We start from the raw sequence: 144,179 nt of genomic DNA, 5'->3' as shown, positions 1-144,179 counted from the left end.
ACTATAAAATCATATGAACTTACCTAAACCCCTACTAAAATCTAACAATGACTTTACTACTACACACAAAGATAACTACGGTTTCGAAATTAACTCAATTCTCGAAAAACTAAATTTTGTAAAAAGATTTTGTTCTATTTTAATTAATAAACGGTACACTAAATCTATTAATTAGGGCTATCCCACTTCTGACATCATAATGTTACAAGCCTAATGTGGGGGAAGTGGGTTCATAAGGGATAGCCCAATTACATTTTATTACAGTTTTATTAATTACTAATATTTGTATTACTAATAAATAAATGTACTTAAAAATGTCTGATCACCTGTCACTGACACTTAAAATTTTTTATTCTCAAGTCACTCACTGTCTGTAAGGTTCCATAGTTCGCCCTCATCACAGGAGCTTGGCTCAACAGTGGTTCGCACCTTACTTCGCCACTGTCCACACACACTCCTTGTCGCTTCGCTCTCGAAGGGTCTCTCACTCTCTTCGCCGAATAGCACTTCCCTTCACTCTACGAACTTTCCGAACTCTCCGAACTCTCGGAACTCCCGCGGAGGCCGGCATCGTTTCTTATATATTTGTGGCGCCCTTCTCGAACCAACTAGAGCGGACATAACGATTCACGTCATCCCGGGCCGATCCGACGCCCGAAACAACGTGAATGACGATGTTTATTCACGTCACTGCACGCGGTGGCTACGGTAATCCTGGAACTCCCTGGCCGCTAAAGGTGACAAAGGCCCGAGGGAGGACAATACCGGGTGTTTGCGGAGGGGGAAGGGTGGTAGCGAAGCCCCCTGTAACCCGGCCAGGCACACGTGGCATGTCTTACGTCAGCGCGTGACGCTAGTGGCTGTGCAGGGCCACCGGCCAGCTCCGAACCGAACCTGGCGCGTGTCACGGTCCTGTCTGCATTCATGACAATATTTTACCTTTAAAAGAGTAGAACTCCAGTAGATTGTGAAAAAGAGTTAGTTGATTTTGCATGTTTTTTTATTATACGACATAACTTATAGCTTGTTTGATTAGCTTCAAAGATACGATTTTTATAGTTAAAATAAATCCGCGCCTTTTCGCCTCTTTTATGTTTGAATATAAAAAATAAGAAAAAAACTGTATAATTAAATTTTTACGTTATTTATACTAATATTCTTACATACACCGTTGGTTTACAAGGGGATATCAATTATTAGGATAAAACGCCGTTAAAAGAAGAAACCCAGAAAACGTGAAGACAACAATTTGTATTTTTATATGTATGTTTAATATTCATTATAATTTAGATCTTGTAGATACGAAAATATTCATATTCTTCTTTAAACCAAACCTAACCCATTGACACTTCTTAGGTGCAGAATTTGCAAATAAGTTAAATAATAATTTATTAGTCTATTTTGTTACTATTAATTTACGTCTTTCTTAATTAGTTTTGGAGACAAATTTTTTTAATAAGCGAAGACTTCGGTTTACCTTCTTAAAAGCCGAATTTTAATAAACGTACAAAATAAGCAATACGTACCTCCTGTGCAATGATTTTTAAGTTGCCAATTGCTTACTCTAATTGAATTTGAAGTGTTTATATTTTTTTAATAACTCTAACTAACCATTTAATAAACTTAGGGTTTGAATTTTGTGAACTGGTAAAAATGGGTTTGGTAACTGTTGTATGTTTGTTATTGGTACCCCAAACAATTTATTATGTTTAATTTATTTCAGACAAAATAATTATTAATCTGAAAATCATACCAAGCCTTTTTCATTCCTTAGGGGATTTCATTTTACAAAATGGTAAAATTATGGGTGGTAGATTACGTATGTTTATTATAGGTCCCTTGTTTCTTTTTATGCTTTGGTTAGCTAAGAAGATATAATTAATTATCTTCAAACCTTACTTAACTCTTTTTCACCCCTTAGGGTTTTAATTTCATAAAATATTAAAATTGTGATTGGTAAGTTTCTTATGTTAATTATTAATACCATTATTAATTTAGTATTATTAATTATATTTGGAGATACAATTATTAAATTTGAAACCATATTTATCTTGTTAACCACTTAGGGTGTTTTGCAAAATATGAACACTGATTTGGAAAATTTTCGTTTGTTTATTATGAACACCCAAAATCATTTACTACCTTTAATTAAAATTATTAGTATTAAATTATACTTTCCCCCTTTTTTCCCCTTAGGGGTTGAATTTTGCAAAATATTAAAATTATTGTTAGTAGTTTATATATGTTTATTATTCGTAATTTCCAAAATATTATTACTCATCATTAAAAAATATTTACCAAATTTTCACTCCTTAGGTTTTTTTTTGCAAAATTTAATTTTTTGGTTGGATGGTTTTGTATGTTAATATTTGGTACCAAACATATTTTCTTTAGCTTGATTAGTTTGAGAGATATAATTAATTATCTTAAAACTATATTCATTCATTTTTCACCCCTTTATGGAGCAATTCTGTAATCATATAAGCCAAGTTTTTAAGTTAGCTGAAGACACTTATAATAAAAAAAGTTGATAAAAATCCGTCAAGTATTTTGCGATTGATGCTTGAACAAACAACAAAGATCCAAAAATTTTAAAAACTATATATTTAATTCTCAGTAATGTAAATAAGCATTTCCAATAGATTTTCTTCATTTCATTCAATGTAGAGACTTTATTCCTTGAACAGTATTATTATTAGTTTGGATAAATAACTATGCTAGGGAAAAATGGTTAGTTTCAAAAATATATAATTATTAAAAATAATTATTTCAGCGTAAAATTGAGCGAAAGACCTCTTTTTTAAAGCTGTCTGTATGCATTTATTTTTTATTATCATATTAACTTAAAATCAAAATTTTGTTACACTTTTACGGTTAACACAGTTTTTTGTACTTACTTCTAGTAAGTGATATAAAAGAGTATTTAAAAATGTAAGCGAAAACTCTTCAAATAGAAATTGAGTTAGCCAGTTTTGGAAACTGAACAGGGCATGTATAGGTTCTGATTTGCATTATAATCAAATATTAGGTCAAATATATTAATATATATATACGCTTTGCTATATGAACCGTAACATATAGAACTTAAAGCGCATTGAAGGCTTCATTGTTTGTTTGCCTGAATCCAATTGACCTTTGAAAATATGTTTTTCAACTGTTAAATGTCAGAGGAATTATGTTATAGAATACATTAACAAGTTAAGCACTGACTTAAGCACATTCTGGAAAATGCCCTATGTATCGTAAAAGTATGTACACAGACCAAAAAATGTTTTCGTGCCGTGATATAGACCCTGTTGACACCACTTAGTGGTTCACTGGGACTAAATACTTTTGTCCATATAGAAGACATGGCAGCTCATTGCATTGCCGTTGAAACTTCCGTTCTGAGCGGTTTTGTGCAGGTGTCAGAATGCATTTGCTGGTTTAGCCATTTTTGAAGACAAACAAGCACTATGTCGCTATACTTATAGCTTGTGTGCAAGATATATATGAAGCAAATTGTATTGATAACTTTCTACACTCTCTAAAATTCATTGAAACATGATCTGCTCTAAACCGTCTGTAGAATGTTTCTAAATCGAGGAGTGTTAAACACCGTGTATAACTTAGTATATTTACTAGTGCGATATGAGAAATGTTCTATTTTTCACTATATAAATGTCAAATTCACCGTAAATACATAAAAAATAATTTATAGCAGTGTAAGAAAACTAAATTAAACGTGCACATTTATTCACGTCTATTTAAAAACGTGATTTTAAAAGTTAAATAGTTCTGGAAAAAATTTGACTCCATGTTGAAAATACTCCTCCTCAGGAGCCATTTAAGATAAATATTAGGTATTAAATATCTTTTAATTAAAAAAGATTTTCATTGGCACGTAATAATTAAAAATTTTTAACTTTTTTTTTTATTTGTTATAAAAATGTTTTGGTAACCCTGTAAGTACCATAAGTTTGGTAAGGTACAGATGGTACTGAGTGTGAATTTTTGAGATTTATATTTGTGTAGCCTATTTATTTTTATTTTTAATTTTTTTAACCGTTTATTATTAATTTGGCCTACATGGGAACTTCTAAAAAAATTTTAAGACACTATACAAGGAAAAAAACTACCAATTTATTAGTTACCTACGAAGCCGCTAGTAGGCGGGAGTAGGAGGCGTGACGTAAGCAGGTAAGGAAGGCCGAGTGTATCGCTGTCGGCGGCCAGAGGCGAACGTGTATTCAGCACCCGGGTGGCCTGACCGGTGAAGGAAAGTTATGATACTACCGTGACGTGAATATGTGCGACGAAAGAAGACAAAGTGGACGTTTATATTAAAATAAGTTTGTGGCAAGAAGAAAGTTACGCCTTAGAAAAATGAGTTTTCACTCATTTTGGCCTAGCAATTACGAGCAAAAGAACTTTTGTGTCCCAGCTAAAAACCAGATTGAAAAATTTTAGCTCGGTTTGTCACGAGTCAACGAAAGCTGTTAAATTAATTAAGTAAACTTCAACAGGTTGAGCCCCGCGTGTGGCGCGTCTATGCCCGAACGGAGAAACTTCCCTGTTTGACTGTGCACGCCACGTGTTCAGCAAGTTACGTTAACGTCCACAAATTGTGACTTTTAAATCGCTGCAGCTAAATAAAACGTAAATACCGTTTCAGTTATATGGTAAACTTTTCGATTTATTACCCTCTCGCCACACGAAGTTAGCTTACACTGGATATGGGCAGCCGGCATAAAGACTAGACTGTAAACAAAAATTAAACGGTGTCGAACTTAACGCCTTCAATTTTTTATTTAATTGTGTTCCTTATGTTAGAGTGTTTTTTATATTTTAACTTTTGCGTTTCATTGCAAGCAAATTATTATATTGTTATTTTGTACATTTCAATGAGCTTGTAAAGTAATTGACCACTCCTGATATGGGCATAGGATCTTGTGTATAGGACAAAATTAGTATTTGATACTTTTGCTGGCTTTAAGCACCGTACTCAGTAGGAACCGTGACCTAAATAAATTTCATTATTATGAGAAAATATGTACTTCATTTTTTAAAAAAAATAATTAAAGCTATCTCAGACAATATATGAATTTTGGTTTTTGACCCCGAAAGCGAACGGCTAAAGCTACAGTTATTATTTTAACATAATAGTTAGTTTTATATTTAGTAGTCACTTTATTTTGACCTTTTTACAGTTAGTAAATATGGATTGTTAGGTAACTTACATACTTTTTATTAAGTTTATTTTAAATATAAAAAACAATTGTTTGTTAAACAGTCTGTATTTTATATTCACGCGATCGGCGGACAGAAACATGGCCTTACGTCAGTGACGTGCTATCAAGTTACATCAGAAAATCGACGAAGTAGGCTCTTAGAAATGGATACGAGACATTTTTAAGTTTTCATTTACCCCTGCCAAAGCGATGTGTGTTTCATGTGGAGTGCAATTTAATAACTGCTCCTAGGAGATGGAACATGTCGTCACGTCCTCGTCGGGAATGGTGTTTACAGTGAGCAGTGAGCTGCCGCAGGAGTAACTTGTAGGGAAGGGGGAAGGCGAGGGTGTGTTGCACGGTGTACAGGAGGAGAGAGAAGTGTGAGGTGCGCGCAGATCTCGTCAGACAGCGCGCGCTCCCAGCAGTTCCCCGGGAGATGAGGTTGTCTGGCGCCTCGCAGCCCTGACGGATGCCGGCGTCAAGGCAGGGTGATTCTACACTGCTGCCCCGCCCTGCAGATGTGCGCATACGGTGGGAGCGTGAACCACAATCTTATACAGGCTGTCTTTAAATAACGCTTATGTTATTACACATACATGTTCCGCTTGCCCGAACAAATTTTCATAATATGGCTCATATTTTACCACAGTAAGAAAAACATAAAATTTTTTTTAAAAAATTTGGCACTGACCTAGATGGCATATTTTAATACTCCTCCTCTTACAATCAATTCAGTTGTATGGACAGAATAATGAAAATAACTCTTCCCCTGATCACACTTCACGTTTTTTAAAATAAATTTTGAAAGAAATGTTGTGAAATAGAATACTGGTATTAAATTTCTTATCTTATAAATAAATTTATTATTAGTAATGGTTAGTTTTATTGAAACATTCAAAATTTGGGAACTCTCCTCTTTTCTCACAGAGATGTCTGTGTGAAAATTTACAACTACAGATTTATTTAACACAGCGATGACTTTTAACCAAAATAAAAAAAAGATGATTTTGTTTTGAGTACTTCAGGTATAAAATATAATAATTATAATACATTTACATAAATATAATTTCTGATTTATCTTTCAAATGTATTTCATTTAATAATAATCACCCCTGTTCCATCTTTAGAGGTAGGCTATAATTTGAGAAAACCATGAATAAGAGAAGTTTTTAACATGCATAACTAAATCCTATTTAATATATGAAATAAATCATTTTTATAAAATAGTTTTTTTTACTATAGTAAAATTATATCTACTTTTTGGTTTCCTTAAGGATAAAAATTCAGAATGTGATACAAATTAATTAGCTGTGTTTATAAATCATACTGAATACTTTACCTCCCACTTGATTAGTTTCAAACATTTTTTTAATTTTAAATAAAACAAAAAAATGTGTGCTTTTCACCCCATTTGCGTTTTAAAATTAAAAAAAAATCAAAACCTTCTGCGTATCTCATTATGTAGGTTATTCTTGCTCAGTTTTTTACCTCTTGCTTGATTTGCATGGTGATATGATTTATTGCTATAAAAATTAATAAATATCATTTTATTACCTTCATAGTTAAATTTAGATATATAAAACGGCTAAACATGCTTTATAAATATTTATGAACATTATTCGTCCTTAACGTCTTTGCACACGCTTGATTTCCTTCGGAAGTGTTATTTTTTATAAAATCCCACTAACCTCCACATTACCTTCCTTTCATTCCCTTTAACGTAAAAATTCAGAAAAAAAAGACATATAGGCCTACCATGCGTAACTATATATGCTCCTATTTCATTGTTAGTTTCTGACGTATTCTTTGGGATTCAAAGTACATTTTTCTTCTTAAAAACAAACCTACGTTCATTACACCCCTTGAGGATTAACTTGCAAAATAATAATAAAAAAATGTTTGGTTAAATGATGTTAATTTTTTTCACCCAATGGATTGCATCATGCTATGTTAATTTTGAAAATTTGATTTTTAGAATAAACCAAAAATAAAATAAAAAAAAATCACCTTAACGAATGAATTTCAAGATAAAATATGTAAATCTATACACATGTGATTCATTCTTTGTTTCTTACTCCTACTTCTAGTATATTCGGTGAGGGGAATGCAAACAATTTCAGTTAGGAATGTTTTATGTGTGTTCATAGAGCATGCCAACGGTAAGTGGATACGGTGATTATCGACACAGTTAAAACACCGGCACAGCACTCTCTTAAGAACCAACAGTAAACGAAAGCAACTCTCTATCTTACCAAGGGATTAACGGATTCAAGACCTTATTGCAAAATGTGAGGATATTAAAGGTAAGGTACGTCATGATCAAAGTCTGGGCCACTGTCTTAATGTCAGCAATGATGTGGGGTAGGACTCATTTCCCAGCCAGAGCACTTTCCTTGCCTGGGATTATCATGATGGCAACCATGGAAACCATGGTCATAAAGCGCATAGGGAAGTTAATAATTTAATAATGGAGTTTTACACTGCACAGCAACTCTAACATCAGTCCACATACCACTAGACACAGAGACATCGCTGAAAAATAAATTTTTATTTTAGAAACAAATTTTTCTAAACGTGTATGGACAATTTCACAAAACTATTTAATTAATTTCCTCAGTTTTCGAAATTTACACAACAAATGTACGAGACATACAGAAAATTAATGAGAAAAAAACAAAGTAAGAAAGTGGTTTTAATAAATCCTATCGCATATTCAAGACCAAAACAAAAATTTTTTTTTTTGAAAATGCTTTTGATTGAAATGTCCATAACGACCGTAAGTGAACCAATTATACTCCAGCTACATTCCAATGTGAGCGTTGCTTCTTGATGTATATTGCTATTTGAGACCCTGGTAGTATTTTTTGGCAGAGATTACAAAATAAATAACATTAATTTTTATTACTTAAAAGATTAGGTGATGAACAAATAGTTTCCATGTAAAGAAAATAAAACCTGTATGGAATATTTGTTACTTTTTCAAACAAATTTATTACGCGTAACTTAAAACATATAAAATATTCGAAAAAAGCAGTAGCAGTACAAAATACGTAAGGATTTAATGTTGAGTAATGAACATTCTGTTTAACGTCAATTAATGTGTTGGTTTTGAGATGTGTGAGATGTTATTAATAATATTAACCCACCTCATTTGAACAGAATGAAGGTAAACTAAAAATCTTATGATTTGATGTTATTATTGCTCACAGAGCCCAATAATACCCAACATATAAATTAAAATAGCTGCCTAGATTCAGGTGTGCTTTCCTCCTCGAGACACAAAGAATGATAAGTTATCATAAGAATTGGTAGCACCGTAGTCCCTTGTTAGACTGTGTAATTAAAGAACATTTTAATATTCTAGACCCTTAAATATATAAATTACATTTATATTATGTTTCGCCTTGAAATGCTAATGTTTAATTTACTAAAATAAACTTAAACAATTGTCTTATACCATCCTTTGTTATAAAAGAAAAATAATTATATTAATTAAACATTGTCATAACATTTATTTGTAGAGTGTATAATCTACTGATATAATTTTTCAGGATTTGTAATTTTAGAGTTAAAAAGTCTCGTGTATGAAAATGGTCGAGCATATCTAAATTTATGTAATACTCAAAATTATAAAGTGTGCTTTAAAAATATTTTTTTTCATACAAAATGTTTTTATTAATTCTTATGAATATTAGATTGTAACTGTTTGGTAAATCAACTTTGAAAATGAATTTGTAGATACCTCTCTTATATATATGTTTTTGTAATTGGTCTGACATAGTTTTTTTCGTAACATGCCAAACCATCTCCTCCCTTACACACAACCCACCCATGGCGTAGCAAAATATCAACAAATTCCTATTTTCTTAAACGGATATATTGAAATTAGCACGATGTTTGCAGGTGACTGACATCTCTGATTCATAGCTTTTTCTTTAGCAAAACCATGCATGGATACTTAACAAGAAGAAAAAAAATTTGTAATGTTTTTATTTCATTTGGTGCAGATTAACAAATTCGAACAATAAACATTTTTGGGCACTATGTATATATGTTTAACAAAAAATAATTTTACCCTTTCAAGCTATTCAAAATGTTCATGTAAAAATAAACAATAAATCCAACTAATGGAATATTTTAAGATTATTTTTCAATATAATATTTTGTATTTGATTTTTTTTCCATTAATAGGCTATCAAAGAAATTAGAAACTTTTATTTCTTCTTAAAATATAACAGCATTTTAGCATAATGCATTAAAAAAACTGAATAACTAAAAAATTATATTGTTATCGCAATTATATTTACAAACCAAACAAATTTTTTTTAACAATATTTTAAATTTTATAATTTAAACTTGTATTGAGTTTGTAATTACTTCTGGAGAATATCATTTAATAAAATAAAATAATGTTATCAAAAATTAAACTCACCTCCTCCAAAAATTTAATTCTAAAAAGACTTGTTAGTAAGAGTAGTTCAGATTCTTAAAACTTTGCTGTAAGTTAACTTTTTTTTTAAATTTTGACTTTTTTGCAAAATTTAAAATAAATATTTTTATTATTATTTGTTTATTTATTCACCCTCGTACAGTTCAACCATCGTGGAGTTTTCAACAAATAGACCAATTTTTATCGTAATAATTGATCTTATAATTAATTTATATAAACAACTATCTGAAGCAACCAGCGTTGCCCGGGCTGAACACAAGGGGATTATTTTTTGTAATCGGATGTAGACAGTAGTTTTCTTCATTATTTGTACTTCAAGTGTGCAAAATATAATAAAGAATTGCTCAAGATCTAATTCAAGGGATAACAAAAGATATGACGATAGAAGAGGATAATTAGGTGAAGCGGGAAGAAAGTAGTATTTTAAGATCTTATGTATTCAATTAGGTCTAACCTTTTGGTAAATCAGTCGAAGAAAGTATTGTTCTTGTCGGGTTTAACGTGAAGTATGCAAAATTTCATCTAGGAGAGTAATAATAATGCTTTAAGAGGTAAAAAAGGGATTTTTTTTCATATTCTAAAGTTTTCAGTCAACTTTTTTTCTGAAATTGATCGTTGACAGTAAATTCCTTTTTTTTTGTACGTGAACTGTTTGAATTTCACCGAGGAGAGACATACAAATACTTTAAGGGGTATTAAAGTGGAATGGTGATAGTTATTTATAAACTTCATGTAGCCAGGAAGAAGTATAGTTTTAACGGTAATATTATTTTACTTTTAACACCAAGTGTGAACAATTCTCAAGGAGTGAAAAATTCACCTTAAAGGGTTCGGAAAGAGGTTGGGGTAGTTGTTTGAAGTATCATATATTCAATAATCATTAAGAAAATCAGGTGCAGACAGTAATTTTCTTCCTGTATTGAACGTCAAGTGTGCAATTTATCTCTGCAATTTATCTCCAAGTTTTACCAGTACTATAATTTAAGTGGAGGGCATGGAAGACATGGGTGGTACTTAAAAATCTACTCTAGATAGTTTGATGGAGATAAATATTAATTAAATGCATACAGTTTATTTACTCTGAACTTGAACGTCAGGTTTGCAAAACTTCATCAAGAAGTATCGTAAGGTTATTAAGGGGAAGTAGGGTATGTTTTTCAAAATCTCATGTAGGCAGGGGGATGGGAGAAATTTTAATTTTATTTAATTGGCCATATAAAGTTGTCTTCTTCTTAATTTTAACGCCAAGTGTACTTAATTTTATAAATGGTTTAGAGGATTGCGAAAGGGGGACCGGGGGAGTGTGCGTTCTGAAACTTTATGTGGACAGGAAGATGGGTTTAGCTATTTTGAAATTCGGTAAATTTTCGGTTTTTTTTTCATTATAAATTATGCTAAATTTATTATATATAATTCATTAAGGGAAGAAAAAATGGGGATAACGTGGTTTTTCAAAATTCCAATGTTAGCAATGACTTTGTTCATTTTCTAAATTATATATAGAACAGTAATTTTGTTCGTATTTTAATTGCTATTTGTGAAAATTTTCATCAATAAGTACCAAATTTCTGCCTGAAAGGGGCACACAACACAAAATACAAGTTGTGGTGTAAGGAAAGATGAAGGTCTACAATGAACTATGCAGGTATCGATTTTTATTTGCCGTGTGCCGTTTCCGAGAAACACGGCTGGAAGCAAGCAGCTGTGACGTCATCTCGCTCACCCGGTCGCGTGGAGTGGCCGCTGCCTGTCTTGTGTCTTCCGATACGTGTGCGTACTAATACATCGCGCGTGTTCCTCAGTTCCTCACGAACAGTGCGAGGTCTCGTAACGGATACGTTCACAAGTGGAGTGCTATGTTACAGATAAGTGCAAGATTATTGTATTGTCATGAGTGCAAACAGTAGATAGTTATTTTTAGGACAATGCCAAGTTGTAGTGCATTCGGATGTAGTAATTCTTCTCGGAACTCAGGAAATAGAGGTAAAGGTATATTTTTCCATGTGTTTCCGGACCGTTCTAAATTTCCTAAAATGTTTTCGAAATGGGTATCATTTTGTAAACGAAAAAAATTTACGCCCGGACGTGGTGCATGTTTATGTTCCCAACATTTTCTAGACACAGATTTCGATGAAACCCAGTTAATGAAATTGAAATTAATGCACGACGAAAAATTGATTGGTCCTAATTTAAAGTCCGGCGCGATACCTTCAGTGAGGAAATTAAACTTGCTGAATAGTGAAAGAGTAGAAGCAGAATCCCTATGTACTAGTACAAGTAATACGCGTGCAGTGCGATACGAATCAAAAAAGCGGAAAATGTTAGTACAGGAAATGCTGTCATCGGAGAATCGACCTCAAACTATACGCGAAGCTACGATAACCTCTGGAACAGAACTTCCTGACGTTTCTCACAACAATAAAAATAACGTAGAAATACAGTGTGAATTATGGTCTGAGTGTTTTAGGCAATATTCTGCTGTGTTTGGTGGCACTCAGCATGACATGACTGTAACAAATAAATGTGATTTGGATGAAAGTTTTTTCGAACCAGATGAATCGGAAGCAGAATCTGAGAGTGTGAACGGTGACACAGACGAAGGGGAAATGTACAAGCCATTCTGTTCTCGAGCAGAAAAAAAGCTACAAAAATATTTCATTGTTGCATGGACGTGTTTACTGGTCTTTTTTAAAACGTGTAGTGACTGTAGGAATGAAATACGAAACATATCTTATTACTGCAAGGGTGCTATGGTTTGTATAAAAACTGTGTGCGCTTGTGGAAAGATATTTTCATAGCATTCTCAACCTGTTATTGGTAAAAGACCAGAGGGGAATGTGGAAATTGCTTTATCGCTTTATTTGTCAAGAATTTTATTCAAATCTTTTAAATCTTGTTGTAGTTGTATGGGTATTGCCATGTTTTCAAGAATAACATATGATAAGATTATCAACGAAATAATAAATCCGATTTTAAACTCCGTGTGGAAAAACGAGAGACACAAACATCCAAGAATTAAAAAAGAATGAAAATGTTTGGCTAGCAGGCGACGGACAGTATGACTCTCCAGGGTTTTGCGCAAAATATGTAGTATACTCTCTAATGAATTTGCATAAAGGAGTTATCGTAGATTTTCAGCTTTTGCAAAAAGGTATTATGAAGGGGGATCTAGAAAAAAATGTTTGTGAAAAATTAATGTCAAAAGTAATTGAGGAGGAAAAATGCAAAATAAAACTGTTTTTGAGTGACAGTCATGTTGGATTTCGCCATTACATGAGAACACAACATCCTACCATCGAACATGAATTTGATGTATGGCACATGTCAAAAACATTAATGAAAAGAATAAAAAAAATTGAACATCAGTACCCCGAAATTCATGCTTGGAAAGCAAGTATAAACAATCATCTCTGGTGGACGGCTCAGTCATGTGGCGGAGACAGCGAAAGCTTGATTGAAAATTTTGTCTCTCTTCTATACCATATAAAAAATCAGCACGAATGGTACAAAGGAGGTGTAAAAAAATGTTGTGAACATGAACTTATCAGTGAGAATGGAAACTCAAAGAAACTGTGGCTTAGCGGTTCATCTGAAGGTTATTATGCTCTAAATAAAATTGTATTAGATAAATTATTCTTGAAGGACCTAAAGCATGTAAAACATTATGTACACACTGGTAATTTGGAAAGTTACCATAAAGTTAATTTGAAATATGCACCAAAAAGAGTTCACTTCTCTTTCTGCGGTTTATATCGGCGGGCAATTTTAGCTATATTGGACTACAACTGGAACGCAAATAAACAGAAAGTGGGATGTAGAAGCCAGTATTCAAAGGCATCTGGTGACTGGGTTCTAAAAAATAAGTATGCACTGTCCACTGACGGGTGGAAAGAAGAAATAATGAAGCAAATATTAGGACGTTTGAGAGATTTGAACCTACCAGAAGAGGAGCCTGGAGATGCAGTAGAGCTATCGGTGCCGGAAAACATCGCTCCAGTACCTCGTCCTTCTATTGACGCCTTGAAGAATAAACGTTTCTCCCGCTTTCATCATGCTTATCAGTAAACAGGTACGTTTTATTGGAATCGCTAATATACTAATTTAATTTACACCTTATGTATTTGTATAAAATAATCAAACAATGTAACATTCAACAGAATATAACAGGCCTATTACATAAAATATATTTATGATTTGCTATATATAAAGAATGGCGAATTCTGAAAAATTATTTTATGACTGATAAAAGGTAGCCCTAATTAGGCCATCTGTCACTGTTATGTTTAAAACCTGTGTATATTCCATTACGTTCAGGAAAAGTTAATCTAATTCTGTTAACAACACACGCAGGAAATACCACTCTGTTGTGGTGTCCTAGAGCTGCCCATGAGTTTATCCACGAGGTGAATTGTTTGTATGAAGTATATCTCCACGTTCTATTTGTAGGATTTTCTGCTGTTAATTGTCGCTTTTTTACGCGACTTTTTGTTTTTATGCTTAAATTATGGCGAGTCATGGTTAACACTTCCCTATCTAGTACTAAATTATTAAATTAAGGGTTTTCTGTTACACAGTGATACACTGTGGTTTTAACATTTCTCACGTTTTCTATTTCACAACAACACACACTCTCTTTATCTGTGTTAATTACAACACATTTACCACACGAGCACCATGAATGATTGTGTGCCCTACCCAAGGTATTTACTTCATTGTTGTTGCTTTCATCTTGACACTCGAGATCAGGCCAGTCTTCTCGCTGTGGCTCAAACTGAAATGGTTGAAGATTCTTTTCATTCATAGTAAGTAAAAACGACACACACTAAAAACTTTACACGGGGTGTAAATGCATACATGTAACACACTAATATAGTAACAAAAGAACAGGAAGGTGAACGCGCGCGTGACTGCATGCCACTGTCCTATAGTCCCCGAGCTCGGGCAGCCGGCTATGAGCGAGATGACGTCACAGCGCGCTTCATATTTATCTTCCTCACGGCATAGCTCTGGTTTGCCGCAACGTATTCACGCCGGGTTTGTTGCATTCGTTTTGTAACTTTTTCCGCTTTCTTTTACAACAAAAACCTGAAAATCGAGATTTGTGTTGTGTGCCCCTTTAAGGTTTTTCGGCATTTACATTTTTCCAAAATTAGTCGAAGACAGTAAATACGCCCTTAATTTAAAAGCAAAGTTCGCTAAATTTCATCTTAAAGTACAAAAATCCAGTTTTAGAGGTTAGGAAAGGGGGATTGGTGTGTTTTTCATTTCATGTAGACATTTCCCAACCTCTTTTAATAAATAAATTATAGAAGGTTATTTTTCCCTTATATTAGATGCATAAAAAATACTATCAAGTAAATTCTATTTCTGTTTTAGAGGGTAGGTACGGGGTATGGAGGTAGTTTTTCGAAATCTCATGTAGAGACAGTGCTCTTTTTCCTGTTTCGAAGGTCAAGTGTGTAAAGTTTCAACTCAATCGGGTGAAAGATGCACGGACGCATAGAAGACGAACTAAATAGAATATGAACACACAATCATTAATTTATATACACTATATTTTCCTTTATATACAGTATTTTTCTTTATGATATAGTCTAAAAAGACGCGAAGTCTTTATAAACACGTGTTTACTAAATTTTCAAGTTATACATTAGAATCCGTTTATTATGACTTAGACTGTATTGAGAAACCGTCTATTATGACGTAATAAACCGTCTATTATGACGTAATAACACAACGAAATTTGGTTTTCATATAAAATTCTTTATAAATAAGTCGGATATAATGATTTTGCTTACAGGAAAATGTCGCTTATTGTGACCCATTTTCAATAAATTATATCCGCTTATAATTACCGACATGATTCTTTACACCTTCGGCAAAGTTCGTTAGTTCCCGATGACGTGGCGTGTGGCTCGTTTTTGTTTTGAACCTCAGTGAGTAATTGACACTTGAAGATCACGCATTGTTGTTTGTGATATCCTGTGGAAAAATGTCATCTCAACGCTGTAAAGCATTTACGATAGAGGAGAAAGGTGCAATTAAATGCAGATTAGAAAATGGAGAATCAAACTCTTCTCTCGCAAAGGAATTTGGCGTGGGTCATTCGACAATCTCAATGATTTTCAAAAACAAGAACGGGATTAAGCAATCGTTCAATTCAAATGTTTTGAAACCGAAGAGGCTTCGAAAATCACGACAAAAAATTGTTGATCAAGCATTAATTAAGTGGTTTAAAATCACGAGAAACAACTGAATACCTGTCTGCGGCCTATGCTACAGGAAAAGGCACTTATTTGTGCCACGCGTTTTGGTATTCTCGACTTCAATTATTGTTCTGCAAGCTGGCTCAGTCGTTTTAAAGTTCGACATAACATTGTGGCGGGAAAAATTGTCGGCGAATCTTTGTCTGTTGATCAAAATTCAACATCAAACTGGTTGACGTGTGTGTGGCCGAATCTATGAAGACAATGTTATGATGATGAAATATTTAATGCTGATGAAACTGGACTGTTTAAAAAATTAATGCCAGACAAAACTTTAAAATTTAAAGGTGAGAATTGTAGTGGAGGCAAGTTATCAAAGACAGAATAACTGTCATGGTAGCAGTAAATATGAGTGGCATAGAGAAAAATAAATTGCTCGTTATTGGAAAGTCACAAAAACCAAGATGTTTTAGCAGTGTCAAATCGTTACCTGTCGATTATGCTAACAGTCGTAGGGCTTGTATGACTTCAGAGCTTTTTGAAAAATGGCTTCGAAATTGGGATCGTGATTTGGTGAAGAAGAAAAAGATTTTATTGCTGGTTGATAATTGCCGGCGCATCTAAAAGTTACTGATTTAAAGTCTATAGCACTTGCTTTCCTTCCGCCGGATACAACATCAGTACTACAGCCAATGGATCAGGGAATAATACTATCACTACAAACTAATTTTAGAAAAACCTTGTGATCAAAATGATTAATTGTCTTTATGCTAATGAAAACAACTGTTCTACGAAAATAACGGTACTAGATGCAATTCTGATGGTTAATGATGCCTGGAATAAAATGTCACAAAGTACCATTCACAACTGTTTTAAACATGCTGGATTCATTGGAAACCACGACAGTTTGCCTGTTCAAACAGAAAAACATGAATTTTATGAAGAAGATGACGTCCCTTTATTTTTGTGGTCACGAAACCTAAATTCAGATTGTTTAGCAGCACCGGAAATGTGGGAAGATTATGTTGACGTCGATAGTGCTCTTCTCACATCCAAAGAACCCACCGATGAAAATATCGTACAGAACATTAATGCTAGGGAACACCTCGAAAGTGATGGGGAAAGGGAAGAGGAAGTCGAGGAAGCAACATAACCTGCCGCACAAGAGGCATTAAAGGCTGCAGAATTATTATTTTAACGATTTGTTAATAGCAATATTGAAAATGATAGTAATTTGACCATGGCGATGTCTTCTATACACAATAGTATTAGATATTGTTATTACAATAAAATGTTAAACAAAAGCAGACAAAAATTACAGGTTACCTACTTAATTTAAAAATGAAAAATATTTACATATATGTATCATGTTTGTACACGTGTTTATATGCTAAGTTTCTCTATTAAAATACGTAAGTATTCACCTAAAAAAGTTTTTTTTTCACAAAACTCTTTTTATGACGTCCGCTTATTATGACGTGTTTGTCAATTCTCTTCGATGTCTTTATAAACGGATTCCACTGTATCTATGTATATATAATGTAGTTTGGGTTTTTATAATTTTTTGTAAATATTGCAGGATATTTTCATTCTTTTTTAATCCCATTTATGAGGTGGAAATGTTTTGTACTATTTAAGTGACATACAACATTTTACATTTCATTTCATTCAAATCATTTCTTTCAACATAAAGGTAACTAAAAACACTCTCTATTATTGATCAAGCTGATATTTAAAATTGAAACTGCGTATAAGGTTTATGGAGATCCATTACTAGGTATTGAATATCGTGTTTAGTATGTGTTGTATCTTTAAAAGGCTATAAAAATGGTTTTCACGCTTTTGTATTAGTTTTATGAAAACAATAGTCTGTACCTATTGATCAAATGTAATTACTTTTAGTATTTATAACTTCACTTTAAAAATATAAGGCAATATTTTACCATGGCATAGAGTTATTAAAAACATACAGATAAATTGTAAAACAATGTTCAAAAAGTATTTAATTTCACGTTTGCAATTTTTGATGAGGTAATATTTTAGCTCTCGATATAAAGATTTGGTAGGAGTTATTTCGTGAAAATGGAACAGAATTTTATGAACTGAAATGTGACACAAATATGGCGGACCCACGTGTAGCAACATAAATACGTACATGGTCACTTTCATAAATATTATGGTACATACCAATAGTATTGGTGTGCCAAATAAAACGTTATGATAGTGAAACATCCCTGGAATATATTAGGTAAACTAAAATAGTCATATTAAATGGTAATTCCAATATTCAAAATCCTAAAAAAAAAAAAAACTGGGGTTACACTGACAATAATACACAATCGCCCAACCAACTCTCAATAGATCTGATGGCACATTGGTATTACGCCGGCTTGTTTACCTCTAGGACTGTGGTTAAAATCTTGTCACTGGAAGTTCTATTAAAAGGAATTTTAAAGTGTCACATAAATTCTGTTTTAATTTATTTATTGGAATGCAACATTTACTTTGAAAATACTTAAAAATTTCGTTGCGTTCGTAATGATTCAGAGAACCAACAAAATGTTAAATATCCTTGACGCTATGTTCGTCCCTACAAAATATTTCCTGGCTAATAAATTAAAGGTATATTTAAATTTGATTATTAATTTTTTATAACTTCCAGTTTACAAAATGTATTCCAAGATAGATTCGCTACCATTAATTTTACTTCGGCACACACATACGCTTAGTACATATCCCGTTGTTTGCGAAACATACGCGGATGCATGTTGCCGCACGTGGGTCCGCCATTTGACGACTTTGGCTGGTAGCTTTAGCAGTTTCTTCTCTCATTCGCATTGGACTTTCAACCTTTCAAATTTTCGTAGTGCAATGCGCGCTTATTTAATTGCATTTATGGTGCAATGATGCATGTACATTATCACCCTCATTGCGCCTAACGAAATATAACCTCAAAAACGCAGGCAATAATAATTTACGATTAGGAGGAAATGTAACATTTTTAGCGTTAAGGCATTTACATGCGACCGTTCGTTACTCCTGTTGTTCGGTATGTCATGAGGAATCAAAATAACAATCGTGTTAAACAGAACTGTAGTGAATTTTTAAAAGGGGAAAATGTTTTACCGTTTATCCTTAAAATAAATATATTTTTTTTATATTAATTAAGCTCGGCGTTAATTTTATTTATTCTACGTTAGTTCTGCTGTTCTTCTCGAGCCGCCCAGGTCGCTGCCGACACAAGGCAGGCGGGCGGAGCGACTCGCACTGGCTGTGATGTGGCATTCGGCGACGCACATGTTGACAGCAGGTCAGCATAAGAAACTGATCTCAGCCACTGAGCCACTGGCCAAAACTGAAAGACTTGCTCGCATTTTTTAAATTTAAAATTTTAAATGATGGGTTTTTATCTGTGTGGAGCACGTATTAAAACATCTCTTTAAAATTATTACATTTATTATTAATAATACTTAATTAAATCATTTTTCTGAGTTAAATGTTGTTTGGTAACACCCTGTTACATGCAACACTAATAACTTCAATTAACAATATATAATATTTAAAACAAAAGTGTTAAAATAAAAACAAAGTACTATAAAAAAGTTTGGTTTTCCCAACGAGTCTTGATGGGTACTGGGTGACCATATTTATTAACACGTAACAATCATGTGATAAGGATTGCTAGTTCAATCGGAATTATCTAAAATTAAACACATTTATAAATAACAAAAACGGAGGCCACGATGTTTCGAGCACAGTCGAAACTGAATGACTCGTTGCATTAAGTCCTTATGTTAAACAATGCGATAAAAAACGTACCAATATCTAATAATTTATTTAATTGTAGGAGTGGTTTCATTAAACACCTATACAAGAAAACTACTCATAAAATGTTTCAGACCCAATATACATGTGTTATCTATTGTGTAAGAAAGCAAATTCTGAATGAGATACGTCGAAGAAAATTGCCTGACATAAATGTATTCGGTTCTATATTTTTGAGTTTATAGTGGTAAGATAAATACAAATAATAATTTATTTTTAAATAATCAATGGCAAATAATTTTTAAATAAGCAGCGTCCAACTTGGCAGAACTAAAGGTGAAACTTGTTCAAGCAAAAAAAAATATATATATATTTAACCCTCTTTAATCTGAAGAATATAAATAAGCGGACAGTTTTCGTAGTTGATAAGACTTTAATTAGTGATAAAAGAATTAAATTTATTGTTTCTCTGGTGAAAAAATGGCTCAACTGTTCCTTTCTAAAAGTTTAAAAAATATTTTAACTCTTTGGCCTATTTAATACCAAATTTTAAAATAAGTAGATGTTAATTATGCGCAATGAATGAGCGTTAATACACATAGCGTATGTTGTTAAGTGAGTGTGTTTGGGAGGGGGAGTTTGTGTAATAAGTAAGCCTAAATTTAATAAAATAATTGTCAACCTACTGGAGAAGTAGTCTTACCGCTATAAATCAAGCCTTTGCAAAAACGCGTCAAAAAGGTGTGGGATAACTGACTTGCTTTCGTACCGAATTCCCTTTTTTGGCAACAACCTTCAAGAACTTACTTCTATATAAGAAAAAGTCTCCCATTTTGCAAGACAGCAAAATTTATAATATTTGTTTTGGACATGGATGTTTTAGTGAAAGATTCCTGGTTAGTTTTCACGTCAGTGCTATGGTTGTCTCAAGTTGAACGAGCATGTGCAGTGCAGCGGTGAAGCACTCACCCGGTGTGGACGCGGAGACTGCGGGCGCGACACGTGCGCCTCCCACGTGCGGTTGGGCGCTACTGAGCCGCCCACGCGCCCTCCCACTGCTTCGCCGCCTCGCCGCCAGGCGGCAGCATGGCGCTGCTGCGCACCCGCACGAGTCGCGCTCGGCTCGCAGTCAGGGTCTCCACATTTAGTACTTTCGTACTAGATCTAGTACTTTTATAACTTTTTAATGGTTTAGTATAGATCTAGTACATTTTTCTTTAATATAACAATATTATTGTAACTCCAATATTTTTTATTATTAAGCGTAATTATTTTTAAAAAACTATGGAATGTATGTGTGTGTGGTGTGATATTTAATTTCGAGCATTGCAATGTCATAATAACTTCCTAAATTATAAAAAAAAACATAACAAATTATAATTTAGTACTTTTTTTCTAATCTAGTACTTTTTTCTCGCCTAAGTTGGTACGAAATATTTTTTTCCTTGTGGACACCCTGCTCGCAGTACCTGCAGGCTAGCACGAGGCTCGTGTCAGAGTACCGCGGCACACGTTATCCGAGTTCGAAGCGGTTCCAGGTGTTAATGAAGGCCTTGCTAGAATTATTCAAAATAGACTAAATTTATTTCTACAAAAGTTGTCATTTATGCCATTTAAAATTATTCTACTTCACCAATCTCCTAAATATTGTCAAACATTTTACCGTTTAAAGTAGGTGAAAGTATATTTTCTGAGAAAATGTCTGTGCGCTGCAGTAGTTGTTACAACCGTATAATAAAATTGTGTCTAAATGTTTTAGGCAAAAGGTAACTCTTATTTAATTTAAGAGTTTATTTTAAGATCTCATTGAGAATTAAAGCCGCAGTGACTCCGATTCCGATTCCCGGATAAAGCATGAGTGCAAGTATGTATCATATAAATTCATTAGTTATTTTCATAAATTACCGAAAGTGCCTAATTATTAATAGAATTGTTAGATTTTTTGACTAATAATTACTGATTTTTAATATAGCGGCCGAGATTACAAACAATATGTGGAACTTTATGATAGCTGCCGATCTGGTAATTGGATTTAGTGAGCTTTATTGGGTATCTAATGAAGCAATATAATGATCGACACTAGTGTACTCTAGCAGATGAAATGACAGTCGAAGGTGGTGGCCAATCAGGCTGCCGTGACGTTAGAATAATGGGAGTAATATATGCTTTGGGGGTCAGTCACCTGGAGAATATTATTAGGGGATCGAACCAAGTATTTTTTAATCCCTGATGAAGGTGCTTATAAATTTAAGTGTTATTAAAATTTTACTTTTTGTTTGGATATATTTTTTTATTAATTAAATTACATTGCACTTGGTGGGATTGAACTGGGGACTGGAAACGTGATGATGTTGAAAGTAAAGTTTTAAAATATTTTAATTAATGTTCGTAAATTTAATTTAAAATCTAATTTTTGAGTTTTCACAGAAAATTTTATTGAGGTATCAAATTTCAGTGCCGGTAATTAAGTTTATCTAAGGTATTCTTCTTTGGAGTAAGAGTTCAAGTTTGAGGACATAGTTCAAGGTTAGCGTAGTTGGAATCCAACATGGCGAAACCCTGGCTCTGTGGTCACTGACCCGCAGCCTGCAGCCAGCGTTATAAGTGACTATTACACACTCTTCTGTCAATGGACAGGAACTATTAGCAAGACGTTCTGTCAGGGCAGCCACGTGCACAGCGCTATCGGTCGTGCATTCATTTTAATTGTGAAGATGGTTGATTCCTTTGGCGTTCATATGGGCATTCATGGGTGGGGGTGGAAATGTCACCTCTCCCCCCGAAATCATGAAAATCTCTATTGTTGCCAACGAATGGTAAGCAAACACCGGGCAAAATTGTGATATGCACCCCACCCCCCTAAAAAAAAATGGGATTTCTGTGTATCCTATTAGTAGTATGTTTTGGTATGTCCGGCGCCAGGGTCCAGGGTGAGGTGCCGAGGTGCCGACCGCCATATTGGATTGTGACTTCACGGCGGCCATCTTGGATGTGTGAGACCTTGACCTTTGAACTTGTCTTGACCCCGACGGCCAATTTGGTTCCGCCATTTTGGATGACGTCATTTTGTTTTCTCAAACATTCCGGCATTGTTTTCCGCCATTTTTAATTATGACGTCACCGTTGCAATTTCCGTTACAGCCGCCATCTTTAAAATCTTTATTTATTAGCCAATTTTAATGAATTTTTTTAATATTATAAAATAATTCAATTAATAAAATTTTAATGAAAAATATTTAAAAAACAAACATTTACGACATGGAGCTCGGGTCCTCGGTTCGAAACCGACGGGTGCAAAACAATAAAACTGGCGACCGAACCTTCCCCCCCGTGGTGGCTGCTGGCAGACTGACCCCCACCACTTGTTAGCATGTACATATACGAACTAACAAACACCCCCCCCCCACCCACCCCGCCACGCCACTATCCTAAAAAATTATTATTTCTCGCACATGACGATCCACCACTCCCCCACCACCCCTTTTTAAATTTATTATTATTATTTTTTTTATCGTAATAACCACCCTCCACTACTACTCTAGTTTTTTCCCCTTGCTCTCTTTACCCTATTCCCACCCCTTCCCCTTCACCCTTAATTCGTTTTAGGGTAAAAATACCAGCTGCCGGACCCGGGAGACTTCAGTTTTGCAGTAGCTCCCAGCCAAAAAAAGATGTTCACATGTTGTGCGAGCGGAGCAAAGATCTTGTCGGCCATCTTAGCTTATGGTAAAGTGCGCACGCTTGCAGCACTGGATAAGAAGCTGGAGTTGCCGTACTTACCTAAAGAGTTTCTCCTGGTCTACGCCCCTCACGAGATAAGGTACGTGTACAAGTCCCTACCGGTGTACCTGCAGCTAGATGAAGACATTCAAGATTGTTTGCCGTGCACCGAGTGCGACAGAGGAAGCTCCAGCGTCCCCGACACACCGCACATGAAGTCATGGTGCAAGAAGCGGCGAGATGCGTGCAGGCAGCAGCAGCCTAGATCCTAGGCGCCGTGCCGCAGACATCATATAGGTGTCACTCCAGCATTTATGCAGAGCCAGCATCTTAGTCACGTCACTCCAGCCTCGTCGTATGTGTAACTGTGAATAATGACAATATGACACTCTTTCTTGTCAACGTTCAGTGTCTTACGTCCCAAAAGGGGCCCGTAGTAAAGAAACTGTCCGTGACGTCCGTCATCGGAGGTGACGAAGTCAAGACGAGCGTATACATTTTTAAACTACCGTTTGACTGGTGTGATTTAGACAGAAAGTCACAAAGCGAGAATCGTAACTGACCTATGAAGTGAACGGACTCTCGCGGAATGAAGGTGATTTAGACAATCACAAACTTACAACTGTGCTGTCGGACATCGTCGAGCCTGAAGACGACGTTGTTTACGTCCTTGGTAATGAACAGAAACGTATTGTGAGTGATTTGTGTAGTGCCAAAGTAATTGACCTACGTAAACAAGGCAACTGTCCTTTCAAAACACTGTTAAAGACTTACGGAATCCAAATTGAAAAGTGTGATAAATTTTATAATGGTTTCCACTGTGCACATTGTATTAGTCAGTTACTGAAGCTGTGGCTCTATGAACATCCTTATTACTACAGTGAAGATTAATTTTTTATTCCTTTTTGCAATTGAAAATATTGTTTCCTATGTCATCAGCTGATGTGGGGGTGATGAAAGGATGTAAATAAAATATATAAACCAATGTATTTGTCTGTTTTTAACCTTTATTACAGTAAAGTTTTTCTTTGCGTGAAGTAAAGCCTATTAATCCCACTCTTTCAAAAAAATAGTATGCAGAAAAAATATTAAAATATAATAATGTTAAATAAACATTTTTACTATCTTCAGCATTTAATTCCAAGCATACATTATGAAAAAAAATATATTTCTTCAACAAAAAAATAAATAGCAAACAAAAAAAGAAAAGGTATTAGTACTATAGAAATAAAACTTAAAGTTTAAAATTTTACAGATATATATTATCGGTAATATATACATTTAAATATATTTATTTTGTTATTTTTCATGTGTGAGTGTGTAGATTCACAAGTCTCTCTCTCTCCCAGCAGCCCATGCTCGCCCCGCCGTCTCTCTCTCCATGTCACCGGCGGCATGTATCAACGCCGAAACCTTGTATGTCAACGACTGATGACGCCAGCGGCGTAACAGTCCCGCGTTGACACCATCGGCGTGACACCATCGATGTAAGGAGCCCAACGTCATGACTCCATCGATGATAGGAGCCCATCGTAGTGACCCCATCATCATGACACCATCGATGTTAGGAGCCCCATCGACATGAATCCATCGATGACGGGAGCCCAGCGATGCATAAAAAAACGCATAAATCACATAAAATGCAAAAAAAGGAAAAATCGCATATAAATGCATAAAATCGCATAAAAATGCATAAAATGCAAAAATAAAAACGCGTCAGTGTAAAACGCATGAGTGTAAAAAATATATGTATTGCTCCAAAAACTACGTAGGTGCATAAAACCACCACTTCCATTCCATCCAACCAACCTAATAAGAAGCATCGCAAACAACGAGGATGCATAAAACCGCCACTTCCATCCTAACTTACCAACTAACCAAGAGAGCGCAGCACCACAAAACAACGTAGGTGCATAAAACCACCACACCATCCCTACCAACACACAAACCAATAAATGTAGCATCGCAAACAACGAGGATGCATAACACCACCACTTCCATCCCAAACAACCAACCAAAAAACGTAGCATCGCAAACAACGAAGATGCATAAAACCACCTCTCCCATCTCAACCAACCAACCAAGAGAGCGCAGCACCACAAAAACAACATAGGTGCATAAAACCACCACTTCCATCCCAACCAAACAACCAAGATTAAACACAGCTCCACAATCAATGCAGGTGCAAAAACGTACCCTCACCATCTCCACCACCGTCAAAGCCCATCGATGTAAGACCTTCACCGATGTAAGAGCCCATCGACGTAAGAACTCCACCGATGTAAGAGCTCACCGATGTAAGAACTCCATCGATGTCAAAGCCCATCGATGTAAAAAAAATCCATCGAAGTAAAAGCCCATCGAAGTAAAAATAAATCCATTGATGTAAAAATATCCATCGATGTAAAAAAAACGCAATGGTGTAAAAAAACGCATCAGTGTAAAACACATCGGTGTAAAAAAAACAAATTGGGGAAAAAATGCATCAGGTTAAAATGTATCGGTGTAAACAAATCAGTGTAAAAAAATGCTTGCACCAAAAAACAACGAGGATGCATAAAACCACCACTTACATCCCATCCAACCAACCAAAAAATGTAGCATCGCAAACAATGAGGATGCATAAAACCACCACTTTCAACCCAGCCAACCAACCAAAAAATGTAGCATCGCAAACAACGAGGATGAAAACACCACCACTTCCATCCCAACCAACCAACCAAGAAATGGCAGCACAACAAAACAACGTGAATGCAAACAAACAAAACCAACCAACCAACCACCAACCATCCAACCAAAAAAATGCAGCACCACAAAACAATGAAGGTGCATAAAACCAACCAACCAACTGCCATCCAACCAACCAAGAAAATGCAACACCACAAAACAACATAGGTGCAGACAAATCCAACAACCATCCAACCAACCCAAAAAAAAACCAGCACCACAAAACAACGTAGGTGCATAAAACTGCCACTTCCATACCAACCAACCAACCAACCAAGAGAGCGCAACACAACAAAACAAAGAGGATGCAATAAAACCACCACTTCCATCCTATCCAACCAACAAAAAAACGTAGCATTGCAAACAACGCAGATGAAAAACACCACCACTTCCATCCCAACCAACCAACCAAGAAAGTGCAGCACCACAAAACAACGTAGGTGCATAAAACCAACCAACCACCATCCAACCAACCAAAAAATTCAGCACCACAAAACAACATAGGTGCATAAAAACCACCAAACAACCACCATCCAAACAACCAAGAAAACGCAGCACCACAAACAACGTAGGTGCATAAAAACAACCAACCACCATCCAACAAACCAAGAAAACGCAGCACCACAAAACAACGTAGGTGCAGACAAAACCAACGAACCTACCACCAACCATCCAACGAAAAAAAATGCTTGCACCACAAAACAATGTAGGTACATAAAACTAACCAACCAACCACCATCCAACCAACCAAGAAAAATTCAGCACCACAAAATAATGTAGGTGCATCAAACCAACCAACAAACCACCATCCAACCTTCCAAAAAAACGCAGCACAACAAAACAACGTAGGTGCAGACAAAACCAACCAACCAAACACCAACCATCCAACCATAAAAATGCTTGCACCACAAAATAACTTAGGTGCATAAAACCAACGAACCAACCACCAACCATCCAAACAACCACCAAATGTCCAACTAACAAAACAACGTAGGTACATAAAGAAAACCATCCAACCAACCAAGGAAAAATTCAGCACCGCAAAACAACGATGCAAAGAATAAACAAAGAAAAATCCATTGGTGCATTATACATCGATGCTTAATCGATCGACGAAGGCTATGTACACAGAATCAACAGATACATGGGTGGCTACCAAGTGGCAAACACTAGTACCACACTCGTACATTGCGGTTAATATTTCTGAAGGGCCTTCTCGGCTACCGTAGCGGCCCGGGGCCCACGAAGTCCCCACAGTGCTTCACCCCTACAGAGAATACTGCGCGAAACATACGAGCATAGGCACTAATTTCAAGTTATGTAAAAAAAATTGTGTATATACATTTTCACATTTTTTTTATATTTTAGTATTTTCTTTCATAACTGTATGGCAAAGTATTTATGCCATCTTCACAAATAATTATTTTGTCGTCGTGCCATGATAGTGATAATTTATTTGTACATTCTGTATATAATATCATATTATGTGATCATATGGACTGGACGTTTGCGCGTTTCTCCGTGTGCTGCTCCAGGACCCGAGAAAATCTTCAAACGATATTTTATTTTTCACCTCGCATTTCTGTATAATTTTGGTTCTTTTTGTAATATTATTATTGTACTTGTACGTCTACAGTTTCGCCCTTAGGCCGACAAACTCCTCCATCGCCACCCCGTTACACTCATCCTTGAACTTACCCACCACCTTTTTATTGGTGGGTGAGTAGCAGGGGTGGTCAATGGGATAGCTTCATGTGTCAAATATATCCATCAGCGCAGAGTCGATGGCCAGGTCATGGTAGAAATTGCGCATCTTGATGTCATATGTGAAGCTGTCCGTGTCCATGTACGCCAGCGTGATGTCATCCTTATATTTCTGTTTCATCACATCATAGTGTAAATTATACATCAATGTCTTGGACAAGTCCAGGACCGCGAACCCCGCATATATAGGGCAGTCAAGAAAGATGGTTTCATGTTGAAGTTTTACTAGTGATAGATTTTCGTTGAAGATGGTTCGGTCCTGGAACGCTGGCTTGGCAATCACTTTTCTGAGTCTCTTCTCGCTGCACACAAGTTCCATACGTTGCCTGAAAAATTTGTTCTCTAAAAGTTTACCGTAAGAAGCATTGTTGGCAAGCTTAAAGAATTCTTTTTCAAAGTCGTTTGTAGCTGCTTTTTTTTATTTTATGTGGAATGACGTTTTCACGAACGGATAATTTGAACCGTCACCTGTCAATATGTCGGGCCACCACCAAGCACTGCTTAGGCTCGAGGTGCAAGTTCTGCGGGCAGCAATTTAAAAATAGTCGCCATGCCAGACGACATGAAAAGAGCCAGTGCCTGTTCAATCCTGAGCGCATATCATTTACATGCGCTACATGCCAGGGCGAGTTTACCCGCAAAGATAATTTATTGACGCACAGCAAGACGTGTAATTGTCTGGCCGCTAAAAGACGGCGCGTAGACACGACCTCTAGCCTGCAACAGCCCGGCCCCAGCACTCGTCCGCAATATGTGGCGAGTGTGCCCGACCAGGCTCAGCAAGTCGTGGAGGCGGGAGGTACCGGGTTCGTTGAGGTAGAGATTGCGTTCCGCCGGAACATTAAGATATATGTGGCGGAAAATAATAATGGTGCGACAAAAGATATTTGCACTTACATGGCCCATATGAAGACTAACCTGATGAATCAGATATCTTATGAAGTTAAAGAAAACGGTCCAGTAAAATTCAATATCTGGCTCGAGTGTGATTATGTCAAGTCGGCCCCCTTCGATGAAGGCGTGGACAAAAGAGAGTTCAAAACCAAAAATATTCCTATTTACGAAGTGAGCGATATTGAAGAGGCCATTGATGAAAGTATATTGAAAATATGTAAAGAAGAGGTAGATTATGCCAGCAAGGGATCTGGATGGACCTTGTCTGCTGTGAAGAGACTCCAGCTCCGCTTCAACAAGCTAGTGCCTATTCGCGTCTCCTCATACATCGATCTGCCTCTCACCATCAAGAACCGCGAGGCTATAATAAACCCTAAGAACCTGGAAGACAATATGTGTTTCAAGTGGGCCATACTGGCGCGGTACGTGGAGGGGGAACATGTCAACTGAGTCGACCATCGCTACCTCGACTTGGAAAATAAATTTAATTTTTTCAGGGCTTGATTTACATACCCCCCTCCACCAAATCAAGATCTTTGAGAGGAAAAATCCCGATGTTTCCATCAACGTCTACAGCATTGACGAGGACAACAAGATCACGTCGGTGCGTGTGGGGAAGGACAAAAAACGTCATCATTTCGACCTCCTGCTGCTGTCTAATGAAGAAAATAACTCGCACTTTTGTTACATAAAAAACTTTTCACGTTTTGTCAGACCCCAGATCACAGCCAACACAGAGAAAATACATGTCTGAAAGAGGTGCTTTACCTATTACGATGAGAGGCCACATGTTTCAGGACTGTCAGGTCAGCAGTGTCTCGACGCGCACAGAAAATTCTGCAACACCCATGCTCCCGTGCACGTCGAGATGCCGAAGCCAGAAAATAATGGTCAGCCATCAGTCATGAAATTTAAAAAATATCATCACATGTCAAAAATGCCCATTTTAAGGTATGCAGACTATGAAGCCCTGCTAGTACCCATCCAGATATGCCAGCCGGACCTCCAGAAAACATGCACTTATGCATATCAAAAACATGAAGAATATAGTTATTGTATACACGTTAAGACCGACAATGACGTCATCCCAGCAACGCTCACTTCCTCGCTGCCACAAGAACCTATACTGTACAGGGGCCCCGATGCTGAGAAGAAGTTCGTGGGGACGATTGTTGACATCGGAAATAAGGTAAAAGACATTTACGACACCAGCCTGCCCATGTCGACACTGACGGCACAAGAGTATGTCAGCTTCGTCGCAGCCCAACAGTGCTGCTATTGTAATACAGTATTTACGACCGACAATTATAAAGTCAGAGACCACGACCACTTCAGTGGGAAGTACCTTGGTGCCACCTGCAAAAGCTGCAACCTTCTGCGGAGGCAGCCCAAGAAACTGGTAGTTTACTTTCACAATCTTGCCTACGATGAGAAGTTAATAATAAAACAGCTGGGCTTCGACAACAAGGAAATTTTCATCATCCCCCACACGCAAGAGAAGATGGTAACATTTTCAAAGAAGCTGGGCGACAAGTTTTTAGTACAGTTTGTCGATAGTTTTCGATTCATGGCTCACAGTTTGGCGTCCCTTGCGTCGTACCTGCCAGCCGACAAATTCAAAGAGACTTCAAAGTATTTTACATCGGAAGAAATGTCCCTCGTCACGAGAAAAGGTGTTTTCCCCTACGATTATGTTTCCAGCTGGGAAAAACTGGACGAGCCGCAACTGCCACCTAAAGAAGAATTCTACAATAAACTAAATGACAGCAACATAAGTGAAGAAGATTATCAACATGCAAAAGCGGTATGGGACAAGTTCGGCTGCGTGGCCCTGGGCGACTACAGTGATGTGTTTCTCAAGACCGACGTACTGCTGCTCGCCGATTTTTTGAGAGCTTTCGTCAGCTGTGTCTATCAACGTATGGCCTTGACTGCAGCCACTACGTCAGCGCGCCAGGGTTCACGTTCGAAGCAATGTTAAAGGAGACGCAAGTACGGCTGGAACTGATGACTGATTATGATATGTATATGTTCATCGAGGCCGGGATCAGGGACGGGGTCTCTCAAGCGGTGAAGCGTCACTGTAAGGCAAACAACACCTGCCTTCCCCGCACCTACGATCCCAGCCAGCCGTCAAATCATATAATGTATGTTGACGCCAACAATCTATAAGGGTGGGCCATGTCGTTGCCTCTTCCGACCAACGGCTTCAAGTGGGTGGGCGCTGATATCGACGTGATCACGACACCTGACGAGGGGCAGATGGGCTACATCCTTGAAGTTGATGTGGAGTATCCGTCTGCCCTCCACGAGGAACATAAGGATCTACCGTTCCTGCCCGTCAGCCAGTGCCCGCCCGACTCGCGTCAGTCAAAACTGATGACGACGCGCGAGCAAAAGACAAACTATATAGTTCACTACAGAAACTTGAAGCAAGCTCTTCAGCATGGACTGCGAATAAAAAAAAATACATAGAGTCCTGGAATTCAATCAGCGTGCCTGGATGGAGCCATTTATTATGAACAATACGTTGAAAAGACAAGCAGCTACAAACGACTTTGAAAAAAAATTCTTTAAGCTTGCCAACAATGCTTCTTTCGGTAAACTTTTAGAGAACAAATTTTTCAGGCAACGTATGGAACTTGTGTGCAGCGAGAAGAGACTCAGAAAAGTGATTGCAAAGCCAGCATTCCAGGACCGAACCATCTTCAACTAAAATCTATCACTAGTATAACTTCAACATAAAACCATCTTTCTTGACTGCCCTATATATGCGGGGTTCGCGGTCCTGGACTTGTCCAAGACATTGATGTATAATTTACACTATGATGTGATGAAACAGAAATATAAGGATGACATCACGCTGGCGTACATGGACACGGACATCTTCACATATGACATCAAGACGCGCAATTTCTACCATGACCTGGCCGACGACTCTGCGCTGATGGATATATTTGACACATGAATCTATCCCATTGACCACCCCTACTACTCGCCCACCAATAAAAAGGTGGTGGGTAAGTTCAAGGATGAGTGTAATGGGGTGGCGATGGAGGAGTTTGTCGGCCTAAGGGCGAAACTTTAGACGTACAAGTACAATAATAATATTACAAAAAGAACCAAAAGTATACAGAAATGCGAGGTGAAAAATAAAATATCGTTTGAAGATTTTCTCGGGTCCTGGAGCAGCACACGGAGAAGCGCGCAAACGTCCGGTCCATATGATCACATAATATGATATTATATCCAGAATGTACAAATAAATTAGCACTATCATGGCACGACGACAAAATAATTATTTGTGAAGATGGCATAAATACTTTGCCATACAGTTATGAAAGAAAATACTAAAATATAAAAAAAATGTGAAAATGTATATACACATTTTTTTTTACATAACTTGAAATTAGTGCCTATACTCGTATGTTTCGCGCAGTATTCTCTGTAGGGGTGAAGCACTGTGGGGACTTCGTGGGCCCCGGGCCGCTACGGTAGCCGAGAAGGCCCTTCAGGAATATGAACCGCAATGTACGAGTGTGGTACTAGTGTTTGCCACTTGGTAGCCACCCATGTATCTGTTGATTTAATATACATAGCCTTCGTCGATGGATTAAGCATCGATGGATTATGCATCGATTGATTTTTCTTTGTTTATTCTTTGCATCGTTGTTTTGCAGTGCGGAATTTTTCCTTGGTTGGTTGGATGGTTTTTTTATGCACCTACATTGTTTTGTTAGTTGGACATTTGGTGGTTGGTTGGACGGTTGGTGGTTGGTTCGTTGGTTTTATGCACCTACGTTGTTTTGTGGTACAAGCATTTTTTTGGTTGGATATTTGGTGGTTGGTTGATTGGTTTTGTCTGCACCTACGTTGTTTTGTGGCGCTGCGTTTTTTTGGAAGGTTGGATGGTGGTTGGTTGGTTGGTTTTATGCACCTACATTATTTTGTGGTGCTGAATGTTTCTTGGTTGGTTGGATGGTGGTTGGTTGGTTAGTTTTATGTACCTACATTGTTTTGTGGTGCAAGCATTTTTTTTTCGTTGGATGGTTGGTGGTTGGTTGGTTGGTTTTGTCTGCACCTACGCTGTTTTTTGGTGCTGCATTTTCTTGGTTGGTTGGATGGTGGTTGGTTAGTTTTATGTACCTACGTTGTTTTGTGGTGCAAGCATTTTTTTTGGTGGGATGGTTGGTGGTAGGTTGGTTTTATGCACCTACATTGTTTTGTGGTGCTGCATTTTCTTGGTTGGTTGGATGGTGGTTGGTTGGTTTTATGCACCTACGTTGTTTTGTGGTGCTGAATTTTTTTGGTTGGTTGGATGGTGGTTGGTTGGTTGGTTTTATGCACCTACGTTTTTTTTGTGGTGCTGCACTTTCTTGGTTTGTTGGGATGGAAGTGGTGGTGTTTTGCATCCTCGTTGTTTGTGATGCTATGTTTTTTTGTTGGTTGGATAACATGGAAGTGGTGTTTTTTTGCTACCTCGTTGTTTTGTGGTGCTGCGCTCTCTTGGTTGGTTGGTTGGTTGGTTGGTTGGGATGGAAGGGGCAGTTTTATGCATCTATGTTGTTTTTGGTGATGGATTTTTAGGGATAGTTAGGTTGTGGTTGGGTTTGTCTGCTCCTAGGTTGTTTTGTGGTGTTGCGTTTTCTTGGTTGGTTGGATGGTGGTTGGTTAGTTGGTTTTATGCACCTACATTGTTTTGTGGTGCTGCCCTTTCTTGGTTGGTTGGGATGGAAGTGGTGGGTTTATGCATCCTCGTTGTTTGCGATGCTACGTTTTTTGGTTTGTGACTGGGTTAAAAGTGGTGGTTTTATGCATCCTCATTGTTTGCGATGCTACGTTTTTTGGTTGGTTGGATGGAATGGAAGTGGTAATTTTGTGCATCATTGTTGTTTTGTGATGTAAGCTTTTTTTTACAATGATGTGTTTTACACTGATAAGTTTTAACCTGGTGCGTTTTTTTACTCAAATGCGTTTTTTTACACCGATGCATTTTACACTGATGCGTTTTTTTACACTAATGCGTTTTTTTTTAAATCGATGGCTATTTTTACATCGATGGATTTATTTTTACTTCGTTGGGCTTTTACATCGATTGATTTTTTTTACATCGATGGGCTTTGATATCGATGGAGTTCTTACGTCGGTTGGCTTTTACATCGGTGGAGTTCTTACGTCGATGGGCTCTTACATCGGTAAAGGTCTTACATCGATGGGCTTTGACGGTGGTGGAGATGGTGAGGGTACGTTTTTGCACCTGCATTGATTGTGGAACTGGGTTTTTTATTGGTAGGTTGATTGGGATGGATGTGGTGGTGTTTTGCATCCTCGTTGTTTGCGATGCTACGTTTTTTGGTTAGTTGGTTAGGATGGAAGTGGTGGTTTTATGCACCTACGTTGTTTTTGTGGTGCTGCGCTCTCTTGGTTGGTTGGTTGGTTGGGATGGAAGTGGTGGTTTTATACATCCTCGTTGTTTGCGTAGCTACGTTTTTTTTTGTTGGTTGGTTGGGATGGAAGTGGTGGTTTTATGCATCATCGTTGTTTGCGATGCTACTTTTTTGGTTGGTTGTTTGGGATGTAAGTGGTGGTGTTTTGCATCCTCGTTGTTTGCAATGCTACGTTTTTTGTTTAGTTGGTTGGGATGGAAGTGGCGGTTTTATGCACCTAGGTAGTTTTTGGTTCAATACATATATTTTTTACACTCATGCGTTTTACACTGATGCGTTTTTATTTTTGCATTTTATGCATTTATATGCGTTTTTATGAGTATATATGCGATTTTTCCTTTTTTTTTGCATTTTATGTGATTTATGCATTTTTTATGCATCGCTGGGCTCCTTACTTCGATGGAGTCATGTCGATGGGGCTCCTAACATCGATGGTGTCATGATGATGGGGTCACCACTATAGGCTCCTATCATCGATGGAGTCATGACGTTGGGCTCCTTACTTCGACGGTGTCATGCCGATGGTGTCAACGCGGGACTGTTACGCCGCTGAGGTCCTCAGTCGTTGACATACATGGTTTTGGCGTTGATACATTGTTGTTACTGGGCAATTTCAGCGTTGGTATGTGGCATATGTTATTTTAAGCACGTGCTTTGTGTCAATGTATTATATGGTAGTTCTTTCTGGTGAGCTTGCATCGTTGTAATGGGCCACTGCTAAATAAAAGACGTTAATAAGTACTTTGTATACATATGTGGAGTATACTGCGTATGAAGGAAAGGGGCTTGTGCGTGACAAGTCTGTTTAGCGGTGTCGGTCTCCAGCCCGTTCCAACCGCAGAGAGCTGCGATACAAGTTTTTTGTTTTAATGACTAATATTCTTTTTAAGTATTTAGCAAGTGAGCGGTTGCTGGGATGGAGAGAGAGATTCGGTGTGAGGCGGAGAGCCGGCGAGATGGAGAGAGAGACGGCGGAGCGAGCGTGGGCTGCTGGGAGAGAGAGACACCTGTGAATCTACATACTCACACATGAAAAATAACAAAATAAATATATTTAAATGTACCTATATATATTACCGATAATATATATCTGTAAAATTTTAAACTTTAAGTTTTATTTCTATAGTACTAATACCTTTTCTTTTTTTATTTGCTGATTTATTTTTATTTTGATGAAAAAATTTTTTTTATAATGTATGCTTGGAATTAAATTGCTGAAAACAGTAAAAATGTTTATTTAACATTATTATATTTTAATATTTTTTCTGCATACTATTTTTTTTAAAGAGTGGGATTAATAGGCTTTACTTCACGCACTGAAATAAACTTTACTGTAATAAAGGTAAAAAACAGACAAATACATTGGTTTATATATTTTATTTAGGGGAGAGTATGGTAAAACAGGATACTTAGTGTTAGACTGTCCATAGTTTTTTTTAATGAGCTGGGAAATATAATAAATAATTTGTGTGAGCTCTTTTTTGTATGTCCTCAGTAAAAAAAAATGATCATCATGTAAAATTTAATATTTATTGCAATAAATTTTTTTGTTTGGAAAATGGGAAAATATCTTGCTTTGGCAGACTAGGTGGATAAAATGGGATACTAATTTAAGCCAAGCAGTTCATGCAATATTTTATATAAACTGAATCACTAAACTCATATAACTTATTATATTGTCTAGTACATACTGTTACGATCGCGCTTGGCTGCAGTGCTGGCGTCGCCACGCTCGTTCGGCCTGTCTGCGCCCCCTTCCACCTGCATCCTCTCCCTGGTATATCGTGTCATACTATCGCGCGACATCCTGACCGTCGCAGCGCGCACCTGCCTCAGATCGGGTTACTTAAAAGAGGCCGCACTGCGGAATAAAAGGACTCAGACGCCTTTATCGGCGTTCTTAGAGCAGCCACCGCGTCCTTCGAGGACTAACGACGCGTTTCTGGGCATTTCGACGGCGAAGGTCGCGAGATATCTCGGAGACATGCCCGATTGTTCTGGATGGGAACCCAAGGGCTATTTAAGGAGGTTGGGCCGACCTTCGAGTCAGTCAGTCAGTCGGTGACTGAGTGAGTTCTCCCGCGGCGGAGTTTCCGGGCGATAGTGCCGCAGGTGCGGCAGAGTGGCGAAGTCCTTGGACGAAGGTTCCAGGGCAGGGAGTGAGTAAGTTCAGTGGAGTCGGGAGTTTTCCCGCGGCGGAGTTTCCGGGCGATAGAGTCGCGGGCGCGGCGGAGCCGAGTGAAGTTCCGAGTGAGGCGTCGTGTGGGATCTCGGCGAAGGGTGTGACGGCGGCGGCGGAGTGCGGCGACGGAGTCCCGCGGCGGAGACCCACGAGGGGTGCTGCGGTCAGAGTTGCGCCGGAAGTGTGGCCCAGCGAGGTGTGTGAAACGAGTGACTGGGGAATTGGCATTTCTTTAAGTGTAGTTAATTATTTGCCAATTTAGAAGATTATTTGTAAGTGACAAGTAGTGGTAATAAATAAAACTGTGTGTGTGAAATAAAATCTATTAATTGGGCTATCCTTTACGAACCCCCGCAGGTAAATCGTAACAATACAATAACACATATATTTTCAATAAAAAGTAACATGTTTGGACCTTGGATTGCTACAACCTGGGTTTTTTAAACATTGTAGTGATTAAGCTGCTTATTTAGGACAGAAAACACACACATATATATATATATGCATCACATTCTTCGGGTTCTATGCCACTGCAGGCTTCATGAGCCCAACCTTGACACTGGCCGCACTGAATCCAACCTTCTTCAGCTTTTGAATTAAAAAATAATTCATTACAATATATGCATGCCTCGTCACTTACTTAATCTTCATCTTCTGAACTGCTCTCATCATGTAGCTTTTCTGGTTTCTTTGCAGAATTCTTCGATTGTTGGTGGTGGTGGTTGGAGGTGCATTCTTTAGATTTATTATTGCAGAATCACACTTAGTTGCCACTTTCTTTCTTTTGATGACTCCTTCTTTTGCAGCGCTAGCCTTAATAGAGTCTTCCAATTTATTCTTGTAAGGCGAAGAGGTTAATATGGCCGCTTTGCCTCGCCTTCTGTCATTCGTGTTGTATTTTCGTTGGCCTTGCGGTATTTTGAGAATGTCCTTCGGGGATACAGTAAAATTGGATGGTGAGCTAGAAGCAGAAGCGGAACAACTAGGTTGGCAGTTGTCAAACAAGTGAGATGACGTAGGTCTAGAAGGAGTCGGCTGATTAGCAGGTTCGTTAGGTGGTTGCATTTGAGACACCTCTGTAGCTCGCAGTACAACTGTAGTTGAAGTTTCAGGGGCAGTTGAAGATTCTGGTGTTTCTTGCTCCATTCGTCTGTCGGCATCAAATGGTCTATTTGTTGTTACTTCAGGCGCAAACATCCAGTCTGGGAAGACGTCCGGGTTGTAAGGATATATCCCTGTTTTCCTGAAACCGTTAACAGCAGTCTGAACACTCGCTGCTTTCATGAATGCTGCACCATACAGTTTACCTATCTGGTTAATCGTCACTGGTCTTCCTTGGTGCATCTGCAGCCACTTTTGAACTTCAGAAGAGTAATATGTGCTCAAAGGAGCCATAAAACTAACATCAAGCGGCTGCAGATGGTGTGTGGTATGGGGTGGGAAGCACAGTAAAATTACATTATTATCTCGTGCAATATTCAGCAACTCTATACACTTTGTGGGAGTTTCATGTCCATCCAACAGCAATAATACTGGCTTCTCTTTTGTACACTGAGAAAATTTTACGAAATCCTTAAACCACATTAAAAATATGTTTTTCTGCATCCATCCTGAAGGATGATAAGCAGCAGTACTTCCAGGAGGTGCGTCATCCAGAAGTTAGGGTTTTGCTCTCTGCGTAGGGAATACAAACATGCATGTAATTGCCTGCAGCGCTCATGCAGGTTTCTGCAGTTACAAGGACACCTCATTCACCAGATGAGATAGATCCTACCTTTATCAGCAGAAGTCTCAATGGAGATTTTCCATTCTTTACTTTCGTAAATCTAGCCAAGTACTAAGTGGAACACTGTATTCTTTAGACGGTTTCAGATATCCTATTTCCCCTTTAAGGAGAGAATTAATGGCTTGTCGCATGTTCTCCTCGTCCCATGACTGACGCTCAGATGTTCTTTTGTACTTTCCCATATTTAGGAACCAATCTGAAAACAAATAACAGAGTCCAAATCTTTAAACACAGAAGAACAAAATAATTAAATATAAAAAACACAAGCAGAATACCTAAGAAAAATAGATGGCTAAAACGGGACACTATCCCGTTTTAGCGACCCAAGAGGTATTCTGTTTTGTCCAACTGCGTCATATTCAGACAAATATGGCATCCTTACCAAACAACAGTATATATCTACTTTTTCGTCCCACAAATTTAAAGACAGACGATTACTTATTTATATGACACACTTACCTTAACGATGCTTAAATATGTACCATACGTTCTTGAAGTTTCGATACACTCGAAATAATTTAGTATAACATCATGTTTTTAAACTTTCAACTCGGCACGAAACATGAACGTGTTTCTTTACACTCTGTGCACTTTCCGCTGACCACCGGCACGAAATGTAAACAGTTCATACATCTATCGATAGATCGCAGCACTCCCTAGTGAAATGAGGCCAGTATCCTGTTTTACCATACCATCCCGTTTTAGCAGACTCTCCCCTACATCATTTCATCACCCCCACATCAGCTGATGACATAGGAAACAATATTTTCAATTGCAAAAAGGAATAAAAAATTAATCTTCACTGTAGTAATAAGGATGTTCATAGAGCCACAGCTTCAGTAACTGACTAATACAATGTGCACAGTGGAAACCATTATAAAATTTATCACACTTTTCAATTTGGATTCCGTAAGTCTTTAACAGTGTTTTGAAAGGACAGTTGCCTTGTTTACGTAGGTCAATTACTTTGGCACTACACAAATCACTCACAATACGTTTCTGTTCATTACCAAGGACGTAAACAACGTCGTCTTCAGGCTCGACGATGTCCGACAGCACAGTTGTAAGTTTGTGATTGTCTAAATCACCTTCATTCCGCGAGAGTCCGTTCACTTCATATGTCAGTTACGATTCTCGCTTTGTGACTTTCTGTCTAAATCACACCAGTCAAACGGTAGTTTAAAAATGTATACGCTCGTCTTGACTTCGTCACCTCCGATGACGGACGTCACGGACAGTTTCTTTACTACGGGCCCCTTTTGGGACGTAAGACACTGAACGTTGACAAGAAAGAGTGTCATATTGTCATTATTCACAGTTACACATACGACGAGGCTGGAGTGACGTGGCTAAGATGCTGGCTCTGCAGAAATGCTGGAGTGGTACCTAGATGCCGACTGTGGCACGGCGCCTAGGATCTAGGCTGCTGCTGCCTGCACGCATCTCGTCGCTTCTTGCACCATGACTTCATGTGCGGCGTGTCGGGGACGCTGGAGCTTCCTCTGTCGCACTCGGTGCACGGCGAACAATCTTGAATGTCTTCATCTAGCTGCAGGTACACCGGTAGGGACTTGTACACGTACCTTATCTCGTGAGGGGCGTAGACCAGGAGAAACTCTTTAGGTAAGTACGGCAACTCCAGCTTCTTATCCAGTGCTGCAAGCGTGCGCACTTTACCATAAGCTAAGATGGCCGACAAGATCTTTGCTCCGCTCGCACAACATGTGAACATCTTTTTTTGGCTGGGAGCTACTGCAAAACTGAAGGCTACCGGGTCCTGCAGCTGGTATTTATACCCTAAAACGAATTAGTGGTGAAGGGGAAGGGGTGGGAATGAGGGTACTGAGAGAAAGGGGAAAAAACTAGAGTAGTAGTGGAGGGTGGTTATTGCGATAAAAAATAAAAAAAATTAATAAATTAGAAAAGTGGTGGTGGGGGAGTGGTGTATCGTCATGTGCGAGAAATAATAATTTTTAGGAGAGGGGTGAGGCGAGGTGGGTGGGGGGTTGTTGTAAGTTCGTATATGTACATGTTAACAAGTGGTGGGGGTCAGTCTGCCAGCAGCCACCACGGGGGGAAGGTTCGGTCGCCATTTTTATTGTTTTGCGCTCGTCGGGTACAAACCGAGGACTCCGAGCTTAATGTCGTAAATGTTTGTTTTTTAAATATTTTTCATTAAAATTTTTTTAATAAAATTTTTTTATAATTTTAAAAAAAATTTTCATTAAAATCGGATAATAAATAAAGATTTTACAGATGGCGGCAGTAACGGAAATTGCAGCGGTGACGTCATAATTCAAAATGGCGGAAAAACAATGCCGGAATGTTCGAGAAAACAAAATGACGTCATCCAAGATGGCGGATCCAAGATGGCGGATCCAAAATGGCCGACGGTGTCAAGGACAATGTCAAAGGTCAAGGTCACACACATCCAAGATGGCCGCCGTGAAGTCACAATCCAATATGGCGGTCGGCACCTCGGCACCTCACCCTGGACCCTGGCGCCGGACATACCAAAACATACTACTCCTATTGTTTGTTTCGATTTTTTTTGTGTATATATTTATGGTTTTATATTTATACAATATATAATATATGTATGATTATTAGTAATTCTTTAACTGGGCTGGAAAACAGTTTTATAGAAATTCTGTTTTTAATTACATTTTTCAAGAAAATTAAATAGTACTGCCAGTAAAAACATAAACTATGTTTATCCTAGTGGTGGTGCGTTGGCACTTGCGGCACCTGCGATGCGCACACTCTTGTCTATGTGAGCATTTGTCACTTGTGTGCCATGTCCTGACTCCTGACACGTCTCATCTGCGGTTGCTCGTCATCAGATTCGGTTTGGAGGGGTGTTTCTCTTTGGTTCAGATTTCTCCAGAATAAAAACTGTAGCCGAATAGCTAAAGAGCAACGAGCAGAAGTATGTTTATATTAGCCTACAGCGAAACGAATGCGCAAAACTTCTTGCCAATAAGGACGGAGAAGCCAGCATGCTAATGTGGCTGTTGAGGCCTTAAGCCTGCTGAACAATGGCATTCATAGAAGTCGTGTCCAGGACCGTCGAGAGAAACTAAGCACCCGGGGACAAATATCTTTATGTATACTACTTTTTTCAATAACAAAATTATATATATACATATACATACATACATATATATATATATATATATATATATATATTTAGTATATAGCCTAAGTACACGGGGTTGAACCGATGCGCAAACAAATATTTTCTCGTTCTGCGCACAAATGTCACGTTGGATGTACTAATGACGATATGAGTGCTTATCTAACGAGTTTTCATGGTAGTTTGATAATTTTAACTGAGAAAATACCTAACTGTACGTAATATTGCAAACAAAATAATTTCAAAAGAAAAAAATTATTCCATACATTAATAAACTTCCTTTAAAAACTATAACTTGGCATAATTAAGCGTATTTGAAAAAAAATAGTAACAATAGCTACCCACAAAACAAGGTAGGGCCTACGTAGGGTTTAATGAATGGTAAAATTAATTTTCGTACGTAGCTTAACTTGACTTTTTGTGCAGACCTAGGCTTAAACAGCTGAACAAAATTTTATTACATAAAGGTTTTATTTTTAATTGGTTCTTTAAACTGTATCTTACTTACAAATAAAGGATAGATACATATGCATTATACTGTTAACTGAATTATTAGTAACTGTTGATTACTACAACTTTTTATTTAGCATTTAGCCACCAAATGTATCTCATATTGCCACATTAATTTTTATGTATTCTTGTATTTTTGATGAACTTATGTCATCTTCGGAAATATCATGAACATATCAGAACATGTGCTGAAGCATTAATTGTAAACGGAAAACAAAACTTTGTTGTAAATTTTATTATAAGTTTCTGCAATTGTAAGTTAATAGCAATAACAAAAATTGTGTAATAATTTGAAATGTCAATCTTTATGTTTCGGACTAGGTTTTACCTGTGTTCTTGAGGTAATAATGGTTATAATTTCCTGGAAAAGATAAAATAAACTTTTATAGTGGTATTTTTAGGTTCCAATCCTGATATTTAATGTTTCTGTAAATTTGTAATGTGAGATTTTAAGTAGTTTACCGGTAGTTCACTATTTGAATAAAATGTTGACTACGTTAGGTTAGCAACAATACTGTAAAATTATTTATTTCATGGTTAGTTAGGTTTGGTAAGTTACATTAAAAATACTTTTAAATCGTATGAATAGCTGGTTAGTTACGGCAAGTTTTATTTCAAACATTATACAATGGTTTCCACTATTACTTAGGTTAAGCAATCTGCATTAAAAATCCTATAAACTTTTATAAATGTACGGTTAGTTTAGGTTAGCAACATAAAAAATACTTAACGGCAATTTTCAGGACAAGTAGTATTCAAGAAATATATTTTTAAGAACTTTTTTTTTTTCAAGTTATAAAACCTTCTCTGGAAAATTACCATTATTTAAAATATGTATTAAAAGCTGCAAGTAGAGAAGTTTCACGTGATTTTGCTTAGTTCAGGGAAGTGGGGTAGAAGTTTTTCACTTTAAACTACACATAAAGAGAAAAGGAAGAATCATTTAAAACTAAAAAAAAAAAAAAATTAAAAAATTTGTGAAATTAATATCAAAAATAAAATTTTTAAAAAATTGGTTGTCTGTAAAGTCGGTTGACGGACGATAGTTTAACATGACAACGGCAAAATATTAGACGACTATAATGATTACGAAGAATGAAAAAATGCTAGTGCTATAAATACTATCTAAGATCACGATGATAATTAAAAATTTAAAACTAACGAAGAATGTAGCAACTTCATGAGAAATGAAAAGATATTTACACCGATATATATTCGTGTATATGAAAATGCGAACAACGGATTACGAACTGAATCGGACAAGGACGAAGACTGTTATGAAACATCTGAAGCTTACATTATCGAGGAATATGTGTCGTACCTGAAGCTCACAAGTTCGAAGACTGTGATGATGCAATGAGACCAAAACGATGGAAACGAGGTGTTAAAATAAATTATTCTTACCAAGCTGGTGATGATCAATGGGCCGTTGACGAAATTTACCAAGAGGCTGGTGATAAAATGGAATAATCCAGAGATCATAATAATGTTTATTATGAAAATTCCAGGAAGATGAAAACAGAATATATTAATTATGCAACATGGAAAGATCCTTACATTTTGGTTGACAGGTTAAGACTTCTACATGCTTCGCTTTGTACAGGAAACTATTCGCACATCAAAGAAGCATCCTTCATACTCAAAAAACAGAGTGAAGCTGGCTACATACATCAATGACTTGTATTCATTGCATGTGTATAAAATTGAAAAAAAAAAAATTATGGATTTCAAAAGTGGTTGATTCATTTCTCGAAATCTGATTTTCTATCTAATGCCGAGTTTTCGTATTACAATTTCTAAGTTAAAGATGTAAAAATCATCACCATTGACAGCCAAAAAGGGAGAGTAATAATATCATACCAGGAATCAGGCAAAGTTCGTTCAAAAAATGTAATTAAAATCATTTGGAGCTCAATGTAGATGGCGGAGTTGCAGTACTTGGAGCCGTTGGAGCACTTGGAGCAATTGAAGCTGTTCGAACTTTGGAGCAATTGGAACTGTTGGAACTTTGGAGCAATTGGAACTTTGGAGCTCTTGGAAAAATTGGAGCATTGGGGCATTTGGAGCACTTGGAGTTTATGGAAACTTTGGAGGTTTGGAGCATTGTAGCTTTTGGAGCAAATGGTGCAGTTGGAGCCAATCACATATAGTCTAAATCGTATTCATGTGATGAGATCGTATCACACCATGTCAAATTTTTCTTTATGACAACTAATGAGAATCGATAAGTCTTTACACAGGACATGGTTGGCTTCATGGTTCGGAGACCATTGATATTATATTGTGACATTGAACATGACCTGTTTAAAATTTTGATCGCATATCGTTGTATATTACTTTATGGTTAGGTGACGCTTGGCCTATGCGTATGATTTTGTACATGAAATGTTTAAAATGATCGTCGAGTATATGCGAAAAAAATACCTTTGACTGCTGATAGACATGCCTGGCTACCGACTGGGCGCGTATTGTCACCTACTGGTCGTGCCTGACCACCAAATACATTTCTGGCCACCAACTGGTTCAGCCTTTTTGCTGACTGGACAAGCCTAACTGTTAACTGGTCATCACGGCCACAAACTGAATGCTCCTGGACGCTGATTACATGTCTGGCTACTGAATAGACATGTCTGGTTAATCAACTGTTATACAAAACTTACTCAAAAACATATGTCAAGGCGTGCAAAGGACTTGTTTTGCCTTCTAATAAGACTGTAGTTATCGAGAAATGCTAGTAATTCACTTGTTTGTATTTGTAGAATTTATGCAATAAATTTTTTATTTGAATTTGTGTTGCTTTATTTCTCGAACCTGTAATCTTTATGATAATTCTAATTTAATTATTATGCTTTTAACTAAACTTATATTTTTACATAGACCAAGTATCTAACCAAGGACAGGAATCGATCGATTGAATTGTTATATTAACGAGTGATTTTTTTTATGAATTTTGGAGTTTTTCCCGAATATCTAGGTTAATTAATAGAATTTTCATGATGATGGACATAGGCTTACTGGAGGTTGGTAGATTAGGAACCTATGCTGCTTTTAGGATTTTGAACATTATTTATTGATACTTTTATTTTTACATGAAATCAAATTATTTTCATTGATCAACTACTACACCAAGAACATGAACAAATCGATTCAATCAGTAAATTAATCCATGATTTCTTCGATGAGTTTTGGAATTTTTTCCGAATTTCTAGGTCAATAAATACAAATTTCCAAGTTGGTGTCCAAATTTCAAGATGGCGGGCGCCTCAGTAATAATAAATGAATACTGCTCTATAGTGGACGAAAATCAAACTAACATGATGGTAGTGCACTCTAGGAGACGAAAAAAAGATGGCCTGCAGGAGACGAAAACAAAATGGCGGACATGTCGTCGTACTAGCTGACTATATATACCTTGGCATTATTGGTGGATGGTAAGTTGGTGGAGTCTGTGGAGGAAGGATTTATCGTAATTTTTATGACCTTACTAGGTTTGAACCAAGTCCGTAAGTGCGTTTTTGAAATAATATTTGATTAAAATTTGACAAAATAATTTTTTATGAATTTTAAATTTTTTTTCCAAATTTCTAGTTAAAAATTATGGATTTTCAAGATGGCAGCCATTACGAAAAGTGCAACGATCTAGAATCCAAGATGGTGTCTGTGAAAAAACACACAATGATTGTCATACACATCCAACATGGTGGGCATAACGAAATTTGCAGCATTTCTAGAATCCAAGATGGCGACTGTAACAAAATGTGCAATGCTTTTTTTTAATAATTTTTATAAAATTTTTATTATTTCAATTTTATTATAAATTTTAGAATTTTTTATTAAAATCGGACAATAATTACTGATTTTCAAGATGGCGGACATGACACCATACTAGATGTGGATATATACCTTGACACTAGTGGTGGGTCAGTTTGCCGACGGCTTCTGTGGAGGAAGGACCTGGCATTTGTATTTTATTTTGACCTCACTGGGTTCAAACTGAGAACTCTTTGACATAAGAGCATTTATTAAATTATTTTGATTAAAATTTGATTAATTATTTTTTTATATATTTTAGAATTTTTCCCGATTTATAGCATAAAAATTACGGATTTTCAAGATGGCGGCCATAACGGAATTTGAAATGGTGAAAAAATAATCCATAATGTCGTCAGAGGCTTATCGGAGGCTGTAGATATGGATGCTTAAGCCTCAAGCCGTTGGCATTTTTAAGGACAATAACTAGAAACTTTCCTCAAAACGGGAATTTTTGCCACGAAAACGGGAATTTTTTAGGAATTTTGAGTCATTTTGAGAAAATGAGTCCATAAATGACGTCACAATTTTAGATGGCGGACAGGCACCAAGCACCACACACTGAACCCTGTGCTCAAAGCCCCTATTCTACACTACTAATGTAATGTTCCATTTTTCCATTTACGTTCAAAATTGTTGTTTGCTGCAGTTAATAACTTATTTTTTCCCCTTTATCTCGGGTAAAATATACCATTCAAATCAATAGGAAATATAATAAATGAATTAATAAATGTTGCATGCAATCATTACCTTTGCACAAACCAACAGCCTTGTTTATGAGACTGAATTAGAAATTCAGGAAGAGCTCGGGTGCTTTCAGCTGCTAACTATCCACAGCACATGTATCAGGCCTTTGCATCTGATAGTTGCAGATATTTTATTGAAGCATGTTAAAGGATAATCACATTCCGACATATCGTTGTTTAATAACACATACCTAATTTGATTCCTTTTATTCATCCCTGTAAGTTAAGATAGTAATTTTTTACACCCAGTAGATAACATTACAAGAAATGTATAATTTGATCAATCATCCATTAGAAACCAATTAGATACAATAGGCATTAGTAAAAATATAACTACTTATTATCTAAAAAGCAACATTTATTAGCCTATAAAATTCCATACACTCAACTAATTGTTACGTAATCACACAGGCTTAATACGTCAAGTATTGCCCAACAAGCTATGTATAGGTACCTACACTGTTAAAAATGATTAGATGATGAGACCAAAATAATTAGAGAGTAAATACCACATTCATTACAGAGACTTGCAATTCAGTATGATATGCTGACATATACATAAGGATATGATCGTTATTGACATGAGACGGGATATGGTGTCAGTGTAACCGTCCTGGAGTATGATGTATGTTCTGTGGCATGGACTCAATGAGATGATCAAAGAGCTGTTGGATACATTTCCACTCTGCTTCCCCAACTGAAAGCTATAGCTATCCATAGACGACTTGAGTAGACTACAACAAACAAATATTCACACAGCTCATACAGAAACATCAATTAATAAAAAAAATATTATATTAATTATAATAAATACAAATCTTTCAAGTGCTAAATGAAAACTCATGTTCAGTGATATATATGTAACTTTTTCATATTAAACCATTTAATATACCATTTAATGCTTTTGCAAATGAAGGTTTACCAGATATTTTCAAATTTTTTCTTAAAATCAGATATTTTGATTAGTTTATATGGCGCATTAAAAAAAATTATTACATATATTTTCCTCACTATATATATTTTTTGTACACAGTTACCTCATTATCCTGTATTACTTACTTCAATAATGTAGAATACTGAATGGCCAAAAGCCCTAACCAACTAATTTATCAACAGAAAATTATTGTGGATGTCATTAAAAAATAAATTCTACATCAATTTTTTTAAGATTTGAAAAAAAGTAAAATTCTCCGGAACCTTAGGCATATAAATACATTTTCAGAATAGTGCACAAACTTTGTTGCAGTAAACGTTATGGTCACATTTATATTTCTCTACAGTCTTTAACAAAATAAAGTTTTGACAGCACTTTTTATTGAAACTATAGAATGTGCATGAGTATAGACAGAATCGCATGAGTGGCGGTCCGTTCAAAAATATGAAGTCAGCAATAACACAAGTATATCTTTACAATATTTGTTCATCCCTTAACATATTTTAATTTTTTTCTATAGAAAACAAACTATTTATTGGTGCTTAGGTTAACATTATACGTTTTGCACCACTTGCAAGTACATGCTACTGTTCACTCATGGTACCTGACCTTAAACTTACATATAAAGTGTCTAAGTCATCAAGATTTATTTTACAGTCTATGTAAATAGTAGTTTAGGAATGAGGCTACTGGGACTAGTGCCGGTGCTTGTTGTGTAGTGGGGTCAAAGAGCAACCTCTCTGACGTCACGGTGGCCATTTTTAATGACCTGCCTTTGTGACCTTGAACCCGGTGGCCATTTCGAATTCTGCCATTTTGTTTCCAACTTTTTGAAACGAACATTCCGCCATTTTGGAATAGAAAGCCCTACTTCTAACGTTGCACTTATTTTTACGGTCGACATATTGAAAATCCCAATTTACAATTATACTTGTCAATATTTTGATGGTTTTTCCGTAGGCTCCTGATTATTCCCGTGGTGCTTCTGGTTATTTCTGAGAAACCAATCTCTGCATTAAGGATTGTTTACCTAATGAGACATTACATTTTATTTGGAGTTACATTTAATTAGTGAATTGCTTCTACAAAAGTAGCACTTGCAATATATTTACCAGGTGGAATTCAAAAAATAAACATCCATTACTCAGTCAAATAATAAGCTCTGAGACATCTGAGAAACACTAATAGAAAGAACGAACTTCCTTCTCCTTGGAGTCTAGCGAAGCCATCCTTCTTTTGTGATCGTTAGTGAGCATTCCGCATCCCACATAAGAGAACTTAATATTAACCTTCATGCAACACGAGACGTCATCTGTTGTCAAGAATTGTAACTGCAGTGTAAAGAAAACCATTTCGCTCACGTGCGAACTCTTTTCTTTAAGTTTGTCTTCGGCGCGATATAAACAAAGCCTACTTAATATTGTGACATTTAATTAAAAGAAAATTGAGAGTGGTTTATGATTATTGTGAACAATATACTTTCTTGAAGAGAATATTATCTATATTTGTAAAAATATGAAAAAAAAAAAACCTGAAATAAGGGCTTTAAATGTTGTTTCTTTCGTTAAATAGAGAAACACAATTAACTCTTTGTTTCATTTTACCAATTAACCAAGAGTGAAAAATTATTATAAAACAACAATTTCTGCAAATATTTCACGAAACATGGAAAATTTGAGGTTTGATTTTGCTGTGAAACCAACAACAGATGGGAAATCAAACACCATATGCATAACCTCAATAACTACAAGTGATGGGCAGATTTTTGAAATTCCACTCGAACACCAACCTGCAAATAAACACCAAGCAGTTACAAATACCCCAAACTAAGCCAAGGTCAGTAAATAATTAAATAAAAGACATCAAACACGAAAAATATGGATAAGTTTGACAGATGATGAATCAAAAACATATTTGGATAGAGAGCAAATTTTAGGTACAGTTTAAGGATTTTTACCTGGAAGAAATTGAGAAAAAAACAAAAAGTGCTGAATCTATGCCTAGTGGATGAAATAAAAATTTGGAAAAACTGTTAGAAAAATTACTTGAAGAATAAAAAACTATTTCTGAAACTCAAAATTTAGGGAAAATTGCAAAATATTTCATGATTAAAAAATTTTCGGGCAGAAACTCAAATGCTTATCAGTGGATTAAAGATTTTAACAAAGAATGTGAACGTTTCCTAATCAAAGAAGACAAAAAGAAAATATAAATTTTAAAACATTTCTTAGAATACTCCAGTGTAGTTTGGCACAACTGCATGCAAATGAAACTTACAGAGGAATCGGACTGGAACAAATGGGGGAAAATTTTTTGTGAGATATTTGCAAACATAGGATGGTCACCCATCACATATGCTGACTTAGAATAAACATCAATGACTTCCCGAATATATTGAGTTTAATAGCAGGATATTGAAAGTATTGAGTACTGTAGTTCTTCAACACGCTAAATTGTATATATATTTAAGAAGTAGCCAATATCTACTCAAATTCAGTTTAATAGTAAATTCATGTAATAAATAAAAAATTGAGCCACATCTAGAGACACTACTGAGATGAAACAATATTATTCGATTTTATTTTAACTGCAGCCAATATCTATTCAAAAAAATACCTTAATAGTAAAATGATGAAATAACTATCAAGTTTTTTTACTTTGTTATAACATTATTCCATACGTCGATAAAGAAGTATCACTTTAAATTATAAATAAACCAAACTAAAAAGTAGAAAAAAATAATAGTTTTAAAAAACTAAAAAAACACACTTTTTATAGTAAAACTAACTAAAAAATAGAAAATTAAATTTTAATATATTTGAATTAAGAATAGTGTAAAAAAATTAATAAATATAAATTAATAATAGTGAATATAAGAAAAAAAGTAATTTATTTTAAAAAAAGTTGTGGTGCATGGTGACAATAGTTGTAAATATTTTATTGACATATATGAGTATAAGGATTATCATTTCCATAATATATTAAAAAGCACCCTACGCTATTTTTTTAAATAAAAAACATTTTTTTTGTATACACTATTCTTAATACAAATTTATTAATTTTTATTTTATATTTTTTAGTTTGGTTTTCTATAAAAAACGTGTTTTTTTAGTTTTTTAAAAATATTATTTATTTGTTGAATGTGCTTCCAATTGTGCTTTATTTAGTAAATGGTGCTTACAAATGTGCTTCCTTTTTGCGATTGTACTATCAAATGTGCTTCCTTTTTGTGACTGTGCTTCCAAATGTGCTTCCTTTTTGTGATTGTGCTTCCGAATGTGCTTCCTTTTCGATGATTGTGCTTCCAAATGTGCTTCCTTTTTGTGATTGTGCTTCCGAATGTGCTTCATTTTTGTGATTGTTTCCAAAGGGCTTCATTTTAGTGACTGTGCTTCCAAATATACTTCCCTTTTGTGATTGTGCTTCCTCTTTGACGAATGTGCTTCCGATTGTGCTTCTTTTTTCGTTGAATGTGCATCATTTTCGATGATGTTTTGACTCGTGTATCATAGTAAATGGATCTTGATTTGAGTAGTATATTGTTCCTTCGGTTTGCGGGTATATAAGCGAGTCCTTGACAGCAGGTCACTAAGTTTGTTACTGTCGTCGACGGTGTAAGGATCACCTAGTTTGTTTCTTCTGGTGCATAAGTCAGTAGGGGGAGATCGTTGGTCCTGGGACACTGTCAACAATCAAACAGGTAGTTGTTTGAGCCCGTGTCCGGGTGGGCGTGGTACGAGGTGGGTGTGGCACCACATGGCCGGGTGGGCGTTGCCGGGAGCCACGTGGAGGGAATCCTGAGGTGGTTGTTGACGTCACGTGGAGGGTTGTCTGCTCAGGCGATGGTTCTAATTTAAGAAGCTAGGGAGCACTAGTGTCGCGCGCGCCGGAATTATTTTTACAAGTACAAAAATGGAATGTATCGCGATGGCGGAGATTCGATCCGTCAACCTTTGGATTGGTAGTCAGCGATGCTAACCACATGGCAACGAGGCCATCTTGCAAAAATAATTTCAGATGTTGTATATATGCTTATAATAATTTTGTTTTGTGTTGTGTTAGTTTTAAAAACGGATGTAGTCCATCATGTTTATATTTTTATAGTGGTAGGCGGGAAATTTAATAAATATTGTTGCTGCTATGCGGCCACCATGTTTATATTTTTAAAGTGGTAGGCAGGAAATTAAAAATATATTGTCGGCTGCTAGCGGTCACCATGTTTATATTTTTATATAGTGGTAGGCGGGAAATTTAAACAAGCCACATCGGCAGCCATGTTTTTTTATAGTGCTAGGCGGGAAATATAAACAAGCCGCATCGGCCTCCATGTTAATTTTTTTAGTGCTAGGTGGTAAATTTAAACAAAACGCATCGACTGCTAGTCAGCTGCCATGTTTATTTTTATAGAGCTAGGTGGTAAATTAAAACAAGCTGCATCTGCTGCTAGTCGGCCGCCATGTTAATTTTTTATAGTGGTAGGCGGGAAATTTCAAATATAGTGTCGGCTGCTATGCAGCCCCCATGTTAATTTTTTTCGTCAACATTTCAAAAAAAATCATTTCGGCTGCTAGGAAGTTTCAAGAACAGCCAACTTTGAAAACAAAATAAATTTATATATGACACCCGATTGCTGTAAGCCGCCATCTTGTAGCACAGCATACCAGGCAGCCATCTTTTTTCCCATTATAGTTATCATTTTTTTTTTCAAGTTTGAATATAAAATGAAATTATTTCGGCAGCCACTACTCTATGACTATAATAGAAGTATTAGGTGCCAAATTATAAACACACACTAGAGGGCAGCCATGATTATTTTTATAGTACTAGGTGCCAAATTGAAAATACACTCTGGAGGGCAGCCATTTTTAGAGAACCAGAATAGTTTAGTCATATTATGCTTAATTTGTTATGTAGCATGTCTGCCATTTTGGATTAAACTATAATGAAAAAGCTATAGGCATTACCTATGCTTATAGCAATATTTATGTGTTAAATAAATATACTATAGGTATATTTACAACTATTCGGCGTTTTCAAACACTTTTTTTTATGTTTAAAAAACATATGTTCTCTTGTAGCAATATATATCTATTTTCCAGTAATAATATATACAGTGGCAGTTACTTAAAAAAATAATATTATTTATAATATATAATCCATTTTATTAGAAGTATTCTTATAACATCACACACATATGTCATTTAAAAGAATGTTTTGTGCATATATATATAGATAGAATTCTCTCTTATAGTCATTATATGAAATTTTTATATATTACCAAAGCTGTGTCGCGTAAGCCTCTCAGACGTGTCGTGACGGCGCTCCCCCTTCTCAGTTAATAATAACCCAGACAGCCTCACGCGGCGTAGGGACCGTAAGCCAGCGATCAGCACCCATTAGCAAAGCCCAACACTTATAAATAATACGTGTATATGCATTATTGCAGTAAATTATAAAAATAATATTTTTTAAAATTAAAAATAAAATGTTATGTGTAACAAAATTTTTTATTTTACTCCAGTTAAGTGGAAGGAAGTTTTGTGTGTGTTAGTTACCTAAACCTGCCATTTGATTATCACCAGTCAAAAGTAACTTGTAATAATATTTTCTTCTTTTGCGTTAGTCTCGTTTACGTAATGTTTCTTTTAAAAAATAATGTATGTATATGTTTTCTCTTATCAGTTTGTAATATCTTTTACAAGTAGCGCATAGCTACAAATTAGATTAAAGATAACATATGTGTGTGTTTTCCAGACAAAAGTACATTCCTATGTGTTACAACATTTTCCGCCTACCACTATAAAAATATAAACATGGCGGTCTACATACATTTTTAAAACTTACACAACACAAAACAAAATTTTTATAAGCATATATACAACATCTGAAATTATTTTTGCAAAGATGGCCTCGTGGCCATGTGGTTAGCATCGCTGACTACCAATAAAGGTTGACATATTGAATCCCCGCCGCTGCGATACATTCCATTTTTGAACTTGTTAAAATAATTCCTGCACGCAACACTAGCACTCCCAAGCTTCTTAAATTAGAACCATCGCCCGAGCAGACAACCCTCCACATGACGTCAACAACCACCTCAGGATTCCCTCCACGTAGCTCCCGGCAACGCCCACCCGGCCACGTGGTGCCACACCCACCTCCTGCCACGCCCAGCCGGACACGGGCTCAAATAACTACCTGTTTGAATGTTGACAGTGTCCCAGAACCGGTGATCTCCCCCTACTTAAGTCGCATAATAACCTGTTCTTGTGAACTCGATGACACCTTTACCATCTTTAACGTCGAACTCGATGGAGGTTGTACCATCATATACGGGAACCCTGACGTCTGCGACGACTAAGATGGAGCAGATCCCGATGGCAACGACGAAGACTACACTGGAGGAGACTTCAACAGTCGCGTTACCACCGACAGAAGAGAGCTTAATGACGTTTGTACTGGCTGCACAGGAAACCTCGATGAACTTCGTTTCGCCCTCGATGGAGACTTCAATGGATGGTGATTTGTCAACAACTAACGAACATCGATGCCGTTACGGCAAGAAGATTTTCTCAAACATCAGAAATACTCTTCGACACGAGAAGAGAGAATGTGCCAAGAACCTTTATCGTAAAATGTTTGTTTGTGAGAAATGTCATAAGCAGTTTGCCAGAAAAGATAATATGAAAACGCACATGAAAACATACAAAGGTCCTGCTGCACGGCAGAAAGTAAAGGTTTCGGTGCAACAGCGAATGATTGATGTGCATAAGAGTATGCCTGGAAATGATACAATTGCAGTAACATCGACATCTGGTTCAGGTTCGTCTTCATCAGCACGGTATCCTCTTGGAGCTACTGCGATATGTCGTTCACATTTTCCCATGTAGCACGAAGACATGTACAGGGTAAATGCAAGAAGAATCCTTCTCCTTAAAGTTTTGCCGCTATGAGTGTCATGGTTGGTTTACACATATTGATAGTTTGCGACGACATGTAAAAAATGCCACGGCAAAGTCCGTGTGCCTACTGATGAACTACCAGCATAAATTTCGAGTTCTCGGTTTAGGTTGAAGATTCGGGAGCGTACAGGAAAAAAAAACAGATGAGCAGTAACCAACTGGTATGACGTCTGGACATGAGACCCAATCTAAGACTGTTATCGGTGCTATACAGGTGAATGATAATGGCTTCTACTAGGCGCAGTCTGCATTTCATGGAACATTGAAAGACTACTATTATCTAAATATTTTTAGTGAATCAAAAGACATTTGTAATTTTCTTGACGATATCAGACAGAACATAATCAGCTTACTGATGACGTAGCAACAAACGGACCTTTGAAATATAACTTGTGGTTGGACTGTATATATGGAAAGCCATATCCGTTCGATGACAAAGTGAAGAAGTGTGCATTCAAGTCATCAGCTGCAGTAATTTACAGTTCTGACGATGTGAAGCAAACTGTTAAACATGGTATCCAGAAACTCTGTCAAGAAAAGGATGAATATGTCTGTAAAGGTTCTGGTTGGTCTCTGTCTAGTATAAACCGATTGGAGCTAAAAATTAGTAATTTAACATCTGTGCAGGGCTAAATGTTTATAAGATTGCTAGCTTTCGCAAGTGTTCCTGTAGTAGAATAGAAATTATGTAATAAATGTTACGTTTGTAAAAGAACTTGCAGTGTGTTATTTATCGATGTGACCCTTTTCTGGTATTTTTAATTAAATATATTTTTAGCTTCGTCCATAGATCGAGCCATGTATCGATTCAATATTTAAATTAATGTGTGATTTTTGTAATGAATTTTGGATTTTTTTCCCGAATTTATAGCAAAATTATTACACAATTCCAAGATGGCGTCAAAATTTCAAGATGGTGAGTGCCTCAGAAATAATAAATGATTACTGCACTCTAGCGGGTAAAAATTACACTAACATGGCGTGAGCGCACTCTAAGAACAGAAAACAAGATGGAGGCCTCCAGCAGATGAAAACAAGATGGCGGATGTGAGGTCATACCAGCTGATGATATATATACCTTGGTATTGGTGGGTCAGTCGGCAGGTGGCTAACATGGAAGAATGATTTATCGACATTTTTTTTGCTCTTATCGGTTTCGAACCGAGGACTTCAAGGCGTAAGTGTGTTTTTAAAGTAGTTTATTATTAAATTTTGTTAATAAATTTTTTATTATTATTTTCAAATTTTTTCTGAATTTATTGCGTAAATTTTATGGTTTTTCAAAATGGCGTTAGTAACTGAAAGTGTGACTGTGTGTTTTCAAGAATATTTAATTTAAATGTATTTAATTTATTTTTTGTAATTTTTAAAAATTTTCCCGATATTCTAGCATTAAAATAACTGATTTTAAAGATGGCGGACTTAACGTCATACAAGCTGACGATATATAGTCTATACTTGACATAAGTGGTGGGAGGTCAGTCTGCCAGCGGCTTCTGTGGAGGAAGTATCGGTCGCCATTTTTTTGCCCTCACCGTGTTCGAACCATGGACTCCGAGCTTAATGTCGTAGATGTATGCTTTTTAATTTTTTTAAATTAAATTTTATTAATTGAATTTGTTGTATATATGAAATTGTTTCATTAAAATAGGATAGTGAATAAATATTTTCAAAATGGCGGCCGTAACAGAAATTTCTATGGTAATGTCATAATTCAAAATGGCTGCCATGACATCCTAATTTTCAAGGTCATGACCTCGGCGGCTTAGAACTTTTAGGCCTTTTCCCGGATATTGAGTTCTTTCTAAGGCAAAAAGACTTTTGAGGTTTTTCGAAATCCTAATTTTTGAACTGTCGAATTTTTTGAGAATTTTGGTTACAAATTGTTTCCAAAAAGTGGAAATTATAGTGATTTGTGGATATTTTTGGCCAAATTTTGACCAACTTTGGCAAAATTTGAAGGTCAAAGGTCAAGTTCAAGGTCAAAGATTAAGGTTAAGGTAATCCAAATTGGCCGCCGATCCAAGATGGCGATCGGCACCAAGCACCACAGCCTGAAGCCTGTCCCCGGAATAACCAATATATACTATTTGTGTGGCACCAAGTACAGAGATACTTCCATGGCTGAAGTTTCGCCATCGACCTCGGAAGTAGGGAGAGCAAGACATTACTGGACCAATGTAAACATAGAAATGTAAACACAGGGCCAGTACCCCCATGGGCACCGCCATCTTGTTTCATGGGCGCCGCCATCTTGTCACTTGGGGGCCGCCATAGTTGTTGATATTGGTTACTAGGGCGCGCCGGTAGGCCGCCATCTTAGTTCAGCCTTTAGTTACCGGAGCGCGCCACCGTCGCTCCGAAGGCGGGAATTGTATACAAAAAAACCTGGGCGCTGGGTGGATTCGATCCCGGGGACGCACCAACGTCGTGGTCAGGAGGCGTGCGCCTTGACCACTAGACCACAGGACCATATGAAGTATGGGGAATTAAATAACGAACATATGCTTTAAAGAATGTATGCTTAAAAGAAACTATGTCTGTAAATTCCGAAAAAAAAATGCTTAAATTACGAAAAAAATATATATTTATGTCTATAAAACCGCCCCCCACCCCTAAAAGAAGCAACCGCCATATTTAAAATTGGACCTTCCAAGTCTTAAAAAAAAATGCTTAAAAGAAGCTATGTCTATAAACCCACACCCACCCCCACCCCCAAGTATGTCTAAAAGAAACCCCCGCCATAGTAGCTATGTCTATAAAACCCCACCGCCATATTAGCTATGACTAAACCCCCGCCACTCCACAACCGCCGCCATGTGGTATGCTTAAATAATGCAACCATACTAGCTATGCCTTTAGACCCCACCACTCCACAACCGCCGCCATGTTTAAATTTCGAAAAGCAACCCCCACCACTCCACAACCGCCATGTTGTTAAAATTCAAAAAAAAAAATAAGCTTAAATAATACAGTCATTCTAGCTATGTCTATAAAACCCCACCCCTATAGTAGCTATGACTAAAACCCTCCACTACGAGTATGCTTAATGGCCATAATTAAATTACGAAAAGAAATAAAATAACGCTATATTTAAATTTTAAAAAAATACCGCCATATTAATGAAATTTCGAAGAAAACAACCCGCCATGTTTCAGTACGCTTAAAAACCCCACCCGCCATATTAGCTATGACTAAAGAAACATAACCTCAAAATCCCGCGCAGAGAGAGCGAGATGTTGCCCGCTGGAGCATCACTCGTAAACTGCGCAATTATAATCCCAACATCATATTATAAACATAATAATATCTTTAAAAAAATGCTTTAAGTAATAAGCATAGAAATGTGTTAAGCATTTTTAAATTTAATAATATTTTTACAGGCTAATGTGTTAAGCATTACGTTACGCCGAGTAAAATAAATAATAAGCATATTTAAAATTAATAATATTAAGCATATTTAAAAACACTTTGTAGTAACTGGCTCTCGGCCAATGTGTTAAGCAGTACAAACGCCGTGCTGGAAGCACCGCTTGTGCGCTGGCGACCAGGAATGTGTTTACCTGCTGGGTGAGAGTGAAAGTGTTTACCACAGAGGAGCAAGGTCAGGCCATCGCTGCGTACAGGAAAGGAGCAAGCACAAGGAATATACAGAGGTGGATAAAGAAATAATGTAGACAACACACGGGTAAAAAAGAATGCTGGTTTTATTTAACTTTAATTCCAAATCACGTGTGGCGGACGACCCCAGGGACACGTCCCCGAAGCCCCCGCCAACTCTTCAACTCCCTCGGCCGCAGCGAACGCGTTTTCGAGCCATCGCTGCGGTCTTCAGGTTCACGTTCCCGCGGTGGCTGTGGCCCACCCTCCAACACTTCCTCCGTAAAAAACATCTCGGCGATTTCTTTGGGTATAAGGGCCGACATATCAGCGCAAGTTGTTACAGCCATCTCGTGTTGGGGAGATCTGCAGAACAATACATACGCAGTACCTGCAGCATACCCCAAGCGTGTAAAACATTTACGTTAAGATGTAAAGAGAAAATAAATATGTAGAAAATAAATTACGTTAAAGACATTCTAACATTAAATTAAATTACTTGTGTAAAATGCATGAAAATAAATTACATGTTTAAAATAAATTACGGTAAGACTTGTAAAGAAGAAAATAATTACTTGTGTAAATTAAATTATATAAACATGTAGATAATAAATTCGAAAAAAAAGAGATTACGTTAAGATATTTTAAAGAGAAAAGAAATATGTGTAAAACAATTACGTTAAGATTTATAAAGAGGAAAATCCAATTATATAAACATATGTACAATACGTTAAAGATATTCTACTTAAAAAAATACGTTAACATCGGTATAAATTACTTGCGTAAAAGAGAGATTACGTTAAGACCTGTAAAGAAAAAAAAAATACGTTAAGACCAATCCAACATTAAAAAATATTATATAAATTACGTTAAAATCACGTGTGTATAAAATACGTTAAAATCATTCTAGCTTTAAAAAATTATGTTAACATATGTAAAATAAATTACTTGTGTAAAAGAGATAACTTTTTTTGTAAAATAAATTACTTGTGTATTGTGACATACCAATAGGTTATTCTCCACGTGCCATGGTGGGAGGATCGGAGCGCTAGGCCACCCCATCACTCGGAGACGACAGCATAGCTGAACGTAACCGTGGGAAAGGGCTAATCATGGTCCGGGGAAAGGCGTAGGTCCTTATGTCCCCAAGGTAGAGTGCTGACACCATCTTCAGAAAGCCAACACTTATCATCTCCTGAAGACAATGCTACCTTGGTCACACGCTCCGTAAACACAGTGTGGCCTCGCGATCGGAAATGGTGTTGGGTCGCGAGAACCCGTGAATTTTGAAGCAAGCATTCCAGGTATTGAGGAAACAGGAGTGAACGCAGTGCGCTGGCCTTGATTCCCTTCGCCTTACGCGTAGAAGAACCGTCCTACATCTTAAACGCGTAAAGCTTCGGGCGAAGACCAACAAACTCCGTGATGACATTGCCAGCGGCCTCATCCTTCATCACACCCGTTACACCCTTATTGACCAAGGGGAAGCGTTGCTCATTACCTGGCGCATAATTAGATGTATCGAAACAGGAAGCTAAATCGGGGCGAATCGAATCGTAAATGTCGTCACACACAACGTGGTAAATTAAAGAATCCGTATCCGTGTACAGGAGATGCAGAGACTGTGGAGCGAATTTCTTTTGCATGTAATAATAGTGAAAATCGTAGAGAACTAATTTTGATAAATCTAAAATGGCGACACCTGTGTACAATGGTTTATCAAAGGTAATCGTACCTTTAAGCATCTCTATGAGGACTAAACTCTCATCGATGATTCGCCGAGCCTTGAATGTCGGACGATCAATCAGCTCAGCCGCCCCATAAATGGAATCGTATCGTGAAACAATGCGTATATCCTTATGCTTTCGCGTATTTTCCAACTTTTTCCATACACAGAGTTCGACAGTAATTTAAAAAACGATTTCTCAAAGGGGTTCGCAGCCTGGGCACGACGCTCAGCATTAAAGGCTATATAGTCCCTCATCCAGGCCGCCTGCGCAAACCGCAGCACGCGGTGAACCTGGCCGATGACCGCCCCATACTGAACGTAATGCCGCAGTGTTTTGGCATGAACAATATATTTAGTACGCGGCGCGAGAGTTAACAGTTATTTACTCATACGCCCGTTTGGCGGTACGCCATTCACAGGGGCCAGAGGCAGTTCTGATAGGCGATCGTGACAATCATCGGGAAAGGTCAAATCTACTTCCGCGAAAAATGATGTATCACCATCGATGTCAATGGTGTTGAAATCCCAACTCGTATACTCATCCCTGGGAACCCATTGGAAATTACCCACAGGAAGCTTATCCAACATTGTGTGAGCATACAGTGCGTTAACATCGAAATAACAAATGTATGAAGACGGAAGGCTCGGGTCGTGACTGAACATGTACACATTGTTAGCTTTCGCGTGACGTCGACTTACGTTTGTAATACCTCCACGAACGGCAGACTCTAGGAAGAGGTATATGTCCGGGTCGGTCACAAGTTCAAGACGCACACCGGTTTTAATTAAAAGTGCATCCCATGCGAGCGAGGGAGCGGTAATGTAATGTGCGGGATCAAGCGAATAATGCTGTAGGCAAACGAAAAGGAAAGATTCGAATATGTCGGCCAGCAAACAAGTATCCACCTTAAGGTAACTAAGTGCGTACTCTTTCAGTGTGGCACAATAGAATACGTCCCAAGCCTTTTGAGCGTGAGTATAGTCCAGATCACTCACGTCCGTGCCACTCATTACGTTATGGAACGCATCCTTTGGTGGTAGCGAGGCAGTCTGCAAATGTCCACTAGACTTAACAAAGTCATAGGGAAACACACCTTTACGCGTAGCTAACTGAAACTGTGCGTCATCTGGAAACATTGAACGGGTGAGTTTCAACTGATCCGGCGTGAGATTGCCAGCGAGAGTTTCCAGAGATGAATTTAAAAAGTTAAGTGAATCAATAAATCTAAGACGCACAGCGCGCACGCCTCCTTGCGCATTATCTGAGACGGGTATGTATTTAGTAATACATTTGTAACTCTCTAGAGTTACGCCTAATACTTTGACTTCGCCGGGATTCTCCACAACAAAGGAGCCGTCCGGCTGTGCAATCCGCCGCGAAACTAAATGCTTCATTAAAAAGTGGGCATCATAATTTTGCAAATTATGGAATACCGCGACAAGCTGTTTCTTTTGCATCCTGAAAGCCAGGTTGCATTTCGAATGGGCATAACCACGTATTTCACCAGTCAAATGGCAGTGATCGAGCACCTTCTGCCCAGCCAATACCTTCTTACAGATATGGCAATGTGTTTGACACGCAAGCCTTGCAGAGACGGTTGGAGTCGGCGTCTTAATATGAACGGTCTTTGAATATATATCACATACCCACTTTGTCATTGAAACTAATTCGGCGACCATTTCAGCAATACAATTATCACCCTCGAATTGCACATACCTGGTCAAAGAGCTATCGTATCCACACACTAACAAAATGCTGCATGTGTATGGTACATGTTCGTTTACCCGTGTGGTATTAGATGTCTCATCACCGGGTAAACAGGTGGATATCGGCTTAAGGTATGACTCGGTGTCACAGTACGCAATAAAGCCGAGACGATCCTGTTTTGCAATATTTGTAAACTGTAAATATTTGTTCTCCTCTGTAGGGAAACAGGAACGCACCGCTTGATGCTGGCTGCAAAGAATAGTGTGTGAAGTTAACCTGTCTTCACTTGTAAAGTATTGAAGACAGCGCTCGCAAATCCATTTCTTACTAGTAGACTTTGACAGTTGGGAATGTAATAATCTGGACAGACTCTTAATTGTTACAAAGTGTAGGTGCTCTGCCGCGCCACTAGAACGAATCGCTAAAATATTTACATGTCTCGCTCTTCGCTCAGAGGATACGCGAAGAGGCTGGATAGAGGATTCAGATTTGCCACTAAAACATTCATCAACAATACTCCCCTTACTGTCTACGCAAGCATATACGTTAACGGAAATATTATTGTTCCTCTCGAATGTCTTAATCTGATGGAGAGTGGATGGGAAACACAAACCAGACGTATTGAAAGCCACAAGTGGATCCGGATACGAACTGGCTCGGTTAACATGGGCTTCCGCCGGCATCACACCTGCCATAACGGCATACAGAAAGCAATGCTGCTCGGGACATTCAATATTGACACAAGCCTTCCTATTGGATAAAAACGTTGGTAATTTCGTGTGCGGCGCGCTAACGGTGAAAGCCCTATAGCTTGAAACATGTACATCCATGTTAATCAATCGCTGTAGAGCCCACCCACTGCCACGGGCAGCGAATTCGCTAACGTTCCTATTGACTTCCGGAATGAATACAGAATCGTAGACTTCCCCTACCTCATCAGAGAGCAGTACCGCGGCTGAGTGTGTTGTAAAATGAAATGTCTCACACTCGCCTTCCTCCACAGATTCCTTAACAAATGAAGCCGAGAGTGAAATGTAGACTTTAAAAGGGCGTACCAAGACGGAAGTTAAGGCCAGAAAGGGAACCCTACATCTCTGTAGAAACCGGTCCAAATCGGGATCAATAGGCTCAACATCATTTCCGATCCGAAAGTCCACTATCCGGTTAGCAAAAGCAGAGTCCAAGATAACACTCTCCAGGGGAGGCAAGTCGCCAGCTTCACGCGGCTCCACCCCGGACGCCCGCGCGCTGTCGCGAGTGCCCGACGTGGAAGCCTCACTGGGACGGGGTCACTTCGCCTCGGGGGGAGTAGACATGGCGAGGAGGGGATAGATGGGAAGTTACGTTCAGCGGTACAAATAATGTTCTGGAAACATAAAATAAACATTTGTTAATATTAAAGGAAAGGGTCTTGAGTGAAGCCCAAGCTACGTGAGCGCAAACTATGTGTCGCTGTAAACATGACTGAGCGACTGTGAACATGTAACGCCGTAAACGCGACTGAGCGCACCCCCCCTCCGCTCCGTGTTGTCATGACAACGAGCCTTTCCCCGCCCCGCAGTTGGGGAGGGGAGCCTGCCCAGCCCAGCCAGTGGGAGGGACCGTGTAGAGACGTAGAATTAACACTAGCGGATGAGACTTACCTCACGTATCATGCGCGGACATCAAATGCAAGCAATCACCTCTCGCCGGCGGTATTTATGCATGCCCAGCTAGGTCAGTCCGGGTCGGACACACTTTCACCACACGTCCGTAAACATGTACGTCACACGGACGTTTTCCATCTGAAGACAAAATTTAGTGTGAACACATTTAAAAAAACATATTTATGTGGTTTGCAAGGTCACGAGTAAACACATTAGTGTGGTTTGCAAGGTCATTGCAAGGTCACGAGTAAACACATTAGTGTGGTTTGCAAGGTCACGAGTGAACACATTTTAAAAAAAATATTTATGTGGTTTGCATGGTTACGAGTGAACACATTAGTGTTGTTGTCAGGGTCAAGTAGAAAGAAAAATACATCGAGACATTTTTTTTATGTTTTTAATAGCACACACACTTTGGAATAGAGTTACAAACTTGTTACATTGAAAACAATTTACGTATAAAGATATTACACCGAAGACAATAATACGTATAAACAATTTTACGTATAAAGTTATTACACTGAAGACAATGTTGACGTATAAAATAATACAAAACGTGAAAACAATTTACGTATAAAGATATTACACTGAAGACGTGTTTACGTTTAAATGATATTACACGCAAATTAAAAAAAATTCACTGAAATCAATTTACGTATAAATTAAAAGTTACATTGAAAACAATTGAACGCATAAATGGCATTACGCATAATTGATATTACATTGAAATAAATTATATTTTCTTTAAAAGGTCTGTAAGTACTTTGCGCAGTGCGGTTCTGGCAATGTCTAACACTCTTTCGTCACTGCTCACCGCTGGACCCAGGTCGCCCTCATCGAGGCCCCGCGCTCTGCGGGCGGAAGGGCGGCGTCGGCGTCTCGGCGCTACCGGCGGCGGCGGTGAAGTCTGGCTGCAGGCGGGCAATGGCGGCTGCGTCTCGAAGGCGTGTGCGTAGACCTCTGCACTTGTTGCGGGTAGATTTGTATCGGTGCGTAGCATACTAACGCAGCACTCGCCGAAGCCGGGGCAGGGAATCACTTCTAGAGGCAGGTCTTCCGGTCTTGGGTTGTGTATATGTTTCGAGTGCACGGTAGAGTCACATTCTTCCGTAACATGTCTCAATGCGTCCTGACTCCACTCGCTATACTCTACACTGCCTACGCTTGGAGTTACATCTGGATACGTGTTCCGGGGATTAAAGCTAGCCATCTTTACACCGTCACTGTTTCCGCACGACTGTTCACGCACGGACCTGCGTGTCTATTTAAAACAATATTTACCAGATGAATAATTAAATGTATTATGCAATCACGGCATTCGGAACAGTTCATTGCATGATCTGTTACTTGGGTATTTAGGTACGAAGACATTGAGATGTTGTTTACTCTGGACCACCGAGCTATATTTATACCGACATCTCACCGCTTGCGGTGACCTTGAGGTCTACCCCTCCTCCTCTGACATTTCCGCATTCTCATTGCTCTCGGCAATGTTTTCAATCATCCATGCTCTGAGCAGCGCTGCGTTGTGGCGCGACGATACCGGTCTTGTGCCTCTGCGGTTGTTGCTGTACGTTTTATCTAATAACTTTAATGATGGGCAGCCATATTCACTTTGAACGTTCACTATGCGCACATGTTTGCGACAATGTTTAGCTAGCCAACGTTTCTGTTCAGCCCCGGCGACCATTATAGTTCCACTCAGGTGCGCCGTCAATATGTTTGGCAGGCTTGTGTAGGGAAATATTCCGTCTTCCCATTTCAGATTGTGGAAGGTGTTGGTGAGCCACGTGTTTGTTTGTTGATGTTTGCTAATTAAATGTTCCCACGCAAATGGTGGTTGAAACGAGCGCGTAATCACGTTCCCTTCAGAGTCTGCGATGCTAACTTCCTTAACGATAAACCCGTGCTGTGAGAAGAAGCCTTGGAGGTTAACACACTTCGCCATGCCGGCTGAGACACGACTGAACATACATCGCGTTTAGCTCATTATTTTAATACTTTGATCCCTCGGGTTGTACGATACTAATCTATCGTGTAGAATAATTGTGTATGCCTGTGTTAGCGGCGGTATATTGTTTGCTGCGGTAATGTCTATTTTACAATCTATGACGGTTGAGGTCAGTTTTTCGTTTTGACGTGACACGTCGAATACAAAGAGAGGGGCCTTATCTTTAAATCCCTCTGGGTCAAGTAGAGGCGTATTTAGTCTACCGTAGTAGCTCGCTTGAAAGTCCGAGTACATATTATATGCAAGTAGGTAGTATCCATTCGTAAAGTTTATTGCTAGGTCCGAATATGGATACGCCTCGGAATTAAGATAGACCTTGATATTTTGTAAATTACAATGGTCGAATTTAGATTTGTTTGCGGCTAGAACATTATGCCTGCCAGTTTGAAATGCCACTATTATATAACGAGGGCGTTCGCTGGAGAAGCTAGATTTTACAGCCCAACTGACGCTCTGTGATGGTGGTAAACTCGGGTAAACTTCTACTCCCCACGATCTGAAAGCCATATCTATGTCGCGGCCTTTTTCAATCATTTTCAACAGCCGTGTGCGCTGGGCGGGGCTTACAGTTACATGCGGAACAAGCCAGTCGATAGATTTCAAACTTAATGTCACTTGCTGTGGCTGATCGCTTGTGTCCATTATAGCGTTAATATAACTGTTTGCGGTAATTATAACGAGCGTTTGTTTACAATTTATTAATATTTGTTTATAGTCTTCTGCAAAGCCTAGCAACTGGTTCAACGGAACGCATATTTCAAACTCGCCTTGCGCTGTAAGTGGTAAACTGTAGTCGCCGTCCGGACACCATCCCGCCATCTTATTTACGGATTTTTCATCACGCGTGCGCGATAAATAGTTTTTCACAGTTGTCACGATTCCAACTTCACGTACCTCGTCGATTGTCACACGGTTAAGTTCGAATGATATTCGATTTATCATATGCAGTATACCATTGTTTACGATTTTTGCATTGTCTGGTTTCTGCCCGTTTGGTTTCGTGAATGCACCGCGAATTCGCAGAAACGATTTAGCAATGTGCGTATACACGTCAGAGTTTTGTATTGCTATAACTATCTCGGAGCTTGGCTCGTACGGTCCCGCAATGTATGGTTTGTACGTGTGCATTTCACATTTTGAGACTGCATCGTCAAACTGCGGTGATTGTTGCACATCGAGTATACTATATTCCATTTGGAAATACTTTGAAACCTAATTTTTCTAGGAACCTCACGTTGGCAGGTGTTAACCGCTTGATGTTTGCTTTCGTACTGGCTCTATGCTTGCTCACCCCCGCCCCTTTATGCAAACCAAAGTATCTTACGCCCATACTTTTTTCAAATGTAAGCGTAGTGTAATCACCTCGTTTCTAAAGTTGATTAATTTACCGTTCTGGTCTACCACTCTAATAACCAACTCTCGTATTTGTTGCACGGTAACCGGACTGTAAATGAGTGTTTGAGGCATATCACTGAGCTTATATCCTGGAGGAACGTTCGGGGAAAATTCGTGTATCGTACTGTTTGGTTTTCCATTAAGGAAGCTGTGGCCAATAATATTCGCCGTGATTCTAATCACGTTTACCGGCATCACGTTTACGGGCTGGGTCGACTCGTGAATTTTATTCGCCTCGTAGACTTCCAGTTCGAATCCAAGCATCGGGGCTAGGGAACAGTCGCCGGTGCAGTCGATTTGTGCATTGCTATGCAATACGCATTGTAGAGTGTTTGGATTACCTTTCAACGAAAACATTACGTCTGTGGGTAGGTGTTGTTTAATATACGTTTCAATGTCTAAGACTTCGTAGGAACCTATAGGTAATTTAATTTCTCGCGTCATCTCTTCGTTCTTCAGCTTGTACCTAAACATTCGGTTGTTTTCGTCCACGTTCGGGATGGAATTGTATACGGTAAAATCCACGAGAGCGAGCTGCCATAACCCGTCACTTACGTTGATCGGTGGGAAGTGTGTTGAACACAGTTCCGACGTGTTTCCACTTAGTATTAGCGTGATGGACATGTTCTTTCGAAGCCGGTTCTCTTATATACCGAGATGAGAAACTTTATGCACAAGTGTCCGCAGTTGAATGAGTTTAACTTTTGCTGTCTATCGTAATTATATGTTATTTTGCAGCCTCTCAGGTATCGCTGCATTTCTAAAGGGGGCGGCAGGTCTCCAAAACTATCGTAATACCGAGCCGTACGACCGGTCTTGCCATACGCTACCCAATGCGTTCCGGGCCCCTTACTCGTATCTAAATTAATAATACCGCTCTCGTTGTGATATGGTTTTGTGGGTAATTTATCCTTCATAAACACATTTCTAAAATGTGGAATTTTTAATTTCCTAATTGCTGTCTTTATGTCTGTGGTGGTAAGGGCTCGCTTTGGCAGGTCACTTAGTATCCTCATTTCCTTTTCCCGCCCCTCTTCCTTCTTCTCCGCTTGACCCCTCCCCCTGACTTTGGGTAGGGACGCAGGTATAGGCCCGAACCGTTTTTTGCAAGCGCCCGCATTTTACTATTGTGCTGTGCGTTGTTCACGGTCTTGGCTATACTCGCCGCTCCGCCAATCAGACTGCCTAGCGCTGCCAGCGCTGGGAAAATGAAAGGTAGTAGCCCGCCTTTTTTCGCGCGGTTTTTCTTTGTTGAGACGCCGCCGCCAATCTTACGTTTTACTCTCATTATCTTATTAACTCCCCACGCTGCAATATTTTCACCGAATTTCGTTGCGGGATTCTTTGCTATTTGTGCGGCTTGGTTCGCTAATATACCGTCGGCTATATGTCTGTCACTTAGGTTATTACTTTTAGAATACCTAATATCGTGGAGACGACACGCCTCGTCAAGGGAGTTGACTCCTGTATCTCCGCGTGCTAGCCTCTTGGCGAGTTTCGTTCCCGGACCGCAGTAATTATATCCTGGCAGATGTACTTCTACTGGCAGCTTGTTAATAACAGAGTTTATTATTCCTCCACCTCTTTGTACCTTCTTTCGTGTACAACGCATAACACTATACTGATTCGAGTTGGTATAAGTATGCTGTTTTTATAGTTTTCTGTTTAGTTGCGTAATGGAAGTAGTGCCACAGCGCGAGTCGCTGCCTGTGCGGATTACACAGGCTGATGAAGCCAGTGCTCGCGAGTCGCGGCATGGTTCTTTATTACCGTCGACAATAAGATGTTTAATTGTCGGTCCGTCTGAATGTGGAAAAACGTGTGTCCTACTTAGTTTACTCGAGGAACCGAACGTTCTTCGGTTCGAGAATGTGTATCTATATTCAAAATCGCTGCACCAACCAAAGAAAAAACGGCTGGCTACGGTTCTTAGAGCGGTGGAAGGTTCGGGATTTTTCCCGTATACGGAAAATGCTGATGTGGTACCTCCTAGCGAGGCCAGGGCCAATTCAGTGTTTGTGTTTGACGATATAATGTGTGAGAAACAAGGAATCATACAACAGTATTTTTCTATGGGTCGACACGCACATGTTGATTGTTTTTACCTAGGTCAAACTTATGGCAGAATACCTATACATTTGCTTCGTGATAATGCGAATGTTATCGTGCTTTTCCGCATGGATATGCTTAATTTGCGACATGCCTACGATGTTAATGTAAACAGTGATATGGAGTTTCGCGCGTTTAAGGATATGTGCTTCTTGTGTTGGAAAAATGAACATGGTTTTCTTGTTATCGTAAAGGATTATCCTTTACTTAATGGCAGGTATCATTGTGGTTTTGATCATTTTATTGTTGCGAGTCATTGAAAGATGTCCTACAGCGTATCAAAGTTTGGAGGTGGTCCTCTGAAACGTCAGCTTGACTCGTGTATATCTCGCGATCTTGATGGGAATTGCGATTTGGGCGGAAAACGTTTAAAGCGTGTGGGTATGCCAAAGGATGCTGGGGATGGCGCGAGTAAACATTATATCGACTCGGTCGCGAGTGTAATCACTCGCACGGTGACGGAGGAGCTGTTGCGGCGGTTTACGGAGCTCAATTTGTCGTTAGTCAATGTACGGGATGTGCAGGTTGGTATTATCGAGTTTTTACGTAATATGGAGGTGAAGGAGCAGCGGTCTGTGGACCAAATCAATTCTCGTCTGTCGGTACTGCCAACAAAGTTGGGTGATATGTATGTTACTTTGTTGGAGAATAAACTCGATCTATTTGAGAATGCGATTGTAGAAAAGGTAAACGGTATCTTGGCGGAACTGATATTGAAACTTACCGCTAGTGGCGCTGACATTTCGCAACGTGTTTCTCAATTGGCTCGTACTATTGGTGTTGTTAAGAATGGTGTTGATGGATTGGTTTCTGAATCGACTGCGAGGAGTGTTGCTAAGTGGCCCACACCTCCGAGACCGCCTCCTAAAACTTAGACATTTTGTATATAAAAAGGCTTTATGCTGTATGGTTATCTTCAGTCATGTCTGCCGAGGCAAACGCTTTAGATCATGTCATACGGAACATACGTGCCAAATATATTTTGGCTAAGCGAGCGCGAATGGAGAGGGATGCGATTAATCAGGAAATGTTCAAGTCTGTTAATTCGCGTTTGGATAGTCTTGGACAGTCGTTTGTGCAGTCTATCCCGCAACGTGATATTGTTCCGAAACAAGAGTCTTTAGAGGTGAAGCCGGAACCGGTAATGAGTGATGGTTATGATTCTGACACTAGTACACGTCGCAATGTTGTGAATGATTCATTGGGTGAATTACAGTCTTACTTACGGAGCTACAACCTTCGCTCGGGTGATGGGACCTACGGTCTCTATAAACGCAACAACCATTGAATCTTAGGGGATACGGAAGTATTTTTTCACGATAATAATTTAATTCGCGTCAACGAAGAATTGATACAGCCTGCTCCCGGCTTATTCGAATTATTGTTCCGCCGAGTGCCGCACACCTACTCCGATTCTGCCTTAAAACAATACGGACATTTACTAGATATTACAAATGCCTATTATAAAAAAAATGATCCTACGACAAAACGATATAAAAGCGAAACGCATGCAAAGTTTGATATCATTAAAGGATTGTTTCCGAATATTGACTCATCTCAGCGAGGAAGTGGCTTGTTACAAAAAACATTGGATTTGCAACGCGCAAAGCAATTTATCTATTGGGACAACCCGAACCAACTTATTGCTCGCCTCAGATTACTAATGGCCTCGCAAGCTGCTGGCCATACCGGACATAGCAACGAGGTGATATCTATTCTTGAAGAGTTGAAGGAAGCTGGATATATCGTAAAATGAGTGTCGCACAACGTGGGATTTCTAATGAACTGCATCGCGGAGTTCGCAGAATTTTTCCTCGTAGACGTGTGTTGACATATGGGCTTCGCGATTTATTACAGATTGATTTGGTGGAGATGATTCCGTACAGCAGGATTAATAGCGGTTGCAAGTACATCCTTACTGCTATAGATGTTTATAGCAAACGTGCATATGCGGTTCCAGTTAAACGAAAGACGAGAATATTAGTCACCGCGGCCATGAAGAGTATTTTAAATGAGGCGGGAAGTTTTAAGAATATTCAAAGCGACGCTGGAGCGGAATTTTACAATAAACATTTTCATGCCTTAATGCAAAAGTATGCAATTAATCATTACTCTAATTATAGCGAAGTCAAGGCGTCTGTTGTAGAACGATTTAAAAGGACTTTAAAGGATATGCTTTACCGTGAGTTCTCGGCACAAGGCAATTATAAGTGGCTTACACTTTTACCGAAATTACTTTCTGTCTACAATAATAGGTTCCACCGCACTATAGGCATGGCTCCGAATGCTGTGAGGGATAACTCTTTGCTACAAACAGTTTACAGATATGTTAAGAAATTAGATTCTAGACGGTTAAAGGCTCGCGTGGGTTCGTACGTACGTATATCGAAACGCAAGACAGTGTTTGAGAAGGGATTCAAACCCAGGTGGTCGCACGAAGTTTTCAGAGTGGTCAGAGTTATGAATATTTTTCCACGTGTGTTTCATTTGAGTGATTTGGACGGTAATGAAATTAAAGGCGGATTTTATGGTCCTGAGATTCAGGTAACTGTATATCCCGATACTTATTTAGTGAATAAAATTCATAAAAAGTGTGGCGAACGTTTCCTAGTGTCGTGGAAAGGTTTTCCCGTTTCCGTAAAGACTTGGGTTAATTACCGTGATGTTATCCGGTAGGTTTGTGGGTCGCACGTCTTTTGTTTTCGGCATCGCCGCCGGTGTCCGGCATAACAACTTGCCCCCTGGGGCGTTCGCGGGCGAGATCGGTAGTGGAGATTTCATTTCCCCCCTCCGGCCACGCGTCTCATCGGTCAACACTTTTTTGTCAACAAGTCATCTGCAGTCACCTTCCCCCCTCCGGCCACGCGCTGCATCGGTAAACGTTTTCCCTAACGGTGTTTTGTCAACAAGTCCCCTCAGACGCATCGCGGCCCCCGGTGTGGTAACATGCTTCCCTAAACGACATTTAATTTGTTACATGTCGCCTGGGTAGGCGGGGTGCGTTCCGGTGTTGTTTTTTCTGGGTCTTCGCCCCTTATTTTAAATATGTTTATTACTTAACGCTAAGGCGCTAACTCATTGGCCTGTAAAAATATTATTAAATTTAAATATGCTTAATATTATATATTTTAACTATGCTTATTTTACTCGACGTAATAGTAACTATGCTTATTACTTGGCGTGTTGCACACACACTCAGTGTTGTTTTTAAGACATTATTATGCTTCTAATATGATGTGGGGATTATAATTGCGCAGTTTACGAGTGACGCTCCAGCGGGCAACATCTCGCTCTCTCTGCGCGGGATTTTTGAGGTTATGTTTGTTTTAGTCATAGCTGGTATTGCGGGGTTTTTAAACATACTGAAACATTGCGGGTTGTTTTCTTCGAAATTTCATAAACATGGCGGTATTTTTTTAAAATTTAAATATAGCGTTATTTTATTTCTTTTCGTAATTTAATTATGGCCATTAAGCATACTCGTAGTGGAGGGTTTTAGTCATAGCTACTATAGGGGTGGGGTTTTATAGACATAGCTAGAATGACTGTATTATTTAAGCTTATTTTTTTTTTTAATTTTAACAACATGGCGGTTGTGGAGTGGTGGGGGTTGCTTTTCGAAATTTAAACATGGCGGCGGTTGTGGAGTGGTGGGGTCTATAGGCATAGCTAGTATGGTTCCATTATTTAAGCATACCACATGGCGGCGGTTGTGGAGTGGCGTGGGTTTAGTCATAGCTAATATGGCGGTGGGGTTTTATAGACATAGCTACTATGGCGGGGGTTTCTTTTAGACATACTTGGGGGTGGGGGTGGGTGTGGGTTTATAGACATAGCTTCTTTTAAGCATTTTTTTTTTAAGACTTGGAAGGTCCAATTTTAAATATGGCGGTTGCTTCTTTTAGGGGTGGGGGGCGGTTTTATAGACATATATATATTTTTTTCGTAATTTAAGCATTTTTTTTTCGGAATTTACAGACATAGTTTCTTTTAAGCATACATTCTTTAAAGCATATGTTCGTTATTTAATTCCCCATACTTCATATGGTCCTGTGGTCTAGTGGTCAAGGCGCACGCCTCCTGACCACGACGTTGGTGCGTCCCCGGGATCGAATCCACCCAGCGCCCAGGTTTTTTTGTATACAATTCCCGCCTTCGGAGTGACGGTGGCGCGCTCCGGTAACTAAAGGCTGAACTAAGATGGCGGCCTACCGGCGCGCCCTGGTAACCAATATCAACAACTATGGCGGCCCCCAAGTGACAAGATGGCGGCGCCCATGAAACAAGATGGCGGCGCCCATGGAGGTACTGGCCCTGTGTTTACATTTCTATGTTTACATTGGTCCAGTAATATCTTGCTCTCCCTACTCTCGGATACTTCAATGATTCGGTGGACTTTCATCGTGTCAGTGCAGTTACTGATGTATGTCTTTCACCATAACTTAAAGTGCACGCAGACATGAAAGGAGCAGACGCTCGAATAATGAAGAAAGAACACTGTTTCGGTGCGACAAGTGCAATAAACAATTTGGACGCCATAATAACTTGAAAAGGCATCTTATAACCTGGAGTAGGTGTCTGACAATATCCCGGAATACATACAAGTGTGGCAAATGCGATAAGGTTTTTTCACATTGTAACTCTCTGGGTAGTCACCAGAAGATGTGCATAGGAATACAAGTAAGTAAAAATATATGCCTCAATATTATCAGGCATTTTTGCCTAAGTCGATAGTCAAATTGAGAACAGTAGTCAATTGCTTAAACTTAAACGATAATTTTTTTTCTTAAATGGATTATTTTGGCAAGATTTGTTGAGGAAAGTCACCAAAATCGTGTTGATAAGAGGTATTTTGCTTTGGAGAATAAGTATGACTTTAGTGGTCACCATTGCATCAGATAAAACGTTTTGAGAAAAACAATCCTGAAGTGTCAGTTCATGTGTATGAGCAATTGATAATAATGTGCCTAGTTCGAGTAACAATACAAGAAGAGATAATTTCGATGTTTTGCTTGTTACAAATGAAGGCCAAGCTAAGCACTACTGTTACATCAAAACTTTCCCCGACTTTTGAGACCTAAGATTACAAAACATTAATGTATATTTATATGTGTAAGATGTGCTTTTAGTATTTCGCTTTACAATTTCGGAAATCGGGCCCTTCAGCTGTACAGTGTCTAGAACTGAACAAAATTTAATGTTGGAAAAAATTCGGTACAGAATTTTAGAAATCAAATAATTAAATAAATTGTTAGTGCTTTTTTGTACTTGCAGTAGAGTAGAAATTATTTAATCAATTTTTATTAGTAATTTTGATGTTTTATTTTACGAACTTATAATAACTACCTAATTTTGAGTTCTTGTAAATGCGTGAGTAGTATATATTGGCCGGTCCTGAAACTGGCTTCTGGCTGTGGTTGTGGTGTCGGTGTCCGCCATCTTGGATTGTGACGTCACGGCGGCCATTTTTGACTCAAAATTCCTCAAAATTAACTCAAAATGACTCAAAATTTCCCGTTTTCGAGGGGAAAATTAGGATTTCGAAAAACCACAAAAGTCGTTTAACCTTAAAAACCACGAAATTCCTGATATAGGCTTAAGCATCCTTAACTACAGCCTCCGATAAGCCTCTTTTAGGATTATGTCGTCACCGTTGCAATTTTCGTTACGCCCGCCATCTTGAAAATCTGCAATTTTTATGTTAGAAAATCAGGAAATTATTTAAAAATCATTAAAAAAATTAAATAAACGAATTTAATTATAGAAATATTTAATACCACTGTTGCAGTTATCGTTACGGTCGCCATCTTGAAATTTAGACATCATCTTGAAAATCTTTATTTATTATCCGATTTTAATGAAAAAAATTTCAAAATTCATCAAAAAATTAACTTATTATAATTCTGATTGATTATATCGATTCCCGTCCTTGGTTCGAATCCGTTAAGAGCATACAACCGATCCTTCCTACACGGAAGCTGCCTAGACCGACCTCACACCACCAATATCAAGGTATACATCGTCAGCTGGTATGACATCATGTCCGCCATCTTGTCTTAGTCCGCTGGAGACCATCATCTTGTTTTCGTCTGCTAGAGTGTGCAGGTGTCATGTTAGTATAATTTTATGTTCACCATACCTTTAACCTCGACTGTTGAACTTGAACTTTGTCATTGACCTTGTACTTTGACCTTGTCCTTGAAATTTGACTTTGTCCTTGAAATTTGACTTTGTCCTTGTCGACCATCATGGATCCGACATTTTATGTTCAGTACATGCTACCAGGAGCTACCACCTGCTGGAGTACGCCATATTGTGTGTGTGTACTTGTATTATAGAGTAAATTTCCATCTGGATAGTTTTATTCTAACCCGCTACAGTGCAGTAATCATTTATTATGGAGGTGCCCCCCGCCATCTTGAAACTCGGCCGCCATCTTGAAATCATGTAATAATGTAGCTAGAAAAGCGGGAAAAAAAATCCAAAATTCATTAAATAAATTTGTAATCCATATAACGCTTCATTGGATCGACTAAGGTCCTTGGTTCGATCCCTGGCCGATACAAAACAACTTTAAATTAAAAAAAATACAAAAAAAGTGTTAGGTTTGAGATACTACAAGAAACACAACTTCTTTTAAAAAATTTTTTTTACATAAATTCAATACACTACTACAAGTACAAAAAAAAAACACTGAATAATTACCAAAGCCTTTTGGATTCCTCGATTCAAACAGTCTTCTTATTGTATGGACTAAGCCTTTTACATGACTTTAAATGTCTATCCGATCCGTTCATCACCACAGCCAGAGATGGACTGAAGTTCATAGCACTTATATAGTCTCATTAGCCGGTACAACACATGAATCAAATCAATAACCATGTTCATTATACGTCTCGGAGCATTTTTTATAATGACGATGTAAGCTATCGAGACTTGAAATAAGTTTATTGCAAATATTGCACTGAAATTATATTCTTTGAACATTATTAGAACAACCGCTTCTTTCATGTCTGCGAGCATTTGAGGTGATAGTAAATGATGCACCACAGTATTTGCACTGATGCGAAGTATGCTCTTCATTAATTGAAGTATTCAATGCTGATGAAACTTCAGCTGATGGTGGAACAGCACATATCAAAGTCTCCTCCAGTGTTGTGAAAAGCGTTGCCAACGGGATCTGCTCCAACATCGTCGGCGCCGACGTCATGGTTCCCGTAGTCGATGGTACATCGTCCATCGAGTACGACGTTAAAGTCGGTAAAGATTCCATCGAAGTCTCAAGAACAGCCAATTACACGACTTATGCACCAGAAGAAACAAACTAGGTGATCCGTACACCGTCGACGGCAGTAACAAACTGAGCGTCCTGCTGTCTAGGACTCGTTTATATACATTAAGTGGTTTGAATAATACGCTAGTCAAATAAAGAACAATTTACTGAAATACTAGAGTCAAAACAACATTAAAAAAATAGAAGCACCAAAAATAAAAGGAAGCACATCTGAAAGCATCTTCAAAAAAGGAAAAACAATAGGAAGCACCGACAACGAAAAGGCAGCACATTTGGAAGCACCGACTACGAAAAGGCAGCACATTTGGAAGTACCGACTACGAAAAGGCAGCACATTTGGAAGCACCGACTACGAAAAGGCAGCACATTTGGAAGCACCGACTATGAAAAGGCAGCACATTTGGAAGCACCGACAACGAAAAGGCAGCACATTTGGAAGCACCGACTACGAAAAGGCAGCACATTTGCAAGCACCGACTACGAAAAGGCAGCACATTTGTAAGCACCGACTACGAAAAAGGCAGTACATTTGGAAGCACCGACAACGAAAAGGCCGCACATTTGTCATTGGCTCCAATATTCATTGGCTCCAATACTCATTGGCTCCAATATTCATTGGCTCCAATATTCATTGGCTCCATTATTCATTGGTTCCATTATTCATTGGTTCCATCAGTCTATTAGTCTAGAGACTCCATCAGTCATTGGCTCCTAAAGTCATTTGCTCCAACTGTCTTTTGTCTCACCAACTCCAAATATATTTGGCTAGAATTCTACGATTCTAAGAGACTATGAGGCCACAAGGCTACGAGTCTAAAATGATCTAGCGGGTTACGAGTTATACATGGCTTGCGAGGCTACAGAGCTACGAAATTAATAAAAAATAAAAAATTTAAAAAAATGCATAAACAGTTTCTTGCTTGTACAAGAACTCTGTCTATTGTTCAACAATGAGAAGTTCACAAGCTAGCAGAATATATTTATGTATTTTTTTATTTTATTTTTAATTTTTTATTAATTTATTTTTATTTTTAAATATTTTTTCCCCTGAAATTTTATGATATCAAAGAAAACTTGTTTCGTTTTTCTCCAGGTGCTTCTGATTATTTTTGTCAATATTATGGTGGTTTTCTCCGTGTGCTCCCGATTATTCTTGTTAATATTTTGATGGTTAATCCGTGTGCTTGCGATCATTCCTGTGGTTTTGGTCAAAGTTCAAGGTCACACTCATCCAAGATGACCGCCGTGACGTCGCAATCCAAGATGGCGGACCGTGAGAAATCTGAGAAGCACTAGCAGGAAGGACGAACTTCCTTCTCCTTGGAGACTATCGTAGCTAACCTTCTTATGCGATCGATAGTGAGCATATCGCATCCTGCATAAAAGAAACAATTATTATTTACCTGCAAGCAACACGTGATGTCATCTGATGTTGAAAAGTGGAACTACTTGCAACAAGTACCTTTGCATAAGATAAATTAACTCTCACCACTGAATAGTGCTATTGTAGTCCGTTAGAGACATGAAGATTCTAAACCACGCGGTCAATTAGTCATGCAGTCTCGTAACCATGCGTTCTGGAAGCATCGTAGTCCTATAGCCTCGCGATCACCTAACCTTGAAAACTTGTTATCGCATAGTCTCGTAACCTCATGGGTCGTAGTGTCGTAGACTTGAAGCTACGTAAGCAAGCAGCCTTGTAATCTTATAACATAATGCTGATGGAGCAGTTGGAGCAAAAGAGAAAATTCCTTCGAAGACAGATGCGGCAACTGGAGCCTTGTAGACGAGTAGCTTCGTAGTCAAGTACTCATGCAGACTTGTAGTCCTCTATCCTCGCAGTCACGTTAACTTGTGTACTAGAAGCTTCGTAGCTGAGTAGCCTCGCAAGCAATGTATAACTCGTAAGCAGCTAGATCATTTTAGACTTTTAGCCTTGTGGCCTCATAGTCTCTTAGAATCGTAGAATTCTAGCCAAATATATTTGGAGTTGGTGAGACAAAAAACAGTTGGAGCCAATGACTGTAGGAGCCAATGACTGATGGAGTCACTAGACTGATGTAATCAAATGACTGATGGAACCAATGAATAATGGAACCAATGAATAATGAAGCCAATGAATATTGGAGCCAATGAATATTGGAGCCAATGACAAATGTGCGGCCTTTTCGTTGTCGGTGCCTCCAAATGCGCTGCCTTTCGATGATGGTGCTTCAAAATGTGCTGCCTTTTCGTTGTCGGTGCTTTCAAAGGTGCTGCCTTTTCGTTGTCGGTGCTTCCAAATGTGCTGCCTTTTCGTTGTCGGTGCTGCCAAATGTGCTGCCTTTTCGTTGTCGGTGCTTCCAAATGTGCTGCCTTTTCGTTGTCGGTGCTTCCAAATGTGCTGCCTTTTCGTTGTTGGTGCTTCCAAATGTGCTGCCTTTTCGTAGTCGGTGCTTCCAAATGTGCTGCCTTTTCGTAATCGGTGCTTCCAAATGTGCTGCCTTTTCGTTGTCGGTGCTGTCAAATATGCTGCCTTTTCGTTGTCGGTGCTGTCAAATGTGCTGCCTTTTCGTTGTCGGTGCTTCCAAATGTGCTGCCTTTTTGTAGTCGGTGCTTCCAAATGTGCTGCCTTTTCGTTGTCGGTGCTTCCAAATGTGCTGCCTTTTCGTAGTCGGTGCTTCCAAATGTGCTGCCTTTTCGTAGTCGGTGCTTCCAAATGTGCTGCCTTTTCGTTGTCGGTGCTTCCTTTTAATTTTCCTTTTTTGAAGGTGCTTCCAAATGTGCTCCTTTTTTTTTTTTTTTGGCGGAGCTCCTATTTTTTTCAATGTTGTTTTGACTCTAGTATTTTATTAAATTGTTCTTGATTTGACTCGCGTATTATTCAAACCGGTTAATGTATATAAACGAGTCCTAGACAGCAGGACGCTCAGTTTGTTACTGCCGTCGACGGTGTACGGATCACCTAGTTTGTTTCTTCTGGTATATAAGTCGTGTAATTGGCTGTTCTTGAGACTTCGATGGAATCTTTACCGACTTTAACGTCGTACTCGATGGAGGATGTACCATCGACTACGGGAACCATGACGTCGGCGCCGACGATGTTGAAGCAGATCCCGTTGGCAATGCCTTTGACAACACTGGAGGAGACTTTGATATGTGCTGTTCCACCATCAGCTGAAGTTTCATCAGCATTAAATACTTCAATTAATGAAGAGCGTACTTCGCATCAGTGCAAATACTGTGGTGCATCATTTACTATCACCTCAAATGCTCGCAGACATGAAAGAAGCGGTTGTTCTAATAATGTTCAAAGAATACAATTTCAGTGCAACAAGTGCAATAAACTAATTTCACGTCTCGATAGCTTACATCGTTATTATAAAAAATGCTCCGAGACGTATAATGAACATGGTTATTGATTTGACTCATGTGTTGTACCGGCTAATGAGACTATATAAGTGCTATGAACTTCAGTCCGTCTCTGGCTGTGGTGATGAACGGATCGGATAGACATTTAAAGTCATGTAAAAGGCTTAGTCCGTACAATAAGAAGACTGTTTGAATCGAGGAATCCAAAAGGCTTTGGTAATTTTTAAGTGTTTTTTTTTTGTACTTGTAGTAGTGTATTGAATTTATGTAATAAAATTTTTTTAAAAGAACTTGTGGTTATTTTATTATCTCAAACCTAACACTTTTTAGTATTTTTTATTAAATTAAAGTTGTTTTGTATCGGCCAGCGATCAAACCAAGGACCTTAGTCGATCCAATCAATCATTATATGGATTACAAATTTATTTAATGAATTTTGGATTTTTTCCCGTTTTTCTAGCTACATTATTACATGATTTCAAGATGGCGGCCGAGTTTCAAGATGGCGGGGGGCACCTCCGTAATAAATGATTACTGCACTGTAGCGGGTTAGAATAAAACTATCCAGATGGAAATTTACTCTATAATACAAGTACACACACAATATGGCGTACTCCAGCAGGTGGTAGCTCCTGGTAGCATGTACTGAACATAAAATGTCGGATCCATGATGGTCGACAAGGACAAAGTCAAATTTCAAGGACAAAGTCAAATTTCAAGGTCAAGGTCAAAGTACAAGGTCAAGGTCAAAGTTCAAGGTCAATGACAAAGTTCAAGGTCAACAGTCGAGGTTAAAGGTGTGGTGAACATAAAATTATACTAACATGACACCTGCACACTCTAGCAGACGAAAACAAGATGATGGTCTCCAGCGGACTAAGACAAGATGGCGGACATGATGTCATACTAGCTGACGATGTATACCTTGGTATTGGTGGTGTGAGGTCAGTCTAGGTAGCTTCCGTGTAGGAAGGATCGGTTGTATGCTCTTAACGGATTCGAACCAAGGACGGGAATCGATATAATCAATCAGAATTATAATAAGTTAATTTATTGATGAATTTTGAAATATTTTTCAATAAAATCGGATAATAAATAAAGATTTTCAAGATGATGTCTAAATTTCAAGATGGCAACCATAACGGTAATTGCAACATTAATAGGGTCCAATATGGCGGTCGTAACATAAAGTGTAAGGTTGACATAGTACTCAACTGAGATGGCAGGTGTAACGAAATATGCATCATTTATATAATCCAAGATGGTGACCGTAACGATAACTGAAACAGTGGTTTTTAAGATTTTTTATTATTTAATTCGATTATTTAATTTTTTTAATGATTTTTAAAAATTTTCCCGATTTTCTAACATAAAAATTGCAGTTTTTCAAGATGGCGGGCATAACGAAAACAGCAACGGTGACGACATCATCCTAAAAGAAGCTTATCGGAGGCTGTAGTTAAGGATGCTTAAGCCTATATCAGGAATTTCGTGGTTTTTAAGGTAAAGCGACTTTTGTGGTTTTTCGAAATCCTAATTTTCCCTCGGATCGGGAATTTTTCCCTCTAAAACGGAAATTTTTCCCTCGAAAACGGGAAATTTTGAGTCATTTTGAGTCAATTTTGAGGAATTTTGAGTCAAAAATGGCCGCCGTGACGTCACAATCCAAGATGGCGGACACCGACACCACAACCACAGCCAGAAGCCAGTTTCAGGACTGGCCAATATATACTACTTGCGTGCCCAATTAGTGCTTTGCGTGTTAGGTGTGTGTATATTGTGTGTTCATTACATGTCATGAGCGTAACAAGTGTGTGTATTGTATGCCCCCTTTGTGTATTGTGTGTCAAAAGTTTGTGTTTTGCCTGTTCAGTGCGTGTCGTGTGTGTTCTTCTATTTTGTTGAATGTGTATTGTTTCGTTAAAAGTGCGTAATCAATAGTGTATTTAGATCATGATTGTCCTAGTGGTTCTGAAATGCGTGGCCTATACGTATAGCATTATACATGAACATGTTGGAAGGTATTCCATTTGTTACTGCCCTTGTGTGGTTAAAGAAACCTTCATATTTATTTTTTTATAAAATCCCTGGAAGCTGCTTTAGTGGTCCAAAGACACAACAGTATAATCAGAGGTACAGAAGGGAGAAACATTAAATTAAAGGAACTTACTTCTCACAAAAGAAAGTCGAACATAGATCGTAATTGAAGTAATAAACAAAAAAGGAAGAAGTTTGCTTCGAGCTTACCATTTTTATTGTTAATTATGATTTTCATTATTTTCTTTTGATAATCTCGGAAAAAAAATTACACTGATCAGCGTTAATGAGGGCCCCGGTCGTTCAAACGTATTGTTACGATTTACCGAGGGTTCGTAAAGGATAGCCCAATTAAATATTTTTATCACAAACACAGTTTTATTTATTGCCACTACTTATGTCACTTAAAAATAATCTAAAATGGCAAATAATCAATTGCACTTAAAAATGTTGCTTCCCCAGTCAATTGTTTTCGCACACCGCACACCTCGCTGGGCTGCACCTCTGGCACAACTCTCGCCGCAGCACCCCTCGTGGGTCTCTGCCGCGGGACCCCGTACCCGCACTCCGCCGCCGCCGACGCACTTGCCTTCGCCGAGGATCCGCTCAACACCTCGCTTGGAACTTCACTCGGGACTCCGCCGCGCCCGCGATTCTATTGCCCAGAAACTTCGCCGCGGGAAAACTCCCGACTCCACTCACTCACTCACTCCCTGCCCTGGAACCTTCGTCCAAGAACTTCGCCACTTTGCCGAACCCGCGGCACTATCGCACCGGAAGCTCCACCGCGGGAAGGCTGACTCCCTACCCTGACGTCCCCGGGCATATATATAGGCCCCGGCGCAATTCCAGAACTCACGAGAGCGCCCGGGGCCAGTCGCGTCATTCCGAGTCGTCCCGACGGCAGAAATCTCTCGAAAACACGTGTTGGCGGCTCGCGTAACTCCGCAGCTGGCAGGTTTCAGATGTCAAACTAACAGTGCCGCGCAGGGGGAGCGGAGGCCTGAGGGAGATAAAGTGGCGACCCAGGTGCGCACGGCACATCTCATGTTACGGCGTGCACCTGCGCGTGACGCGCCTTGCTCACGTTCGTAACAGTATATATTACAAATGGATAAGTACTTTTACCGGGAATAAACATATAACATTTACCTTTGACATAATCAAGCTTTTTTTAAAAAAACTAACCTTAAGAATTTAATTACAGTTGAAATGTTTGTTAGCCCAACCAGTGCAGGAAATGATATAATTTTATTTAACAATATCTGACCATTAACTGTTAACTGGCGGTTACTATAAGCGGGAGATACTCGTAGAATCAATTCCAGAAGGAAAGGCGTAAATTTATTTGACTTCCGGGATGGGCTTGAGCCAGAGTAAACTCTGCGTTCTTGCACCATCTCGTGTACTCCACTGGAACCAAACGAAAAACGAGGTCCAGTGGTCAAGAGTAGAAATTAAAGAGCGAAACAACAAGGATCGAGAAGATGGGGCAGAAGTGAAATCGAGAGCTAGCAATAGGCAAAAAGGCATTGAATTTTCCACTCACCATTCTGGGGGTGGAATGAAGAAAATCACTCCCTCGGAACCTACATGAATGCTCGCGGTAGTCACGCGTGAGTCATCCTAACGAGGTTACCTAGTAATATGAACTACAACGACTAGCAGACTAGAAAATAAAAAAATCTTGGGATCAGTCCTGGTGGTGTCATCTGAAGGTAGTGAGCGGAGGCTAATCGCGCTCCGAAAGCAGTGCGTTCTTTCAGGGAACATGCGGAATTGACTCGGATTAGTTCACAAAAATCCCGCGAGGGTGACTAGCGTAATTTTGGCCCTTATGGGAACAATTGGAACGCGCTCTGTCGGGCTAAAACGTAACTAGATAGAGAGGTGCGTTTGCGGCCGCTAGAGGTCACGCTCCAGCGCCAAACTAAGTTACGTTAATTGTCCTCGTCACCACGAGATGGCGAAAGCAGGTCTTTCGCTGGCCAGCGAAATGTCCTCGAGGCCTGGGAGGTTAATAGCCCCAGTCGTTGCTCTGGGCATAGTTCCTGGAAAATATGAAGAAGGGGGTTCTGCTGGCTCGTGAGAAAAGTCTTAGACTGGGTGCCAATACATTCCCGACAGCCCTGGAACACTAGAATGGTGCATGACGGGAACTGCCAACCTCAGCCAAGTTGTGGGAAGTGGGCTGCCCTGGGAGGCAGCTGAGAAACGCGCTCTTGGTCACGATGCCAGACAGTTTTACTGGTCGCGTTCTTGTCCCGAGACGGGAACAAAAATGATGGCTAATACTAGCCTGGCGAAATCACATCAGGCTATCAGTTGTGGCACTGGGAAAATGTCGCGGGACTCTAGTAGGAAAGATTTTATCAGGATGAACAATGGGTTAACAAAGTTTATATTAGGGATTTAAACAAATACTGCCAAATATTTCAAATTTGCGGCACACATTTATCTAAACAAATTGACTTCCTTAGTAGACAAAAAGAGTACATATTTATTTTCTTGTACTGGTATCTTGTATATAGTCGTTTTTCGTAGAGATAGTGATTGATAAACTCCTCGAAATGTAAAAGGAAACCGAAATTCATTTTATTTTGTGCTTAATTTACTCTTATCACTGGTAGTGAATAGAACTAAGGAGATCGAATAAATTATTATTTAAATAAGTTATATTTTATGACTTTTGGGATTGTCCCTTTATTTCTAGCTTAATAAATACCAACGTCCAAGATGGCGGCAAGACAGCTGACAAGTTGGTGGGCGACCTATCAATAAAAAATTACTGCACACTAGTGGGTAAAAATTAAACTAACATGATGGTAGCGCCCTCTAGAAGATGTAAACAATATGTCGGATGCAAAACGACGGCCTCTCGCAAAACCAAAACAAAATGACCACCATAACCTCGAACCGACTGACATAATAAACACCAGGGTAAAAATTAGTGGGGTGTAGTATGCCATCTGTCACCACAGGGGAAGGGATGCCATCTGTCACCACAGGGGAAGGGATGCCATCGCTGGTTTCGAACCAAGGTCTCCGAGCTCCATGGTGTAAGTGCATGTTTTATTAAAATTTTATTGATTAATTTTTTTTTATAAATTTAATTTAATTTCCCAAATTTCTAGCATTAATAATATGGATTTTAAAAATGATGGACAGTTTTCAATTTGGTGGAAGTTTATTAAAGTAAATATTTTTTGTAATTGTTATACTTTCACCCATTTTTTCTGATGAAAAATACAAATATTCAAGATGGCAACCATAACAAAAAGTGCAACACTAAGGAGTGAGGATTTCGATTTCAAGATTGTGGAAAGTTCTATAATTCAAAATGGCGGAAAACAAATTATGTGAAAACCAATATGGCAAAATAACAAAATGGTCGATTCAAAATGGCCTCTTTTCTAATGGTCAATAGTCAAAGTCAGCCAATATAGCTTCCATGATGTCAAAATTCAAGATGACATACTGCCTCCATTGCTCCACAATCAGAAACCAGTAGCAGGAGCCTCATTCCTATACTACTAATAATATAAATATTTATACCTTATACGAGTACAAATATACAGTAACCATTGTTATAAATTCCTGGCTCTCTTGGGACGTAATGGGAACTTAGCCCTGGGGTGGAGTCTGCATTGTTGTCTTCTTCATTCGTTGAGAAAGGGGATAAATCTTCTTAGATAATTGGCAGATGATCGATGTCAAGTTCTTTATTCTCATTGTCCAGTTCTCCTGGCAGTATTATCAGGCAGGGGAACACTTGAGTGATGCCTTTCTGTATCCGCATTTGGTGGTGGAACAATCCTTTATGTGCCGAAAAGAAAACATTGTTTTATATTTTATCCAGTGCAGCACGTTGCTCACTGTGCAATTATTTGGTGGTAAGCTCCCACCGTTACATCTGACGAGGCAAGCTCATATACCAATAAATTATATGTCCTCAGAAAATTTTATTTCGCTACCCGCTCTGCTTGTGGGAGGAACGAGATGACCGGTTTGATATTGGCTACCAATTTTACAAAGAATTGGTTATGATAAGATTTTAGAGAATTCTCCCTAAGTGCAGCCTGTTTCCCAGGTTTCTATTGATCATCATCGAGAAAGAGTCTGAAAAAACCGTAACAGCTCCCTGAGCATCTGGAATATTAAAATGCAGTTTGATAAATCCCAGCTTACTCTTTCGAAAGGCTTCTGAGGTGGTATCGCACCCAGTGAATGCGTGTGGAAATAGTATGTCTCGCAGCTCTTGAAGCTCCTGGGTAGAAAACAATGAAGGTTTTATTTATACTCGTTTATGCTTGACAAAAATTATTTCCTTGTCACCAGGTATTTTGGCCATCAACAGGACGATTAGGTCCACAACCTCACTAATAACAGCAACAGCGTTATTATATGAAAACTCCATGGCAGCATCTACATTGAGAATGTCCCCATTGTTCTCTACATGATGGTTTCTGATTCCATGTGCATGTAGTGTAACGTTCAGCATGTTAATTAGCCAAATTTTTTTGTAGATGTTTGACAGGAAGTCTTTCTGCTTTACAGTTATGAAAGTATCTCCTGATTGAAATGTATTTCGGTGGACTTGCTGAGGCGGTACCACATTGACTGATCAACGACCTCAGTACTTGATTAACTCGTGTACCCTTCAAACCGTTAAGTGCAACTCCTTTCACGATAGTGACTGTTCACAAAACTGACGTACCCATCATGAATATCCAAAATAACGTTGTGGAGGAGAATTCCTCCATCTATAACTATGTCAAAGTGTGTCACACGTACATCATTGATTGTTTCATTGAGCTCTCTGTAGAGAACTTACTTCTTCGATTTCCTTATCCGAACTTCATTAAAGAAAGCTAAAAGGAAAGGGGCTTGTATATATTGCAAATTAGTTTTCAAATCTTCGTCGTTTTTTTATGGATATGCGTTGGAACTACAAGAAAGAATCCAAAGACATATTTCCATCGTTGATCATGATTTACAATCTCACAGTCGAAAAATAGGGCCCGGGAGGGGGGGGGGGGATGGGAGTTTGTGCTCAATTTTTCCAAAACAGTTTGATGTCTGAAAATGGAGAATTCACAATTTTAGATATTGCTTGTTTACCAACTGTAACATCATTGTAGCACATGATTGTTTAGTCACCAACCACTCCCGTCGAAATAGACATTATTTCGCTGGTAGCTGGTAAGGCAAAATATTTCCCAAACCACCCACTAAGTTTGGTAATATCAGCTGCATTGTTAGTTTGGCGAGATTGCCTAAATATCTGTGCTGCACACTTGGCATGAATAAAACCCCACAAAAATATTCTTGGGTAGGTGCAAATATCATGGGTTCCACTCATTTCAATCAACCATTGACTGAGTGTATTATTTGTTACACCTCTACCACAGGTAATGCCAACTTGGCTTCAAAACGCTCGCATGAGGGTGGTCTCGATGGTCGTACTAGACCACGATAATTTCGTCGCATTGTGAAGTAAATGTTATTTACAATATTTGTTGTATTGTTTGCCTGTCAGTTTTGAAGACAGAGTGTATGTGTATTTAGAGGGAACGAACTGAAAGCCGACCCTACATAACTCACTTTATGCATGAACTTATCTGGTAAGACAAAAATGACCAGAGATAGAACTAGTCACTGTGTCTCTACAAGGATGAGAGATAGTGCTTTGAAAGTGCTTCCATTCGATTCAGAGTGACCAAAATAGTAGATATGCAATGACACCAAACAATATTACTTTTAAGAACTTCACATGCACCTGAAAATATATAATACATATATGTATAAAAATAATTTTAGTTTTCCACTATTATATGGTAAATATTAGATATATATTTTTTTTATAAATATGTATTTTTTGGCTTATATATAAAGTAGGAGAAGTGAAGTAACGAAAAATACGAAAGTAATATGTTCCTGCAAAATCTCGGAATTTACAAAAAAAAGTTAAAAGTCCTCTAATTTTTGATCGATTAAAGATAAAATAATAGAATAATTATATTCTTGAAGTTAATTTAGTTCTCTACAACTGCCGTTTTCAAGACTTTCTTGTATGTCGAAGAGTTGATGAGTTAGCTAGTAAAATAAGGCAAACAAAGTGAAGCAAAATAGTTTTTTTTATAATAAGCGATTTTTCAGCTGGATATCACGGTAACTATTCAATAAAGCGAAAAAAATTAACGTTAGTATTAATCTTGTGGACCAATTTGTCAGCTTTTATTTTTTTGATCGTCTTATCGCTTTAAGTGATAACACGATATATATGAAAAACCGTAAAAAAGGAACCATGAACGTATCCCTCACCATGAAAAATTTAGTATGTTTACCTCCTAACTAGTACAAACTAAGTCCCAAAGTCAAAACTTGTGTCATGCAGTATTCAGCAGGGCGCAACTTGGGGCTAGCCCAGCGGGACTGTGACTGCCCCAGCTGCACAGAGAGTGTTGCGGTGTGACGGCGCGCACCTGATTGCATGTCACGCTGGCAGCGCGCGGTATGGATCTGGCGAGGGTAAACACTGTCCTCGGCACTACCAGGCGAGGGGCGGATGAAGGAAGGGCGAGCCAACTAACAGCGTGGCCACGCCCTACGGCAGCTAAGGGCCGCCACACCTCGGGGACTGTTGTTCTACCCGCGGCGACAACACAGCGCGGCGCTGCGGCCGACCCTCCAACTAGGTGCGCAGACGGCTGCTCGCAGGATAGCACCGCCAAGTGCTGTATTCTGGGCCGCTACGACGCGGCACTCAACTACCAGCCGGGCGGGGGAAGACGCAGCTCGGAGGTGAGTTGTCCCGTGGCTACCTGGATTCTGATAAGACAGTCGGAAACATGTGCCATGGCGCAAGCAGGCGATCCACTGTTGAGGTTGCATAATGTCACAGCTCTCGTACGTCCAAGTTACAATATAGCTACAGTTCAATGTTTCGTGACTAGGACATTTGTATCATAGTGAATTTAGTAATGTATGTGTAATCATCTAAGCTCTCGGTATACGACCATTGTTAGGAGTGATTTCGTGACAATGGAACGGGTGTCGATGAACGGAAATATGTCATAATGATGGCGAACCCACGTGAAGCCACATAAACCCATATAAAGTCACTTTCGTAAATATTAGGGTACCAATCAAACGTAATGATGTGTCAAATGAAACTATATTATAGTGAAACTAACCTGAAATATATTTGGTACACTAAAAATGTAATAGTAATAATTAATCTCAAAACTATCAAACCTAAGAAAATAGGCAGTAGTACCTATCGGAATCGCGGTCCAAATTCTAGTTCCGTTTCGAAGTGTGAGGTGGATTCAATGATCGACAAACCTATGGCGTCATGGCGGCCATCTTGAATGAACTTAACCTTCATTTTTCTTCAAAAATGACTCAAAAATGACGCAAAATTTCTCAAAATATCTAACAATTTCTTTCTTTCGAGGGAAAAATTCAAATTTTTAGGGAAAAATTCCCATTTCTCTAAAAAAATTCAAAATTTCAAAATTCGGAAAGCCTCAAAAGACTCTTACCATTGAATGAACCCAAATACCTTTAAAAAATAATATTAAAAAATGTTAAAATTACCATTGACAAGCCGACGAGGTCACAACCATGACTGTAAACACGAATTATTTATTTTAGGCCAAACAATTCCGAAAAAAATCAAAAAAATATATAAATAAAAAAACTGTTAATTCAAATGTTAAGTTACCCTATCCATCCCGGCCCTCGGTTTGAATCCCGACGAGAGAAAAAATATAATATTCTACATGTTAAAATAAAAAAATACAATTTAAAAAAAAATTCCACGTCACACCCGCCATTTTTGATCCCAGAATCATTTGAATTTTCGTTACGGCCGATATATTGAAAATCCGTAAATAGACTATTATCCGAATGAAATGGAGAAAAATTTAAATGAATGAAAAAACTTAATTAAATATAATTAATAAACACTTCCACCATCTTGAATTAAGACGTCACCGTTCTACTTAAGGTTACTTTGACCGCCATCTCTGATGTGCATGATGTCATCGTTGCAATTATTGTTACGGTCGCCATATTATATTCTTGAACACTGCACTTTCGTGACGAACGCCATATTGAAAATCTTTATATTTATGCTAGAAATTCTGGGAAAGAAATAAAAATAAATATACAAGTTCCTTTAATTAAATTTTAATAAAAAAACGTACTTGCAACATGGATTCCTCGGGTCGAATCCAACAAAGGCGATCAAATAATAATGCCGACGGATGATTCCTCCACACAAGCCACCGGAAGACTGACCTGCAACCACTAATTTAAAGGCAGATATTCCGTCAGTCAGAATAATGAAATGCTAGCCATCATTTTTTCGTCTTCTGAAGGCCGCCATCTTGGATCTGACATATTGTGTTTGTCTACTAGAGTGCGCTACTGACATATTAGTTTAAATTTTGACCGCAAGAGAACAGGAATCATTTCTTACGGTGGCGTCCGCCATCTTGTCATTAGGGTGCCATCTTGAAATTTTTTAATTCGGTAAGAATTCCAAAAATCATTAAAAAATATCTCTTGTTAAAATAATAATTGTTTCTATTGATTTCTGGCCTTGGTTCGATTCTTGCTTGATGAAATAAAAAACTATTAAGTTTAAATTACAATAATTGCCAGGAGTAGTATGTAAATGCCGGAGCGAGACAGGCTTCAGGCTGTAGAGCCTGGAGCCAACCGCCATCTTGGAATGTGACGTCACGGCGGCCATCTTGGTTGACCTTGACCTTGAATTTGACCTTAATATTTTACTTTCAAAAATAGCCAAAATTTGTACAAAATTTGCCAAAATTTCCATTTTTTGGAAAAACATTCCGCAAAAATATCTACAAAAAATTGAAAAATAAAAAATGTCTCTCTTTCGCGGTGATAATTCTCGTTTTCTTCTTCAAAAATTAAAAAACTAGGATTTTGAAAAAAACTCAAAAATTTTTACCTAGAAAGAACACAAAATCCTAAAAGAGGCTTAAGCATCCACGTCTACATCCTCCAATAAGCCTCTGACGTCATCTAGAATTATGACGTCACCATTGCAATTTCCGTTACGGCCGCCATCTTGAAAATGTATTATCCAGTTTTAATGAAAAAAATATAATAAAATCAAAAAAAAAGATTTTTTAAAATATTACTTTTATACCACCGTTGCACATATCTTTACAGTCGCCATCTTGGATTCTAAAAATGTCGCATGTTTCGTTACGCCCACCATCTTGGTTGAGTACGATGTCATCGTTACACTTGTCGTTATGCCCACTATATTGGATTCTATAAATGTTGCATGTGTCATTACGGCCGCCATCTTGGTAAACCGTAATTTATATGCTAGAAATAAAGAAAAAGTTTTAAAAATTAAATTAAAATTTTGTTAATCACATTTTAATCCAATACTAGTTTTAAAATAGACTTAGGCCTTGAAGTATTCGGTTCAAATTCGGTAAGAACAAAATTTAAAAAAATCTATAGATCTTTTTTACATGAAAGCCACCAGACGACTGACCTCCCGCTACGACACAAGGTATATATCAGATGGTATGACGTATGTCCGGCATATTGTTTTCGTATGCTAGAGTGCGCTGATGCCATATTTGTTTAGTTCTTACCCGATGGGCTACAGCAGTCATTTATTATTACTGTGGCAACGGCAATCTTGACATTTGGGTGCCATCTTGAAAATCTTAATTTATTATCCGATTTTAATGAAAAAACTTAAATTTCATTAACAAAATAACTTATTAATATACTTATTTATTCGACCAGATCCTGTCCTTGGTTCGATCCCTGGACGATGATTTATTTTTAATTTTATGTAAAAAATAATAATTTCAATAAATCACATTCAAAATATTAAAAGAGGCTATAAATCCTCTGCTAGCAGCCTCCAGTAAGCCATTGTGTGCGCCATCTTGGAAATTCGTATTTATTTCGTTAGAAATTCGGGAAAATTCCAAAATTCACCGGAAAAAAAAACACTCATTAATTTACATATTGAATCGATGGATTCCTGTCTTCGTTTTTATTCTCGGTGTAAATAAATATTAAATAACTTTTATATTCGGTTGTCCATTACTATTCGCGGAATTTATTCATTATTCATCCTAAGAAAAACAAGTCAAGATAATATACCTGTCCGATGAATTAAATACGTTGTCGATAAGCCTAACATGACAGTGTAGTTTTTCGTTACTTAGAATAACCTCTAAAACGTTAATGTACAAAGTCATACATACACATTGACCAAGCGTCTTCAGACCACGAGACCGGGTAATGAACAATTTTAGACATATAGATGAGTCTTTTCCGACCCACATGACCTTCTTCGACGTCAGTTAATTATATTTCATTAAACCAACGTAACATATTTTACGCTTACAAGATGACCAAGAATCCCTTAAAAATGATTTATTAAGACAAAGAGGTTTTGGACTAACATTTCGAGCTACTGGCTTGTACTAGAACTCTATCGTTGCTCAACAGATGAGTTCGCAATATGACAGAACCGGTTTTTGTATTTAAAAAAAAAAAATTTAATAATATTTATTTTTATTGTTTTAAAATTTTTCTGTAATTTTTCTGATATTATGGAAAACTTACGATAGTTTTCTTCGTGTGCTCCGGATTTTTTCTGACAATATATAGGTTGAATGTTTTCTCCGAGTGCTCCTGATTATTTCTGGCTAGACATCTGATGTTTTTTTCCGAGTGCTCTTGACTATTTGAAAGTAATCGATCTCTGCATGAAGGATTTTTTAATTAATAAGTCATGTCATTTTATCCAGAGTTGTAACTAAATTGTGAATTTCTGCTACTAAATCAATACTTATAATAGTTTTATCAGTTGGATTAAAAAATAACATTATTCAGTCCAATAATATGTGATTAGACTGATGAGAAACACTATCGCGAAGAATGTACTTCCTTGTCAATTGTGTCTAGCGAAGCCTTCCTTCTTTTGCGATCGTTAGTGAGCATCCCGCATCCCACATAAAATAACAAAATGATATTTACCTGCAAGCAACAGGTAGCTTCATCTGTTGACAAGAATCGGGACTACTTGCAACAAGTTCCTTTGCATGATATAATTTAACTATTCTGATGAAATATTTAAATATTTATATTTAATTATTGGTTCCAATTTTAAAACTGCCAGTTTGCATCTAACATTAGTCACAGAAGCCAACATGGATCAAGGTTTGTTATCTGCATCTGAATCGGAAGGAAGCCGCTGTAGATACCGTAGCAAGGATTTTGTCATGAGAAGGAATGCTAGACATCATGTGAAGAATGATTGTGTTAAAAACCCACTATGCAAAATGTTAAGCTGTAATCGGTGTAGCAGGTTGTTAACACGAATTGATAGCTTAAAAATACATGGTAAAACATGTGAAGCCAAGCCCACTTACGGCATAGAGGACATCGATAAAGACACTACACAAAGGAAGAGTGTGCTGGTTGATGTAAATAATTTTCCTTGTCCTGAGAGTGATGGTATTAGCTCACCCAACCGTGACGAAGAACATAAATTTAAGGATACTGATGGCTTCGGGAAGACTGAAACTAATGGAAGTATCAACAATGTGAAAAGTGAGATTACATTCAAGTCCATATTCAGTAGATCCTCCATACTTTGGAATAATGATAGACACTTCAAACGAAAGATTTTAAACAATAATGAAGCTTCAACATCAAAGATTTCGAGTTCTTACATTAATTCATGCGAAGATGCTGACTTCTATGGTGATGACGATAGTGACTCTGAAGCTGGTTACGTGATCGAAGACTGTGCTTAAGTACCTACCTAAAGCTGGCAAAATCGAAAGCTGTGATGAAGCTCCGAGGCCGAAACGATGGAAACGTCGTGTTTTAATAAAGAAACTGATAAAGCTTTTTATGATAACCAGGACGATAGTGATATTAAAATTTATTATAGTAAACATACAAGGAATATGGCAGCAAAATAGATTGATTACTTATCATGGGAGAATCCAAAATATTGGTTGACCAGCTAAGACTTCTACATTCCTTTCTTTGTGCAGGAAACAATTCGTGCATCAAAGAAATATCCTTCATACTCCAAGAACTGAAGTAGGCTGGCTACATACAATAATGACTTGTTTTACCTGTATTAGTTTAATATTAGAAATAAAAAAAATAAATAAAATTACAAAAATCTAATGTTTTATTTATTGTATTCTTTTTCTAACTAAGCCTGTGTTCTCGCTACTGTGTGTGTGTTCATTTATTGTCTACCGTGTGTAATGTGTTTTTATTCCGTTTCCTGTGTTTACTGCGTGTACTGTGTGTTCATTCTGTTTCCGGTGTTTACTGTGTGTACTGTGTGTTCATTCCGTTTCCTGTTTGTACTGCGTGTACTGTGTGTTCATTCCGTTTCCAGTGTATACTGTGTGTTTGTTCATTTTGGTGTGTGTACTGTGTGTACTGTGTGTTCATTCCATTTCATGTGTGTACTGTGTGTTCATTCTGTTTCCGGTGTGTACTGTGTGTTCGTTCCGTTTCCTGTGTGAACTGTGTGTACTTAGTGTTCAGTGTGTACTTGTGTACAGTGTGTCAATTCTGTTTCCGGTGTTTACTGTGTGTACTGTGTGTTCATTCCGTTTCCTGTGTGTACTGCGTGTACTGTGTGTTCATTCCGTTTCCAGTGTATACTGTGTGTTTGTTCATTTTGGTGTGTGTACTGTGTGTACTGTGTGTTCATTCCATTTCATGTGTGTACTGTGTGTTCATTCTGTTTCCGGTGTGTACTGTGTGTTCGTTCCGTTTCCTGTGTGAACTGTGTGTACTTAGTGTTCAGTGTGTACTTGTGCACTGTGTGTCAATTCCCTTTCCTGTGTGCACTGTGTGTACTGTGTGTTCAGTGTATTTTTTTTCTTGAATGTGTGGCGTTTCGTTAAATGTGCATATTCAAATATGTAGTATCTATGAATGTTTACTAGTCTAAAACGTCTTTGTCTTGATAAATCACTTTTAAGGGATGCTTGGTATTCTTCTAAGCGTAAAATATGTTACGTTGGTTTAATTGAATATATTTAGCTGACGTCGAAGAAGGTAATGCTGTTCGGGAAAGACTGTTATATATATCTGACATTGTTTATGACCCGGTCTCGTGGTCCGAAGACGCTTGATTTATATGTATGTATGTATAAGTAGTATAGGAATGTATTTCCGGGCACAGGGTCCAGGGTGTGGTGCCTGTGGTGCCGAGCCACATCTGTCACCACATCCATCTCTGACGTCACGGGCGGCCATCTTGGATGAGTGTAACGGGGCACAGCGTAACGGGACACATCGTAACGGGACATAACGTAATGGAACAAGTAGATCACGGCGGCCATCTTGGATCCGCCATTTTGGATGATGTAATTGTGTGTTCTAGAAAATTCCGACGATGTGATTTCCGCCATATTGGATGATGACGTCACCGTTGCAATTTCCTTTACGGCCGCCATCTTTAAAATCTTTATTTATTATCCGATTTTAATGAAATTTTTTTTAAAAATTATAAAAAAAATTAAATAATAAAATTTTAATAAAAAATATTTAAAAACATACTTTTGCGACACGGAGTTCGGAGTCCTCGGTTCGAACCCGGTGAGGGCAAAAAAAAATTAAAAATGGCGACCGATCCTTCCCCCCGTGGTGGGTGCTGGCAGACTGACTCCCACCACTTTTTTTCAAAGCATATAGATCGTCACCTAGTATGACGTCATGTCCGCCATCTTGTCTTCGATGCTGGAAGCCATCATCAATGTATCGTCGGCTAGAGTGCGCTGACACCATGTTAGTTTAGTTCTTACCCGCTAGAGTGCAGTAATCATTTATTATGGAGGTGCCCGCCATCTTAAAATTTGGCCGCCATCTTGAAAATCCGTAATTATTTAGCTAGAAATTCGGGAAAAGTTCCAAAATTCATTAAATAAATCACTCATTAACTTACATATCGATTCGATCCGCTCCTGTTCTCTGTTCGATACCCGATCGATGCAATAATGTTTAATTTTATGTAAAAATAATAATTTCAATAAACCATGTTCAAAATTCATTAAATAAATTGTCAATAAATAAAATGATTGATTAGATCGACTAAGGTCCTTGGTTCGATCCCTGGCCGATACAAAACAACTTTAATTTTAAAAATGTACCAGAAAAGTGTAAGGTTTGAGAAAATAAAAACACCACAAGTTCTATTAAAAAAAATTTTATTACATAAATTCTACACTACTACAAGTACAAAAAAATACACAGGCAAATTACTAAAGTTTTGTGGATTTCTCGACGTCTGCATCTTACACCCACGAATTAAAGCGAGGTGGAAAGCCCCACCACTTGACGTAGGACAGTCCATTTCTTCGTTTTATAATCTTCTCCACCAAGTACGTATCGGGAGCATATAGCTATTGTATACACGTTAAGGTCGACAATGACGTCATCCCAGCAACGCTCACTTCCTCGCTGCCACAAGAACCTATACTCTACAGGGGTCCCGATGCTGAGAAGAAGTTCATGGAGACGATTGTTGAAATCGGGAATAAGGTAAAAGACTTTTACGAGACCAGCCTGCCCATGGCGACGCTGACGGCACAAGAGTACGTCAGCTTCGTCGCAGCCTATCAGTGCTGCTATTGTAATACGGTATTTATGGCCGATAATAATAAAGTCAAGGACCACGACCACTTCAGTGGAAAATACCTCGGCGCCGCCTGCAACAGCTGCAACCTTCTGCGCAGGCGGCCCAAGAAACTGGTGGTTTACTTTCACAATCTAGCCTACGATGAGAAGTTCATAATAAAACAGCTGGGCTTCGACAACAAGGAAATATTCATCATCCCCCACACGCAAGAGAAGATGGTAACATTTTCAAAGAAGCTGGGCGACAAATTTTCAGTGCAGTTTGTCGATAGTTTTAGATTCATGGCTCACAGTTTGGCGTCCCTTGCCTCGTACCTGCCAGCCGACCAATTCAAAGAGACCTCAAAGTATTTTACATCTGAAGAAATGTCCCTCGTCACGAGAAAAGGTGTTTTCCCCTACGATTATGTTTCCAGCTGGGAAAAACTGGACGAGCCGCAACTGCCACATAAAGAAGAATTCTACAATTTATTAAATGACAGCAACATAAGTGAAGAAGATTACCATCATGCAAAAGCGGTATGGGACAAGTTCGGCTGCGTGATCCTGGGCGACTACAATGATGTGTATCTCAAGACCGACGTACTGCTGCTCGCCGATGTTTTTGAGAACTTACGTCAGCTGTGTCTGACAACGTATGGCCTTGACTGCAGCCACTACGTCAGCGCGCCAGGGTTCACGTTCGACGCCATGTTAAAGGAGACGCAGGTACGGCTGGAACTGAGGACCGATTATGATATGTATATGTTCATAGAGGCTGGGATCGGGGGCGGGGTCGCTCAAGTGGTGAAGCGACATTGTAAGGCAAATAACACCTGCCTTCCCCGCACCTACGATCCCAGCCAGCCGTCGAATCATATAATGTATGTTGACGCCAACAATTTATATGGGTGGGCCATGTCGTTGCCTCTTCCGACCAACGGCTTCAAGTAGGTGGGCGCTGATATCGACGTGATGTCGATACCTGACGAGGGGCAGACGGGCTACATCCTAGAAGTTGATGTGGAGTATCCGTCTGCCCTCCACGAGGAACATAAGGACCTACCGTTCCTGCCCGTCAGCCAGTGCCCGCCCGGCTCGCGTCAGTCAAAACTAATGACGACGCTCGAGCACAAGGAATACTATATAGTTCACTACAGAAACTTGAAGCAAGCTCTCCAGCACGGACTGCGAATAAAAAAAATACATAGAGTCCTGGAATTCAATCAGCGTGCCTGGATGGAGCCATTTATTATGAAAAACACGTTGAAAAGACAAGCAGCTACAAACGACTTTGAAAAAGAATTCTTTAAGCTTGCCAACAATGCTTCTTTCGGTAAACTTTTAGAGAACATATTTCTGAGGCAGCGTATGGAACTTGTGTGCAGCGATGAGAGACTCAGAAAAGTGATCGCCAAGCCAGCGTTCCAGGACCGAACCATCTTCAACGAAAATCTATCACTAGTAAAACTTCAACATGAGAAAATTTATCTTGACCGCCCTATATATACAGGGTTCTCGGTTCTGGACTTGTCCAAAACGCTCATGTATAATTTCCACTATGATGTGATGAAACAGAAATATAAGGATGACATCACGCTGGCGTATATGGACACGGACATATATGACATCAAGACGCGCAATTTCTACCAGGACCTGGCCGACGACTCTGCGCTCATGGATATATTTGACATGAGCAGCTATCCCATTGGTCACCCCTGCTACTCGCCCACCAATAAGAAGGTGGTGGGCAAGTTCAAGGATGAGTGTAACGGGGTGGCGATGGAGGAGTTGGTCGGCCTAAGGGCAAAACTGTATACCTACAAGTACAATAATAATATCACAAAAAGAGCCAAAGGTATACAGAAGTGCGTGGTGAAAAATAAAATATCGTTTAAAGATTTTCTCGAGGTCCTGGAAGAACACACAACAAAGCGCGCGCAAGTCCGGTCCATACGATCACATAATATGATATTATATACAGAATGCTCAAATAAAATATCACTATCATTGCACGACGATAAACGCATAATATGCGACGATGGCATAAATAATTTGCCATACGGTTATGAACGGAATGACTAAAATATAACAGAATGTGAAATTGTATATACAAGAACATTTTTATATAACTTGAAATTGGTGCCTATACTCGTACGTTTCGCGCAGTATTCTCTGTAGGGGTGAAGCACGGTGGGGACTTCGTGGGCCCCGAGCCGCTACGGTAGCCGAGAAGGCCCTTCAGGAATATGAACCGCAATGTACGAGTGTGGGACTAGTGTTTGCCACTTGGTAGCCACCCATGTCTCTGATGATTTGGTGTACATAGCCTTCACCGTTGGATTTTTCATCGTTGGTTTCCTGAGTCCGCTCGTTGTAATTATGTTACACCCACACACTGTTTCGTGGTGCTCTTTTTTTGTTTATTTTTGTTTTGCACCTGGATTTTTTGGTTTTCTGGTGCTCTTTTACCTTGTTTTGTTCATGCACCCACACTGTTTTGTGGTGCTATTTTCCCTTAATTTTTTGCACCCACTCTGTTTCGTGGTGCAATTTGTTTTGATCATGCACCCACAATATTCGTGGTGCTTATTTGGTTGGATGGTTGGGATGGCATTGGTGGTTTTATGCACCTGCGTTGATTTGTGGTGCTGCGTTTTTTGGTTGGTTGGTTGGGATGGAAGTGGTGGTTTTATGCACCCACAATATTCGTGGTGCTTATTTGGTTGGATGGTTGGGATGGAAGTGGTGGTGTTTTGCATCCTCGTTGTTTTGTGATGCTGCGCTCTCTTGGTTGGTTGGTTGGGATGGCAGTGGTGGTTTTATGCACCTACGATGTTTTTGTGGTGCTGTGCTCTCTTGGTTGGTTGGTTGGGATGGCAGTGGTGGTTGGTTTTATCTGCACCTACGTTGTTTTGTGGGTGTAACATAATTACAACGAGCGGATGTAGGAAACCAACGATGAAAAATCCAACGGTGAAGGCTATGTACACCAAATCATCAGAGACATGGGTGGCTACCAAGTGGCAAACACTAGTCCCACACTCGTACATTGCGGTTCATATTCCTGAAGGGCCTTCTCGGCTACCGTAGCGGCTCGGGGCCCACGAAGTCCCCACCGTGCTTCACCCCTACAGAGAATACTGCGCGAAACGTACGAGTATAGGCACCAATTTCAAGTTATATAAAAATGTTCTTGTATATACAATTTCACATTCTGTTATATTTTAGTCATTCCGTTCATAACCGTATGGCAAATTATTTATGCCATCGTCGCATATTATGCGTTTATCGTCGTGCAATGATAGTGATATTTTATTTGAGCATTCTGTATATAATATCATATTATGTGATCGTATGGACCGGACTTGCGCGCGCTTTGTTGTGTGTTCTTCCAGGACCTCGAGAAAATCTTTAAACGATATTTTATTTTTCACCACGCACTTCTGTATACCTTTGGCTCTTTTTGTGATATTATTATTGTACTTGTAGGTATACAGTTTTGCCCTTAGGCCGACAAACTCCTCCATCGCCACCCCGTTACACTCATCCTTGAACTTGCCCACCACCTTCTTATTGGTGGGCGAGTAGCAGGGGTGACCAATGGGATAGCTGCTCGTGTCAAATATATCCATGAGCGCAGAGTCGTCGGCCAGGTCCTGGTAGAAATTGCGCGTCTTGATGTCATATATGTCCGTGTCCATATACGCCAGCGTGATGTCATCCTTATATTTCTGTTTCATCACATCATAGTGGAAATTATACATGAGCGTTTTGGACAAGTCCAGAACCGAGAACCCCGCATATATAGGGCGGTCAAGATAAATTTTCTCATGTTGAAGTTTTACTAGTGATAGATTTTCGTTGAAGATGGTTCGGTCCTGGAACGCTGGCTTGGCGATCACTTTTCTGAGTCTCTCATCGCTGCACACAAGTTCCATACGTTGCCTCAGAAATATGTTCTCTAAAAGTTTACCGAAAGAAGCATTGTTGGCAAGCTTAAAGAATTCTTTTTCAAAGTCGTTTGTAGCTGCTTGTCTTTTCAACGTGTTTTTCATAATAAATGGCTCCATCCAGGCACGCTGATTGAATTCCAGGACTATATGTATTTTTTTTATTCGCAGTCCGTGCTAGAGAGCTTGCTTCAAGTTTCTGTAGTGAACTATATAGTGTTCCTTGTGCTCGAGCGTCGTCATCAGTTTTGTCTGACGCGAGCCGGGCGGGCACTGGCTGACGGGCAGGAACGGTAGGTCCTTATGTTCCTCGTGGAGGGCAGACGGATACTCCACATCAACTTCTAGGATGTAGCCCGTCTGCCCCTCGTCAGGTATCGACATCACGTCGATATCAGCGCCCACCCACTTGAAGCCGTTGGTCGGAAGAGGCAACGACATGGCCCACCCATATAAATTGTTGGCGTCAACATACATTATATGATTCGACGGCTGGCTAGGATCGTAGGTGCGGGGAAGGCAGGTGTTGTTTGCCTTACAATGTCGCTTCACCACTTGAGCGACCCCGCCCCTGATCCCAGCCTCTATGAACATATACATATCATAATCGGTCATCAGTTCCAGCCGTACCTGCGTCTCCTTTAACATGGCATCGAACGTGAACCCTGGCGCGCTGGCGTAGCGGCTGCAGTCAAGGCCATACGTTGTCAGAAACAGCTGACGAAAGTTCTCAAAAACATCGGCGAGCAGCAGTACGTCGGTCTTGAGATACACATCACTGTAGTCGCCCAGGGTCACGCAGCCGAACTTGTCCCATACCGCTTTTGCATGATGGTAATCTTCTTCACTTATGTTGCTGTCATTTAATAAATTGTAGAATTCTTCTTTATGTGGCAGTTGCGGCTCGTCCAGTTTTTCCCAGCTGGAAACATAATCGTAGGGGAAAACACCTTTTCTCGTGACGAGGGACATTTCTTCAGATGTAAAATACTTTGAGGTCTCTTTGAATTGGTCGGCTGGCAGGTACGAGGCAAGGGACGCCAAACAGTGAGCCATTAATCTAAAACTATCGACAAACTGCACTGAAAATTTGTCGCCCAGCTTCTTTGAAAATGTTACCATCTTCTCTTGCGTGTGGGGGATGATGAATATTTCCTTGTTGTCGAAGCCCAGATGTTTTATTATGAACTTCTCATCGTAGGCTAGATTGTGAAAGTAAACCACCAGTTTCTTGGGCCGCCTGCGCAGAAGGTTGCAGCTGTTGCAGGCGGCGCCGAGGTATTTTCCACTGAAGTGGTCGTGGTCCTTGACTTTATAATTATCGGCCGTAAATACCGTATTACAATAGCAGCACTGATAGGCTGCGACGAAGCTGACGTACTCTTGTGCCGTCAGCGTCGCCATGGGCAGGCTGGTCTCGTAAAAGTCTTTTACCTTATTCCCGATTTCAACAATCGTCTCCATGAACTTCTTCTCAGCATCGGGACCCCTGTAGAGTATAGGTTCTTGTGGCAGCGAGGAAGTGAGCGTTGCTGGGATGACGTCATTGTCGACCTTAACGTGTATACAATAGCTATATGCTCCCGATACGTACTTGGTGGAGAAGATTATAAAACAAAGAAATGGACTGTCCTACGTCAAGTGGTGGGGCTTTCCACCTCGCTTTAATTCGTGGGTGGCAGATGCAGACGTCGAGAAATCCACAAAACTTTAGTAATTTGCCTGTGTATTTTTTGTACTTGTAGTAGTGTAGAATTTATGTAATAAAAATTTTTTTTTATAGAACCTGTGGTGTTTTTATTTTCTCAAACCTTACACTTTTATGGTACATTTTTAAAATTAAAGTTGTTTTGTATCGGCCAGGGATCGAACCAAGGACCTTAGTCGATCTAATCAATCATTTTATTTATTGACAATTTATTTAATGAATTTTGAACATGGTTTATTGAAATTATTATTTTTACATAATATTAAACATTATTGCATCGATCGAGTATCGAACCGAGAACAGGAGCGGATCGAATCGATATGTAAATTAATGAGTGATTTATTTAATGAATTTTGGAACTTTTCTCGAATTTCTAGCTAAATAATTACGGATTTTCAAGATGGCGGCCAAATTTTAAGATGGCGGGCACCTCCATAATAATTGATTACTGCACTCTAGCGGGTAAGAATTAAACTAACATGGTGTCAGCGCACTCTAGCCGACGATACATTGATGATGGCTTCCAGCATCGAAGACAAGATGGCGGACATGACGTCATACTAGGTGACGATCTATATGCTTTGAAAAAAAGTGGTGGGAGTCAGTCTGCCAGCACCCACCACGGGGGGAAGGATCGGTTGCCATTTTTAATTTTTTTTGCCCTCACCGGGTTCGAACCGAGGACTCCGAACTCCGTGTCGCAAAAGTATGTTTTTAAATATTTTTTATTAAAATTTTATTATTTATTTTTTTTTATAATTTTTAAAAAAAAATTCATTAAAATCGGATGATAAATAAAGATTTTAAAGATGGCGGCCGTAACGGAAATTGCAACGGTGAAGTCATCATCCAATATGGCGGAAATCACATCGTCGGAATTTTCTAGAACACACAATTACATCATCCAAAATGGCGGATCCAAGATGGCCGCCGTGATCTACTTGTCCCGTTATGTTATGTCCCGTTACGATGTGTCCAGTTACGCTGTGCCCCGTTACACTCATCCAAGATGGCCGCCGTGACGTCAGAGATGGATGTGGTGACAGAGATGTGGCTCGGCACCACAGGCACCACACCCTGGACCCTGTGCCCGGAAATACATTTCTATACTACTTGTATAACTTTTTACATGAACGTTTTAGAGGTTATTCTAAATTCCGAATAACTAGACTTTCATGTCAGGCTTATTGACTACGTATTTTATTCGTCGTACAGGTATATTGTCTTGAATTGTTTTTCGTAGAGTGAATGATTAATAAACTTCGCGAATAGTAATGGACAACCGAATATAAAAGTTAGTTAATATTTAAATACTCTTGTCAATGACCGAGAATAAAACCGAAGACAGGAATCCATCGATTCAGTATGTAAATTATTGAGTGATTGTTTCGGTGAATTTTGAAATTTTCCCGAATTTATAGCGAAATAAATACGAATTTCCAAGATGACGCACATAACGGCTTACTGGAGGCTGCTAACAGAGGATTTTTAGCTTTTTTAAAGATTTTGAATGTTATTTATTGAAATATTATTTTTTTACATAAATTTATAATTTTTTGCATCGCCCATGTACCTATAAAACTAAGGACAGAAATAGGTCAAATCAATAATTTTATTAATAAGTTATTTTTTAATGAAATTAACTTTTTTCATTAAAATCGGATAGTAAATAAAGAATTTCAAGATGGCACCCAAATGTCAAGATGGCCGTTGCCACAGTAATAATAAATGATTTCTGCACTCTAGTGGTAAGAATTAAACTAACATGGGGTCAGCGCACTCTAGCAGACGAAAAAAATATTGCGGACATGATGTCACACCAGCTGATGATATATACCTTGGTATTGGCGGTGGGAGGTCAGTCGGCAGGTGGCTTCCATGGAAGAATGATCCATCGATTTATACATATTTTTTTAAATTTTTTGCTCTTATCGGGCTTGAACCAAGGACTTCAAGGCCTATTTGCATTTTTTAAATAATCATTTTATTAAAATGTGATTAATAATTTTTTTTTAATTTTTTAGTTTTTCCCAAATATCTAGCATATAAATCACGTTTTTCCATGATAACCGCCGTAACGAAATATGCAAAATTTATGAAATACAATATGGTGGGCATAACAAGTATGACGATGACATCGTACACAACCAAGATGGTGGGCGTAACGAAACATGCAACATTTATAGAATCCAAGATGGCGACTGTAACGATATGTGCAACGGTGGTTAATAAGTAATATTTTATGAATTTTTTTTATAATTTTTAATTATTTTTATTAAATTGGATAATAAATAGATTTTCAAGATGGCGACCGTAACTGAAATTCAACGGTGACGTCATAATCCTAGATGAGGTCAGAGGTTTTATCGGAGACTGAAGACATGAATGCTTAAGCCTCTTTTAGGAATTTGTGTTCTTTCTAAGGCGAAAGTCTTTTGAGGTTTTTCGAAATCTTAATTTTTGATTTGTCGAGGAAGAAAACGAGAATTTTTCCCGCGAAAAAGAAAACTTTTTTAATTTTATTTTTTTTCTTGCTGAATTTTTTTCAAAAAAAATATCTGGATATATTAGCGAATTTTGGCGAATTTTGGACAAATTTTGGCAAAGTTTGAAGGCCAAGGTCATCCAAAATGGTTGCCGTGACGTCACAATCTAAGATGTCGATCAGCTCCAGGCTCTACAGCCTGAAGCCTGTCCCAGAACCGTCATTTAATTTACATACTAATGCCAGGTTAAAGACAAAACAAAATTACTTTAATAAATGTTTTTACATAAATAATACAAGTACAAAAACAAACTAAGTAATACTAAATTTTCGAAATCTACAATTTTCTTATAAGGCAAAGCAAGTGTTTTGCAGGCCTTGACATTTATGTTTTCAGCGCTTTTCCACATGTTAGTCGATTAACCATTTACGTCCAGTCGGTGACCATTTAAATCAGTCGGTAGTCAGACACTCACGACACGTCCGTTGGAATGGCTATCACATACAGTTGGTGGCAAGGTACGCAAGGTTGGTGGATAGACACGTATATTTAGTGACCAAGAACGCATTTCCAGTAGTTGACCAGCCACATTCAGTTGGTAGCCAGACGCATCCAGTAGGTGGTCAAACATATCCAGTCGGAAGTCAAGAGGTATTTTCCGTCGTTACTCGGCGAACATTTTAAACAGTTCATGTACAAAACCATGCGCAGAGGCAAAGCGTCTCAGGTTTATCAGGCCAGATCATCTACAATGTACATGTTCTGTAGCTGTTGAGCTCACTGTCGCCATTGCTGCAGTAAGGATTCCAGATGACGATAACATGTTCATTACTGTTGTTGTAGGTAATGGATCAGACTAGGCCAAGGAACCTTAAAATGTTGATGGTACGTTGCATTTGTCGTTTCAGCTTTCAAGTCCGAGTAAAGATTAATACGGTTTACTAATTGTCAGGTGAATCTGTCCTCGCTCGTCTAAAATCACAGACGAGCTGAGAGTCATACCTAAGGAAAGCTAGTAATATGTCCATACGCAACAGTCATGTGATACTTTGTACCAATAAAGTTTCAGTTTGTATCCTAACAGTATCTGGAACGGACTATCAAAAAGTTACGACCTTGGTATAAGAAACCACACCGTTCGCATTGCAACGAGCTAATTGTATTTTTCATTAGATAGTTCCCGTCTTCGTGGCGTCTAGAATGCTGTTCTATCATAAAGGTTTGGCCACAGAAATTACAAAACAGTTATTTCTTGCACTTAAAAACCCAGTCAGATTTCATAATGTCGACTTAGATTATATATTCATAAAAATTAGTTTACTACTTTTGATGCACTGAAACAGTACTCTTTGTGCATTATTTTGGCATCCACTTATTTCATGCCTGCGAGCGTTTGAAGTTTTAGTGAATGATATACCACAGTATTTGCACTGGTGCTTCCAATACACCAATGGAAAGTCCGTCGCACATTAAAGACTCCGAGGTTGGTGACAACACTGGCGAAACATCAACGATAAAAAAAAGAACCTATCGATGTCTCCTCTGTAGTTGGTGGCACACACGTCTCTTGCAGTGATGAGACAATATTTGCACTGAGACTGCAAATGGGACTTTTGCAAATTGGTGACACACAATGATGTTGGGTTTTCCACGACCATCGATATCGCTGCCATTAGGGTCTGCATCGTTAATAGTAGGCCTTCCATCAAGGTCGACATTCGTACATCAAATATATCTCAGGAAACTCACTAAAGAGATCCGATCCGCACTGTACCACATCTGAAGGACGACTGAGCGTCCTGCTCTCTGGACATTACACATATACTCACAGTTGTCGGTATACTATGTAAGTAAAAACAACAAGTTTAATTTTTTTAATACAATACATTTTTACTATGTTAAAATGCAGGTACCTTAAAATCATAAAAAATATTTTTAAAAAAACATGCTAAGCTCAAATTTTACCAATATTTTTTTTTTTCAAAAAATACACATAACTGGTTCAGCAGTCTCGGGCACAGAAACACAGGTATCCAACTAGTCATCTTCGGCAATACTGTCATTGACGATGCTTAGGTGAGACATGGACGACGACTTCTGCGGACAGGACTCCAACTGGGCTTTGACTCGTTGCTGTTTGAGACAGTATCACGAGACTATGTCGTTTAGGTATCTGAGTAGATCCATCACAGGTCATAACAGGTTGCAACATGTGGCGTTTTCGCCACATTATTTTCCCTAATTATGTTTTTGAGACGATCATATTTTTGACGTTATAACGTCTTATAAATCGATGAACGCCAGCTGCACGCACGAAAAAGCATGACTCATTGTCACGTTCCGCCTGAGCCGAGCGTGCAAGCGAGAGCGCGGAACAAGCGTTAGAGAGGCACGATCGGCCTAAGCGTTCGGCTTGTGACGCAGCTATCTCTCTTCCACTCACGTTATCACGTAAAATTATCTTCCGTAAACCGACTTTACAGACAACCCCTTTTTTTTATTGATTTTTTGGTTACAGAATAGTTTAAAGTGCTCTTGTAACTATTTTCAATATTTTAAGTTAAGTTATTTATTATCATTTTTATTCCTGGTTGGTCGATAGGTTCTGGTCGAAGGTCACCGCTTCCAGTAAGTTTTAGCTGTCTCTAGAATTTTACTCATGGCTGTATTTCAAGACGCTAGGGTAAGGACACGATTAAGTACTGCCTTTTTGCGACACAACCGTAACTCAACTCGCGGGGCTTATTCCAGGACGTATCCACACCGAATCCCTGTAAGGGAACAAATAGACAATTTTACTCATGGGTAAGCTTGTAATATATCAAATGTTGGCAATACTTTTTAATAAGACTTTTAAAAACTTTTTATATGTAATTTTGTGCTACGTATATATAAGGGCATAAAATATTTGGACTGTTAGGAAAAATTAATATGGTTCAGAACTTTGTGTTCGCCGATGGCCGTCAGAGGGCGTGACGTCAGCGGTGGTTGACCGCGGCAGTAGAGACAGTGATGGCTGGGCGCGGCGCGCTGTTGCACGTGTGTTTCGGGCACCGGGTTTATGATAGTGGTGCATTAAATGAAATACTTTTACGTGACGTTACGTCTACACGCGGTGTGCTGCGTGATAAATAAATACCGGGAACGACCAAGTGAGAGAAGGGTGCTGCGCGGATTTCTGCGCGCAAATGCTTCGCGTCTGTAAACAGCCTTACGACCGAGCACGTAAGATGCACCTGTGTGGGCGAGGTGCTCAGGATAAGAAGCAGAAGCGAAACCACCGACTTACATGTTTTTGAATGGTTGTTTGGATCCCGGGGTCGGTAGCGTGGTGATAAAATAAACAGATTGTAAAAGTAGTGGTGCTCTAATGTGTGTTTGGATTCTGTCAAAAAAACTCGCAGTCCAATCTCGTAGACATACGGCAAAGATTGGAAGACTTAGCTCTAGCGTATTGCATCCATTGGTAAAGAGGTGATAAATTTGTGGAGTTAGTGACGTCACGGCCCTTTTGAACTGGTTGACAATGCGCTTAACGAACTTAGACAACTTAGACTCAACATGTATAGCAAGTTTGCTTGGGCCGGAAGTAGTATATTTTGGGGGCTCCAGCGCCAGGCTCCAGGCGCGAGGTGCTGGTGCCGGGGTCAATGACCGATTGCTCTGACGTCACGGCGGCCATATTGGATGGTTGTGACCTTGACCTTTGAACTTGACCTTGAATTTGACCCTCAAAACTTGTCAAAATCAGTCAAAATTGGGCAAAATTTGCCCAAAATTCCTCAAAATTCACCAAAAGTTCCATTTTTTGAAGAAGAAAAAAATTGGCAAAAAATCTCAAAAAATTCCACAATTCAAAAATTAGGATTTCGAAAATCATCAAAAATCGCTTTGCCTCAGAAAGAACACCTGTTCCATATAGAGGCTTAAGCATCCATGTCTACAGCATCCGATAAGCCTCTGACATCAACATGGTTTATTTCATCATCATGGATTATGTCATAATAGTATATGATGTCACCGTTGCAATTTCTGTTACGGCCGCCATCTTTAACTTTTTTATTTATTATCCGATTTTAATGCATTTTATATTACATTTATAAAAAATCCAATTAATAAAATTAAAAAAAAATTAAAAAAAAAAACATTTACGGCACGGGGCTCGGAGTCCTCGGTTCGAACCCGGTGAGGGCAAAAAATAAAAATATCGACCAATCCTTCCCTCACTGTGGCTGCTGGCAGACTGACCCCCACCACATTTACCATGCATATATATCATCAGGTAGTATGACTTTTGTCCGCCATCTTGAAAATCCGTAATTTTTATGTTAGAAATTCAGGAAAATTTTTAAAAATCATTAAAAAAATTAATCAATCGAATTAAATAATAAAAATCTTTAGAAATACCGTTGCACTTTTCGTTACGACCACCATCTTGAAAATCAGTAATTTTAATGCTAGAGATTCAAGAAAAATTCCAAAATTCATAAAATAAATTTGTAAGCAATATACTGATTGATTCGATCGATTCCCGTCCTTGGTTCGATACCTGGATGATACAAAACATTTAATTTTATGTAAAAAATAATATTTCAAAAAAGCATGTTCAAAATCTTAAAAGAAGCATAGTTTCCAAATCAACCATCATCCTATAAGCCATTATGGCCACCATCTTAGATATATGTATTTATTGACCTAGGAAATCGAGGAAAAAATTCAGAAATTCACCGGAAAAAAATCACACATTACTTTACATATTGAATCGTTACTTGGTTCGATCTATGGTCGAATCTAAAAATACCAGAAAGGTGTCAGGTTCGAGAAATAAAAGACCACAAGTTCTTTTACAAACATATTATTTATTATTTTATTTATATTTTACTACAGGAACATATGTCTTGAATGCACACTTCTTCACTTTGTCATCGAACGGATATGGCTTTCCATATATACAGTCCAACCACAAGTTATATTTCAAAGGTCCGTTTGTTGCTACATCATCAGTAAGCTGATTGATTAGGTTCTGTCTGATATCGTCAAGAAAATTACAGATGTCTTTCGACTCACTAAGCGTATTTAGATAATAGAAGTCTTTCAATGTTCCACGAAATGCAGACTGTGCCAAGTAGAAGCCATTACCATTCACCTGTAGAGCACCGATCAAAGTCTAAGGTTTAGTTCCATGTCCAGATGCCATAGCAATCGGTTGCTGTGCAACTGTTTTCTTGCTTGTACGCTTACGAGTCTCCAATATAAAGCGAGGAGTCGAAATTTTTGCAGGTAATTCAACAGTTGACGCACGGACTTCACCTTTACAGTTTTTCGCATGTCGCCGCAAATTATAGATTCGAGTAAATCATTCATGGCACTCATCACAGCGAAACTTCATACGAGAAGGATTCTTCGTACATTTACTCCTCTCATGTCTCCGTAGGCTACATCATGAGCAAATGGAAACGACATATCGCAGTATCTGCCAGGATACCGCGGTGATGAAGACGAGCCTTTCAGACTCGATCCAGATACTGACGTTTGTGCAGTTGTACCATTTCCAGGCATACTCTTATGCACATCAATTATTCGCTGTTGTATAGAAACCTTTATTTCTGCCACGGAACAGGTCCTTTGCATGACTCCAATGTTGCTGCAAATTAGCATTTCTTGTAAATTGCTTGCAACATTTCTCACAACCAAACATTTTTCGATAAAGGTTCTTAGCACATTCTCTCTTCTCGTGTCGACGTACATTGCTGTTGTTTGAGAAAATCCTGTCGCAGTTACGACATCGATGTTCGTTATTCGTTGTCGATTCGGCATCCATTGAAGTCTCCATCGAGGGCAAAACAGCGTTCGTCGAGGTTTCCTGTACAGGCAACACTACCGGCATTAAAGTTTCTTCTGGAGGTGGTATCTCGACTGTTGAAATCTCCTCCATTGTTGACGTTGACGTTGCCAACGGTATCTGCTCCAACATCAACGTCGCTGATGTCATGGTTCCCGTAGTCGATGGTACAATATCCATCGAGTTTGACGTTAAAGACGGTAAAGATGCCATCGAGTTCACAAGAACAGGTAATTACGCGAGTTATGCACCAGAGGAAACAAACTAGGTGATCCGTACAACGCCGACGACAGTAAAAAACTGAGCGACCTGCTGTCTAGGACTCGCTTATATACATGCACCGGATGGAATAATAAGCTAGTCAAATCATGAACAATTTACTATAATACTAGAGACAAAACTACATTAAAAATAGAAGCACCATCAACAAAATGGAAGCACATTTTGGAAGCACAATCAACAAAAATGAAGCACATTTTGGAAGCTCAACCAACAAAAAGAAAGCACATTTTGGACGCACGGTCAATCAAAAGGGAGGCACATTCTACAAAACGAAAACTCATTTAACGAAAAGGAGGTACATTCTCACTTACATTCAACTCGGTAGGATGCTATCGTCAACATTAAGTTAAGATATAATGTCTCCATCAGTCTATGAATCCATCAGTTTTTAGTTCCATAAGTCATTGGCACCAATAGTCATTGGCTCCATCAGTCATTGACTCCAACAGTCTTTTGGCTCCAAAAGTCATTGGCTCCAACAGCTCCAAATGCTCCAACTGCTCCAAAAGGCTACACATGCTCCAATAGGCTCCAAAAGTCTCCAAAAGGCTTCAAAAGGCTCTAATTGCACCAACAACCTTTAGGTTTAACAGCGCCAATGATATTTGGCTAGAATGCTACGAGCCTAAGAGACTATGCGGCCACAAGGCTACGAGTTTTCAAGTTTACGAAACTGTGAGGACACAGGTCTACAAGTCTACATGAGTACGTGACCACGTAGCTACAAGTCTACAAGGATCCAGTTGCCGCATCTGTCTTCGGCTGAATTTTCTCTTTGGCTCCAACTGCTCCACCAGCATTACGTTATAACATTACAAGGCTACTTGGTTATGTAGCTACAAGTCTACAAGGCTCTAGTTGCTACATCTGTCTTCGGCTGAATTTTCTCCTTTGCTCCAACTGCTCAAACAGCATTATGTTATAAGATTACAACGCTACTTGGTTACGTAGCTACAAGTCTACGAGGCTCCAATGCATCATGACTACGTGACTACGAACCATGTGGTTAAAAGACTGTGAAAATACAAGTCTACATGGTTATGTGATCGCGAGGCTACAAGACTACGAAGCTTCCAGAACACAAAGTTATGTGACTACGAGGCTACAGGACTACGAATTTTCCACAACACAAGATTACGAGACTGTGAAGTTACAGGGCTCTAACTGACTACAATAGCACCATTCAGTGGTGAGAGTTAATTTATCTCATGCAAAATAACCTGTTAAAAGTAGTGTCGATTATTGTCAAGAGATGACAACACATGATGCTTACAGGTTAATATTATTTAGTTCTTTTATGTAGAATGCGGGATGCTCACTAACGATCGCAAAAGAAGGATGGCTTCGCTAGACAGCAAGGAGAAGGAAGTTTGTCATGCATATTAGTGCTTATTAGATGTCACATGGTAGTAGTATGTAAATGTTCCTCCGGAAACAGGCTTCAGGCTGTGGAGCCGGAGCCGGTGTCCGCCATATTGGATTGTAACGTCACGGCGGCCATTTTTGACTCAAAAATTCCTCAAAAATGACTAAAAATGACTCAAAAATTCCCGTTTAGAGGAAAAATTTCCCGTTTTATTCCTTAAAAATACCAGCAGCTAGAAATGTCCACATGTAGGCTTAAGCATCCATGTCTAGAGCCTCAGAAAAGCCTCTGACATCATCAAGGATTATGACGTTACCGCTGCAATTTCCGTTATGCCCGCCATCTTTAAATTTATTATCCGATTTTAATGAAAAAATAATTTAAAATTTATAAAAAAAATTCACTTCATAAAATTTTAATGAAAAACATTAAAAAATTGTACTTTTACGACACGGAGTTCGGAGTCCTCGGTTCGAACCCGGTGAGGGTAAAAAAAATAATAAAAATGGCGACCGATCCTTCCTCCACGGAAGTCACCTACAGACTAACCTACCACCAATAAAAAAGTCAACCAGTATGATGTCATGTCCGCCATTTTGTCTTCGTCTGCTGGAAGCCATAATCTTGCTATCGTCTGATAGAGTGCGCTGACGCCATGTTAGTTGAATTCTCACCCGCTAGTGTGCAATAATCATTTATTATTGCTCTGTCACCCGCCATCTTGTAATTTGGCCGCCATTCTGGACTCGTGTAATTATTTAGCTAGGAATTCGGGAAAAATTCCAAAATTCATTAAATAAATCACTCATCATTTTACAGATTGATTCGATCAGTTTCAGTCCTTGGTTTGATACCCGATCGATGCAATAATGTTTAATTTTATGTAAAAAAAAATTTCAATATACCATGTTCAACATTCTTAAAGAGACTTAAAAACCTCTACTACCATCAACCTAAAAGCCATCAACACCACCATCTTGGAAAATTCGTAATTATATTGCCAGAGATTCGGGAAAAAGTTCAGAAATCATTAAATAAATTTCCAATCAATATACTGATTAATTAGAACGACTAAGGTCCTTGGTACGATCTAGGATGATGCAAAAAAATATATAACATCAATTTAAAAATAATAGTAACAGGTTCGAGGAATTAAACACCACAAGTTCTTTAACAAACATAATATTTATAACATAATTTCTATTCTACTACAGGATCACTTACGAAAGCTAGAAAATTTATAATCAATCATTTAGTTCCGCATCGGTGTGAAATGACTAATTCTTAGCTCCAATCGGTTCATACTAGACAGAGTCCAACCAGAACCTTTACTGACATAGTTCTCCTATTCTTGACAGAGTTTCTGGATAACGTTCTTAACAGTTTGCTTCACATCGTCAGAACTGTAAATTACTGAAGCCGATGTCTTGAATGCACACTTCTTCACTTTGTTATCTAACGGATATGGCTTTTCATATAGACAGTCCAACCACAAGTTATATTTTAATGGACCGTTTGTTGCTACGTCATCAGTAAGCTGATTGATTATGTCCTGTCTGATATCATCAAGAAAAGTACAAATGTCTTTCAACTCACCGAACATATTTAGATAATAGTAGTCTTTCAACGTTCCACGAAAAGCAGACTGCGCCAAGTAGAAGCCATTATCGTTTACTTGTAATGCACCGAACACAGTCTTAGGTTTATTTTCATGTTCAGACGTCATAGCAATAGGTTTCTGCACATCTTTTTTTTTGCTTGTACGCTCACGAGTCACCAATCTAAAGCGAGGAGTCGAAATACCGGCAGGTAGTTCAGCAGTAAGCGCACGGACTTCACCTTTACAGTTTTTCGCATGTCGGCGCAAATTATCGATTCGAGTAAACCATTTAAGGCACTCATCACAGCGAAACTTAATGCGAGAAGGAATCTTCATGCATTTGCTCCGCTCATGTCTTCGCGCATCATGAAAAAGTGCGAACGACGTATCACAGTAGCTGCAAGGATGCCTAGTTGAAGACAAACCCGAACAAGATGACGTTGTAACTGTGGTTGTACCATTTCCAGGCATGCTTTTATGCACATCGATTCATCATTGTTGCACCGATACCTTTACTTTCTGCCGCTCTGCAGAACCTTTACATGTCTCCATGTGATGCTTCAAATTAGCATTTCTTGTAAATTGCTTGTGAGACTTAATACAGCCAAACATTTTTCGATAAGGGTTCTTAGCACATTCTCTCTTCTCATGTCGACGAGCATTGCTGATGTTTGAGAAAATTTTGTCACAGTAACGACATCGATGTTCGATAGCTGTTGAGGATTCGTCATCCATTGAAGTCTCCATCGAGGGCGAAACAGCGTCCGTTGAGGTTTCCTGTACAGCTAGCACTACCGGCATTAAAGTCTCTTCTGCTGGTGGTATCATGTCTGTCGAAGTCTCCTCCAGTGTTGTCGTCGACGTTGCCAAAGGGATCTGCTCCATCATCTTCGTCGCTGACGTCAAGGTTCCCGTAGACGATGGTACAACGTCCATCGAGTTCATTGTTAAAGACGGTAAAGATGCCATGTAGTTCGCAAGTAGAGGTAATTGACATGACTTATGTACCAGAGGAATCAAAATAGGTGATCCTTACACCGTCAACACCAGTAACAAACTGAAAGACCTGCTGTCTAGGACTGGCTTATATACATGCATCGTATGGAATAATACGCTAGTCAATTAAAGAACCATTTACTATAATACTAGAGTCAAATCATCATTTTAAAAAAGAGGATATATGATCGAAAAATTCGACGAGTTGTTATACGTTCGCGTCTCATGAATTCTATCTCTCCAACAGTCATTGACTCCAACGGCCTTTTTGCTTCATCAGCTCCAATGATATTTGGCTAGAATGCTACGAGTCTAAGAGACAATGAGGCTACAATTCTACGAGTGTACAATACTCCTCCAACTACCTTAAAGTGTATAAAGCTCCAAATGCTCCAACATCTCCAACACGCAATGTACGCTATGTACGCGCAATACACGCAATTTACATGCAATAAATGTAATGAACACACAGTAAACGTAGGAAACGAAATGAAGGAATATTACACACAGTAAACGGAACGAACACGTAATATTCAAGCAATTGACGCACAGTACACGCAAAGTACACGCAATGTACGCAAAATACACGCAATGTACGCAATGTACGCAATATATGCAATGTACACACAATGACTACGCTTCGTTCGCGCAGGACAAGCATTTAATGAAAACGAAGCACGATTGGACGGAAATTAAATAAAACGAAAGGTCATTTAACGAAAAGGAGGCGCATTCTCTCGTTCATTCAACTTGGTAGGATGCGATCGTCAATGATAAGTTAGGATATAATCTCTCCAACAGTCTATGAATCCAACAGTTTTTATTTCCAATAGCCACTGCCTCCAACAGTCATTGGCTCCAACAGTCATTGGCTCCAACGGCCTTTTGCTTCATTAGCTCCAATGATATTTGGTAAGAATGCTACGACTCTAAGAAACTATGAGGCTACAATTCTACGAGTGTACAAGACTCCTCCAACTACCTTCAAGTGTAGTAAGCTCCAACTACTCCAGCAGCATTATGTTATAAGATTACATGACTGCTTGTTTACATAGCTACAAGTCAACGAGGCTACTTGGCTACGTAGCAACAAGTATACGAGGCTCCAAGACATCATGACTACGCGATACGAGCCATGAGGTAACGAGACTGCGTGACTACGGGTATTCAAGTTTACGAGACTGCGAGGCATCAGAGCTACTAAGCTTCCAGAACATAAGTTTACGAGACTGCGAGGATACAGGACTACAAGTCTACACGAGTAATTGACTACGAAGCTACAAGTCTACATGGCTCCAATTGCGGCATCTGTCTTCGGCTGAATTTTCTCTTTGGCTCCAACTGCTACATCAGCATTATGTTATAAAAGTTCAAGGCTACTTGACTACGAAGCTACAAGTCTACATGGCACAAATTGCGGCATCTGTCTTCGACTGAATTTTCTCTTTGGCTCCAACTGCTACAGCAGCATTATGTTATAATTTTACAAGGCTACTTGGTAACGAAGCTACACATCTACAAGGCTCCAATTATCGCAATTGTCTTCGTCGGCATTTTCACTTTTGCTCTCACTGCTCCAACAGTATTATGTTATATGATTCCATGGATACTTTGTTACGTAGCTACATGTCTTCGAGGTTCCAATGCATTATGTTTACGAAGCTTCCAGAACACAAGGTTACGAGACTGCGAGACTACAGGACTACGAAGCTTCCAGGACACGAGTCTACATGGCTACGAGACTACATGACTCTAACTGATTACAATAGCACCATTCAGTGGTGAGAGTTAGGTTATCTAATGCAAAGCAAATTGATGCAAGTAGTTCTGGCTGTCATCAACAGATGTAGCCACGTGTTGCTTGCAGGTAAATATTAATTAGTTATTTTATGTGGGATGCGGGATGCTCACTAGCGATCGCAAAATATGGAGAGCTTCGCTAGACACCAAGGAGAAGGAATTCGTCTTACATATTAATGCTTCGCTGATGTCTTATGGCATATTATTTGACTGAGTAATGGTTGTTTATTTCTTTAATTCCACCTGGTATAATTATTGCATGTGTCAATTTATTACCAGAAATTCACTAATTAAATGTTACTCTGAATAAAATGGCATGACTCATTAAGTAAATATCCTTCATGCAGAGATCGATTTCTCACAAATAATCAGCAGCACTCGGAGAAAATCATTAGATGTCTAGCCAGGAATAACCAGAAGCACACGGAGAAAACCATCAAATTATTAACAAGAATAATCTGGTGCACACGGAATAAAACGTAATTACAAGAATAATCGGGAGCACACGGAGATAACCATTCACATATTGAAAAGAATATTCATGAGCAAACATAATAACAAGAATAATCGGGAGCACACGGATAAAACCACCACACGTTTGCTTTGATATCATAAAATTACAGGGAAAAAAATATTTAATAAATAACAAATAAATAATAAAAATTTTAAAATGTAAAAAATACAAAAATACATAAACAGATTCTGCTAGCTTGTGAACTTCTCATTGTTGAGCAAAGACAGAGTTCTAGTACAAGCAAGAAATTTATGTATTTTTTTGTATTTTTTACATTTTAAATTTTTTTTATTTATTTGTTATTTATTAAATATTTTTCCCCTGTAATTTTATGATATCAAAGCAAACGTGTGGTGGTTTTCTCCGTGTGCTCCCGATTATTCTTGTTATTATGTTTGCTCATGAATATTCTTTTCAATATGTGTATGGTTTTTTACCGTGTGCTCCCGATTATTCTTGTCATTACGTTTTTCTACGTGTGCTCCTGATTATTCTTGTTAATAATTTGATGGTTTTCTCCGTGTGCTTCTGGTTATTCCTGGCTAGACATGTAATGATTTTCTCCGAGTGCTGCTGATTATTTGCGAGAAATCGATCTCTTAATGAAGGATATTTACTTAATGAGTCATGTCATTTTATTCAGAGTTACATTTAATTAGTGAATTTCTGGTAATAAATTGACACTTGCAATAATTTTATCAGGTGGAATTAAAGAAATAAACAACCATTACTCAGTCAAATAATATGCCATGAGACATCAGCGAAGCATTAACATATAAGACGAACTTCCTTCTCCTTCTTGTTTAACGAAGCCCTCCTTATTTTGCGATCGTTATTGAGCATCCCGCATCCCGCATAAAATAACTAATTAATATTTACCTGCAAGCAACACGTGGCTACATCTGTTGATGACAGCCAGAACTACTTGCATCAATTTGCTTTGCATTAGATAACCTAACTCTCATCACTGAATGGTGCTATTGTAATCAGTTAGAGTCATGTAGTCTCGTAGCCATGAAGCCTCGTGTCCTGGAAGTTTCGTAGTCCTGTAGTCTCGCAGTCTCGTAACCTTGTGTTCTGGAAGCTTCGTAAACATAATGCATTGGAACCTCGTAGACCTGTAGCTACGTAAAAAAGTATCGATGGAATCATATAACATAATACTGTTGGAGCAGTGGGAGCAAAAGTGAAAATGCCGATGATGACAGATGCGATAATTGGAGCCTTGTAGATGTGTAGCTTCGTAACCAAGTAGCCTTGTAATATGATAACATAATGCTGCTGTAGCAGTTGGAGCCAAAGAGAAAATTCAGCCGAAGACAGATGCCGCAATTGGTGCCATGTAGACTTGTAGCTTCGTAGTCAAGTAGCCTTGAACTCTTATAACATAATGCTGCTGTAGCAGTTGGAGCCATAGTGAAAATTCAGCCGAAGACAGATGCCGCAATTGGAGCCATGTAGACTTGTAGCTACGTAGTCAAGTACTCGTGTAGACTTGTAGTCCTGTATCCTCGCAGTCTCGTAAACTTATGTTCTGGAAGCTTCGTAGCTCTGATGCCTCGCAGTCTCGTAAACTTGAATACCCGTCGTCACGTAGTCTCGTTACCTCATGGCTCGTAGTCGCGTAGTCATGATGACTTGGAGCCTCGTATACTTGTAGCTACGTAGCCAAGTAGCCTCGTTGACTTGTAGCTATGTAAACAAGCAGTCATGTAATCATATAACATAATGCTGCTGGAGTAGTTGGAGCTTTGTACACTTAAAGGTAGTTGGAGGAGTCTTGTACACTCGTAGAATTGTAGCCTCATAGTCTCTAAGAGTCGTTGCATTCTTACCAAATATCATTGGAGCTAATGAAGCAAAAGATCGTTTGAGCCAATCACTGTTGGAGGCAATGACTGTTGGAGCCAATGACTGTTGGAGCCAATGACTGTTGGAGGCAATGGCTATTGGAAATAAAAACTGTTGGATTCATAGACTGTTGGAGAGATTATATCCTAACTTATCATTGACGATCGCATCCTACCAAGTTGAATGAACGAGAGAATGCGCCTCCTTTTCGTTAAATGACCTTTCGTTTTATTTAATTTCCGTCCAATCGTGCTTCGTTTTCATTAAATGCTTGTCCTGCGCGAACGAAGCGTAGTCATTGTGTGTACATTGCATATATTGCGTACATTGCGTACATTGCGTGTATTTTGCGTACATTGCGTGTACTTTGCGTGTACTGTGCGTCAATTGCTTGAATCTTACGTGTTCGTTCCGTTTACTGTGTGTAATATTTCTTCATTTCGTTTCCTACGTTTACTGTGTGTTCATTACATTTATTGCATGTAAATTGCGTGTATTGCGCGTACATAGCGTACATTGCGTGTTGGAGCTGTTGGAGCATTTGGAGCTTTATACACTTTAAGGTAGTTGGAGGAGTATTGTACACTCGTAGAATTGTAGCCTCATTGTCTCTTAGACTTGTAGCATTCTAGCCAAATATCATTGGAGCTGATGAAGCAAAAAGGCCGTTGGAGTCAATGACTGTTGGAGAGATAGAATTCATGAGACGCGAACGTATAACAACTCGTCGAATTTTTCGATCATATATCCTCTTTTTTAAAATGATGATTTGACTCTAGTATTATAGTAAATGGTTCTTGACTTGACTAGCGTATTATTCCATACGATGCATGTATATAAGTGAGTCCTAGACAGCAGGTCGTTCAGTCTGTTACTGGCGTTGACGGTGTAAGGATCACCTATTTTAATTCTTCTGGTGCTTAAGTCATGTCAATTACCTGTAGGCTACTTGCGAACTACATGGAATCTTTACCGTCTTTAACGATGAACTCGATGGACGTTGTACCAGCGTCTACGGGAACCTTGACTTCAGCGACGAAGATGATGGAGAAGATCCCTTTGGCAACGTCGACGACAACACTAGAGGAGACTTCGACAGACATGATACCACCAGCAGAAGAGACTTTAATGCCGGTAGTGCTGGCTGTACAGGAAACCTCAACGGACGCTGTTTCGCCCTCGATGGAGACTTCAATGGATGACGAATCCTCAACAGCTAACGAACATCGATTTTGTTACTGTGACAAGATTTTCTCAAACATCAGCAATGCTCGTCGACATGAGAAGAGAGAATGTGCTAAGAACCCTTATCGTAAAATGTTTGGCTGTATTAAGTGTCGCAATCAGTTTACAAGAAATGCTAATTTGAAGCATCACATGGAGACATGTAAAGATCCTGCAGAGCGGCAGAAAGTAAAGGTATCGGTGCAACAATGATGCATCGATGTGCATAAGAGCATGCCTGGAAATGGTACAACCACAGTTACAACGTCATCTGGTTCGGGTTTGTTTTCAACTAGGAATCCTTGCAGCTACTGTGATACGTCGTTCGCATTTTTCCATGATGCGCGAAGACATGAGCGGAGCAAATGCATGAAGATTCCTTCTCGCAAAAAGTTTCGCTGTGATGAGTGCCTTAAATGGTTTACTCGAATCGATAATTTGCGCCGACATGCGAAAAACTGTAAAGGTGAAGTCCGTGCGCTTACTGCTGAACTACCTGCTGGTATTTCGACTTCTCGCTTTAGATTGGTGAATCGTGAGCGTACAAGCAAAAAAAAAGATGTGCAGAAACCTATTGCTATGACGTCTGAACATGAAAATAAACCTAAGACTGTGTTCGGTGCATTACAAGTAAACGATAATGGCTTCTACTTGGCGCAGTCTGCTTTTCGTGGAACGTTGAAAGACTACTATTATCTAAATATGTTCGGTGAGTTGAAAGACATTTGTACTTTTCTTGATGATATCAGACAGGACATAATCAATCAGCTTACTGATGACGTAGCAACAAACGGTCCATTAAAATATAACTTGTGGTTGGACTGTCTATATGAAAAGCCATATCCGTTAGATAACAAAGTGAAGAAGTGTGCATTCAAGACATCGGCTTCAGTAATTTACAGTTCTGACGATGTGAAGCAAACTGTTAAAAACGTTATCCAGAAACTCTGTCAAGAATAGGAGAACTATGTCAGTAAAGGTTCTGGTTGGACTCTGTCTAGTATGAACCGATTGGAGCTAAGAATTAGTCATTTCACACCGATGCGGAACTAAATGATTGATTATAAATTTTCTAGCTTTCGTAAGTGATCCTGTAGTAGAATAGAAATGTTATAAATATTATGTTTGTTAAAGAACTTGTGGTGTTTAATTCCTCGAACCTGTTACTTTTATTTTTAAATTGATGTTATATATTTTTTTGCATCACCCTAGATCGTACCAAGGACCTTAGTCGATCTAATTAATTAGTATATTGATTGGAAATTTATTTAATGATTTCTGAACGTTTTCCAGAATCTCTGGCAATATAATTACGAATTTTCCAAGATGGTGGTGTTGATGGCTTTATAGGATGATGGTAGTAGAGGTTTGAAAGTCTCTTTAAGAATGTTGAACATGGTATATTGAAATTTTTTTTTACATAAAATTAAACATTATTGCATCGATCGGGTATCGAACCACGGACTGAAACTGATCGAATCAATCTGTAAAATGATGAGTGATTTATTTAATGAATTTTGGAATTTTTCCCGAATTCCTAGTTAAATAATTACACGAGTCCAAGATGGCGGCCAAATTATAAGATGGCTGATGACATAACAATAATAAATGATTACTGCACTCTAGCGGGTGTGAATTCAACTAACATGGCGTCAGCGCACTCTATCAGACGATAGCAAGATTATGGCTTCCAGCAGACGAAGACAAGATGGCGGACATGACATCATACTAGTTGACCTTGTTATTGGTGGTAGGTTAGTCTGTAGGTGACTTCCGTGGAGGAAGGATCGGTCGCCATTTTTATTATTTTTTTTGCCCTCACCGGGTTCGAACCGAGGACTCCGAACTCCGTGTCGTAAAAGTACAATTTTTTAATGTTTTTCATTAAAATTTTATGAAGTGAATTTTTTTATAAATTTTAAATTATTTTTTCATTAAAATCGGATAATAAATTTAAAGATGGCGGGCGTAACGGAAATTGCAGCGGTGACGTCATAATCCATGATGACGTCAGAGGATTATCTGAGGCTGTAGACATGGATGCTTAAGCCTACATATGGACATTTCTAGCTGCTGGTATTTTTAAGGAATAAAACGGTAAATTTTTCCTCGAAACGGGAATTTTTGAGTCATTTTTGAGGAATTTTTGAGTCAAAAATGGCCGCCGTGACGTCACCATCCAATATGGCGGACACCGGCTCCGGCTCCACAGCCTGAAGCCTGTTTCCGGAGGAACATTTACATACTACTCATGGTATATTATTTGACTGAGTATCTGAATATAATTACCTGTCTTTGCCACCAAGGTCCATGCAGTTTGCCTCATAGTCTCATAGTATTTGACTGAGTAATGGTTGTTTATGTTTTGAATTCCACCTGGTAAAAAAAATTGCAAGTGCTGATTTAGTAGCAGAAATTCAGGAATTAAATGTAACTCCAAATAAAATGTCATGTCTCATTAGGTAAAAAATCATTCATGCAGAGAGCGATTTCTCAGAATAGACAGAATCCACATGAATAATCAGGAGCACACGGAGAAAACCACCATCATATTAACAAAAATAATAAGGAGCAAACGTATTGACAAGAATAATCGGGAGCACATGGAGAAAACCATCTTCATATTAACAAGAATAATGAGGAGCACACGGAGAAACCATCACTTCTTTCTTTTATCTCTGAAAATAAAAGAAAAAAAATTTAAGAAAATAATAAAAAATTTGAAAAAAATAAATCTTTATATATATATTTCTTGTGTGCGTGTGTATGTCACTGAACTCCTCCTAGACGGCTGGACCGATTTTGATGAAATTTTGTGTGTGAGTTCACGGGGATTCGAGGATGGTTTAGATTCACAATTGGATATTTTATCTCGATTCTGAGTTAAGAAAAACTAAAAAAAAAACACGCTTTAAAAGCAAAAATTGCAACGCATTATTAGAAGCCATTAAGTTTTGCTATTGTAAGGAACTAAGTAGAGTAAGAAAAAAATAAAGATCCTGACAGTTTATAGCGTCGCCATATTTGTTTCAATTTTCAATACCCTTTTTGTATATTACAATTTAAATTGCAGAAAAAAAATCATGTTTCATAGCCACACAAATAGTGAGGATGGTTTAGATTCACAATTGGATATTTTATCTCGATTCTGAGTTAATAAAAACTAAAAAAACACGCTTTAAAAGCAAAAATTGCAACGCATTATTAGAAGCCATTAAGTTTTGCTATTGTAAGGAACTAAGTAGAGAGTAAGAAAAAAATAAAGATCCTGACAGTTTATAGTGTCGCCATATTTGTTTCAATTTTCAATACCCTTTTTGTATATTACAATTTAAATTGCAGAAAAAAATCATGTTTCATAGCCACACAAATAGTGAGTGTGTGTCATTTCTCTATGTCCACGAGGTCTCGCCGCGTCAATTTTCTCCTTGGAGCGAACCCGTCCGCTTAATTAAATAAACAGCTTTTATCGTTGAATGATTTCATGATTTATTTAATGAAAATATGCTCTCATAAAAAAATTAGTTAGATAGACATTCAATAGGTGTCTTTCTCTCACTCTCTCTCTCTCTGAAATGTATGTAGCTTGCTCGCGGGTCAGTAATGCAGACAATCTTTACATTCTAGCTCGAGACGGAAAAAACAGTAAATGTGGTTTACAAAGACATTTTAAGAAGTGTCTTCCCGTCATTACATTTGAAAGTAGAAACATATTTACTCAAAATTTAGGTAGTAACATATTTTTATTGCAAAGACTGAAATAGAGGTGAGAAAAATTATCATTTGTGAACATAAGAAAACCACTACAACTGTATCAACTGTTATGTTATAATGTTTAAATTTCTAAATGGTGCAAGATAATACAAAATTCCATGCGGAAAAAGTCGTGGGCAACAGATACGTATAGTTATAGGTGTGGGGCTATGCATGCTGATTTTTCATATACTGCATGGATGCGAACATGTAAGAATAATCTATCTATCTTACTATTATCAAACAGTACTTTTTCTGTTTGTCTGTACGCGATTTTGATGAAATTTTGTGTGTGAGTTCACGGGGATTCGAGGATGGTTTAGATTCACAATTGGATATTTTATTTCGATTCTGAGTTAAGAAAAACTAAAAATACACGCTTTAAAAGCAAAAAAACTAAGCATTGTTGATAATTAGCCTCCATGGTGTGGCCGGCAGGGCCACATTTTTACTTGTAATTTATTTTTGTTGCTGGTCTCTAGTTTTATATGGTTTTTTATTTCACGTATTTTTACGCCTTTTTTAATTAATGTTAATTTATCTGTAAATTTTTTTAATTATATTTGTTTCTGTTAATTAGTTATACGCCGTTTGGTAGCTATCGATTATGAGTTTAAGAATATCGATTGTGTTTCACGTAAATACCACTTGGTGAGCGCCCGGCGGTTGGCTGATGACGTCAGACATTCGGCTTGCCGGGAAGAAAAAAATCAGCTGGGGCGAGAGAGTTGGTGCCGAGCGACCGTCGAGGACAGAGCCATGTGACGGCGCGGACTGGTATGCCGGACGGCAACGGGCGACGAAGAGTATTGGGATGGAGGCTCCACGATGGGTGACAGGGCAAATGGATTGTCCTGTGGTACAGAAGAAATCAAGGTAAAGAGAGGCCGCGATTTTGATTTTTACCCTCGTGGTGTTGCACTGGTTTTTGGCGAACCTAGTGAACTGTGTATTTTCCCATACTAAATTTTATTTGGACGGAACTTTTATTAGCCTGTTTGGTGAAGAGGCCCATTTGTTTCACACGTTGTTCCAGTGTGGGATTTTTTAAAAAGGTCGCCCGTTTGCCTGTAGTTGTAATAAAAGTATAAGTTTGGAAGAAACGAACATTTTGCAATTTGCTTTTGAGACTTTGTCTTCGGAATTTGCATACTTAAAGTTGCATTTAGCTAATATATCAGCTTGTGCAGTATTATTAAATGTATGCGATCGGTATTGGACTACATGCGCAGCCTGATGTTGGTTGGTGCGGCCATTCTACGTTTTTATAAAATCATTGGCAAGTTAATAAAGAAGTAAGACTTTGTTTGAAGCTGATGATAAATACTTCTGTGGTAACATGGTTATGTTACGTGAAGAGTTTTTGCTACATTTCCCTTAAAAATAAGATAATTTTTTTTTGGTCATCGTTCACGCCTTTGTGAATTCGTACCTATGGCCCGGCGTGGCATTAGACTCTGGAGTTGGTGAGGAAGGTCAGGAAGCCAGCGCACGCCTAGGATATTAACTTTGTTTTTTTTGGCAAGTCTTTAGCAACGAACATCTGAAGAAAGACTAAACCGTTGATTGAGAGTTTAAGAACTTTATTTAAATAATTTGTTTGTACTTCAGTATTATTTTTGTAGATTTTTTATATATTTGTATTGATTGTCTTGTTTGATTTTTGGTATTAGGGCAGTCAGTAAATTTTGATATTTTATAGTGGCCACGCCTCACGCCCTTATATATTTTCATACTTGTTGTTATCAGTATTTATATTTTTACGATTTTTTAAAGGTTATTGTTAGTATCGCAAATGGGGATAAGATGCTGCCATTATTAACGTCAGCTTTTGTAACTAAGCTTGTATGGTTATGTATAGTAAAAATTATTTTTGCAAATTTCTATTTTTAAATAACATACGTCCAAAGTCTTCCCTCTTGTTTGTTTAATGGTTACTCTGCTATTATATCCTTTGAATTTTTTGGCCTGACCCCTGGGCAGTGGTGTGGGGAATTTATATTGTTTAGCTTTTTATGCCTGGTTTTAATATTTATTTTTTCCCTTCGCGCCCAGAGTGAGTCGGGGACGCAACCCCTCTTCCAATTAAGGAGGAAGAAGGGTTACAATGGCAACGGGCTTTTGCATTGTTGTTGCCTTCTGTGTAACCATGGGAAAGGTTTTTGGTAACGGCAGTGGCGTGCCCAAGAGGAGGGGTATGTATAATGAGAAGATACAAAATGTCCAGCGTATAAATACTTACCGCCATATCCATATCTCACAAAAAGTACATTTGGGCAGGACAATGTCTGTCGGGTTCGCTAGAAAGATATATAGAGAGATAGAGATATAAATATAAAGATAGAGAGAGTTATAGAGATATACATAGAGAGATAGAGAATTAGAGAGATAAAGAGAGATGCTTAGTATATGTTTAAAAAATTACAAAAAAAAATTGATTGAGGCATTGCAACGCATGCCGGGCATTATCTAGTCTTTATATATATATTTCTTGTGTGCGTGTGTATGTCACTGAACTCCTCCTAGACGGATGGACCGATTTTGATGAAATTTTGTGTGTGAGTTCACGGGGATTCGAGGATGGTTTAGATTCACAATTGGATATTTTATCTCGATTCTGAGTTAAGAAAAACTAAAAAAACACGCTTTAAAAGCAAAAATTGCAAAGCATTATTAGAAGCCATTAAGTTTTGCTATTGTAAGGAACTAAGTAGAGAGTAAGAAAAAAATAAAGATCCTGACAGTTTATAGTGTCGCCATATTTGTTTCAATTTTCAATACCCTTTTTGTATATTACAATTTAAATTGCAGAAAAAAATCATGTTTCATAGCTACACAAATAGTGAGTGTGTGTCATTTCTCTGTAAAATAATTTGTGTAGTTAATTGATTCCATAACGAATTTTTTCAATCATTTTTAATAAAAATTATTCATTTTTTAAATAAAAAACTATTTAAAATAAAACTATAAAAAATTTTGAAAAAAATTCTATTAAAAATTATTAACTTTGGAAAAAATTATTCATTTTAAAAGTTACCAAGCAAAAAAATAATTTTTTATCAAATTTACACGTGAGTTTTATAACAACCAACCTAACCTAAAAATTATTTGGTAGCTTATTGACTTCATAACATATTTTTCAATTGTTTTTAATAAAAATTAGAATTTTATAACGTGAGTTTTATAACAACCAACCATTTTTAAATTGTTTTCAATAAAAATTAGAAAATGTTTATTTAACTAATTTTTCATTTATAAGTAGTTGTTAATTTTGGAATGTTTTACATTCGATCCGGTAGACTGCGCTACCACCGCAGCATCAAATATTTAATATTATTCTATTTTAATTTCAATTTGTCTCGACAGTTGGTGCTGCAATCAAATTGAGAAAAATATTTGAAATTTTTGTGTTATTATTGTGTTCGTTTAAGTCGTGTGCTAATTAAAATATTAACTATGAATATAAATTGATGTTTGAAGAGTTTTGAAATGTTCTTAAAAAACTATACTTTTTGCGAATTTAGGGTGGAATCGAAGTAAGTATATATTTTGTATAAATTTTTTATCAAATTTACACGTGAGTTTTATAACAACCAACCTAACCTAAAAATTATTTGGTAGCTTATTGACTTCATAACATATTTTTCAATTGTTTTTAATAAAAATTAGAATTTTATAACGTGAGTTTTATAACAACCAACATAACATAAAAATTATTTGGTAGTTTATTGACTTCATAACATATTTTCCAATTGTTTTTAATAAAAAATTAGAATTTTATAACGTGAGTTTTATAACAACCAACCTAACCAAAAAATTTATTTGTGTAGCTCATTAATTTCATAATAAATGTTTTAAATTGTTTTTTATTCATGTTTTAAATAAAAATAATTATTAAAAAATTAGAAAAAAATTCTATTAAAAATTACATACTTTAAATCGTTTTCGGTGATAATTAAAAATTTTATTTTCAATAAATAACTCATATTCGTTGTGGATTACTTAAGTTTATTTCGTATAGATTTGTTAACAACCAACCTAACCTTAAAAATTATTTGTGTAGTTTATTGACTTCATAACATATTTTTTCAATTGTTTTTAATAAAAATTAGAATTTTATAACGTGAGTTTTATAACAACCAACCTAACCTAAAAATTTATTTGTGTAGCTCATTAATTTCATAATAAATTTTTTAAATTGTTTTTTTTTATTCGTGTTTTAAATAAAAATAATTATTAAAAAATTAGAAAAAATTCTATTAAAAATTACATACTTTAAATCGTTTTCGCTGATAATTAAAAATTTTATTTTCAATAAATAACTCATATTCGTTGTGGATTACTTGAGTTTATTTCGTATAAATTTGTTAACAACCACCCTAATATAAAAATTATTTGTGTAGTTTATTGATTCCATAACGAATTTTTCAATCATTTTTAATAAAAATTATTCATTTTTTAAATAAAAAAACTATTTAAAATAAAACTATAAAAAATATGAAAAAAATTCTATTAAAAATTATTTACTTTGGAAAAAATTATTCATTTTAAAAGTTATCAAGCAAAAAATAAAATTACACATTTTTTTATCTAAAATTTGTTACAATAAATCTTTTTTGTTAATTAATTAAAATTTCATTCTCAATAAAAAAAACTCACATTCGTTGCGTATTATTTTACAGTTTTTTTTTTTTTTTTTTTTTTTTTTCAGAAAAATGCCACGTCTTCGAGGAAGAGCCAGAAATATTGGTCGACGTACTCCGAACGCGCAATTAGTCTATGATCGTCGAATAAATAGAACAGATGAAGAACACTCGGCGGATAATGCAAATCTGAGTGATCAAGTTGCATCTACACGTGCGAATGAAAATTCAGTACAACGCACTCGACGTCTTCGTGCTAATGCAGTAAGACAACGAGAGGCACGTCAACAAGCGACGGATGCACATAGAGAACGTAACCAACGCCGAATGCAAAATGTTCGAGCATTGACAAGAGCATCACTCAATCGCCTTGCGTTTGAATATGATCCTGAAATCAACTATTCGTCACATGCATTAATCTCGATTGGTAGTATGGACAAAAAGTGTCAACATTGGCATGCTTTCAAGTACAAAGGTGAATCAGCTGGTTTATGTTGCGCATCTGGAAAAATTTCACTGCCATCGCTAAATCCACCGCCGGAACCTTTAAAAAAACTTTTAGCTGGCACCACATCTCAATCGAAATTGTTTTTGCGAAAAATTCGTAAATTCAATTCATGCTTCCAAATGAAATCATTTGGAGCAACAAAAATTGTTCATAATGAAGATGGTCGTAATTTCGAATCTACATTCAAAATTCAAGGTCAAGTGTACCACAAAATTGGTTCATTGCTCCCAATGCCTGATGCCGATCCAAAATTTTTACAAATTTATTTTATGGGCAATGAGGAGCAACAATCACACACACGCTGCGCTTACAACTATATAGAGCAGATGGAGGAACGAGAAATTGTGGACATTTTGGAAACGTTTTTGCAAAACCATAACCAGTTGTTGCAATTGTTCAAGACTTTTTCTAGCAGACTGAAAAACGACAAATACGCCATTATTATTATAGCAGACAAAGTGCCCTACGGAGAGCACGCAGGCACATATAATGTTCCAACTATTAATGAAGTTGCAGTTGTTATGGCTGGTGACCCATGTGAACGTCGGGACATTTGCATTCAACGCAGAGATAATACGATGCAAATAATTCAAGACAATCATCGTTCTTACGATGCATTGCAGTATCCGTTGATATTTTGGGAAGGAGAAGATGGATACCATTTAAGTATTAAACAAAGGAATCCAACTACAGGTACAACTTATAGACTATCTTAATGATTTTTTTTTTTTTCAAATAATTTCTGTATCTCTCATATATATATTTATTTGCAGGTTAAGAACTGGTCAAGAAAGTTAGTGCTATGAACTTCTACGCATATCGATTGATGATTCGTGCTAATGAAGACAATACCATTCTCCGATGCAGACAGCTATTTCATCAGTATATTGTCGATATGTACGTAAAAATCGAAAGTGAGAGATTACGATATATAAAATTTAATCAAACAAAACTTCGTGCTGAGGAGTACATTCATTTGCGTGACGCCGTTATTGGTAACGTAGATGCATCTAATGACATCAACAACATCGGTAGCGCATATATTCTCCCATCATACATTGGTAGTCCACGTCATATGCAAGAGTATATTTAAGACGCCATGACTTACGTACGTGCATATGGCCAACCAGATCTTTTTATCACATTTACGTGTAATCCAAACTGGGATGAAATTCAAAGTTTGTTGTTGCCAGGTCAAACATCGATGCATCGCCATGATATCACTGCACGTGTTTTTAAACAAAAATTAAAATCTTTGATGAATTTGATTACACATCACTCGGTATTTGGTGAAACACGTTGTTGGCTTTACTCTGTTGAATGGCAAAAACGAGGTTTACCTCATGCGCATATTTTGATTTGGTTGGTGGATAAAGTACGCCCAGAAGAAATCGACAAAATTATTTCAGCCGAAATTCCAGATCCGAATGTTGATCAAGAATTGTTTGACATTGTAACTACTAATATGATCCATGGTCCATGTGGTACTCTAAACATGATGTCACCATGTATGGACAATGGAAAATGTACGAAACGTTTTCCAAAACCATGCCAATCTGATACTATCACCAATATTGACGGTTATCCATCTTACCGGCGTAGAGACGTAGACAATGGCGGTCAATCATATGAACTGCGTCTGTCAAACGATGTAAGAGTAGATATTGATAATCGCTGGGTAGTTCCATATTCACCATTGCTGTGCAAAACCTATAAAGCGCACATAAACGTTGAACTATGCAGTTCAGTGAAATCTATAAAATACATTTGTAAGTATGTTCACAAGGGCAGTGATAAAGCTGTATTCGCTGTTCAAAATGTAAATGACAATGAGGAAATTACACGTTATCAAATGGGTCGATACATAAGCAGTAACGAAGCTATTTGGCGCATTTTTACGTTTCCTATACATGAAAGGGATCCTGCTGTTATACATTTGGCTGTGCATCTTGAAAACGGACAGCGTGTTTACTTTACAGAACAGACTGCACTACAACAAGCTTTAACGGCTCCAAAAACAACTCTTACTGAATTTTTCAACCTTTGTTGCCGACAAGATGTTGTTGGTCAATTCGCAAGGACATTAATGTATACTGATGTTCCTAAATTTTTTACGTGGAATAAACAATCAAAAAATTGGGAACCACGGAAACGAGGCATTCCAGTCCCAGGATTCACCGACATATTTATGACAAATACTTTAGGTCGAATATATACAGTTCATCCTAAGCAACACGAATGTTTTTTTTTTTTGCGTTTGTTATTGGTTAACGTTCCTGGACCAACATCTTTCCGATATTTGAGAAAAGTCAATGGTACTTTATACGACACTTTCGTTGATGCGTGTCGTGAGTTACATTTATTGGAGGATGATAACCATTGGGATCTCACACTTGCAGAGATGCAGCACTGAGCTCATCTCCACAACAAATTCGTCAATTATTTTTAATAATATTGACAATGTGTTTTCCGTCTGAAGCATCTGCTTTGTGGGACAAATATAAAGACTCAATGAATGAGGATATTTTACATCGGATTAGAAGTACTAATCAAAATCAAAATATCGAATTCTCCGCAGAAATATATAATGAGTCATTAATAATTATTGAGCATATTTGTATTCTTATTTCGAATATGCCGCTCATCCATTTCGGCATGCCAGCGCCGAACCGCCCAGCAGTAGATACCATCAACAGCGATGTTCAACGGGAACACCACTTCGATAGAACTTCTTTGGCTACTTTTGTTGCCAATAATGAACAATTGCTCACTGCTGAGCAACGAAATGTATATGATCAAATTAATGTATTAATTGCAGCGCAACAAGGTGGATTCTTTTTTTTGGATGCACCAGGTGGTACTGGTAAAACATTCCTCATTTCATTGATACTTGCGTGCATCCGATCACAAAATAATATTGCACTGGCTATTGCTTCATCAGAAATCGCAGCAACGTTACTTGATGGTGGACGGACGGCGCATTCAGCGCTTAAATTACCTTTGAATGTTCACACAAATCCCGAAGCAATTTGTAACATAAAGAAGCATTCAGGCATGGCTCAAGTTTTGAGAAAATGCAAAATTATTATCTGGGATGAATGTACCATGGCCCACAAGCATTCGCTTGAAGCTCTCGACAGGTCCCTGAAAGATATCAAGGATAATACTAGGCTTTTCGGTGGTGCTCTATTGTTGCTGTCTGGTGATTTCAGACAAACATTACCAGTCATTCCACGCGCGACATATGCAGACGAAATAAACGCATGTTTAAAAGAATCTTATCTATGGCGAAGTGTCAGCAAATTATGGCTTACTATTAATATGCGCGTTCAACTTCAAAATGATCCATTAGCGTCAAGATTCTCTGAACAATTGTTGGATATTGGCAATGGTAAAATTGAATTGTATGAAGATACACAATATATTCGACTTCCAGAGAATTTTTGCAACATGGTGGCTACCAAAGATGAGTTAATAAACAGTATCTTTCCAGATTTGAGAAATAATTGTACTAATCATGGATGGCTACGAGAGCGAGCAATTTTTGCTGCGAAAAATTTAGATGTTGATGCCATCAATTTCAAAATACAGCAATTACTGCCTGGTAATGAAACTACATTTAAATCGATCGACACTGTTGTTGATCCTGATGAAGTTGTTAACTATCCTGTAGAATTTTTAATTTCATTAGATTTACCTGGAATGCCACCACATAATTTGCGACTGAAGGTTGGTTCACCTATTATTTTGCTTCGAAATTTGAATGCTCCGAAATTATGTAATGGGACGCGATTAGTTATAAAAAAAATAATGGGCAACATTCTTGAAGCTACTATTTTTAGTGGAAAATTTCAAGGTGAGGTTGTACTTTTACCACGGATCCCAATGATTCCTTCAGATTCGCTTATACCATTCAAACGTTTACAATTTCCGATCCACTTGGCATATGCTATGACTATAAATAAGTTACAAGGCTAAACCATGACAATTTGTGGCTTAGATTTAGAAAATCCGTGTTTTTCTCACGGTCAATTATATGTTGCGTGTTCCAGAGTTGGAAAACCATCGAATTTGTTTGTTTATACACCTCAAGGATTAACTAAAAATATTGTACATCCAATAGCATTAAGATAAATTAAGTTTTTGTAAATTAATAAATAAATGTTATAAAATAGTTTCATTATAAGATTGCTTACCTTTACTTAAAACAAGTTAAAGTTTGTATTTACGATGCTGTTATTGCCACACTCCACGGATAATATCCAAACCTGTGATCAGTCATTTCATTCACTTAAAATTTTCGGTGACGCCTAGAAATATCCGTGTCAATAATCATAGACAGTGGCTGCTATTATCCAGTCTACAAATTTCATCCATGGAGTGTGGTAATAGATGCATCTTTTTAGTTAACAAAGCTTCTACATTTCACTTCACTCATACAGTATATGCATACTTACACACACAGTATATACTCACATGCTACCGATCGGTCGAATTTGTATAAGTGTACATGTAATGAAGTTAGATATTAAAATAACTCTTGAATAATAATTTTTATCAAAACAGTCCAGATTGTTACAGCTTATTGAAGAATGTTTGAAATTTTCGAATTAACGACGTGTGTACAGGACAACGTCTGTCGGGTCTGCTAGTATATATATAAAATTCTGTCTTGTACTAGAATTCTCTCTTGGCTCATCAATGAGAAATTCACTAGCTAGCAGAATCAGTTTTTGTAATTTTGTAATATTTAATTTTAAATTTTTTAAATTTTTTATTTTATGTTATCAAAGAAAATGTGTGGCGGTTTTCTCCGTGCGCTCCCGATTATTCTTGTCAATATTATGATGGTTTTCTCCGTGTGCTCCCGATAATTCTTGTCAATATTATGATGGGATTCTCCGTGTGCTCCTGATTCTTTCTCGTCAATATTTTTATTTTTTTTTTTTTATTTTCGTGTGCTCCTGATTATTCTTGTCAATATTTAAATGTTATTGTTTTTTTCGTGTGCTCCTGATTATTTTTTTCAATATTTTGATGGTATTTTCCGTGTGCTTGCGATCATTCCTGTGGTTTTTTCAAGTGCTTGCGTCATGAGAAGAATGATTGATCTAAAAACCCACTACGCAAAATGTTAAGCTGTAATCGATGTAGCAGGTTGTTAACACGAATTGACAGCTTAAAAAAAGACATGGTAGAACATGTAAAGCCAAGCCTACTTACGGCACAGAGGACATCGATGGATCCACTAGACTAAAGAAGAGTGATCTGCATTACGACAATAATTTTCCTTGTCCTGAGCGTGATGGTATTAGCTCACCCGATCGTGACGAAGAACATAAATTGAAGGATGATGATGGCTTCGGGAAGACTGAAACTAATGGAAGTATCAACACCGTGAAAAGTGAGAATACATTCAAGCCTATATATATTCAGTAGATCCTCCATACTTTTTACAAATGATGGACTCCTAAAAAGGAAGCATGAAGACGATGAAGACACTTCGACATCAACGATATCGAGTTCTTACGGAAATCTGGGTGAATACGATGCCTTCTACGGTGATTGCTATAGTGACTCTGAAACTGGCGACGTGATCGAAGACTGTACTGAAGCATCTAAAGCAGGCAAGATCGAAGACTGTGATGGTGTACTGAGACCGAAACGATGGAATCGACGTGTTATAATAAATAAATCTGATCAAGCTTGTGATGATAGCTGGCTCGATTATGAAAGTTACCCTGAGGTTGGTGTTAAAAAAACGGAAGACACCAGAGATTATAATATTTATTATAAACGTGCAAGGAAGGTGGTGGTAGAAGAGATTGGTTACACATCATGGAAAGATCCAAACATATTGGTTGACCGGCTAAGAATGTTGGTGGCATCTGTTCGTAGAGGAAACTACTCGCATATCAAGGAAGTATCGTCCATACTTAAAAAACTGCGAAAAGCTGGCTACATACAATAATCATTTGTTTAACTGTCATGTGTGTACTATTGAAAAATAAATGAATTATTTATATTTAAAAAAAGTTGGTTTTATTTCTTGTATTCTGATTTAAAACTAAGCCTGTGTTTCCGCTACTGTATATGTGATCATTCCATTTCCTGTGTGTTCGTTCTGTTTCCTGTGTGTACTGTGTGTACGTTCCGTTTCCTGTGTTTACGTTCAGTTTCCTGTGTGTACGTTCCGTTTCCTGTGTGTACGTTCGTTTCCTGTGTGTACTGTGTGTACGTTCAGTTTCCTGTGTGTACTGTATGTACGTTCCATTTCCTGTGTGTACTTTGTGTACGTTCAGTTTCCTGTGTGTACTGTGTGCGTACATTCCGTTTTTTTCCTGTGTGTACTATTACTTCATTTCGTTTCCTGTGTGTACTGTGTGATCATTTCATTTATTGTATGTTAATAGCATGTATTGCGCGTACATTGCGTACATTGCGTGTTGGAGCTCATGGAGCTTTTGGAGCCGAATAGACTTGTATTCTTGTAGCTTCATAGACATATAGTTTCGTAGCCACGCGGTCTTTTAGCAATGCAGTCTCGCAACCATGTATAACTCGTTACAAGCTAGATCCTTTTATACTCGTAGCCTTGTAGCCTCATAGTCTCTTAGACTCGTAGCATTCTAGCCAAATATCACTGGTTCTGTTGAAACATACGGCAGTTGGAGCCAGTGACTGTAGGAGCCAATGACTTTTGGAGCCAAAAGACAGATGGAGTAAATGACTGATGGAGTCAATGAATATTGGAGCCTTTGCAAATTGGAGTCAATGACTTATGAAACTACAAACTGATAGACTCATAGACTGATGGAGACATTATATCTTAACTTAACATTGATGATCGCATTTTACCGAGTTGAATGTATGCGAAAACGTACCTGCTTTTCGTTAAATGAGCTTTCGTTTTGTAGAATACGCTTTCTTTTTATTGAAGGTGCTTCCAACATGAGCTGCCTTTTTTGTTTATGGTGCTTCCAAATGTGCTGCCTTTTGGTTGATGGTGCTTCTATTTTAATGTTGTTTTGACTCTGGTATTATAGTAAATTGTTCTTGATTTGACTAGCGTCATATTCCATCCGGTCCATGTATATAAGCGAGTCCTAGACAGCAGGTCGCTCAGTTTTTTTACTGACGTCGATGGTGTACGGATCACCTAGTTTGTTTCTTCTGTTGCATAAGTCGCGTAATTACCTGTTCTTGTGAACTCAATGGCATCTTTACCGACTTTAACGTCGAACTCGATGGAGGTTGTACCATCGACTACGGTAACCTTGACGACAGCTACGACGGGGAAGGTGCAGATCTTGTTGTCAACGACGACGTCAACATTGGAGGAGATTTCAACAGACGTAATACCACCAGCAGAACAGACTTTAATGCCGGTAGTGCTGGCTGTACATGAAACCTCGACGAACACGGTTTCTCCCTCGATGGTGACATCAATGGATGGTGAATCGTCAACAACTAACGAACATCGATGTCGTTACTGTGACAACATTTTCTCAAACATCAGCAATGCTCGTCGACACGAGAAGAGAGAATGTACTAAGAACCTTTATCGTCAAATGTTTGGTTGTATTAAGTGTCGCAAGCAATTTACAAGAAATACTAATTTGAAGCATCACTTGGAGACATGCAAAGGCCCTGCAGTGCGGCAGAAAGTAAAGGTTTCTATACAACAACGATGCATTGATGAGTATAAGAATATGCCTGGAAATGGTACACCTACAGTTACATCGACATCTGGTTCGGGTTTGTCTTCAACTAGGCATCCTTGCAGCTACTGCGATATGACCTTTGCATTTGCAAATGATGTACGGAGACATGAGAGGCGTAGATGTACGAAGAATCCTTTTCGCATGAAGTTTCGCTGTGATGAGTGTCATAAATGTTTTACTTGAATTTGTTGAACTACCTGTAGAAAGTTCGACTCCTCGGTTTAGATTGGTGACTCGTAAGCGTACAAGCAAAAAAAAAAACAGATGTTCAGCAACCGATTTCTATGACGTCTGAACATGAAAATAAACCTATAACTGTGTTTGGTGTATTACAAGTAAGCGATAATGGCTTCTACTTGGCGCAGTCTGCATTTCGTGGAACGTTGAAGGACTACTATTTTCTAAATACGTTTAGTGAGTCGAAGGACAGTAGTATATGAATGTTCCTCCGGAAACAGGCGCTGGCGCGTGGAGCCGGAGCCGGTGTCCGCCATCTTGGATTGTGACGTCACGGCGGCCATCTTTTACTCAAAATTCCTCAAAATTCCTCAAAATTCCTCAAAATTGACTAAAAATGACTCAAAATTTCCCGTTTTCGAGGGAAAAATTCCCGTTTCGAGGAAAAATTAGGATTTCGAAAAACCACAAATGTCTTTTGCCTTAGAAAGAACACAAATTCCTGATATAGGCTTAAGCATCCTTAACAACAGCCTTCGATAAGCCTCTTTTAGGATTATGACGTCACCGTTGCAATTTTCGTTACGCCCGCCATCTTGAAAATCCGCAATTTTTATGTTAGAAAATCGGAAAAAACTTTAAAAATCATCAAAAAAATTATTTAATCGAATTAAATAAAAATCTTAAAAACCACTGTTGCAGTTATCGTTACGGTCGCCATCTTGGATTATATAAATTTTACATATTTCATTACACCTGCCATCTTGGTTGAGTACCATGTCATTCTTACACTTTATGTTACGACCACCATATTGGATCCTATTAATGTTGCAATTATCGTTATAGTCGCCATCTTAAAATTTAGATGCCATCTTGAAAATCCGTAATTTTAATGCTAGAGATTCGGGAAAAAATTTAAAAATCATTAAAAAAATTAACTAATCGAATTAAATAATAAAAAATCCTTAAAACCACCGTTGCACTTTTTCGTGACGGCCGCCATCTTGAAATCACCCGCTGGAGGTCACCATCTTGTTTTCGTCCGCTAGTGTGTGCTGATACCATGTTGGTATAATTATCTGGTCACCATACCTTTGTCCTCAACTGTTGACATTGAACTTTGTCCTTGACCTTGAACTTTGACCTTGACCTTGAAATTTGATATTGACCTTGAACTTTGGCCTTGACCTTGAACTTGAACTTTGACCTTGACCTTGAAATTTGACCTTGATCTTGAAATTTGACCTTGACCTTGAAATTTGTCCTTGACCATTAAATTTGACCTTGACCTTAAAATTTGACTTTGTCCTTGAAATTTGACTTTGTCCTTGTCGTCCATCATGGATCCGTCATTTTATGTTTAGTACATGCTACCAGGAGCTACCTCCTGCTAGTGGTCATTGCCACCATCTTGTTTTCGTCTGATGGAGGACATCATCTTGTGTGTACTCATCTTACCATCATGCTAGTTTTATTCTAACCCGATACAGTGCAGTAATCATTTATTACTGAGGTGCCCACCATCTTGGAAATTCGTAATAACTAACACATAAATTCGGAAAAAATTCCAAAAGTCTCCTAAAAAATCAATTATTAATTTACAAATTGAATCGATGGATTCGTGTCCTCGGTTCGATTGTTGACCAGTGACAGTTGTAACTAATTATTAAATAAATTGTAGTTTCTGTTTTCCATTACCTTTCGCGGAGTTTATTGTCCATTCACTCCTAAATTTACCTAAGAAATCACCCATTCAAGTAATGATTGATTCGATACTTGGTTCGATCTATGGTCGAAGCTAAAAATAAATTTAATTTAAATACCAGATAAGTGTAAGGTTCGAGAAATAAAACACCGCAAGTTCTTTTACAAACATAATATTTATTACATCATTTCAATTCTACTACAGCATCACTTGCGAAAGCCAGCAATCTTATAAACATTTAACCCTGCATAGGCGTGAAATGACTAATTCATAGCTCCAATCGGTTTATACTAGACAGAGACCAACCAGAACGTTTACTATCATAGTTCTTCTCTTCTTGACAGAGTTTCTGGATACCGTTTTTAACAGTTTGCTTCACATCGTCAGAACTGTAAATTACTGCAGCCGATGTCTTGAATGCACATTTCTTCAATTTGTCATCTAACGGATATGGCTTTCCATATATACAGTCCAGCCACAAGTTATATTTTAATGTTCCGTTTGTTGCTACATCATCAGTAAGCTGATTGATTATGTCCTGTCTGATATCACCGAGAAAAGTACAAATGTCGTTCGACTCACCGAACGTATTTAAATAATAGTAGTCTTTCAACGTTCCACGAAATGCAGACTGCGCCAAGTAGAAGCCATTATCATTCACCTGTAGAGCACCGACCACAGTCTTAGGTTAAGTTCCATGTCCAGATACCATAGCAATCGGTTGCTGCGCATCTGTTTTTTGCCTGTACGCTCACGAGCCTTCAACCTAAACTGAGGAGTTGAAATTTCTGCAGGTAGTTCTGCAGTAGGCGCACGGACTTCACCTTTACATTTTTTCGCATGTCGTCGCAAATTATCAATTCGAGTAAACGATTCATGACAATCATCACAGCTAAACTTCATGCGAAAAGGATTCTTCATGCATTTGCTCCGCTCATGTCTTCGTGCATCATGGGAAAATGCGAACGACGTATCACAGTAGCTGCAAGGATACCGTGGTGATGAAGACGAACCTTTCAGACCTGATACAGATGTCGATGTAACTACGATTTTACCATCTCCAGTCATACTCTTATGAACATCAATGCATCGTTGTTGCACCGAAACCTTTACTTTCTGCCGCACAGCAGGACATTTGCATGCCTTCATGTGCGTTTTCATATTATCTTTTCTAGCAAACTGCTTATGAAATTTCTCACAACCAATCATTTTACGATAAAGTTTCTTAGTACATTCGCTCTTCTCGTGTCGTCGAGCATTGTTGTTGTTTGAAAAAATCTTGTCGCAGTAACAGCACCGATGTTCGTTAGTTGTCAAATCAGCATCCATTAAAGTCTCCATCGAGGTCGAATCGTCGTTCGTCGTGGTTTACTGCACAGACAGCTCTGTAGTCATTAAGCTCTCTTCTGCTGGTGGTACCACGACTGATGAAGTCTCCTCCAATGTTGTCGTTCTCGTTGCCAACGAGATCTGCACCTTCTTCGTCGTCGCTGACGTCAAGGTTCCCGTAGACGATGGTACAATGTCCATCATGTTCATCGTTAAAGTCGGTAAAGATGCCATCAAGTTCGCAAGATCAAGTAATTACGCGACTTATGCACCAGATGAATCAAATTAGGTGATCCTTGCAACATCGTCGTCAGTAACAAACTGAGCGACCAGATGTCTAGGACTCGCTTATGTACATGCACCGGATGGAATAATACGCTAGTCAAATCAAGATCAATTTACTATGATACTAGAGTCAAATCATCATTAAAAATAGAAGGACCAACTACGAAAAGGCAGCACCGTTAACGAAAAAGCAGCGCATTTGGAAGCACAGTCAACGAAAGTGAAGCACATTTGGAAGCACCGTCAACGAAAAGGCAGCACCGTCAACGAAAAGGCAGCACATTTTGGAAGCACCGTCAACGAAAATGCAGCACCGTCAACGAAAAGGCAGCACATTTTGGAAGCACCGTCATCAAAGGCAGCACCGTCAACGAAAAGGCAGCACATTTGGGAGCACCGCCATCGAAAGGACGACACATTTGGAAGCACTGACAACGAAAAGGCAGCACCATCAACGAAAAGGCAGCACATTTGTCATTGACTTCAATATTCTTGGGATACAATATCAATTGGCTCCAATTGCTCCAAATGCTCCAACAGGCTCCAAAAGACTCCAACAGTCTTTTGGCTCCAACAGTCTTTTGGCTCCAATATTCGTTGGCACCAATATTCATTGGCTCCATTATTCATTGGCTCCAATAGTCATTGGCTCCAATAGACATTTGCTACAATAGACATTGACTCCAATAGTCATTGGCTTCAATATTCATTGGCTCCAACAGTATTTTGGCTCCAAAAGTCATTGGCTTCTAAAGTCATAGGCTCCAACTGCTTTTTTGTCTCATCAGCGCCAAATATATTTGGCTAGAACGCTACGAGTCTGAGAGACTATGAACCGCAAGACTACAAGTCTAAAAGGATCTAGATGGTAACGAGTTATACATGGCTGCGAGACTGCATTGCTAAAAGACCGCGTGGCTACGAAACTATATGTCTATGAAGCTACAAGAATACAAGTCTATTCGGCTCCAAAAGCTCCATGAGCTCCAACACGCAATGAACGCAATGTACGCGCAATACATGCTATTAACATACAATAAATGAAATGATCACACAGTACACACAGGAAACGAAATAAAGTAATAGTACACACAGGAAAAAAACGGAATGTACGCACACAGTACACACAGGAAACTGAACGTACACAAAGTACACACAGGAAATGGAACGTACATACAGTACACACAGGAAACTGAACGTACACACAGTACACACAGGAAACGAACGTACACACAGGAAACGGAACGTACACACAGGAAACTGAACGTAAACACAGGAAACGGAACGTACACGGCGGACATCTTGGATGGGTGTGTCACACCCATCCAAGATGTCCGCCGTGACGTGGCATTCCAATATGGCGGATCGTGAGAAATCTGAGAAGCACTAGCAGGAAGGATGAACTTCCTTCTCCTTGGAGACTATCGAAGCCATCCTTCTTATGTGATCGATAGTGAGCATCCCGCATCCCGCATAAAGGAAATAAATATTATTTACCTGCAAGCAACACGTGACGTCATCTGATGATGAAAAGCGGAACTACTTGCACCAAGTACCTTTGCATGAGATAAATTAACTATCACCACTGAATATTGCTATTGTAGTCAGTTAGAGACATGACGTTTCGTAGCCACGCGGCCAATTAGTCATGCAGTCTCGTGACCATGCGTTCTGGAAGCTTCGTAGTCCTATAGCCTCGCGATCACGTAACCTGTAAGACTTGCAATCACATAGTCTCGTAACCTCATGGCTCGTAGTCTCGTAGTAATGATGCAATGGAGCCTTGTAGACTTGATGCTACGTAATCAAGTAGCCTTGTAATTCTTATAACATAATGCTGTTGGAGCAGATGGATCAAAAGAGAAAATTCCGACGAAGACAGATGCGGCAATTGGAGCCTTGTAGATCAGTAGCTTCGTAGTCAAGTACTCATGCAGACTTGAAGTCCTGTATCCTCGCAGTCACTTAAACTTGAGTTCTAGTAGCTTCGTAGCTCTGTAGCCTCGCAGGCATGTATAACTCGTAACCAGCTAGATCCTTTAGACATGTAGTCTTGCGGTTCATAGTCTCTTAGACTCGTAGCGTTCTAGCCAAATATATTTGGCGCTGATGAGACAAAAAGCAGTTTGAGGCTATTGCTTTAGAAGCCAATGACTTTTGGAGCCAAAATACTGTTGGAGCCAATGAATATTGAAGCCAATGACTTTTGGAGTCAATGTCTATTGTAGCCAATGTCTATTGTAGCCAATGTCTATTGTAGCCAATGTCTATTGGAGCCAATGACTATTGGAGCCAATGAATAATGGAGCCAAAAGACTGTTGGAGCCAAAAGACTGATGGAGCCTTTTGGAGCCTGTTGGAGCATTTGGAGCAATTGGAGCCAATTGATATTGTAGCCCAAGAATATTGAAGTCAATGACAAATGTGCTGCCTTTTCGTTGATGGTGCTGCCTTTTAGTTGTCAGTGCTTCCAAATGTGTCGTCTTTTCTATGGCGGTGCTCCCAAATGTGCTGCCTTTTCGTTGACGGTGCTTCCAAATGTGCTTCCTTTTCGTTGACTGTGCTTCCAAATGCGCTGCTTTTTCGTTAACGGTGCTGCCTTTTCGTAGTTGGTCCTTCTATTTTTAATGATGATTTGACTCTAGTATTATAGTAAATTGATCTTGATTTGACTAGCGTATTATTCCATCCGGTGCATGTATATAAGCGAGCCTAGACATCTGGTCGCTCAGTTTTTTACTGACGACGATGTTGCAAGGATCACCTAATTTGATTCATCTGGTGCATAAGTCGCGTAATTACTTGATCATGCGAACTTGATGGCATCTTTACCGACTTTAACGATGAACATGATGGACATTGTACCATCGTCTACGGGAACCTTGACGTCAGCGACGACGAAGAAGGTGCAGATCCCGTTGGCAACGAGAACGACAACATTTGAGGAGACTTCATCAGTCGTGGTACCACCAGCAGAAGAGAGCTTAATGACTACAGAGCTGGCTGTGCAGGAAACCACGACGAACGACGATTCGACCTCGATGGAGACTTTAATGGATGCTGATTTGACAACTAACGAACATCGGTGCTGTTACTGAGACAAGATTTTCTCAAACAACAACAATGCTCGACGACATGAGAAGAGCGAATGTGCTAAGAACCTTTATCGTAAAATGATTGGTTGTGAGAAATTTCATAAGCAGTTTGCTAGAAAAGATAATATGAAAACGCACATGAAGGCATGCAAAGGTCCTGCTGTGCGGCAGAAAGTAAAGGTTTCGGTGCAACAACGATGCATTGATGTTCATAAGAGTATGCCTGGAGATGGTAAAATCGTAGTAACATCGACATCTGGATCAGGTCTGAAAGGTTCGTCTTCATCACCACGGTATCCTTGCAGCTACTGTGATACGTCGTTCGCATTTTCCCATGATGCACGAAGACATGAGCGGAGCAAATGCATGAAGAATCCTTTTCGCATGAAGTTTCGCTGTGATGATTGTCATGAATGGTTTACTCGAATTGATAATTTGCGACGACATGCGAAAAAATGTAAAGGTGAAGTCCGTGCGCCTACTGCAGAACTACCTGCAGAAATTTCAACTCCTCGGTTTATGTTGAAGGCTCGTGAGCGTACAGGCAAAAAACAGATGCGCAGCAACCGATTGTTATGTTATCTGGACATGGAACTAAACCTAAGACTGTGGTCGGTGCTCTACAGGTGAATGATAATGGCTTCTACTTGGCGCAGTCTGCATTTCGTGGAACGTTGAAAGACTACTATTATTTAAATACGTTCGGTGAGTCGAACGACATTTGTACTTTTCTCGGTGATATCAGACAGGACATAATCAATCAGCTTACTGATGATGTAGCAACAAACGGAACATTAAAATATAACTTGTGGCTGGACTGTATATATGGAAAGCCATATCCGTTTGATGACAAATTGTAGAAATGTGCATTCAAGACATCGGCTGCAGTAATTTACAGTTCTGACGATGTGAAGCAAACTGTTAAAAACGGTATCAAGAAACTCTGTCAAGAAGAGGAGAACTATGTTAGTAAAGGTTCTGGTTGGTCTCTGTCTAGTATAAACCGATTGGAGCTAAGAATTAGTCATTTCACGCCTATGCAGGATTAAATGTTTATAAGATTGCTGGCTTTCGCAAGTGATCCTGTAGTAGAATAGAAATGATGTAATAAATATTATGTTTGTAAAAGAACTTGCGGTGTTTTATTTCTCGAACCTTACACTTATCTGGTATTTAAATTAAATTTATTTTTAGCTTCGACCATAGATCGAACCAAGTATCGAATCAATCATTACTTGAATGGGTGATTTTTTAGGTGAATTTAGGAGTGAATGGACAATAAACTCCGCGAAAGGTAATGGAAAACAGAATCTACAATTTATTTAATAATTAGTTACAACTGTCACTGGTCAACAATCGAACCGAGGACACGAATCCATCGATTCAATTTGTAAATTAAATTGATTTTTTCGGAGAGTTTTGGAATTTTTTCCGAATTTATGTGTTAGTTATTACGAATTTCCAAGATGGTGGGCACCTCAGTAATAAATGATTACTGCACTGTATCGGGTTAGAATAAAACTAGCATGA

Source organism: Bacillus rossius, chromosome 5, assembly GCF_032445375.1.
Source record: "Bacillus rossius redtenbacheri isolate Brsri chromosome 5, Brsri_v3, whole genome shotgun sequence".
NCBI lineage: Eukaryota > Metazoa > Arthropoda > Insecta > Phasmatodea > Bacillidae > Bacillus > Bacillus rossius.
This window is presented reverse-complemented; position numbering follows the sequence as displayed.